This window comes from Leptodactylus fuscus, chromosome 4 (assembly GCF_031893055.1).
Source record: "Leptodactylus fuscus isolate aLepFus1 chromosome 4, aLepFus1.hap2, whole genome shotgun sequence".
In the NCBI taxonomy this organism is placed as follows: Eukaryota; Metazoa; Chordata; class Amphibia; order Anura; family Leptodactylidae; genus Leptodactylus; species Leptodactylus fuscus.
In genome coordinates this window covers 51,608,481-51,715,459 of record NC_134268.1, presented here as the reverse complement: position 1 = coordinate 51,715,459, position 106,979 = coordinate 51,608,481, and the positions used below count along the sequence as shown (strand labels likewise).

Sequence of the window (106,979 nt, the reverse complement as noted above, 5' to 3'; positions counted from 1 at the left end):
GGCGCACAGCAGGGCGCAGAAGGGAAGGAGCGCTATGAGGCTTTTGGAGCACAGATTTGGATGTTTGGTATCTGAACGCCATGTCATGTTTGTAGAGCCTGTAAGGTACCAGAAAAGTGGATTCCATGGGGTACCAGGAGTGACCCCATTTTGAAAACTGCACCCCTCAAAGAATTTATCAGGGGGTGTAGTGAGTATTAGTATCCGGACGTGACTGCACAGCGGATGGCGACGAGGGAATATATAAGCTGTGCGGAGAACATTGCAAACACCAAATTCCCTACTATGTCCCAGTAGCTCCTATGATTGGGGGAGTCACTCTGGGGGTCACTTCTGGTGTCTGTTCCCTCATAAGCTGTAAATCTGGGGTGTCCCCTGATATCCGCTCGCACAGCTTATATATTCCCTTCCTGCCGCAGCCAGTCGTGTTCTAATGATTTGGCGATTTTTGCGGACTTTTGTCTTCACATTATTAGATGCTATATTTTCTTTATTTTTCTGGTGACGCGGCCATATAAGGGCTTATTCTTTGCGTGATGAGATGCATTTCGTAATGACACCGTTTTTGGGTGTCTACATCTTATTGAATACATTTTATTAACCTTTTTTGCTGGATTTAAAAAAAAAAAATAAAAAAAAAAAATAAAAAATCAATCCTGGCATTGAGTTTTACTTTTTTAATTTTACACCATGCAGCATACAGTATAAGTAACATGTGGCCTTTATTCTGCAGGTCGGTACGGTTACGGTGATACCTCATTTATAGTATTTTTTTTATGTGTTACTAGTTCTGCAGAGGAAAAACACATTTGGGGACATAAATCAATGTTTTTTGCATAGCATCTTCTGAGAGGCGTAACATTTTTATTTTTCGGTTGACAGTGTTGGTTGAGGGCTTATGTTTTGCGGGACAACCTGCGCTTTTTATTGGTACTGTTGTCGGATGCATATGACTTTTTGATCACTTTTCATAGTATATTTTGTATGGTGAGATGGCGAAAAATCATTACTTCCGGCGAGTTTTTTCCGTTTTTTTTTTTCCGGCGTTCGCCGTGTACATTAAATATTATTTCAGTTTTATTGTACAGGTTGTTACGGACGCGACAATACCAAATATGCATTGTGTTTTTTTATATAATTCATTTTCTATAGAGAAAAAGGGATTTTTGGGCTTTATAACTTTATTAGTTTTTTTCATACACTTCATTTTTTTTTTACTTTTTCATGTGTCCATTTAGGACACTTCAATCAGCAATACTTTGCTGATATAGAATGCCATGTGAGACACAGCCTGCAGGTGTCCCACATGGCATTCCGTAGCAGGATGTCAGGCTGTGTAGACGCACAGCCTGACATCAGAAGGTCCTGGCAGGATCACCAGGGGGGCTCCGGTAGTCTGGGGTCACTGGCCAGACCCCAGACTACCTTTTACTGCTATCGGCACCCCCCGATCTCGCCGCGGGGGGTGCCGATCTGATTCAATTGTCGGCGGATGCCTTTCGATCGCGCCGTGATGTTTCACGGCGCGATCAAAAGGGTTAAAACGTCCAGTCGGACTCAGTTCCGACTGGACGTTATTGAGGAAGGGGTTAGGTGTTAGTAACACCTAACCCCCGTCCTCCCCCCACGAAATAGGTACCTAAAGACAGGACGTATTTTGACAATAGTCCGGTCTTTAGGTACCTGGACCGCAGGCTGTAAATTTACGTACGGCGGTCCTTAACCGGTTAAAAATACCAGTTTTGCCACAGAGAGCATAAAATGCTCACCGGCGCTCACGGCCAGACTTGGCACAACAAGTTTCCGTCTTCTGCAGGCAGAAGACGGAAACCTCATAATGGAGTCCAGACGCTGGTGTGAACCCAGCATAATAGATGTAATTCTTCTGTAATGTAGGCTGTAAAGACCCCCATTCACCACAAACCCTATTCCCTCTTCAAAGAAAATAGTCTCACACAGTATGTTCAACTGAGATTTTATTCACGCAGAAAGCGGCCCTGTAATGCCGAAAAGTTGTGAAACGTGACTATGCTTTCTGTGGCTCAAACAAGGGTCGTGAGTGCTACCTGGTGACATTTTACAGCTTCTGCATAAAGGAAGCAACTTATGGCCAAAAACGAAAAAAAGGGGAGGAAAAAAACACGAGAAAAACAACAAGAAACAGCTGAGAATTACACTTAGGAAGTATTAATTTGGTTAAACAGTTTATCTTTAATGACTTGCGACATTAAGCCGTGGATTGCTTCAATGGTTGTTTTGCAGCTGACAGAAAAAAAAAATACAAAATTAGTTACCAAATAAAGAATTACATTCCCCGTAATACATCAATGTGACAGTATAAGACTCCAGCTGAATGGTAACACCTCCAATAGGAATCACAATGGAATGACACAACAAACAGTTATGACAAAAAAAACAAACAAAAAACATTCCAGATTTGTTATTTTGTGGGAAGTATTTACTAAAAACAGACACATCAGGAGAGATGAGAAATAAATCCTCTTTAAATAAAATTTCATTCATATGTTGTACAAAACACTCACAGCATAAGGGTAAGTTCACACAGAGTTTTTTAGTCAGGATTTTGAGGCCGTATTCACCTCAAAATCCTGACCAAAAAGACGGCTCCTATTGAAATCAATGGGAGCCGCTCAGGAGAAAAAGTAAAGAAGCGAGGTGATCAGGAGAAAAGAAGTGAGATGCTCATTCTTCAGGCAGTTTCGCCTTGCGATTCGGCCTGAAGACACTCCCTCCTCCCAACTAGACCCATTCATTGGGCCTAATCCGGAGCGGAGTGCGCGTCTGGATGCCGGTGCAGTGCACCAGCTTCCAGTCACAGCGACCCGGTTTTTGGACTGGAACCTGAGGCGGCCTCCACTTCAGGTTCCGGTCTAAAAAACTCAGTGTGAACTTACCCGAAACTGACCTGCGGGTTTCGATGCAAAGGGAGTCTGTCACCCAGCAGAGAGACTGATTCAGGTGACCCAAACTTACATTTTTATTTTTTTTTCAATTCATTAAAAAAAATTTTTTTTTTTTTTTTAATTGTTACCTGTGACGTCCCCGGGTCCCTTCCTTAGGCCACTTTGGCCTCAGCGGTCATGTGACCACTGTATGAACACAGCTGAGCACCAAGACGCAAGCACTGGTGATAGGGGAGTATGTATTTTGTTTTTTCCCACCCCCCTGGCCTAAATAAAAAATATTTCTTTGGCCTAGACAACCACTAATGGACTTGTGAATTGGTGTCTCTGTTGCAGAAATGTAACACTGTCAAAACACAAATGAGCTCTTTGGAGCAATGAGGGTACTGCCATTTGGAAAACAGATATAGGTTCAGGTCACCTGAATCAGTTTGGCAGGGCTGGGTTGATTTGCTAGGTTCTGGCGACAATCTCCTGTTAAAATCTACAACATGTCACCTCATGCTGCAGATTTCACACATTGCAATACAAAAGCTTAAAAGGGGTTGTTTACAGGTTCCTTGGCTGACGTCAGCAGTGACAACCTGTTTGTGTGACGTGACCACTGCAACCAGTCACAGGCCTCAGTGGAGACTTTTCCACAAATGCCGCGTTATTTTGCGGTGGCGTACACGCGGCGCTACGCGGCGCTATGTGCAAAAATAAGCACAAAAACCGCCAGCGTTACTCAGTGTGAATACAGCCTAATAGTCTCTCCAGGTGACTGTCTGCCGGGGGATCTATAAAGAAGATGCTGCAAACAGAGTAACAGGGAGAAGCAAATACTTTTTTTTTTTTTTTTTTTATAATTGGCCTCGTTTGCAACACTTACAGACTTTTTAACCCCTTCCCGACATGCGCCGTAATAGTACGGCGCATGTCGGGTCTGTAACTATGGCGACCGCCATAGCCGCCGGGTGTCTACTGCTTTAAGCAGTAGACAACTGGCTCTAATGCCTCCGATCGGTCCCCGGACCGATCGGAGGCGTTAACCCCTCCGGCGCCGCGGTCAAAGGCGCCGGAGGAGCCATTTTCCCAGCGGCGCATGGGCGCCGCCATTTTGGCCGGGATCGCCGGCTCCTGGAGCATGCTCCAGGGCTGACGTCCCGTTGCCATGACAGCCGGGAGCCTTGTACAGGCTCCCAGGCTTGTCTGCAAATCCTCTCTTTTGCAGGCTGGTCTATGCAGCCTGCAAAAGAAAGGATGCTTTTTTGCAATGCATTGCAATGCATTAGCATTGTAATGCATTGCATTAGTGATCAGACCCCCTGGGGTTCAACACCCCTAGGGGGTCTAATAAATGCAAAAAAAAAAATAAAAATAAAAAGTTAAATATAAAAAAATATAAAAAGAATTAAAAGTTCAAATCACCCCCCTTTCCCTAGGACACATATAAAAGTAGTTAAAAACTGTGAAACATATATATGTAAGGTATCCCCGCGTCCGAAATCGCCCGCTCTACAAATCTATAAAAATATTTTTCCTGTTCGGTAAACGCCGTAGCGGGAAAAATAGTCGAAAGTGCCAAACCGCCGTTTTTTCACTGTTTTGATTCTGATAAAAATTTGAATAAAAAGTGATCAAAGCAATAACATTTCCCGAAAATGGTAGAAATAAAAAGTACACCCGGCCCCGCAAAAAAAGACGCCCTATGCATCCCTGTACACTTACGTATAAAAAAGTTACGGCCGTCGGAATATGGCGACTTTTAGAAAAAATTTTTTTTAACAGATTTGGAATTTTTTTTAGGGGTCAAAATGTAAATAAAACCATATAAATATGGTATCCCTGGAACCGTACCGAAACACACAATATAGGGGACATGTCATTTTGGCTGCACAGTGAACGCCGTAAAACCAAAGCCCGTAAGAAAGTCGCAGAAATGCATTTTTTCTTCAAATCCACCCCATTCTGAATTTTTTTTCCTGCTTCCCAGTACATTATATAGAATAATTAATGGTAGCATCATGAAGAAAAATTTGTCCCGCAAAAACTAAGACCTCATATGGCTCTGGGAGTGGAGAAATAAAGTTATGGGGTTTAGAAGGAGGGGAGTCAAAAACGAAAAACGAAAATCAAAAAATGCCATCCGCGGGAAGGGGTTAAAACAATCACTCAGGGTGGGTTCACACCTGCGTCTCAGTCTCCTCTTTGCAGGTTTCCATCTCCTGCCCGAGAAACTGGAGAGGAGATGGAAACTGGCAGTCAGTTTTAAAACCCATTCATTTGAATGAGTTTGCAAAGTGTCTGCCCATGAGCATCTTGTGCCTCTCCGCGGGGAAATTGTTTTTTTTTTTTTTTAACTGGACAAAAAGTCGGACATGCAGGACTTTGTATCCGGTTATAAAAAAAAAAAAAAAAAAAAAAAAAAAGGTTTCGCTGCAGTGACCAGAAGAAGCTCACGGTCAGTCACTCACTGCCGGGTTTCTATCTCCTGTCCAGCTTCTCGGGCAGAAGATGGAAACCCACAAAGTGGAGACCGGGCGCAGGTGTGAACCCGCCCTCACTTGTAGAATACCTTATAAATAATTACATACAAAACTGCAGCCATTGGTCAACCCTGGTGGACAGGCATACGGTCATGTGTAGTGGGACAGACTTTGTAGTCTCACCATTACACATACACACGAATATTGAAAGAAAGAAAAAAAATACCTGTCTCTTGTAGCTTTGGCTAGTTTGTCTTCAGACTTTCGATCGTGTGTTTCTAATCCTAACATAAAGCTTCCACGGCCAAGTTGAGCTTCGGATTGTTCTAATTTCTCGGACAAGTCAAATACCTGTCCTGTTGTGTAGTCAGCATTCTATGGGTGGAAAACAAAGAAGATACAGATAAGCATTAAACACATTCACTTCTTATAACGCTTGTATACTGTGGAATGAGCTTGAGACAATGGAAATTTTCCACTATGGCACTTACAATACAGTTAAAGATAAATTCTAAGACGATGCGAATATCCAAACTCTTGATAATTTGTACCCTCAATGAACGTGCCTTCGTAATCACAAAACCCCCCCAAAAACGTAGCATAATCCTAATGCAAAGAAGAATTCTAATCGCGGGGAACAGTGAATGATCCCCATCAATAGTGTGAGCCTACAGGACACAGCCATCTCCTCCCCCCTTTGTAATGGAGGGCAGAGGATTAGATCTGGGGAGGAGATGTCACTTGATTTGTGACTTTCTGGTAGTATTTTTTTTTTTTTTTTTTTTATCTGTGAAACACAGAGGACAGTGCAAATATATAAGTAAAATAGTATAGCATTTTATATAAATTATATATATTTTATCTCATGAATAATCAAAACAATGAGAACAACAACATACATTATGGAACAGGAAAGGCAGTCACAAAGCCAATAATGACATCTTTTAAAGGGGTTGCAACAGTTAGTGCTTTACTTTGTATGCCATATAATTGTTATAAACAAAAAAGACCCTTTAAAATTCAGCAAAAAATTACAATCTATCATCCACGCAAACAAACACCTACAATTTTTGCAGAATTCCCGCACCGCATGCCCTCAAAACACTCAAGATAAGCCATTATTATATCTATAATTGTAGTGTTTATACAATGGATTAAAGATTATTTGCCCTATATGTTGTATATGATAAATGGATTTCTGAGCTTACAGAATACAAGTAGCCGCAGCGAGCTATTTACCCAGACATTAATGTACATTAGTGGAGTTAGAAAGCATTATCAAACACACACTGTTTAACAAGTATCAATGTAACCGAAATATCTAATCCAGTCACTCGGCCTGCCCATAGTTCTTGCAGTGACCATAACAGCTTCAGTAAACACTGCCCTGAAAGCTAGCGCCCCTCCTTCAGGCTTCAGCACGCCATTTGCTTTTTGGAAATCTCTAAATTCTGTTTGATTTTGTCTGGGAATACAAAAGTGCCAAAGTGTAAGAGGCTAAGAGCTGTATACAAGGCAAGACAAAGGGCGTTCCAGTGTTTACCAGCCCTTAGGGTTAGTGGCCCATACACAAATCTCTCAGTGGAATGTATAACCATCCAGGTCTCTCCCAACCCGCCTTATACTCCTATGTGGGCCACACATGCTGCAGTACAGCACACAATGGGGTTCCCTGCATGAGGAGGAGCTGGAAGAGGCAATGTGCAGCGTAAACCCCTGAAGATCCCCTGCGGGATCTATAGTATGTTGGATTTATCAGCTTATCCACATTGCCTGGGAATCTGCAGGATACCAGGCGCTAAACACAAATGCTGCAGCTGTACAGTAAAAAGTGATAGGTTTATCAACATAGGAGCAGGATTTACTTATACAAATAAACTATATAAAAGGTGGAGAAATATGTTTTATGGTCAGTGCCTGAATTCCAAATTGTAAGTTACTACACTATAGAACATTTTTTAGAGCTATGTGTGTCTCCAGTTTACAGCTTGTTGCCTAGGTTATGGATTAGTAGAGTCATACAGAGTCCACAAAGTAGGTCTTAAATTTTTTGCTCAATGTTGCAATGGATGCCACGTCTGATTCAGCTACTGAACCCATGGTGCAAGACACTCTTGCTTATTAGTCGCATTGTATCTGAAGCTATACTTCCTAGTTTCCATCGCTGGAAGCAAAGGGACATGGAGGGTAACCTGAGGAAGAAGACTGCCTCTAATTCTTCTTCACCTTTCACTGTGTGAACCAAGTCTGATCCTTTTCTGCCTGCTGAGCAACAATAACCGCTTCACTAACTTCATTGCTGACTCTTTCCTCCTGGAACATTGCATTTACTACATGCATTAATGCTGCAGACCAGCAAACTGCCAATACTTCTGCTTTGATAGAGGTGGTCACACTTGCCAATAAATTAATCAAAGGAATTGATGAGTTGCACCTTGTTACTATTTAGGCTAACTTCACATCTTCATCAGTTTCCACAGACTCAGTTGCAGTGTCCGCCTGGAATCAGAGGACAGAAAAATCCTACACAATTTTTTCTTCCACTGATCTCAGTTTAAAAACAGCAGGCACTGATGGACCCCATTATAGTGAATGGGATCCCTCGGGCTCCATGTGGATGTAATATTGTAGCGGTCTGCTTTACCAGAACAAAGGACAGCCTGGCAAAGATGTGAACTTAGCCTTACCCTCTTAATTTTTACCTATTTTTTTGCAAAATAAATAATAAACAGTGTAATGCGTCACACCTTGTTGTTCATCTGAGGTTGTATTTATCTAATTTTAACGTCTTCTAAGGACCAGATGTTTTTTTTTTTTAATTATGTCTAAATAGGCAAAACTATAGAATGCAATATTTCAGTTAACGTGCCCCAATAAACAAAATATGAGCAATAGGCATCCCTGCGTTCTAATAGCCATACATTGTTGCTTTGCTGAATGATTTGTATTTTTATTGTCAAGGATGCTTGTTTTGTGTTGACGTCTTTTGAGACACCTTAACCATTTTATTATTCCGTCTTGGGAGTTGTGCTTGATTTTAAATGGCAAGTTGAAGGTATTTATAGAAAGATCATGGCAATAAAACTTTATAAGCCCCTTAAAATAAGTCTAGAGGAAAATAGTGTCCAAGGTACTTACTGTTAAGAGACTTGAAGAGCTTAGTGTATTCACCCAGTACTTATTCCATAAGAGTTCCAGCAGCTTGCGATCAAGAGAAGACTTGAAATATGTAACTTCCAAAGCATAATACCTATAGGAAGGCAAAATTAATAATTACTTTTTCAAGTTACAACATTAAAATTTTTTAAGGTTTTTTTTTTGATCACGACATGCATGTCTAGGGCTTCTTGTCTTTATCATACCACCCGGCTGTGTGTTTACAGAGAAAGATAACAGACCTGGCTGAGATAAGGCTGCTGAAGGAGCAGTGTAATATAGTATGTGAACATAAATTCATAACAGTCGTGAAGCCATATCATTTACCGGGATAAAGAGTATCCTATGTTTTAATCAAGATTACAAATCTATTTGCAAAATTTTATTCAAATCCGTTCAGTGGTTTTTGTGTGATTGAGGAACAAACATCCAAACTTTCACATTTAATAGAAATAAGTATAAATAATATATATATATATATATATATATATATATATATATATATATATATATATTAAAAAAATAAAAAATTATATTAATAATTATTATAATATTTTATTATATATTTCTATTAATAATTTATTATTATTATGTATTGTTAGTTTAGTTTAGTAGTAGGAGAGGAGAAGTATAGCTATACTAATGTGTACAGGCCTAAAATCACTAAAACATAACCATGGCCAACAGCAGGCACCTGATAACTCAACAGTTTCAAATGTTCAATAAACATAGGGATGTATTTACACACTGCAGATTTTTTTTTTTTTTTAGTGATTTCTGCAACAGAAAAGCAGTCCCACTCATTGGAATGTTTCGGAAACAAACAAAAGATTTCTGTAAATTCCATTTAGATCATGGGACAATTGTTGAAATTTATACAATAAATCTTCTGCATGTGAATATACCCTAATGATAATCCATAACTTTGGAAACATTAACATGACAAAACGCTTACTGTTTACAATGCACACCAAAATCTTCTATTTTATTCAATGGGATAGTCTGGTATTCTGATGGACCTTCATCTGGAGGCTTGTACCCCTAATGATCAGAAACAAAGCAATATTTATATAATGTCTAGAAATTTAGAAATTTCTATACTCCAGCATTGAGATGTAACATATTACCTTTGGGTAAGTTCTGAAAGCTCCAAGATTGACTTTGCCTGCAGATATTGTCCTGGTTGGATCGATCTAAGGAAACAGAATGTGATGATTATAATGGCATTTATCATGTAAAGGCCATTTTGAAGACATCATTTTAGTTATTGGAAAGTAATACAGATTTGTTTTTAGAACTGCTTGAATGCAGATAAAATCTGAATACTAGAAGTGAACTAGGATTAGGTTTTTTCTGTTTCTTCCCAAATGTGATCTCATAATCCTATATATAATACTCACCACCACAGCAACAAATGGTTCCTGGAATTGCTGATTTAGCATCTGAGTGCTCACATCTATTCCTGAAAGCCAGCAGCCATAGCCAGGGTGACTGTGATACCATCCAATTGCATTTTCAAGTCTTCCAACCTGAGTAAGAGAATGTAGTTAGTAGTTAATGGTAGTGTTTGCTGCCCTCTAGTGACACACTCAGGCACATAGCAGTCAGTGTACTAGCCCCGTTTTTTGGGAGTTATTATTTTTTTTTTACACTGACCCATTCATCTCTATCGCCCCATACACACAATGTGCATTTTCACGGTCTTGTATACCTGCTTTGCATTTTCTATATATGCAGCCATGTATTCATAGGCAGCAGCCTGGGCGTTCACTCGGGTTTCAGTTCCTTCCACTGGTAAAGCAAAGCTGTCCATAATAATCATGGTTTCTCCATCCACCTTTCCTAACATCAGACCCATCACCTCCAGGTTTCCTCCAGATCTGGCGTGCATCACCATCTTCAGCAGTGCCAAGGCTGATACTTTGCAGTATTTAAAGTAATGATGACTGTAAAAAAAAAATAAACAAAAATCACAATTTATTCTAATGAGAAAAAAACAAAAAACAGCAGCTATCGTGGTCTATAGCTATAGCATTGACAAATACTCTAAATTTACAAATAATAATAAAAAAAAAAGTTACAATAAAATATATATAATGGAACCTGACGGTAACTTGTCAGTCTGCCAATTCATTTTATACATTTGGATGAATGTATAAAAAATGAATTGACAAAAAACGGGGCAAGTACACTGACTGCTATAAAATTGCAAACAAATTGTCCATACATTAGACAGGTTTTCCATAGCCAAAAGTGGATATTTATTAAGATATAATCTATTTGATTGCTCTGCTGCAGCTATGACGTCAGCGAGGATAATACATCACTTTAGCTGAGGTCAGGAGTCACTATAGCACTGCTGCAATGCAGTAGACAGAGGCTGGCAGGCGGTACAGAGACATGTCAGTATGGTGAGGGCTATTGGCTGACATCACATGTTTATGGTGTGCTTTGGTGCAGAGGACAACTGACATTTGTCCTGTTGATACTATATGGACTAGTATTTGTAGGGCCATCTTTTTAAGGGCAACGACAAAGTCTTCTGTATGGTTATAGTTTAGGGAAAATTCAGATTTAATTGCCCATCTCTGCACCTCCTTCCTGGTATATCGCACAGTCCTCTATCTTGCACCCTTGTTATCAGCATGTATAGTTAGGAATATATTTCAATATAAAGATTCCAGATACAAGCTAGGTTTTACAGTCAGCTATGTCAGCAGTCTCGTTTTGGTCTTTCATGATTTGTCGTTTGGATTTAGTGATCGTTCATCCTTACTCACATTTTATCTAGAAAACCAATAGGCAACAACAAATAGGACGGCATTTCCTATTAACACTTCTAGGTAGATAACCAGCACAAGAAAAACAGCAATATAACCAAAACCAAACATTGATATGATTTGGTTTGGTTATTACAATATTCAGGAGGTTCCACCTATAGTTTTGTTCGGACCAAACAACTGACTGCTATTATTATACCTTGGGGTCTCTTCAGGCTGCAGAGTATAATAATTGGAGGTCTGCTGGAGGAGATCAAACATAAAAAAACATCTTTTACGCCCCTCTCCTACCTGTTCTCTTTGGTCCTTCTGTATGACATGTTCCAGCACTTAGGTCTATACGTCATTATACTGGGTGACAGCTGATCACAGGCCTCAGCGGTCACTGATGTCAGTCAGAAGCCCCAAATAGAACAGGGAGCTACGCTGGAGCTCAGGAGAGGCGAGTAATACTTTTTTTTGGTTTTATGTTTGATGACCTCCCCCAATTATACTCTGGGGTCTGAGAACCTCCAGATTATAATAGCAGTATTGATTTTCATGTGTTCAGTACGAAAGAAACCACTGAGCGTACCCCAAGAGAGGAACCTTTTGAGGTTTACCCAACACACATTCATAATTTAATAGGGTTGTGACCTAAATAATCGCCATTAATCATAATCAAGGTAAAATGACTAATTAATCACGATTTTGACTTGTGTTATAATCGCCATGCCTTACCGCCATCCTATATTTTTCCACAGCCAGACTCCAACACCCTCATATATACCTGACGGTCACTCACAACCTCTTCCAGGTTATATAGCCATATCATACATAGGGGGCGCTGTAATCCCAATATTAATGTATAACCGCAGAATGGCTTAGAGTAGCCAATAGTACTACAGCTAAGGGAAGAAGTCGCCCAAAGCAACCGGCCAGGTCTGATTCCCCCAATGCTTTAGTAAGCTAAGAGGTGTTGGGTTGCTAAGGGCAACAACACAGGCAAAAGACAAAGTCCCACCAGCTGACACCCAGCCCCTGCCCCAACTCCCCCCATATCTCTATCCCTACAGCCCAGCCTCCCCGCTGTCACCCGGCCCTGGAGCCGGTAATGTAGCCGTGTCCGTCACCACTCACTCCTTCGTCCAGGGTTTGGCGGCCAAGATCTCCTGCTGCTGCTTCTTGTCATATTTGTAGATCTCATCGATGCTCTGCACCTCCTGCATGTTATTGGACAGTTCCCAGGTCTTCTGGGCCACACTGCTGCCGGCCGCCATCTTACCGGGGCCGAACCACAACAGCCTGTACTGCGCATGTCAGTGACAAGTATCAAGCCCCGGGACGTTAATCTGACAGGGGGATACTCATATAACTAAATGTTCTATTTAGCTTAGGAAATCTTTTCAGACTGACATTAAACTGTGTCACGAACGCAAATAATATAGGTAGCCGCTGTACTAGATTGTGGCGGATTTAATAAGGAGTTTTACCAGTGTTATTACCCCTTGTTATGAAATGGTATGATCCGATGTGCCTAAGAACGTGAACTGGAGCAATAGTTTGAGAGAGCAGAGCGCCACCTACTGAGAAGTCAGCGTCATTACTAAATAGTGTATTGTCTGGGAAATAGGCGATAGATGACGACGATAGATCGATAGATCGATAGATAGATAGATATGGAATATGGAATATATATATATATATATATATATATATATATATATATATATATATATATATATATATATATGCTATAGGGTTGGACCATAAATGATTGATTTAGTGGAGTCATGGCCAAAGTTGCCATGTAGCCTTAGCCTAAATCGGACCTACTGTTGGGATATGTTAAAATGTAACTAGGCTTTTGGATAACTACATTTTCTGGCAGTATTTGTGACTTGAATACTTTGTGTAATATACTTTATTAACACATTTTGGCTCCTTTCTGTGAAATCCTGCCTTACTTTACTCTTTCCTTTGCTTCTCTATTGAGAGCTGTCCCTGCTTCTCACTGTGAAGAGATAATGAGGGGAGGGGGTGTCACATCAGATATCTCCGGCATTATAGAATATAAACACTTGCTTTTGTAGGAGATTCTTTTCCCTCATGTGACCAGTGGCGTAACTACCGCCATAGCAGCAGAGGCAGCTGCCACAGGGCCTGGGACATTAGGGGCCCGGTGACAGCCGCTACTGCTGCTATCATTATACTCGGGAGACTTTTCGGACCCCCGAGTATAATGATTGGAGGACCGGGAGAGGTAAGAAACATAAAAAACACTGTTACTTACCTCTCCACGATCCTGCCAGGCCTCCTTCCTAGTTGTCTGATGTCACATGAACCCGGCTGCGTCCCGGGTCATGTGACGTCCGACGTCATTGAACAAGAACAACAGCGGAGGAGCTGAGGGACAGGTAAGAAACAGTAGTATTTTATGTTTTTATTCCCCCGGGTCTCCGATTATTATACTCTGGGGTCTGAAAAGCTAGTGTCCGCTCCTAATGTCTGTGCAAGATTTTGAACAGACACTAGCAGCAGACACTACCTGTTGGACAATGACGGTAGTGTGATCGCCCCCTAACAATCCCAGATAAGAGCAGCAAACATAATAGTGTACAAGGTTAAGGTGAAATATAGTGAAAAAAAGTCATATAAATGGTAAAATCACCTGGTAAATGTAGAAGAAACGGACCTCCCAACTGCGGCAAATTTGGCTCCACCCACTTTTATGTTGACTCTGCCCATTCTCATTCATTTTTCATGTGCTCTCACACAGTATAATCCTCCTACAGTCACCCATAAATTATGTCCTCCCTCCATATCTCCCCCAGTTTCATATACACCCTTCATCTGCCCCTAGTTTCATGTTCCTCCCATTTCTGTCCCCAGTTTCATGTCCCCCCCTCCATCTCTGTCCCCAGTTTCATATCCCCCCAGTTTCATGTCCCCCTGTCTCTGCCCCAGTGTCATGCCGTTCTTCCCCCCTTATTCTGCTCCAGTGTCCTGCCGTTCTCTGCCCCTTCATCTGCCCCAGTGTCATGCCGTTCTCCCCCCTTCATCTGCCCCAGTGTCATGCCGTTCTTCCCCCTTCATCTGCCCCAGTGTTATGCCGTTCTCCCCCCCTTCATCTTCCCCAGTGTCATGCCGTCCCTCCCCCCCCCCATCTGCCCCAGTTTCATGGGCCCCCTACATTATGTTCCACCTTAATGTTTAAATCAAACAAACACTTACACTCACCTTCCATCGCTCCCCCTCCGCTCTCTCCGCTCTCTCACTCATACACATAGTTGTAGGCGCGATGTGACGTCATCATATCGCGGCTACAAATGCCAGAGCTCAGCGTTAAAGCAGGAGCTGAGCTGTGACAGCTCCTGCTTTAAACGCCTATGTGTTCAGCTCCATTTGTTTATTATCCCTGTACTGTGACATCACTGTGTGTATTATCCCTGTACTGTGACATCACTGTTTATTATCCCTGCACTGTGACATCACTGTGTGTGTATATTATCCCTGTATTGTGACATCACTATGTATATTATCCCTGTACTGTGACATCACTGTGTATTATCCCTGTATTGTGACATCACTATGTATATTATCCCTGTACTGTGACATCACTGTGTATATTATCCCTGTAGTGTGACATCACTATGTATATTATCCCTGTACTGTGACATCACTGTGTATATTATCCCTGTACTGTGACATCACTGTGTATTATCCCTGTACTGTGACATCACAATCTTTATTATCTGTGCTGTGACATCATTCTGCCTATCACTTTTATGAGCAGGAGACATTGCTGTGGTCCCTATTACCTATTAGCACTGACCCCACCAGTTTGTTACATGGCTGCAGTAAGCATGTTTTATGATTTCATACAACCTGACATGTCTCAGAGTATGCTACCACTTCTGTTGCGTGGATTTAGTAATTTACAGCTAAAGAAGCAGTAAAAAATAAAATGTGACCAATATAGGATTATAATCCCAAACAGTGGCTATGGTAGCGCTGCAATCCTCCTCTCCACTAGGGGCGCTAGAACACACCTTTTAGCAGAGAGCCAGCTGAGCGGCGGGGGCGGTGCCTGTCACCACAGAGACACACAGCTAACGGCTGTACATACACATAAGCGGCGGAGAGGAGCGGCTGTGGCCGGAGAGCTCGGTAATGGTGATGTGCGGCTGTGACTGGACGTCTGCTGTGAGTGTGTCATGTGCTGTGTGTGTGTGCGCGGCCTCCTGAGCGGTGCTGTGCTGCACTTCTTATAGGTGTGCGGGGTGTATGGCACTGCTGCCCGAGGACGTGGTGTCCCCTGTACTGTATAATAACATGGCGGGGTCTCCACATCATCCCCTGTCTTGGTGAGCTAACCAGTGCCCATGACGTCCAGCAGCTGGAGACGTCATCCCCATGTTATTCTGCGCGCAGTGACGTCACTTGTCCTGTTCATATATATATATACACACACTGCTGTACCTGGGCCTTGTGTGAACTGTACGAGAGTTTTTAAAGGGAACCTCTAAACCTCTTGCATGTCCATATATAGCAGGGGTTTAGGTTCTTAAAGGGGTTATCCGTCTTTAACAGATTGATGGTCTTAAGATAAGCCCTTCATTTTAGTTTAGTGCAGGGTCTAAGGACCCCAGAAATCAGCTGCGTGCAGGTCCTGACAACCACTGCGCTGTTCACACACTGCACTATTAGTCCTGGCGGTTATTAGTACTGTAGCCATGTCCTATAGGCATAAATGGGACCCTGCTGCAGGATCCATAACCAGCAGTACTAAGAGTAGCAAGCTGTAGCACAGTGCCAGAATGTACGCCTTGTCAGGAGCTGCGTCTCCAGAAAACAGCTGATCTGCGGTGGTTCTGGATGGTCTCTCCTAGGGCTAGGTTCACACCTAACTCTGCTTGGGGACTCCTTTGGACCCCATGAACAGATATCTGAACGCAGGTGTGAACCCTAGTGTAAGTAGAAGCCATCAGTTTGTCAGTGGTGGGTAATCCCTTTATACCTCAGTTCTGGTGATTTATTTCTGTCTTTGAGTTTTGTAACTTTTAACTTGCTTAAGAAGAGTAAATGTCCAGAGTAAGATGTCTATAGGATGGAAGGCAGAGGAGGGGATTTAGCAATCTTTGGGGGTGTTCACACTTGCACCTGCTGTCCACCTGCTGAAGTTGCACAAAAACAGATCGGGGACGGCTTGCTGGCAGTCAGTGTAAAACTCATTTACTTCACTGGGTTTTTAAAGCAAGCCACAGGTGTCTGTATGCAGCCTTTCCGCCGTGAAACCGCTTGTTTTGTACAGACAATAAGTCCTGCGTGTCCGACTTTGTGTCTATGCAAAAAAAAAAAGCAGTTTCATGGCGGAGAGGCCGCATCCGCTATTTTTCTATCATAGAGGGATGTTATTGTGGTCCATATTTGACGCAAGGCGCTTTTTGTTTTGTGACTCACCCACCACATTGTGCAAATGTAGTCGGGGAATGGGATGGACCAGGTTGATGAAGCCTTGAATTGAAATCTATGCTAGTTCTTGACTGGTGTAGATCTCGATTCTGGTGCATTGGTATACAACCGTTTTATGAAGAAGCCAGAGCTGTACCCTGAGGGTCTGTGCACATGGAGTTTTTTTGGCGCTGATTTGGACGATGAATCCACCTTAAAATCAGCCTCCAAATAAAGCCTCTCAATAATATCTTTTTTGGAGGCAGATTTTGAGGTGGATTCAGCGTCAAAATCAGCCCCAACCGCCTTGAAAACTGCAATAAAAATGTGACGTTTGTCTACTTGTATCCTGAGGGGTCACTTACATTAACTTCAAGCAGAGATGATGAATTGTCCGACATCCACAATAGCCCTTTAGTTCTATAAGTTGGTTCTCATTATCCGCTGAGTCTCTAATAAATGTATGGGCAAATATGGCATAAACTTTGGAGTCTACAATGCTCCTACCTAATGTGGATTCACAGGACCCCCTCTACAAAGAACATGTTGTTAAAGAAGACCCTACATGCCTTCAAAGATGGGGCGGTATTACATACCGATAGAAAGCTGAGAGTGCGCTGAATTCAGTGCACTACGAGCTTTGCCAGTATACGTCTGGGTGCTGGAGATATTGGCGCTGTTATTTTTGACACTGCTATCCCTCCATTGTCAGAAGGGCCGGCCTTACAACTCATCACTGGGCGGTGAGGAATGCCCACCTAACACTACTCCTAGCCATGACGCTAGACTTTAAGGCCCACCTTTCTGACAGTGGAGGGATATCTGTGCCAAAAATAAGGGCAGCAATATCTCCTGCACCCAGGCACAGAACTGCGGACACTGACATGTGTATTCAGCACACTGTCAGCTATCTAGTGATACGTGATAACACATCTCTGAGGATACTAATGTGACTGCATTCTGTGTACATCGGTTTTCAGTCCTTCCAGTGACTTCATCCTGCACAACTCTGGATTCCTGGTGTCTGAGTGAGTCATTGGATATTCTGAAGACATACACCAAGCTGCTGACTTAAATGTAATATACTGACAAGTTTTGTTTAGTTGAGAGAACCAAATCTTAAAGATGATCTCATTGTGTTGCACAGTCCATCAATGAAACAGAAACATTGAATGCAAGTCTGAGATGTAACCATTACATGATGGAAACCAATGGGGTCTGTCCTTATCCCAGATGAAGAAATGCAACATGCAGAACTTCTTTGTCTGTGATTTGTGATGGAATCTCTGATTGAGACGTTTTACAGAACCTCTGATGTGGATGTAAATGTAGCTTTAGTGTTAAGTTCCCTTCTTATGATCTTTCCTTTCCATTGTCTTCATATTCAGTGGGATGGCAAATTACATCTCTTAACTTCAGTATTGGGTAGTAAAGTGTTTTCCAGCACATTTAAATAGATGACTTATTAGGATAGCCCATCGATTGAAGCTCCATGGGGTCTGACTCGCCGAGTGCCGCTTCTGCTTCATAAGCCATGTGACGTCATGTTTATCGTTCACGTGACTTGATCGCAAGTGAATGGGCTGTGCTGTGATAACAAACACAACCGCTGTGCCTGGAAAGTACTAAAAAAGGTGCAATTCTCACCCATATCCTGTAACAAGTCACCATTGGGTCATAGCAAAACTTTGGACCAAACTCTAACATTACCACCTTAAGCAGCAAGATCAGAACTGAAATAGTGTATGATTATTTTGGTCTCCTTTACAAAGAGAGAGTGCATATAGTGATTTTACTGTACAAGTAATGCACACAGCGATGTCACATTACAGGATTAATGCACAGAATGATGTCACAGTACACAGCTAATGCACGTAGTTGTGTAATAGATAACTCATGAAGTGATGTCACAGTACAGGAATAATGCACACAGTGATGTCACAGTACAGGAATCATAAACACAGTGATGTCACAGTACAGGGATAATACACACAGTGATGTCACAGTACAGGGATCATAAACACAGTGATGTCACAGTACAGAGATAATACACACAGTGATGTTACAGTACAGGGATAATACACACAGTGATGTCACAGTACAGGGATAATACACACAGCGATGTCACAGTACAGAGATAATACACACAGTGATGTCACAGTACAGGGATAATACACACAGTGATGTCACAGTATAGGGATAATACACACAGTGATGTCACTGTAAAGGGATAATACACACAGTGATGTCACAGTATAGGGATAATACACACAGTGATGTCACTGTAAAGGGATAATAAATAGTGATGTCACTGTACAGGGATAATACACACAGTGATGTCACTGTACAGGGATAATACACACAGTGATGTCACTGTACAGGGATAATACTCACAGTGATGTCACAGTACAGGGATAATACACACAGTGATGTCACAGTACAGGGATCATAAACACAGTGATGTCACAGTACAGGGATAATACACACAGCGATGTCACAGTACAGGGATAATACACACAGCGATGTCACAGTACAGGGATAATACACACAGCGATGTCACAGTACAGGGATAATACACACAGCGATGTCACAGTACAGGGATAATACACACAGCGATGTCACAGTACAGGGATAATACACACAGCGATGTCACAGTACAGGGATAATACACACAGCGATGTCACAGTATAGGGATAATACACACAGTGATGTCACAGTATAGGGATAATACACACAGTGATGTCACTGTACAGGGATAATACACACAGTGATGTCACTGTACAGGGATAATACTCACAGTGATGTCACAGTACAGGGATAATACACACAGTGATGTCACAGTACAGGGATCATAAACACAGTGATGTCACAGTACAGGGATAATACACACAGCGATGTCACAGTACAGGGATAATACACACAGCGATGTCACAGTACAGGGATAATACACACAGCGATGTCACAGTATAGGGATAATACACACAGTGATGTCACTGTAAAGGGATAATAAATAGTGATGTCACTGTACAGGGATAATACACACAGTGATGTCACTGTACAGGGATAATACACACAGTGATGTCACTGTACAGGGATAATACACACAGTGATGTCACAGTACAGGGTTAATACACACAGTGATGTCACAGTATAGGGATAATACACACAGTGATGTCACAGTACATGAATCATAAACATAGTGATGTCACAGTACAGGGATAATACACACAGTGATGTCACAGTACAGAGATAATACACACAGTGATGTCACAGTACAGGGATAATAAACACAGATGTCACGGTACAGAGATAATACACACAGTGATGTCACAGTACAGAGATAATACACACAGTGATGTCACAGTACAGGGATAATAAACACAGATGTCACGGTACAGAGATAATACACACAGTGATGTCACAGTACATGAATCATAAACATAGTGATGTCACAGTACAGGGATAAGACACACAGTGATGTCACAGTACAGGGATCATAAACACAGTGATGTCACAGTACAGGGATAATACACACAGTGATGTTACAGTACAGGGATCATAAACACAGTGATGTCACAGTATAGGGATAATACACACAGTGATGTCACAGTACAGGGATCATAAACACAGTGATGTCACAGTACAGGGATAATACACACAGTGATGTCACAGTACGCGGATAATGTACACATATAAAGAAGGTAATTAGAATGATGTTACTTGCAGGCATTATCATATTCCAGTAAGACATTGGAAGGTTATGTGGAAAACTGAATGTGGCTCCGGCATCCATAGTTATCACTAAATGTACCCTAAGTCTCAGTGGAAATGGCCCCCTTAGTCCCGTGTCTGTTTGCACAAACAGCATATCCACAGAGGGTTAATGTTATCATAAAGCCCCATCATACATATTAGATTACTATGTATGATTAGCTTAATAGTATTTGTCTATCTGTATTACAGTGCAGTTTATCCTGTACATTGCTGTAAGCTTCTTATAATATCCCAGTATTTTATAATGTCTTATCATATTTGTTTTGCTAGATTTGACCTTCTTTGTCTCGTATAAAACCCTTCGTTGTGTCCTTTGCTTTAATGATATTAGACAGTTTTCTGGGAATAATACTTAGTGGCCCATCTCTTGAGGCTTCATCTGGCTCTTCATTGTTTCTGCGCTCGGCCTTCCTTTTTGTTGTTGCCCGGTTGCCTTGGTGTCTTAGTGGAATAGATCCATCTGTATGCATGGCTTCCGGCTTATCCTAGCAACCTCTATGGGATGATAACACACTGGGATTACAAATGTTTGCTGTCAGCATGGCACGCAGTATTGCTAGGAGGGTACGGCTTACTTCATGCCATGGAAATGGTTCTAATGACGATTAAAAAGATAAAATGGCCAAATTTTGCGGGTTTTTTTTTTTTTGCAAAAATTAGAATTTTCTTTACCTCTTTTCCATATGTGTAGTGTTGTAGTCATCGACTAGGACTTACCAGATAAAAGACTTGTTCACATTTACCTGCACACGCCTTGCACTTACTTTACAGGTGGTCATATAATGTCAGGCTCGGCGCATGTTGTCCCGTTTTTCTGTATCTCCAGGAAAATTACCAGGCATATACATTCAATCTATTCATTGGGTTCCACTTACCTTACATTTGGCCTCCCTTGTGCCTATTATATGCAAGTATACTTTTGGTTTTCAATTATATAATGTACGGCAGACTTTACTTTATTATACTGGGGGCTACTGCAAAAAACCCCAAACAAACAAAACCTGCACTATACGGTTTTTATAGTGGGAACTCTATGAACGTAGGCCACTGTATGCTTATATAGTGGTATATGGCTGAGTCTTCCATCAGATGAATATGTCAGGATTTTACACCTTCGACAGAAGGCTAAGTTCTGCAGTGTACATGGTTAGATATAAAAGGAGTATTACAGATTCTGCAAATAATGCTTGTATTTCTAAGATCAACATCTCTGCATGCAGTCATTAAATGGGAACCTTGATGGTTTCTATAAGGATGTGTCCCAGTTAAGTAATGATGACATACACTCACCGGCCACTTTATTAGGTACACCATGCTAGTAACGGGTTGGACCCCCTTTTGCCTTCAGAACTGCCTCAATTCTTCATGGCATAGAGTCAACAAGGTGCTGGAAGCATTCCTCAGAGATTTTGGTCCATATTGACATGATGGCATCACACAGTTGCCGCAGATTTGTCGGCTGCACATCCATGATGCGAATCTCCCGTTCCACCACATCCCAAAGATGCTCTATTGGATTGAGATCTGGTGACTGTGGAGGCCATTGGAGTACAGTGAACTCATTGTCATGTTCAAGAAACCAGTCTGAGATGATTCCAGCTTTATGACATGGCGCATTATCCTGCTGAAAGTAGCCATCAGATGTTGGGTACATTGTGGTCATAAAGGGATGGACATGGTCAGCAACAATACTCAGGTAGGCTTTGGCGTTGCAACAATGCTCAATTGGTACCAAGGGGCCCAAAGAGTGCCAAGAAAATATTCCCCACACCATGACACCACCACCACCAGCCTGAACCGTTGATACAAGGCAGGATGGATCCATGCTTTCATGTTGTTGACGCCAAATTCTGACCCTACCATCCGAATGTCGCAGTAGAAATCGAGACTCATCAGACCAGGCAACGTTTTTCCAATCTTCAATTGTCCAATTTCGATGAGCTTGTGCAAATTGTTGCCTCAGTTTCCTGTTCTTAGCTGAAAGGAGTGGCACCCGGTGTGGTCTTCTGCTGCTGTAGCCCATCTGCCTCAAAGTTCGACGTACTGTGCATTCAGAGATGCTCTTCTGGCTACCTTGGTTGTAACGGGTGGCTATTTGAGTCACTGTTGCCTTTCTATCAGCTCAAACCAGTCTGGCCATTCTCCTCTGACCTCTGGCATCAACAACGCATTTCCGCCCACAGAACTGCCTCTCACTGGATGTTTTTTTTTTTTCGGACCATTCTCTGTAAAACCTAGAGATGGTTGTGCGTGAAAATCCCAGTAGATCAGCAGTTTCTGAAATACTCAGACCAGCCCTTCTGGCACCAACAACCATGCCACGTTCAAAGGCACTCAAATCACCTTTCTTCCCCATACTGATGCTCGGTTTGAACTGCAGGAGATTGTCTTGACCATGTCTACATGCCTAAATGCACTGAGTTGCCGCCATGTGATTGGCTGATTAGAAATTAAGTGTTAACGAGCAGTTGGACAGGTGTACCTAATAAAGTGGCCGGTGAGTGTAGATACATTATGACTACAAGTTTAAGTGAATTTTCTGGCCACCTGATCCTCATCAGACAGCTCTGCGGCTTTGCTTCTGTTCACATGTAAAGAAGCTGCAGTGGTGTAACCCGTACAGCCATCGCACAGAGGACAGAGCCATCTGCTTTCAGCTCTGCTCTCTGTATAATGGCTGATACGAACAGGCGATCAGTGTGTGGTCCTGGCTTTCAGACCCCTGCCAATCTGATATTGATGACCTTTCCAAAGGATAGGCCATCAATATAATTTGCCTGGAAACCCCTTTAAGAAATCATAAACTCAGCCTTATATTTCTATATCCTCATGTCTGTTCAGTATTGTGTGCTGTCTAAGTGTTACAATAATGTTCGGGTTCTCAAGATGTTTTATATTCCTCATAGAAATCCCTTTCGGAATGGGGGACGACATAGACCATTTTCTTGAAGAGCAAAGGGCCAAACTAGCACAAGACAAGGCTGAACTGGAAAAGGATCCGCCCTATATGGAAATCAGGGTCAGTCTGCTCCGGGCTTTTTACTTTGTTTGATGGGTAGTACAATGAAATGTTTCTGTACAGGTAGAAGAATCTCTTCATAAGGAAACTCATTTACTAAAAGTGTTCTGCCGTTACACCCCAGGACTGATGAAAAGTTAAAGAAAGATACTGTGACTAAAAGGGCTTTGTGTCATCATTACACCCCTATTTATACTGACACCAGACCACCAAACACTTGATCTCTGCAGGTCCTGCTTCAGAGAGTCGTCTTGAACTCCTCTTATTACTAGTTGAAGCTTTGGCTGGTCATTGGTTTCCCTTCTCCCCAAGGTTACACTGCCGAAAATGTTGCTAAAAAGGCTTTAGGATTCTGTAGTGATCCCAGGGTCCAGCTGGTCTTATATTCCAAATTTGCATCCATCATTTGACTCCAGAGCTGAAATCTTTTAGCAATCCATACTTGATTATTTTCTTAGTATCTCTGTGTTGATTCCCATAAGTAGACATTACATCTTTGCATTAGGCACTGCATAGAAATCTGATATAAAAAGGGCTTGGGCTACTTTAACGTTGCTGTTTCTCTGCCTGTTGTTCTGATCCTTTATGAATGATAACAGATGGAAACCGAAGGTGCTTGATCTATATCTTTCATTCTGTAAACTTCTAATGTTCTAATGCTATGATGGATCAGGACAACAGACAGAAATATGGCAGTGTGTTTGTTAGCACTAAACCTCCAGCATACCATTAAAAGCTCAGATCCTTGATTTGAGGTTCTGGCACATGGAGGGCTAGAGATGCTTCATCTCCCGTACAGAGCACAAGGGATTTAGACCGGTGTAGAAAATACCAGTCTTGATAAATTGCCTCCATAGTTTTGAAAAGAGCCGCGGATGGTGGAATTGTCCGTAGTGCGACTCCCCGCACTGTGCCCAGCACGTTTTTTTTCTTTGCTGCATTTCATAGTAAAACATAGCTATCTGTAAGGAGGAACCTGTCAGTATTTCTTACTGCCTGTGGTTAGGGCAGAATTCATCTCAAATCTTCCTTTGAAGTGTAAATTTGGGAAAAAGTGTGAATTGTATTACCTGCTTTCTATACGGGTTTACAGTTCATTTTTTCAAGGCAAGTTTTAAGAAATCTCCTGTGTGCATTACGATGTAACATTGAGTCCCAGCCAGAGGAATGACTGGCGGTGTTTGCAGGAATGTTTTTATGTACTTTGTATCTTAAAGGTGAGGTGCATAGGAACATTTTGCCATGGTCACTACCAACAAATAATTTTCACCAGCCAGCAGATTCTATTTGTTGTCTGTCGTTCTTGATCACTCGCTTACACAATACTAATCTTATGTTCTCAAGATTGTTCGTTGAATATTCTTCACTGGCCAAGAAAAGCGATAACATCTTTTTATGTTCATGAAACATCTTACAGTATAAGTGCAATATTTATAAAAAAAAATATTTTATGCAGAGGCACGTGGTTTTAAGTAAGACTTTGCTTCTGTCCTAGGCTACATGCATACATAAAAGTATTTGCTGCAGATTTTCTGAAACTAAATCTGTATGTGTAGGGCTCCATCCAGATCACAATTTTTTTTCAACATTGATCTGTATGTAAACAGATGGCATCCGTTTGCACCCATTTTTTTGCGCCTGTTAAATGGATCTGCAAAATAGATGTAGACAACTCTGAATGGAGACTTTCATGCAAATTTTGGTGCAGATTTTGGTTTTTATCTCATCTCTCAAATCCACAATGAAAATGTGCACAAAGACTGACCAGCCATAAATTTTAATATTTGCGCCACATGTCAATTTCCATGAGGAAATCAGATTTGCATCATGTACAGCACTGTGCAAAAGTTTTAGTCAGGTGTGGGGAAAATGCAAAGTAAGAATGCTTTCAAGATTAGAAGTGTTAATAATTTTATTTTTGTTAATTAACAAAATGACTGAACTAAAGAAAAATCCTAAATCCCACCAATATTTGTTGTGAGCGCCCTCTACCTTCAAAACAGCTTGTACTACATTCAGGGATTCTATTCCCCTCTCTGCATGAAAAATATGGAGACATGTCCAGATGTCTTTGATGTTCAGTGTCAATAAAATTAAGTTCTATACTTCTGATACATTTGGGTTGAGCGTCTCAATATAGGTGCAGTTTTCTTCTTTTGGAGTTTGTTCATGTAGTAGTGATAGAACACATGAGTTGCTCCCCATTATAATATCACATGGTGCCCACTATCACTTTTTTAAACAATAAATAACCAATGAAACATCACTGAAAAATGTTAACTATTTTTGTCAATCTTTCAGAGCAAAAGGGTTGAGAATCCCCATGTAGCTGATCAACCAAGAGCTTACGCCAAGGAGAACATTCCACCAAACAGGCAGTCTCAAAAAGAAGCTGTACAGAAGCAAATGGGAGGTATGATGAGAAAGTGTGCGTGTACTCACCAGTGTGTGACATAAAGGGAGTCTGTCAGCAGGACAAATGGGTAACGCACTAGTGACAGTACTAGTATGGTGGCTTCTGCATATTCACACTTCACATGGAGGAAGCTGCAGACAAAGTGGGAGATGTCACTCCAGCAATGGGGGAGGGGCTGGAGTTAGGGATAGATATCCAGAGTGGAGAGCAAAGCGCTGGCAGGAAAAGAAATTTGCATGAGGATAAAATGCCAAACTTCATGAAAATGGATCTGCAATGCAGAGTAAGAAAGGCGTCTTTGGAAAGTGTAGAAGCCGACCTACAACGTACTGTCATTAGTGTGATACCAATTTTCCTGCTGACAGACTCCCTTTCAATGTGATTTTGTAATTTGTTCCTTTTGCAGCAATTTATTATTTTTGAGCCCATTAGGACTGGGCATCGCAGTCCCATAGGACCACCAAACAGGTGCCTTGGAGCCTAGAGATTAAACTGTCATTGATTTGTATAGAAAAGTGGGATATTTTTCCTTACTTAGTTTACATGTAATTTAGGTTTTCAGTTTACCCTGAAAACGTTCCAACTCTTTCAGATGCTAGCTATGGATTGAGTTTACCGCTTGGAGAGGATTATGAAAGAAAAAAGCACAAACTCAAGGAAGAATTACGGCAAGATTATCGAAGATACCTCAATCAGGTAAACATAATCAGTCAGGGAGACTCCAGACTGCTTTACAATACTTTTACTCAGTTTATATTTTGCATTAGTATTTGAAGGCCAAAACCAGAAGTGGGTACAAACATAGAAGAGATACAGATTTTCCCGTTATGCCTTCTCTGTGTAGTCTCCACACCTGGTTTTGGCATACAAAACAAAACTGTTGCTCTTGTAAATTTGGAATTGACTGAGAACTGTAGAGTAGAGGCAAAGTGCAGAAGAGCGGCTACTGGAATACCGAGGGATAAAGTAACAGTAGTCACAAAATCACAATGACATACCTGCAGTGACAACACTATATAACATAAAGCATACAGCTATTGGCCCAGTGTCAGGTCCTCTGTAATGCAGTGTGTATCTCTGTGTGCACACTAGAGTACTGTACATATATATCAGTAGCCGCCACTGGACTATCCGTCCACCAGGTTACACAACAGTCACAGTTTAGGTCTTTCCAAAAACCTTGTAGAAATTGATTCATCTGTCAGCAGGGAAATACGTTTACAGCTAAGCTCAGTACCTTGTAGAGGTGATTTTCCTGTTTCCAAATGTGCCATTCCTACTTTAGTTCTGATGTGACATTCGCAGGTAAATCACAATTTTTGCAATATTCGAAAGAGGAAAAAGTAATTTGGGGTGTGTTAGTTTGCCGGGGCTTCTTTCACCACTGCAGTTTTCCTCTCATATACTGTGGCCATCTCCACCCTTCAGTACTTGATGGACAAGCATTAGGCTACCATATGCACAAACGTGTATGTACGGGTCCATGAGAAAATGGCATGGACAGTACATGGATGATATCCGTGTGCTGTCTGTAATCTCCACAGACCCAAACATTTCATTAATATAAAACAATAGGATAAGAATAGGACCTATCTTGAATTTTGCCTTAGGGCTCACAGCTCCCCACATGGATCCGTGATAACACGGTTGTGTGTATGGGACCATAACAAAAGAATGGGTCAGTGTGCTAGCTGGTAAAAACATGGCTAGCAAAATGACAAATCCCATGGTTGTGTTCATAGAGCCTTAGCAGCATTCCTGGGTGCGCTGTACTAGTCTGACGTCATCTAGCATGCATAGTACAGTCAAGAACGCTGCTGATGCTAGAAGATGGAGGAAGGCTGTCAGTCTGAGCTAGGCCAGGTATAGGGAAAGGCAAGCTAGAGGGAAAACCAAAGGCCAGGCAAGCGAGATCACACCCCAAAGCAATTTTTTGTTATTAGATATTGCAATTTTCTGGCAAATGGGCATCAGATTTGAATAATACTGATATTTTGGGATACAGAAGAATCATCTCTACATTTTCCTGTTGACAGATGTCCTTTAGCCACTGTCTAGTTGCTTTTTCTATCTGCTACATGTTAGATCTTGCTTTATATACCTTGTTTTTTGCTTTTTTTTTTTTTTTTATCAGTCCTCCTTTTTTCTTATTTTCGGTCTTCAGAACCAATTCCGAATTTTCCATAGTCACGGTTTCTACATACAGTAGTCGTCCCTGAACCAATTAATATTATATGTTCAGGTACCACTGCCACGTGATACTGACATTACACTCTTAGCAAATATTATACCAGTCTAGAAGATCTTGCAGCTCAATTGCACCAATGATCACCATGATGGCCAAAGCAAAGAATCTTTATCGTGACCTTTCTCCCCAGTAAAGTTTAATTTCCGTGTAATAGTGTGCTGTATTTTCCTGACTTCTAGGGAAATGTTCTGGCCAAACGTAAGGTAGGAGGCTGCTGTATGGCTTCATACTAATGTGTGCGCATCCGCTGTGTCGTAATACATACGTATACAATTAATGCTAACGTGGTGTTTTTCATTACTAACCTCATCCGTAAAATCATATCAATTATTTAGCTTTATAAATAAGCCTTGCTTTTTAGTTCCGTATGCATTTTTCAGGGCCAGGCTTACGGTGCAGTTTTGATATGAAAGGGGGACATCAAACCTGCACTGTGATGGGACCTAATGCCCATTTTGTGTGGCTTATTATCACTTGCTATTCAGTACTCTATCTGCTGCGCACAATCCATTTTGGCTGAAGCTTTGCTACCATATAGTGGCTGCATATTTTATTTTTTTTTACAGTCATCTCATTAGTCCTTGTCTGCCTTTGAATGTATGTATATTGATTTTAATTATTTACGTTCCATGGATATTACAATAATCTCTGATGTCTGTGCTACATCAGTAATATTTTATTTTTGAGTATTTTTTTTATACAGCTCATAGACTGCTCCCTTCTATAATGGTTTATCTTGCAAGGGGTGGGCAGCAGCTTTCTATAAGGCCTCTGGCTTTGCATATCCCTGCTAATGGAAAATTGCAACCCAGACTTTATTCTTATATGATTGATAAATACATGCATGAGATCAAGCGAGTGACCATCTTTGATAATGTCCATTTGCTCTAGAAACTCTTTGGACAGTCATGGTCAGTATACATCAGTATTTTACGTAAGGGGACTAGTGTAAAGAGGAGTATTGCAATTTATATTCCAATCTATCATGCACCCTATGGATGATATAAAAAGAACCTTTTACACTGAAAATGCTGTCCAGCTACATGTAAATAATGTGTGAATGTAGTGTCAATCATTCCTCATAAAACTATGGCTCTGCAGCTCCTCCGTTGTGTATCCTGCTGCCCACATGGCATGTACAATGTGACCGCTTCCCTTTAACTAACATGTAGCTGCACATAAAGTAATACCACTGAAAAACTTCTAATCTTTTCTCATCTAGAAGCACTTTACCAGTACTGCTGAAGTAAACCCACTTACTTACGGTGTGTCTCTCCCCATTGGTGAGCGGCTTTCAGCTAAGGTAGGTCCTCTACTTTATATCATACTCAGTAACATCTGAGTGCCTTCTGTCCCCTATGGATTTCAGTGGGATATGACCTGCTCTATAATTAATGGTATGGAGCATCCAATGCCCCCTTGGACTGCAAACTCTGTCTTGTGCATAGAGGTTAAGGTTTGGGCAATACAAAATGACCTTTGGTTCATATCAGGGCTATGGAGTCAGTAAGCCAAACTTTTGACAAAGCTGACAAAATAGCTCTTTTTTGACAATTTCTTATCGATAGCAAAGCGAGCTTTACACTAGGTTAACACTAGCATTGCATCTCTGTTGGGGATCTGAACAACTGAGAGATGGATCGCTACAAACACCGTTTAAACGCGGAGCCTGGCAGATTGCATTAAGTGTAATGAGGTCCATTGGGTGTCTGTTGTTTTTAAACTGAAAGCAGCAGAGAGAAAAGTCCTCTGTGCAGGGCTTATTCCTCTGCCAATTTTCGGCGGACCCTCCAAGTGGGACTCTGGCACAGATGTGACTATAGTCTTAGATGATTGCTTTGCTACCAATCTATGTTGGCTAAAATGTTGACAAATAGGAAGACTTATGCCAGACGACAGACCAGTCAGCTATCCAGAAAATCATTGACAATATCCGGAAACAGTGTCCGGCGCTTGAAAAAGAGGCCCAAAGGTGTAAATATCATCTAGCATTGTCAGGATTATATGGGAGTTTGATGGTGAGACAGAGATTTTCCCAGTGTATGCTCCTGTGTACTTTTTATTATACAACAATCTGAGATCTACTTTTTTTTTTTTTTTTTTTTAAATATTCAAGGAAAGATTACGCCTTGAGAGGAACCGCGAGTACAATCAGTTCCTGAGGATGAAGGATGAGGACCAGAGGAGAATACAGAAAGAAGCTCTTGAAGAAGAAGATTATATTCTGGTAGTCAAAAGTCAAATTGAATTTAAAAAAAATCACTGTATTTAGTTGATTCTGTAGAACCCACTGTAGGTTTTTTTTATTTATTAATGGGATCTATTATTTCGTTTATTTTCTTTTAATGAGACGGTACTTTTTTTTTTTTTTTTTTTTTAATCCTTTTAAAGTGTTGTCTAGGTTTTTATTTATTTATTTTTATATGGCTTACCCTTTCAATAGGCCATAAATATGTGATCGGCATACGGGCCAGCAGCTGGTCACCACATCAATCAGATGTTTGGCAGTGCATCCAGCCCTCGCACAATACAATGACCAGAACAGGAAGAAGATAACTACGTATAACTATATACTACCCGGGCACCATTAGTGTAGCTCATTAATGTCTATAGGACCTGAACTTCAGTTACACTCTATGGCTACTATACAAGGCATGGAGCTATCTGCTTCCTACTATGTGAACTGTATGGTATAGCCACCAGATGCATCCCCAAATAGCTGATTCCTGTAGGAACTGATTGTTGGTCCCACCGATCAGATATTTACGGCCTATCCTAAGGATATATCCTATCTGTCTGCACTTACATGAACCATGCCATATATATTATGGGGCAGTAACCCCCCAGGGAGACGCCTAGCATCATAGATCATTGTGACGCAGGGGGTCCTGATCTCCCAACTGGCTGCATTTCATGGACTGAAGCCTAATCTATAAGTCAGATTTTCAAACCTATAGTTCCCCTTGTTTAGGAGCTCTTAATTCAGAGTTCCCTAATAGGGTATGTGACATTGGGTTCTGTAAACGGAAAAATCCCTTTAGGCAAATTTTATTAAACCCATGAGAAGTATTACATTTAGCAACTGCTCACGTGGCAAACTTGTGAAGATCATAGATTTTCGGTAAACTTGTCAAAATTATCACACAATTGCTATAAAAATTCAGTAAAACCGCACTCTCATATGTTATGATGTACACTTTCATTAAGGGAGTTTGTCAGCAGATTTGTGGAGGTTAATTTAACACGTAAAGAGTAGAGATGAGCAAGTAGTATTCGATGAAATACTGTGGTATTCGAAATACTCGTACTCGTCGAATACCACGCGGTAAACGCAGTAAAAATTCGATTCCCCTCCCACCTTCCCTGCCGCTTTTTTTTACAGCAAATAACTATGCAGGGGAGGTGTGACAGGAACTAGGACAACGTAGGCATTAAAAAAAACGTATACAGTAGAGATGAGCGAGTAGTGAAATATTCTAAAATTTGTTTTGAGTAGACCTCAATATTCAACTATTCGTTCAAATACTACTCGCTCATCTCTAGTAAAGAGCAGTGACAGATTTCTCAATATTTCTAAAGCTGAGCAAATATTTTCTCTTATATGTTTAAGAATGAGAAATCTCAGAACAGAAAAAAAACAGAACAGTACCCGTCGGTGCCAATGACCAATCGAGACCCAGATCATCCCAGGAAGGATCCCTACACGTCCATGGAGGTTTATGAGAAGCTTCTCAAAGAAAGACGGTCTGAGGCCGAGAGAGCTGGTAGAAGAGATAATCATACTGAAACTGAGGATCCTTTTATCAAAAGACCAGATGTGAACGATAACATGATGGATCATCCACGATACATTTCTAGAGACTGGGAATCTGAAAGAAGACCCCTCAGACTTAATCTGAGTGATGAGATTGAGGACAATCATACCAGTAGATTAAAGTATGACAGAGATGTTCAAGACAGAAGACCCATGAGATATAACCCACGGCCTGAAAGGTACTTGGTATAATGTAGAATACATTAATAAAAATGTAAGGGGTAATGGGTTTCCACACCAATGTAGAATTGGGTAACATAGTGTAAGTAGGACAAAACTGCTCATGTAAAGATCAATGTAATTTGTCTTCTCCCTAGAATAAATAGCAAAATCTCTTCTTAGCTCTTATGTAGCATAGTCACCTTTTTATTTAAAAATAAAAAATTGAATATATCTTTATAGCTTAACTAATATCTCAAACATTATTAGATTTTCTGGCAGCATTTGTGCCTTAGATAAATTTTGTAATATACTTTATTAACAAATTTTGGCTCCTTTCTGTGAAATCCTGCAGTTCTTTATTCCTCACCTTGCTCCTCTATTAATAGCAGTCCCCTGCTTTTCACTATGTATGGGCTTGTGTGTGTAAAATCACTTCAAACAGTTCTATCTTGAGCATTATAAAGCAAAGAGACTTGCGTCTGGTGTCGTATGAAAGAGGAGATTCTATCATATAGTTGGGATAGGGAACAACTGCTGCTGCCTATAAATATCCCTATCCCAACTGTGTTTTCAACTGATATAATCTCTGGAAATAATTCATATAGCTCTTGGTATCATATGAGGGATGAGAATCTCCTCTTTCATACAACACCAGTAGTAGGTTTCTATGTTCTATAATGAACCTCAGTGGGACAGTACTACTGAGAACATTTTTTGTACAGGTTCAGCTTGGGACTGCCCTTGTTAGAGCGGGAGTTATTTCTTGGGGACATAGGGACAGAACTATAGGGTCTTCTAGGGACTGTCCGGTCTGGTTCCAGTACACACGGTGGTGATTAAAGGGGTAAGATCCAACCATTATACTTACCTTTATATGATGTGTATGGTGTTTCTGGTCCCATTGTGCTGAATCTGAGGATTACATTGTCATTTGGTGATATGTTGTATTGTATATTTTAATTGATGTCTTAGGGTTAAACAGCCCTTTAACATTTTTAGGGGTTTGAAAATAAACGTTATGTTTTATATATTTATGCATCAGTGCTTATAAGCGATATGTGGGGGTCTCAGGTGTTGGACCCCTGCAGATTTGGTGTTGGTGACGTATACTAAAGAAAGGCCATCCGTGTTACCCTTCGTTCAAATCTGCATTTGGTATTCCGTTCAGGGAGTCTGCATGGGGACCCTCCAGACGGAATACCGAATGCAACTGCAAGCGCTGTGCAGTAAAAGCACACGGACCCCATAGACTATAATTGGGTCCATATGTTGGCTGTGTGCTGCCTGCTTGAATCATGCAGACAGGAAAGTAGATTGTGAACTACTTTCCTGTCCACACGATCCCTGTGGAGATCTGGCGGCAAGCACACGGACCCCATTATAGTCTATGGGGTCCATGTGGTTTCACTGCACACCTCTTGCAGTTGCGTTCAGTATTTCATTCGGGGTGGGGGGGAGCCTCATGCGGACTCCCCCGGACGGAATACCAATGCAGATGTGAACGAGGCCTTAGAAACTGGATAACCCCTTTACAGTGTTGGCCAAAAGTATTGTTACCCCTGCAATTCTGTCAGATAATACTGATTTTCTTCCAGAAAATGATTGCAAGCACAAACTCTTTGGTATTAATATCTTCATTTATTTTGCTTGCAATGAAAAAACACAAAAGAGAATGAAAATAAATTCAAATCATTAATCATTTTACACAAAACTCCAAAAATGGGCCGGACAAAAGTATTGGCCCCCTCATCCTAATACTTGGTAGCACAACCTTTAGACAAAATAACTGCGAGCAACCGCTTCTGGTAACCATCAATGAGTTTCTTACAATGCTCTGCTGGAATTTTAGACCATTCTTCTTCGGCAAACTGCTCCAGGTCCCTGAGATGTGAAGGGGGCCTTCTCCAAACTGCCATCAAGAGATCTCTCCACAGGTGTTCTATGGGATTCAGGTCTGGACTCATTGCTGCCACTTTACAAGTCTCCAGTGCTTTCTCTCAAACCATTTTCTAGTGCTTTTTGAAGTGTTTTGGGTCATTGTCCTGCTGGAAGACCCATGACCTCTGAGGGAGACCCAGCTTTCTCACATTAGGCCCTACATTATGCTGCAAAATTTGTTGGTAGTCTTCAGACTTCATAATGCCATGCACATGGTCAGGCAGTCCAGTGCCAGAGGCAGCAAAGCAACCCCAAAACATCAGGGAACCTCCGCCATGTTTGACTGTAGGGACCGTGTTCTTTTCTTTGAAGACCTCTTTTTTTTTCCTGTAAACTCTATGTTGATGCCTTTTCCCAAAAAGCTCTACTTTTGTCTCATCTGACCAGAGAACATTTTTCCAAAACGTTTTTGGCTTTCTCAGGTAAGTTTTGGCAAACTCCAGCCTGGCTTTTTTACAGTCCTATGAAAAAGTTTGGGCACCCTTATTAATCTTAATCATTTTTAGTTCTAAATATTTTGGTGTTTGCAGCAGCCATTTCAGTTTTATATATCTAATAACTGATGGACACAGTAATATTTCAGGATTGAAATGAGGTTTATTGTACTAACAGAAAATGTGCAATATGCATTAAACCAAAATTTGACCAGTGCAAAAGTATGGGCACCTCAACAGAAAAGTGACATTAATATTTAGTAGATCCTCCTTTTGCAAAGATAACAGCCTCTAGTCGCTTCCTGTAGCTTTTAATCAGTTCCTGGATCCTGGATAAAGGTATTTTGGACAAACAATTCAAGTTCAGTTAAGTTAGATGGTCGCCGAGCATGGACAGCCCGCTTCAAATCATCCCACAGATGTTCAATGATATTCAGGTCTGGGGACTGGGATGGCCATTCCAGAACATTGTAATTGTTCCTCTGCATGAATGCCTGAGTCGATTTGGAGCGGTGTTTTGGATCATTGTCTTGCTGAAATATCCATCCCCGGCGTAACTTCAACTTCGTAACTGATTCTTGAACATTATTCTCAAGAATCTGCTGATACTGAGTGGAATCCATGCGGCCCTCAACTTTAACAAGATTCCCGGTGCCGGCATTGGCCACACAGCCCCAAAGCATGATGGAACTTCCACCAAATTTTACAGTGGGTAGCAAGTGTTTTTCTTGGAATGCTGTTTTTTTTTGGACGCCATGCATAACGCCTTTTTGTATGACCAAACAACTCAATCTTTGTTTCAACAGTCCACAGGCTTGTCCAAATGTGCTTTTACATACCTAAGGGGGCTCTGTTTGTGGTGTGGTTGCAGAAACAGCTTCTTTCTCATCAATCTCCCATACAGCTTCTCCTTGGGCAAAGTGTGCTGTATTGTTGACCGATGCACAGTGACACCATCTGCAGCAAGATGATGCTGCAGCTCTTTGGAGGTGGTCTGTGGATTGTCCTTGACTGTTCTCACCATTCTTCTTCTCTGCCTTTCTGATATTTTTCTTGGCCTGCCACTTCTGGGCTTAACAAGAACTGTCCCTGTGGTCTTCCATTTCCTTACTATGTTCCTCACAGTTGAAACTGACAGGTTAAATCTCTGAGACAACTTTTTGTATTCTGCCCATGAACAACTATGTTGAACAATCTTTGTTTTCAGATCATTTGAGAGCGGGCTGCCCATGCTCGGTGACCATCAAACTTAACTGAACTTGAATTGTTTTGTAAAGAGGAATGGTCCAAAATCCCTTCATTCAGGATCCAGGAACTGATTAAAAGCTACAGGAAGCGACTAGAGGCTGTTATCTTTGCAAAAGGAGGATCTACTAAATATTAATGTCACTTTTCTGTTGAGGTGCCCATACTTTTGCACCGGTCAAATTTTGGTTTAATGCATATTGTACATTTTCTGTTAGTACAATAAACCTCATTTCAATCCTGAAATATTACTGTGTCCATCAGTTATTAGATATATCAAACTGAAATGGCTGCTGCAAACACCAAAATATTTAGAACTAAAAATGATTAAAATTAATAGGGGTGCCCAAACTTTTTCATAGGACTGTATGTCTCTGGGTAAGAAGTGGGGTCTTCCTGGGTATCCTACCATACAGTCCCTTTTCATTCAGACGCCGATGGATAGTACGGGTTGACACTGTTGTACCCTCAGATTGCAGGGCAGCGTGAACTTGTTTGGATGTTAGTCAAGGTTCTTTATCCACCATCCGCACAATCTTGCGTTGAAATCTCTCGTCAGTTTTTCTTTTCCATCCACATCTAGGGAGGTTAGCCACAATGCCATGGGCTTTAAACTTCTTGATGACACTGCACACGGTAGACACAGGAACAGTCAGGTCTTTGGAGATGCACTTGTAGCCTTGAGATTGCTCATGCTTCCTCACAATTTTGCTTCTCAAGTTCTCAGACAGTTCTTTGGTCTTCTTTCTTTTCTCCATGCTCAATGTGGTACATACAAGGACAGAGGTTGAGTCAACTTTAATCCATTTCAACTGGCTGCAAGTGTGATTTAGTTATTGCCACCACCTGTTAGGTGCCTCAGGTAAGTAACAGGTGCTGTTAATTACACAAATTAGAGAAGCATCACATGATTTTTCAAACAGTGCCAATACTTTTTTCCACCCCCTTTTTTATGTTTGGTGTGGAATTATATCCAATTTGGCTTTTTGACAATTCTTTTTGTGGTTTTCCATTGAAGACAAATTAAATGAAGATAATAATACCAAAGAATTTGTCATTGCAATCATTTTCTGGAAGAAAATCAGTATTATCTGACAGAATTTCAGGGGTGCCAATACTTTTGGCCAACACTGTAAGTTATAACTATGGTTTTTGAACATTAGATACATCTTTGGCCTTAGAAACTTGCATTTTTGTCAACTGTTTCATGAAATGCTCTTTATGGCCTGTCCCATAAGTAGCGTACTTATTATTGCATACTTTATATAAAATGACAAGTATTATTTCAGTGACTGGCATGGTTAGCCATTTAACATGCAGGTACAGGCCAGCAAACATGTATTTAGTATTTTATCAGCTCTTTCTTAAAGGGATTCTACCACTAGGCTATTCATCTCCTACCTTTAGACGTGGTCTCCGCCGCGCCGTTCCGTAGAAATACCGGTTTTAACCGGTATGCAAATGAGCTCTCCGCAGCAATGAGGGCGGGCCACAGCGCTGAAACGCCGGTCAGCGCGCCCCCATTGCTGCCCGAGAGCTGTTTCCAGCGCCGCCTCCTTCTTGAGCAGCAACTCCGCCTCTTCTGTCTTCTGATGCGGTCCAACTTCCGACACCTGCGCAGTAGGCTCCTGTATTGAACTACAAGAGCGGCCACCCAAAAATGGGTGGGCGCTGTATGCTCCTTTATTGAACTACAAGAGCAAGAGCTCTTGTAGTTCAATGCAGGAGCCTACTGCGCAGGTGTCGTAAGTTGGACCGCATCAGAAGACAGAAGAGGCGGAGTTGCTGCTCAAGAAGGAGGCGGCGCTGGAAACAGCTCTCGGGCAGCAATGGGGACGCGCTCATCGGTGTTTCAGCGCTGGGGCCCGCCCTCATTGCTGTGGAGAGCTCATTTGCATACCGGTAACCGGTATTTCTACGGAACGGCGCGGCGGAGACCACGTCTAAGGGTAGGAGACGAATAGCCTTTCTTAAGGCTATTCCGATGTGGTCATTAGAAAAAATATTAGTTTAGTGGTAGAATCCCTTAAAATTTTTATTTCACATTGGTGTGGAACTTCTTTACAGCAGTTTTATAGTTTCAATAGGACCAAGCTTATGTGGATTGAATTAGAAAACCTTCTTAACCTTTCAACAAACCTTGTATAAAGCTTGCATGCACATGAGTAATAACACTATTTATGGTCAGTACATGACTTGCATTCTGCATTTTCTAGCATTGTTCTCCATCTCAGACTCTCTAAATTGGTGGGTGTAGATCTGCTATGATGTTTCCCATATATTGAATGCAAAAAAATAGAGAAAAATCTATCTGCTCCAAAACTCACGCACTCGCTCGCTCACTCAACATGCTTTACAGGACCCTATAGAAAAGTAGTGACCTATATTAATGTAACTCTGAACTAATGCACCATAATTGTCATAAGATCACAAGTAACAGGAGTCCTTTTCCTTTAGAGAATTGCGTAATCATGGTAATGTTCGGGAGAGTCATGAATACCGACCTGATCGAGCTGCTTACTTTCAGATTGAAAGAAGTGATCACAGGTAGGGAATATATTTATCATCTTAATTAATCTAGAAGATATTACATATAGCCATTCTTTCTAAGAGTCCCGATTTTGCCAGGAACCAGACTACAAAAGTGGTGAAGTTTATAGAAACCCACCCAAAAGTGGATGTCCCTGACCAAGGTTGCTGTGTTTCTGCCAGTAGGGCTTAGAGAGGACCCACACCAATTCTAGTTATAAGCATCTGTCATCTGTCTCCGCTGATTCCAGTACAGTTGAAATTTTTTCTCGTGGCAACAAGCGCAGGTAGTTTTGATGCTTCATGTGCTATTTGGTTTGTCCAGGCAAAATTGGCCACCCTAATTATTTAAATTAAATCATACTCTCCTTTTCCCAGTGCTTGCCAATGCGGTCTGGTCCTGCAGCTCCATTGTTGTATTCCGGCGAACAAATCCACCGCACGTGACCAGAGTTGCAAAAAACCGCGACGCTTTTAAAATAAATCAAAACGCACGGAAAAAAACGCTCTCTACATAGACCACCATTCTATGGAGGCTGATTTTGAGGCAAAATCCGCTGTCAAAATCCGCCTCCTTGTCCCCGTGTAAGCTAGCCCTAAGTGAACCTCCAACAGTGAATATAAGGGACTTTGTAACATATCTATTAAAGGATTATCTTATCTTATTAAATAAAGAAGTTTCCTTCCCCTTTTATCAAGCCATAAAAGTCTATGGAGAGAGAGAAGGCTACTGTAAAAGACAGAGTGAGCTCTTCTGACTATACTATGTATTTCAAGGTAATCCTTTACCACTCTACAGAATGAGCCGATAAATGCTCTAGCTGGCAGCGCCCTCCAGGACCCCTATCTCCATAAACGTTGATGCTTGAGGCCAAAGGTAGATATGGATGTTATTGAAGATAAAGGTCTGAGGGAAAGGAGAACATCCTAATAAGTGAGGAAGGAAACAGATTTCTTTCATAAGATATATTCCAGAGTTTCTTATATTCATTTATGAAAAGCTGTTTTATATTTGGGGGACTCTTTAAATCTTCTGATTTTGGTAAGTCCAATGCTGATAACTGAGTGTTATTGATGGGGTTGTCTATTTGTGAATGGGAGCCACCACAAACTTGGGCTGATCACTGTGGGTTTGGCTATAAGCTCCCTTGATAGCTGAGCACTACACTTGGCTATCGCTTACATTCCCATAGAAATGAATGGAGCAACGGCTTCAAATGGGGATTTCACCGTTCTGTCCATCCACTGGGACTCCGACCAATGTACAGCTTATCCCTATATGTATAAGAAATCTAAGTTCAGCCTCTTCTGTTATGTGCCTCCTGCAGACATGAAATGAATGGGGAAATGGAGGCTGCACACTTAATTTTTCTTTCGTACAGGCCACATAGAGACAGGAAGGATCCAGAATACCCCATGGACTATGAAGATGATTTCCGGGAGCAATCCAATCGAAGGCCTGCTACTTCACTTACGAAGAGCAGGTAACTTTAGACCCATCTTTAGGTCTTGTCGCAAGGGAAACATTCTCTAACATTTCCTTAGGGTTGTTTCCGCTCTGATTTTTGCTGAGAATAAGTCCTAGTTTTGGTACAAAAAAACTAGAGGTCCTGAACACAACTGTAGCTGATCAATAATGCTTTCATAATACTGCTTTTTTGGGATTTGCATTAAATCAATGTTCACACTATCGATATTACAGTTTGTTGATCTCATCTGCCATAGGACGAGCACAACAGACATTAGCGGTAGTAGAGGGATGGATGCAGAAGAATAAGTCCTGCATGCATAGGTTTTTCTTCCATCAGAGAAGTAAAAAAAGTTCCTGTCATGTTTTTTCACCTGGGAGTGAATACATACAGACACCAGACAGAGAGGGCTCCATCTGCATCATCCTTTTATACCCGTTGCTCTCATCCTGTGGACATTAAATAACGTTAGTGTGAACCTACCTTTAAAAAAAAGCTACTGGCAATCATTTTTTATGGTCTAATAATGTCTGCATATGTATATCTGTTCTGCATGGTTTAGGTCTTCAGTTGTAATAAATGTTTCGATACGTTTCTTCCCAACTAGGGCAAAAATTGAAACCGCTTTTCAGCCAACAGAACGCTCAAAGTCTGCCCACGTTAAAGATGAAACCTTCTCCACGGGCCTTCTACTTGGTATGGCAAATCAAAAAAGCAATACGATACATAGAAACTAAAATTGCTTTTTCACATATATTATGTTTTTTATTTTTTTACTCCGATGATTTTTTTTTGTTTGTTTGTGCTCTGTAGTACGGAGCATATAATGAAGGGTGAGATCACACACCGAGCACCTCCTTTCTTTTCTTTAGCTTTTGAACAGGTGACCTGACTGGTCATGTGATCGGCAAATTGACCTGCTGATTCACACACCAGCAGGAAACGGGTGTAGCTATAAGGGGGTTCTAGTAGTAGAAATTGCTACTGGACTCCAGACCAGGAGGGGGCCCCATAACACGTATAATAAACTTTTTAAATGGCACTAGTAAAGAGGGACCCATTACAAATTTTGCATTGAGGCCCAGGAGCTTCAGGCTACACCACTGGCTGGAAGTCCCTGGTTTCTGCACAAATCTATAAGAGCATATTATACAGGCTCTTATAAACTTACATAGGTAAAACTATTCTGTCTGGAGTGTGAATAGACAGGTTCAGTCCACCATTTGTGACCAGCAAGGGCAACTATTCAGAAAATAAAGAAGAAAGAATGCACCAGGAGAGTGATCTCATTCTTCAATATACTATTGACTGCTCTGTACTAAAGGGTGGGGGTTTAAAAAAAAAAAAACCTGGAGTGGGGCTTTAACCCTTTCACTGCCATGGGTCTCTGGAAATTTTGCACCTCCAGTAGCCAGAGCAATTTTCACAGTTTTGAGATGGATAAATCAAAGCTAAATTGCAACATTAAAAAATCATCCAACCCCCTCATACCTATATGTTTTCTTAAACTAGACACCTGCAGCATTGTCTCAATGCCACTTGGTACTGTATACAAACAGGCACCTTCATGCAATTTTGATTTAAAGTGAATGTTTTATGAAAAAATGCAAATGTATATTGGTTATTAAAAATGGGAACCAAACAATAAATTATATGCACAAAACCTCCTAAAAATAAGAGTTCAACATGTGCAGAGTTCATTCATATCACTATGGCCTACACCCGCATGCTCGTGTCTTCAGAAAATCGCTAGAACTGGAAGGAGCAAAAATCTGCTTTGAAGCTAGAAATGTTAAAAAAGTATCATCCTATAAAATGTAGGGATTACACACCATGAAAAGTAAATGAACCCCTAAACCCTATATATTTTTTGAAAGTAGACAACCTGAAGATTACATATGTCTCAATGGGTCATCAATAGCCACATCCACCTTCATGCAACTTTGTGACAAACACAAAACATTTTTTGAAAAAATGCACTAAAACACATAATTGCACCTAAAACTCATGTTCAGTCTCACATTCATATACAAAATACATTTAAAATAATAGCTTATGGTGTATACAATGTATATATATATATATATATATATATATATATATATATATATATATATATACTATATGTACCGCAAACATCAACTCGGAGCTCGGACTCCCAAAAACATGAATACAGAAGACCAGCAGGATTTTGCTGTTATTCATTAATATGTTAAAAGACTATACTGCACCTACCAAACTGTGACTGTGATAACAAAATCTAACTTTTTTGAGATTTCACAGCATACTGTATATAAAAACGCAACTTAATGTTTCATATATATAACCACCTTCATGCAACGTTGCGGCAATCAGAGATTGCAAGCCAACATTGCACAAAAATTCAAATTTGCCACTAAAGTGTGTCTCAAGCAATCCCTTTCTGCAAACATAATGTACTGTCCATAAAACTGCAATATGTGAGGAGTTCATACATACCACACATGTATATATTTACAGGGGCGGGTGTTAAAGAAACGCCAAAATCGCAGAAATGCACCAACCCATTTTGTGCATGCAAATTAAATAGGACTTTACATAAAAATGTTATTTTCCATCCCCCTATAAAAATTTTAGCAAACTATACATTCATCTCTAGTGATAATCATTGTTACTATTATTTTAGCATGTAACGGACATCACTAGAGATGCATTTTACTCTAGAAAGCTCAGGTATAGACAGGACAGGGATTAGGTGAAATGTAAACTTTATTCATGATTTTGTGTATATGTTGTGTGTTTGGTGCGACTTTTTTTTTGGAGCTGCGACCTGGACAATGGTAAATGTCTGGGTCACAGCGCCAATAAACTTCATGGTTGTGTTCAGGGTATAACATAAGAATACCCCACTAGTAAAGCTCAGGGGGGAATTATATTATACACGACATATATTCAGGAGGGGAGAGGGGAAAAGGAAAGCCCATTGTCAAGGTCAAATAAAGAAAACGTCTTCAGTTATGTAGACAAAAACCGGAATACACTCACATTCCTTGTAAGATCTGCAATGCTGCACGGATATAGCCCCTCGGTTCCGGGCGCTCCAGGCATAGATTCATTCCAAAGTGAAATCCAGCAGGCTGCAGCTTCTTAAAATCCACAAAATTTATTTGGAAAATTCGAGTTAAAAATACACAATGAAATCAGTGTGGCACATACTTCTTAGGTACAGAGGAAGTATATCTGACGCGTTTCGGATATTAATCCTTATTCGTAGCTGGGAATTATATTATACCTGTATGTGACAGAGAACAAAAGTACAGTATGCAGTCTGATTGACAGGAGGGGGGGAATAGGAACTGAATCTCTTTTTTCTCCCCTCCTGGGGTCACATACAGGGTGTGCACAGGGACAGAGAAAATGCTTCTCTGTCTCTGTGTAGGCTGCAGCTGCTCCTCCCCCCCTTCCTGTTTCACTAATGCTTCCCAAGACAGGAGGGGGGGGGGGGTCAATTTAAAGTCCTGTATCTCAGGACTCTTTTAGGCTATGAAGATAATTTTAGATTCATTTTAAAAAAGAGAATCTCATCTTTAAAATGATACCTAGATCTTCATAAGAGCTCTTACAGATTTTTAGCGAATTGCTGTTAAAAACGCTGTCGGGAATTGAAATCTTTAATGAGATCTCAATCCCCAATAGCGTTTTCAACAGTCAGGGCCGGCGTCAGCGCACGGCATAGTCGGGCAAGTGCCGGGGCCCACAGAGCCTCTGGGGGCCCCCCGGCACTTGCCCGCCCCAGCACTTGCCTGTCACGATTTCAGCTCATCGGCGTCCGTCCGCCGATGAGCTGGAATACATACGCGATTAAAGCAGGAGCTGTGAGATCAGCTCCTGCTTTAAAGCTCCGGCCTGGCTTGCGTGTGTAGGCGCGATGACGTCATCACGCCTACACACGCAAGCCGGGCCGCAGCTAAGCAGGAGCTGAACTCACAGCTCCTGCTTTAATCGCGTATGTGACTGGAGTGAGAGAGCGGAGAGAGGAGCGTCGGGGGAACGATGGAAGGTGAGTGATGGAAGGTGAGTGTAAGTGTTTGTTTTGTATTAAATATAAAGGTGGAACATAATGAAGGGGGCCCATGAAACTGGGGGGCAAATGAAGGGGGGGGGGACAGCATGACACTGGGGAAGATGAAGGGGGTGGGGAGAGAACAGCATGACACTGGGGCAGAGACGGGGGACATGAAACTGTGAGCAGATGAAGGGGGAGAACGTGATGAAACTGGGGACAGAGATGGAGGGGGGGACATAAAACTGGGGGCAGAGGAAGGGTGTATATGAAACTGGGGGAGAGATGGAGGGGGGGCTTATAATTTACAGGTGACTGTAGGAGGATTGTACTGTGTGGGAGCACATGATAAATGAATGAGAATGGGTGGAATCAACAAAAGTGGGTGGAGCCAAATTTGCCGCGGCGCGCAGAGCGCGCCGCACATTTTGCTCCTCTTTCTTCTCTTTAAAAATTGGGAGGTATGGCGTTGGTGACGTCACACTCCTGCATGACGTCACTCGCTTCATCTGCGACGCACAGTGTCTCGACTCCCCCGCCTCCTTTACAAGGGGGCTCACTGAGGCTCTGTCGCCCAAGGGCCCATAAAAACCTGGAGCCGGCCCTGTCAACAGTGAATCGTTTTGGCACAGTAAGGGTTAACATGAAGCACTTGGTATAAGATGAGATTCTAATCTTTAAAATTAATCTAAAATTATCTTTATAGTCCAAACGAGTCCAGAGATATGGGCATTAGAATAAGGACGTAGCAGCTAGACATTGGCTAGACAAGTGACACCGTGGGAGGACGTAGAGCTACGTCCTTGGCAAGAAAATGGTTGATCTCATCTGTAAGGCCTAATGTGTATAAAGCAGAGTTGTATGTAGAAAGCTGATCCATACTATTGAGCATTAGGCACTCCGTGTGCCTCCATATGGTGCGTTGTAGAGCTATAGAGATAATATTTCCTAAGGGTGCATTCACACAGAGGAATTTGGTGTGGAATATTAAACACTGAAAATAAAAAGCCTCCCATTGATCTCAATGGGTTCTGCTAGCTTTTTTTTCCACAAGTGGAAAAAATATATTGGAATATATATTGGAAAAAAAAGCTAGCAGAACCCATTGAGATCAATGGGGGGCTTTTTTTTTCCAGCGTGGAGTATTCCACACCAAATTCCTCACCATTTTCCTCCATGTGGATGGACCCTAATAGCAGTGCTTCAGAAAGACAATATCTTTTCCCAACTTGGAAGAGGTATAAAATATAGTTTTGCAAGAGTCTTAAACTAAGCTATTTCTATACTATTAGGCTGAGTTCACACAGAGTTTTTTGGTCAGGAATTTGGTCAGGAATCCGCCTCAAAATCAGCCTCCCAATAGAACTCTAAGGGTCAGTTCACACGTGAAAACCGCCTAGCTTATTTGTGCGAGGTAAAAAACCTCGAGGAGTTTTTTTGACGCTGTTTTTTGCATTCCACGCGGTTTTTGACGAGGTTTTTGACGCGGTTTTCGCTAGCGGTTTTCGCTAGGGTTTTTTTTTCCTATATGTGCTATAGAAACTGCAGGCGAAAACCGCGCGTTTTTTTGCAAAAAACCGCGCGGTTTTGTGTGCAAAAAACCGCGCGGTTTTTTACCGCGCGGTTTTCGCCTCCCATTCACTTCTATGCAATTCTTCAGGCGTTTTCCGCCTGAAGAAAGGTCATGTCGCTTCTTCAGGCGGAAAACGCTAGGAGGAAAAAAAAAGCTAGTGGTCTACATAGACCACCATGTTAAAGGAGAGGTTTTTGAAGCGAATTCCGCTGTCAAAAACCTCCCCTTTGCCCACGTGTGAACTAGCCCTAATGGGAGGCCTTTTTTGGTGGCTGATTCTGAGGCGAATTCCTGACCAAAAAACTCTGTGTGAACTCAGCCTTAGATGACTGAATGTACATTCTTAAATTGGTACAAACCAAGATTTTTAACCAAACAGTATATTTCTGTAAGTTTGGATCATATGGAGTGACAATTGTGTGATAAAGAGCTACATATAAATACATGCAGCTATATGTAGGTATACAGTGTACAGTGCCTGTAAATTTTAAAAACAATCTTTAATCTGGAAAACAAAACTGAATTAACAGATTTTTTTTTTTTTTGCCCAGACCCTTTAAACTTTAAGACTGAACTAGTGCACTTTCTATTACACGTTTCCTCACATTACTGCCACAAGGCTCAGCTATTACTTAGGGTCATTAGACCTGTATCTGTATCCAAACTCTGTGATCACTGCTAAAGCTAAGTGGCACTCCCATAGTACTTGTTCCCTTGTCAATTTTGCTTAAATTTTTTCGAAGGCTACATGGTAGACCTATTATATTTCTGAGAAGTTAAATGTTGGCATACTTTTTATACTTATATCATAGGTGGAGCAGAGAAAGAAGAGGCTCAGAAGAGGAGGAAAGATCGCTACAGACAAGAACTAATGGAACAGATGGCTGAACAACAGAGAAACAAAAGACGGTACATGCGTTATTTAAGACTGTATTTCAGCACGGGACCTGTCAGCTGACATATTGTACTAGTCAATACATTTACAAGCTTTTACTAAATCGATCATGTCTGGAGAAATGACATAGTATAAAATGGCACTTAAATTGTATACTGTTATTTAACCCCTTAGCGACCCAGGACGTAATACTACGTCCTGAGTCGCATGGGCAGGGTCGGACTTGCCCGCCGGGGAACCGGTGAATCCCCTGGTGGGCGTCGAGCCCTGACTATCAGTCCTCATTTTCCCAATGCGGATGCACTGGCCTGGAGCCAGATCAGGATGTCAGGGGCTGGGTCGGGTCCCTGTCCAATGCATTTGCATTGACAAAATGAGCACTGATAGTGGCAGGGGCCGTTTCGCCGCGGAAAGCACAAAATACTCACCGACGCTCACAGACGGACACGGTCTGCCAGGTTTCTGTCTTCTGTCGGCAGAAGACGGAAACTTGAAAACGTAGATCGGCACTGGTGTTTACCCTGCATCACTTATACCTACAGAAACACAGTGTCCCTATAGTTATAACGGTCCTCAGAGGGAAGCTCTGTGGAGTTTGCAAAAAGCATAGCAGGAAAAACTGATGTGTTGGCGCCGGGGGTTTTCTCTCAGCGCTTTTTTGCTGCGGGACGCTGTGTTAGGCATTATCCTAAAAAGTGTGATGTACAGTATATTGAGATGTCCTGGGGCACATGCGGTTTAATACACAGCTAGAAAGCCGATAGTGCAGAAAACGGGAAAGCCGACAGTGCACTAAATTCAGCACACTGTCGGCTTTCTAGCAGTATATAAAACTGCCTGTGCCCCAATTGATGAAAGGTTCTCTTTAAGGATTTGGCGCAACAGCGAGATGCACCTAAAAAACACTGGGAAAAAAGTAGCAGTGAATCTCAATTTATTTTTTTCCACAGTATTTTTCCTTGAATTTTTGTCCCCAGCATCCTGTTGTCCCCGCCTGTGTTTGTTCGGTCTCATGGCCTAATTTCTGGAAATCCTGTACCTAAATAATCTCAGCGATCACATGAGGTGCAGGACTCCCAGCAAGGAGGCACCGGCACAAGACTAAATGGACACTGGTGGCAGACAATGGAGCACTGGGGAAGGTGAAGGCGCCTTTTATTTATTTAGTTTTTATTTTACACCTCCCGCCTGGCACATGAGTTGCTCCAATTCCTGGACAAATCTTTAAAGGATTTATCCTTCTTTATAATATTGATGGTCTGTCCTTAGGATAGGCCATCAATATCACATCTGTGATGACACAACAGCCAGGACCTCTGCAGACCAGCTCTTCCAGGACAGCGCGGCTATAGGTAATGGTAACATTTCTAGGAGCCATGCTGATCACTTTCCATACCGTGTGTAGCAGTAGGTTTAGGTAGTGCATTGTTGCACATCGTATGGCGGGTGAGCAGCATGCCTCCCGACATGTTATTACCTTTAGCCGCTCTGTCTCGGTATCGCTGGTCTGCAGGGTTCCCTAGACACCCCAGTCTGACACTGCACATGGGAATGTATGGAGAGAGCTCAGGAGTGCATAAGCACTGTATCTTCATCAATTGTCTAGAGAGTGAAGGGAGAAACCATCACTCTGTTCAAATGGGCATATGGGATTTCCATTCTTGGGATTTTGGGACCCCATACCCCAGTAAAATTCTTGCATGTATTTATGGAGGCATATAATTTTGCAGAGAGAAGGAACTGGAACTGAAAGTTGCTGCGTCTGGAGCCATAGATCCCGAGAAGCAGGTGAGTAACAGCATTTGTTTCTAGTGTACTTAACAACTGCTTTCTGCTGCTTGTTCCTCTGTCTTGGCTCTGCTGGACTATAAGTATATACATATATGTTTACTGGTGTGTTCTTGTGGCCATTATCTTTACCATCATGTTCAAAGCTTTCCTTCCATTTAAAGCTTTCTTATCTTGGTATATTTGTGGCATGCTCGACCGCTGCTTCATATAAAAACCTTTCTTCTTGCAGATATGCTAGAAGGGGTTAACAGGCAATAGGGTCAACTCTTCTAGCAACAGTGGTTGTCCTAAGCAGTTTGGCCCTAACTAACCAAATGTTTATCACCTAAATGAAAGAAACTCCACAGTAGTTGCTTCTCCGCCCCTCTGTCTCCCATGATGGAAAACTGAAGCAGAGTTTTGTCTTTCTGCCACTCACTGAATAGGTTCAGATGAAATGGACTAAACGATATATTTAGTTGTCCATGTGATATGACTCCTCCATATTGCTCTATAGTGTAGTGTAGATTTTAAGGTTTTTTTGCTGTGTTATATTATGGACACACAACTGAGCTGTAAAACATAGTACACACATTACACACCCACAGCACAGCTTTGCTACACATACTCTCTTTCATTTACACACAGTTCTGCTGCATGTATATGACTTCTTTTTACTAGATTCTGGGGATATTATCACTCCTTAAGGAGAGATCACCTTCACAGGCATATGGAGACTTACAAAAGCTTTTTCACTCCACTGGAGGGATTGTGGGAAAAATATGTAAATCTGTTTTCCAAGATGTAAATAGGAAAACAGCGCCTCTGCTTGCTGCCCTCTAGGGGCAGCCCCCTTAAACATCATGCACGACTTTCAACATGCCTTAATACTATGATCCGAAGTTTAGCCAAACCAGTTTCCCAGCTGTGGACAGCGCTGTTTCGATCTGGTTGGATCTCTTCAGCACAGCGTAGGGAAAACTGATTTGGCAGAGATGAGAGGCTTCTAGACCAGTTTCTGAGGATAATATCACTCCTTAAGGAGAGATCACCTTCACAGGTGTATGGAGACTTAGGGCAGCAAGCAGAGGCATTGTTTTCCTATTTACATCTTGGAAAACAGCTTTGCATTCTTTTTACTATTACTCCCTGCCATAGTATATACTTACCAGGTTCCATTCCTGATTCCTCCTATATTTGTGATTGATCACATTAAATCATGGAAGGTCTTTCTGAAGGTTTGAGGACCTTTACGATGGGGAGCGCTGTGTTTCTTACATGCTAAATCTCCTGTCCTGCACTGATCTGACAGATTGGTTTTGGGCAGGGAGGAAGAGGGGTGCAGCTGCACAGGTCTCTCACTGATCAGGCAAAGTTCTTATTCCTAAGGCCGGGTTCACACGGGGTTTTTTGGTCCTTAGGGTGGTTTGACACTCCTGCACCTTCCTGAACTTGGACTGTAAGACACAGATTCTTACGTTAGTAAGATTAGTCTGAAAAATATGGCACCTCATTAATATTCATTTTGGCACTACAATGAGTACCCTTAGACCAGTGGTTCTCAACCTTTCTAATGCCGTGAGTCCGCAATACAGTTCCTCATTTTGCGGTGACCCCAAACCAAAAAATAATTTTGGTGGCTACTTCATAACTGTAAGGGCTAGTTCACACAGGGAGCGGTATAGCGGATCCATAGCGGATTTAGGCACTGAGAGTGACGCGGGGAGCCGCGTCACTCTCGGGTCAAAACACGCTTTCCACGACTGTCGCGGCTTCCCCCCCCCAGAGTCGGCTCAAATTAATGGGACGACTCGGGAGGTTGCTACCGCCAGGCGGATGCCACGGGTCACCGAGCTGTGGAATCCACCTGAAGAAAGGGCAGCCCATTTTTTTTTTCCGTGAGCGTCAGCATGCCGCTCACGTAAAAAACAAGCCTGGCGGTCTAAATAGACCTCCATTGTGAGAGGGCGGATTATGACATGGATTTCGCACCATAACCTGCCCCCTCTGTGCCCGTGTGAACGGGCCTTAATTTTGCTACAACCCATACCTCCCAACTTTTGAAAAGTAGAAAGAGGGATAAAATGTGCGGCGCGTGCAGATTCATGTCCCCTCCATCTCTGCCCCCAGATTCATGCCCCCCCCCCATCTTTGCCCTCAGATTCATGTCCCCTCCATCTCTGCCCCCAGATTCATGCCCCCCCCATCTTTGCCCTCAGATTCATGTCCCCTCCATCTCTGCCCCCAGATTCATGTTCCCTCCATCTCTGCCCCCAGATTCATGCCCCCCCCCATCTTTGCCCTCAGATTCATGTCCCCTCCATCTCTGCCCCCAGATTCATGCCCCCCCCATCTTTGCCCTCAGATTCATGTCCCTCCATCTCTGCCCCCAGATTCATGTTCCCTCCATCTCTGCCCCCAGATTCATGTCCCCCATCTCTGCCCCCAGATTCATGTCCCCTCCATCTCTGCCCCCAGATTCATGTCCCCTCCATCTCTGCCCCCAGATTCATGTCCCCCATCTTGCTCACACACAGCCTGAACCCCACTATTATGCTGACACACAGCCTGCATCCCCTCCTATCATACTCACACACTGCTTGCATCCCCTTCCCACCCCTTGCTTACACTTGCTGTCTCCTCCCTCCATCTTACCTTCCAGTCTCCATTCACTGCAGCCTTCTCTTCCTGTGTAACTCGGCACTGTACTGAATAGCTCCGCCCACACCAGAGTCCGATCACATGGTCATGACGTCATCACAGGTCCTTTACCCCACTAGGATCTACCCTGCTGCAAAGGCAGCGCGGCTTCTCAGCGGCTAAAGCCATCGGAAATATGTATTTTCCGGTTTAGGCGACCCCTGTGTTTTGGTCGTTCGACCCCCACCGGGGTCGCGACCCACAGGTTGAGAACCGCTGCCTTTAGACCATGGTAGTGATGCAAAATATTTAAAAAGCATTTCTATACAAAAATACACTGTTACATAGTCCAGATCACCTTAGTTATAGGTTTTACAGCCATTCATCTATCTACTGAATCCTAAATATGAAAGAAACACAAGAATTGTAGAAGTAAGACACTTTATATATTCTATTCAGTAATAAATGGACGGTCGTTCACTATATCTTTCATGCTGTGTTTTGTATATATCGTGTACTTTTTTGCTAATTTTTCTTACATGCTTTTTCTAGCTAAATGAAGAGGAGGTAAATTGAGATGATTTTTTTCTAAAAATACTATTTGTTTTTTTCTCTGCAAGGATGCTATACAATATTAATGGCTTTTTACCTTATCTTTTTGCTTGCATGGCTGTAATAGTTTGGATCATGTAGACCTCAGCACATTTTAACATTTGCATGCATTTGGAATTGGTTTTAACAATGTGACTGGTAGCAGAATATATTCAGCCTCAACAACTTTCTTTTATTATACCTGACAATAGGAAAAAAAACAGCAAAGTGTGCTTACATGTTCGGAGCCACTCGAAATGTGAAGCCCGTTTACAATACAGTTTTTATTGCTAGTCATTAAAAATTACCGTATTTTTCGGACTATAAGACGCACCCAGGTTTTAGAGGAGAAAAATAGGGAAAAAAAATTTTCAGGCGAAAAATGGTAAAATATTTAATGTATGGGAGATGTAGTTTTGGAACAGCTGCAAGGCCACATTGACAGGTGACCCTGCAGCTGTATGGGGATGTATAGGGCGTTTTTTTTGTGGGGCCAGGTGTACTTTTTAGTTATACTATTTTGGGAAATGTTTATTGCTTAGATCACCTTTTATTTAATTCAGAGGCAAAACAGAGAGAAAAACCCGGCGGTTTAGCACTTTTGATTTTGACGTTCACTGTACATAAAATTATTAGTAGACCGGGCATTTTCAGACACAGGGATACCTAATGTGTATGTTTCACAGTAATGTTATACTTTTATATGTATTCTAGAGAAAGGAGGTGAACTTTTATTTATTTTATTTTTTTTATTATATTTTTTTTTTTAAGTGGGTTTTTTTTTTTTTACTATTTTATTATCCCCCGCCTAGGGGGCTTGAACCTGCAATCATTTGATTGCAAGTCCCATAGACGGCAATATAAGTGTATTGCCGTCTATGGGAGATTCTATACATTACTATCGCGGAGTGTCATAGACCAGCCGCGATAGTAATATATATCTATGACAAGCCTCGGAGCCTTCATTAGGCTCCCGGCTGTCATCGGAACAGGTCGGCTCCTGCGGCATCACTAAAGGTATGGGGCCGGTGGGGACCAGCCCCGGGGCTAACTAACTGCCGGGACCTGCGGAGGAGGAGCGGATTTACAGCATGGCCGCGCTACTGCCACCGCTGGTTTTCTTCAGCGGCAGGAGCGTGACAATCTGCAGGCCCCGGGAGCTAAGACAGTCCCCGGCATCTGCTGTAATAGACCTCATTTTCCTCCGAAATTTGGGGGGAAAAAAGTGCGTCTTATAGTCCGAAAAATACGGTATTTATTTTAGTTATGTTGATGGTAGTAAATATAAGATACGGTAGTTGTCAACAGCTTTGTCCCCCAAATCTTCCAAAAATATGTACATTTGGCTGCACTGAGTGTACATGATATCTTAGTAGAAAAAAGATAAAATGCACATTTTGTTTATACGTATTAGATTGTAATAGGATCAATATTTAGTGTATTTCCAGCTGTAACCAGGCCTTTCAGTAAGTATATGCAGATTTATACGCAATTCAAAGCCAGCCCACAATGGGCTTTTATTTCCATTTTTAGAAGCTATGCTAAAAATTTCTACTTAATGATCAGAAATTTATGACGGAAATAAATTGTTTTTTTTTGGAAATTTACAAAACAGAAAACCATAGATAGTTAAAGGCTAGTAACAGCCTGATAGCCCCCAAACTGGAAATCCTCCTGAGCGACCCTATGCAGTCAGCGTCTCCCATTATGACATTAGGATTATTGCTGCAAGGCTTTTGCTGTAAATATATGGCGTCAGGGACTATGATCCCTCTTCTTATCTGTTCAGACACTGGATTGGGATTTTATAGCTGCTATTTTGAGTGTTAGTGGTAAAAGAGAGTGTTAGCTATTTGACCCACATGCGTTATAAGTTTTATAATTCCCCAGTTATAGATCATGTCCTGATAGTCAGAGAGGTTCTTATACCAGCTGATTTCAGCAGGATTGGCCAATGGGTTCACACCAGTGCCCGATCTCCGTTATGCAGGTTTCCGTTTTCTGCAGGCAGAAGACGGAAACCTGTATTCAGTGTCCTCTGGTGAGCGCCCATTAGTGTCTTATGCTCTCTGCGACGACACCGTTTGTTTTTTTAACCGGACACTGTCCTGTATGTCTGACTTTGTGTCTGGTTAAAAAAAAAATGGTTTTTCCCCGGAGAGCAGAAGACGCTCATAAGTGGACACTTTTCAAACCCATTCAAATGAGTTTCTTGAGCAAGAAATGGAAACCTGCATAACGGAGATCGGGCGCTGGTGTTTACCCGCCCTAATATGTATTTGGCCTACCATTACCAACTCCCCGATCTTTTAGCCCTCCAGGAGATAAGTAGCCACCAGAGGAGAATGGCAGCAGCTTAACCCCTTCTCTCCATTCAGGACACACATACCACTTGTGCAAACCAAGCGTTTATGTGAATAGAGGAGTTGAATGAGATTGCCGTGGGCAAGCGAGGGTTTGGCTAAAGCTATGTTATGTTTATGGCTGGCTTTATTCAGCACTAAGATCCTCTCTCATTTTGTGATTTTTCATACGAAGTAAGCTGAATTAGCCAGTGTCTGCAGGTGGGCTACATGTTACAGGGAGTCTGTCATCAGAACCCAGGATATTGATCCGATAGATAGATAGATAGATAGATAGATAGATAGATAGATAGATAGATAGAACCACATGAATTAAATGGTGTTTTTCCCTTGAGAATCATTGACTCCATTGCCAAGGTATTGCCGCTTTTGTCAATATGCACATGAGCCCCTTAGGCATTGCTACTTACCTCCAGAGCAATGACAATGCCCTTGTTACTCCCAGGAGCTCATTTGCAGAGGGGAAAGCGCCCTAACTTATCTATCTGCAGGGCTGAGTTGATATATTGGCTTCTGGTGACTCCCTTTAAGTTTGTAAAAAAACTTTTCTTCTTTATCTTTCTCTTTTTGTTGTATTTTAATTAACTTCCTATTAACAATACTACAAACCCTTTCATGTGATGATAAAACTCACATAAATCCAACTCTGAAATATTTTTGATTTTCTTTGAAAAGCCTGACAGGTTACGACAGTTTGGGGCAATAAACCGACAGCAGGAGATGCCTGATCGAAACACCCCCTATCGACCTGGAATACTTCTTGACCCACAGAAGACCAGCAGAACGGTGATCGAAAATAAGCCAGTTATTGAAGAAAAGTCTCCTCCGGAAAGACCCAGAGTAGCTTTTCAGACTCCTCTTCCTGAGCCAGCTGTCACTGGTAATGGATTTCCCATAGGGTATAATCCAGCCAACGAAGAATACCACCGAGGAATATCCAACACCCTTGGAGAAATAGTCGCTCCCAGGTAAATTTATTAGACCACCTTTAGATTTGCATTTATTTATTGCATTTCTCATATATTTAGAAATCACTGAAGGGCTATCCCTAAATGTAGTCAGCCATACACATCAGATAGGTGTTGGCTGAAGACAGTAAATAGCTATTTCTTGTATTATAAACACACAGGGATTATAGAGAGCTTTCCATGATTCATGGGCAAAAATGGATCCCATCTGCTTCATATATTTTGATACCACTGGTCACTAGCAGTGCTCAGCTGTGACACAGTTGTGTCTTTAATGCCATACAGAGTAATGTAATTTTTTTTTGTTTCAAAGCTGTTTATTTTGAGCAATTTATCTCAGGATATCCCAAACCAAGAACAAAGGATAATTGAAGTCACGGACTGTTTCTATGTTTGAGTATTTAATACTCAAGAATAAGTAGAAGCCTCAGTATGTTGTTGTGTACTATGAAACCCAGAAGACGTCTCGGTCACTATTTTCTGTCAGTCTGTGCTACAGTCCTTGATGTAAAGTGAAATCAAAAGATAAGGGGTATCACCAAAATCTCACTATAGACTACAGTGACGAAACTGTGGATGGTAGTTTGAGAAGAAATCCAGCACGAATGTATAAGACTCCAGCACAGGGATGAGATGATTCTGATTTTAAAAAAAAAGAGAATCCCAATTCTTTGAAATGGTGAATTTATTCATTAATTTTAATAATTTCTCAGCCTTACACAAAGGTAATTCTTGCATTATGTAATTGTAAAATATGACTTTGCGCTTTTTCTTGTTTTCAACCTTCTATAGGATTGCAGTTGTAGCTCCACCTCAACCCCCAGTCCTAGTGGACAACTACCGAACACCTTATGATGATGCGTATTACTACTATGGTGCGCGGAACCCGCTGGACCCAAACCTTGCTTATTGTAAGAAACTGCTGCTTTTGATATTAGCTATCTATATCTGAGTCCAAAGTATAATCTATTATTTTCACATTGTTTTATTAATACAGCATTGTTTCATTTTTCACCTCTTTACTTGTGAGATTTTAGGTAATCCCTAAATTCTGAATATCTGCTGGACTATACTGAAGTCAATAATTATTTCCTCTATTTTTGAAAGAAAAGATTTATAGCTTATTAAGTGAACTATCAATATCAGTAGCTGTCTGAAATACTTACAGCATAACTAAACTGTCGGGCAACTTTTGATTTTCTGGCAGTATTTGTGTCATTAATAAATTTTGTAATAAACTTTATTAACAAATATTGAAATAAGGGAAAGAGTGAACAAAACGCAAGATTTCACAGAATTGATTCAAAACATGATAACATACTATATTACAAAATGTATTAATGATACAAATAATGCCAGAAAATCAAAAGTTGTCTGAAAGTTTAGTTATGCTTTAAAAAATATAGCAGTCTTCTGCAGGTAGAATGGGAATAAGCTGCTGAAGAGCATTTATAGGGGGGAGCAGGGAAGGTAAGTGAGCCAATATTACACCAGGACTTGCAGTCCTATCATGTAGACGTTTAGTCTGTTTCAGGCATAGATTCACATGAGACAAAACTTCCTCCACCTGCTTCAGTTATAGGTGATGTAATGAATGGGAGATGACTGTCAGGTTTAGTTCAGAAGCCAAGTCGTCACCCTTGTCTGTCTGTGCTGATGGAGTAGATCACTGGCTTAGTTACTGAACTGAGCCTGACTGCCAGCCCCTATTCATAAAGCCACTGATCATGTGATCCAGATTTTAAAGTGGAGGTACTGGGACCACAAGACCTGGTATGCAATTGGATCATTTAAGTTCCCCAGACAACTCGCTTAAAAGCTTGCCTGCATTTTAGATTTGGTTAGTTTTCCTAAAGAGATATGTTATTAGGTTAGAAACTGTGTATATTTCATGAATGTGTCCCTCTCCACACAGATCCCCCAAATATGATGGCTCTGCAAGCTACTGCAGGTGTTGGCATGCCTGGCGCACATGGCATCCCGACTTATCCGCCTGATCACACACTGTGAGTAACTTTGATTGAAAAAAAAAATATTTTTTTAATTATATTGTTCTATTTTAAAATGTCCACATAGTGGTGTTGTCCAGGTTTATATAAAACATGCTTGCTATCTTAACCCTTAAGTACTATCATGGTGTCTATAATACAACACTACCATACACGTATCATTATGATAGACACCATGATTGTACTTAAGGGTTAAATAGACAGGGCTACACCTGTCCCTGTAGTAGATGGGGCTGAGTTGCACTGCCATATACAACCTCTGGATTGGTGTGGTGCTGGAAGAAAGCAGCCATTAGAGATAAGGGATTCTTCCAAAATTCATAATAACTGGAATCTGACATCAAATTGAACTCAGACTTAGTCCAAATGGAAGGTGTTGTGATTGCCCTGAAAATACATTTACTGGACTTTATGGACATGTAGTTTTAGTTCACTTCCCCCCCCCAAAAAATGACCAGCTAGTAACTCTCAGCCATTGACCTCATTTACTAAGACTGGAGTATTATATGACTGTTTTAATATATTTGCGTGCCCCAATGATCTCATTGGAATTAGATAAAGGTATATGATATAAATTCAGTACATAGGTGACATAGGAAATTGTGCTCAGAAATGTCTTATACAAACCAATGTTGAATACAGTGATAGATGAAAAATATCTTCATGTTTAACAGTGACAACAAACAGAAATCAGGTGTTGGAAAGGGAGCCAGTTTAGGAACATTTCCAGAAGAAAGGCCGCGACAGACCAAAGAGGCCGCTGTCTCATATCAGGAGGAGCTGGAACGGCAGGTTTGTTGCAAAGTGCAATTGTCAATTGGGCAGCACATTGGCTCAGTGGTTAACACTTGTTACCTTACAATGATGTTCTCCCTGTGTGTGAATGAGTGTCCTTTGGGTACTCTGGTTTTCTCCCATATGCTGAGAGATTAATTGGGGCTTCTTATGAAACTGACTCCATTGCTTGTTGAGCACTGCGCCTCAGATGAGACAAGCTCATTACAATTTACAATCTATTCCCGAGGCTTCTCTCATACAGATCATAGCAGTGTTGTGAATCTAATATGATGCATTTTTTTATTTACAGATAATGGAAAAAAATGAAAGGCGCAGAAAAGAAAGAGAAGAAAGGGAACGTTATGAAGCTAAACTGGAAGCAGAGATGAAGAACTACAACCCATGGGGCAAAGGTGGTGGAGGTGCCCCACTGAAGGATGTAAAGGGAAATCTCATTAGTAAGTGCCCTTTCTGAGCTGTAAATAGAGGATCCAGTGGTGTGTCATTTTGATAATGGGTTAAATAATAACAATACTCACTTCTCTGATCCCCCCCACTGCTCCTGTTCGATGGTTCCTCTCTGGTCACAACCTCCTTGTCCCTCACCATGCACAGTTAGTAGTGATCAGCCAGTCACTTGCTTAGGCAGATCTCCTCCGCTGCCAGAGATTGCTTGAGCAGCATTTTCACTGTGATGACAAGGATCAGTAATAAAGACTGCTGGAGAAAGGCTTCAGAATGAGAGTAACGGGGAACATTTCGCCATCTTCAGATTCCCTATTTCATATTCTCTTTTATGAAATTGTGAGAGATTACAAGCTTTGGAGGTACCAATATGTTTACGTGGTTGGCACCTCATTCACTTCTACGTATGGGACAGCCGGTAAGGCAATCTCCAGCAACCCTATAGCAATGAATGGAGCGCCGGTCACAGAAGTGCACTGGTGCTTCATTCGGATAGAGAGATTTCAGGGGTACTTTCAGACCACCACATTATTTCTTAACCTATGCATAGGGTTTATATAAGTGTTTGTAATGGCCTTTAAAGGTAATGGTGGTCACATCCGTATTCCCTATTAGGAAATTATTAATCTCTAGTGAAACAATGGTTTGCTTTCATGTAAGTAAACATATCCATTATTATTTCAGCTGACCTTAAGCAAATGCATAAGTATAATGAAGATGCGTTTCAAAATCCTGAAGTGAGAGCCTTTGAAGACAAGCGGGCAGTTGTTGCAGTCGACACCAGTCTAGCTGATAATACATCATCTACTGGCAAGATACCAGGTATGTTACTGCTGTATTCATTCCAAGCCAGGGGATAAAATAGCATCTTCTGTGGAAAAGAGGCAACAACACTTCCAGCATTCTGTAAACCGTGGGGACATGCGTGACAGAGGAAACAAGAGAAGAGCATACAGCCAGTGTGTATGGAGGCCTCCGGACCCTCCCTCCATGGTAGTAGTCTGACAGCAGCTTTCTCACATCTCTCCCTATTAGTACATATTTACTGCTCAGACAAATCTGCATATTTATGGGGTGAGATAGCAGTCAGCTGTAGATATTCTGGTCCATTTTCAAGGACTCCTTATTTCCAAAGCTGTAGGAAATTTCTATTTAAGTTGTAGCAATTTTTTTTCCATTGAATCATGACTCTACAGATGTCTTTGTGACTTTCACGTGTTATGTTACTTTTTATTGTCAGGGTTTTCATTTGCAAATAATTCCCAGTTCGCAAGGGGCAACGTATTTTCTGAGCCACCATCTGAACAGCAGGTGCAGCAACAAGAATCCTACAAAAACTTCTTACGTCAACAGGTATCTAGTTATATGTTCACCAAGCACAATTATTGCACAAGCAAACAGAAGCCATTGTCATTTATAGTGAACGTGTAGGTTTTACAAAATTGTTGTGTAGTATAGAGTACCTAGGGCTGGATTATATGGATTATGCATTGGGCATTTGCTCTAGAGCAGGGGTAGGGAACGTATGGCTCTCCAGCTGTTGCAAAACTACAACTCCCAGCATGCATACTGGCTCTGCTATTCTGGGAACTCCCATGGAAGTGAATGGAGCATGCTGGGAGTTGTAGTTTCACAGCAGCTGGAGAGCCAAAGGTTCCCTACCCCTGCTCTAGAGCCTCCATCACCCATCCTTTTGGAGGAACTATCCCGCCAGGAATTGGTGAGGAGATGGCTATACATGGGTGTGGCCGTATCTCTTAAGTATGATAAAGTCTATATTGCTAAATTAAAAAATCACATCTTGCTTACTCCTTACTAATTACTTACAGTGTTGGCCAAAAGTATTGGCACCCCTGCAGTTCTGTCAGATAATACTCGTTTTCTTCCAGAAAATGATTGCAAGCACAAACTCTTTGCTATTAATATCTTCATTTATTTTGCTTGCAATGGAAAAAACACAAAAGAGAATGAAAAAAAAGTCAAATCATTGATCATTTTACACAAAACTTCAAAAATGGGCCGGACAAAAGTATTGGCCCCCTCAGCCTAATACTTGGTAGCACAACCTTTAGACAAAATAACTGTGAACAACCGCTTCCGGTAACCATCAATGAGTTTCTTACAATGCTCTGCTGGAATTTTAGACCATTGTTCTTTGGCAAACTGCTCCAGGTCCCTGAGATGTGAAGGGGGCCTTCTCCAAACTGCCATCAAGAGATCTCTCCACAGGTGTTCTATGGGATTCAGGTCTGGACTCATTGCTGGCCACTTTAGAAGTCTCCAGTGCTTTCTCTCACCACCATTTTCTAGTGCTGACCTGAAGTGTGTTTTGGGTCATTGTCCTGCTGGAAGACCCATGACCTCTGAGGGAGACCCAGCTTTCTCACACTGGGCCCTACATTATGCTGCAAAATTTGTTGGTAGTCTTCAGACTTCATAATGCCATGCACACGGTCAAGCAGTCCAGTGCCAGAGGCAGCAAAGCAACCCCAAAACATCAGGGAACCTCCACCATGTTTGACTGTAGGGACCGTTTTCTTTTCTTTGAAGGCCTCTTTTTTTTTTTCCTGTAAACTCTATGTTGATGCCTTTTCCCAAAAAGCTCTACTTTTATCTCATCTGACCAGAGAACATTCTTCCAAAACGTTTTTGGCTTTCTCAGTTAAGTTTTGGCAAACTCCAGCCTGGCTTTTTTATGCCTCTGGGTAAGAAGTGGGGTCTTCCTGGGTATCCTACCATACAGTCCCTTTTCATTCAAGTATAGGATAGTACGGGTTGACACTGTTGTACCCTCGGACTGCAGGGCAGCTTGAACTTGTTTGGATGTTAGTCGAGGTTCTTTATCCACCATTCGCACAATCTTGCGTTGAAATCTCTCGGCAATTTTTCTTTTCCGTCCACATCTAGGGAGGTTAGCCACAGTGCCATGGGCTTTAAACTTCTTGATGACACTGCATACGGTAGACACAGGAACATTCAGGTCTTTGGAGATGGACTTGTAGCCTTGAGATTGCTCATACTTCCTCACAATTTTGCTTCTCAAGTCCTCAGACAGTTCTTTGGTCTTCTTTCTTTTCTCCATGCTCAATGTGCTACACACAAGGACAGAGGTTGAGTCAACTTTAATCCATTTCAACTGGCTTCAAGTGTGATTTAGTTATTGCCACCACCTGTTAGGTGCCTCAGGTAAGTAACAGGTGCTGTTAATTACACAATTTAGAGAGTCATCACATGATTTTTCAAACAGTGCCAATACATTTGTCCACCCCCTTTTTATGTTTGGTGTGGAATTATATCCAATTTGGCTTTTTGACAATTCTTTTTGTGGTTTTCCATTGAAGACAAATTAAATGAAGATAATAACACCAAAGAATTTGTGATTGCAATCATTTTCTGGAAGAAAATGAGTATTATCTGACAGAATTGCAGGGGTGCCGATACTTTTGGCCAACTCTGTACTTACTATGGTACTTACTTAGTAGATTTCTTAGGTAGTCAGCATTCCAGGGTGTGGAGAGATTAAGCTGGCAAGATCTAGCATGAATAAATGATGAAGAGTCTAGGACTCCATGAGACTGGACTCCTCACCATTTTGTCCAGTCAATATGATTGTAATACAGACCCCGAAAATGGATCTCTATTACAGCTTTGTACAATCAGTCTTAGGTGTTACCGATTCCAAAGAGAGTCTGGTAGTGTTTAACTAGTTACAGTCTCCTGACCATTCTCTGCAGGGCATTCACACCAATGTAGACTGCAGGATACAACTGTAGTATGTTTGTGATAATATGATCTGTTATATGATTACTGTGAATCTGAGATCTGTATCCTACAAAGTCAGATCAGCTCTGACAGCGACATATGTCACAATAAAGCCACAAAGTAAAGTAGAAATTCCTACTGCCAGCTGTAGACATAGTTGTAGTTAACGGTAGTGTAAATTAGCGATGTCATCATAGTTATAGATGTATGATCAATAGAGATGAGCGAGTAGTATTCGATCAAATACCTCGCTGCCATAGGAAAGCGTGTAAGCGGCCGAACACAGGGGGTTAAGCGCATCGAATATTCAATGTGCTTAACCCCTTGGTGTTCGGCCTATGGGAGCGAGGTATTTGATCGAATACTACTCACTCATCTCTATTGATCAACAATAAGAAACTTCTGTCTGATACAGATTGAAGAGAAGAGGCGAAAAGAAGAGGCAGAACGAGAACGAATTCGCCTGGAAGAAGAAAGAGAAGAAAAACGCCTGGCTGAACAGAGGGCCAAGATTCAACGAGAATTTGAAGAGGAGCAAAATAGGAAGAAAATGAAGGAGGAAGAGGTAAGTAGAGTATCCTTGGCTGCGCAGTGGTTTTTACAACATGCAAAAGTGCACAAAAAACTGTGTTACAGCTACTACATGTGAACATAGGCTTTAGATTTTTCTTTTTATCCTGTAGATAACTGAATTGCTTACTCTGGCACTTTTGCTAATGGCCATGATTGTTATATGAGGCTCGTGGTTTTTTGATTTCCCAAGTTAAAAATGAAAATGATATATGTCTTTATTTTGTAATGCTTATTGTGCCATCACCCTTAGTTTTAGCTGGTACTTTTTCATCAATGAACATTTTCATCATTCATTACACATGATTATAAAGTGATTCACAATGTATGGATAGATGTAATATACGAGACATAAGGTACATATGATCTGAACCTATAATTATGTGTAATCTCTAAGATGATTCTGTCAGACTTTGGTGTCTGCAGTAGAAGCCATAACATTTGGAAACCTTTTACCTTGAAAATAATAATACAATATATTTATTATTGTTAGCAACGGCAAAAAAATGAAGAACTGGTTCGTCTGGCTGATGAAAGGCGGAAAGAAGCTGAAAGGAAAAGGAAGGAGGAAGAAGCAAAACATGAAGAAGAGCTGAAACGATTATATGAGCAGGAGAGGGCGGCCAAAGTACCTGAAAAGCAAGAGAGGGTGCGTGGAAACCTAAAACTCTGAAATCCTCTTATTTATGTCTGTGGTAGATTCTGCTCTATATTTCATTCAAAGTGCAAACAAGGAGTTAATGATTCTACTAATGATATAAGATGGTGTAAGAAATGCAAACAACTTTATCACATTATATATTGATTTTTTGTTACTTCAGTCATATTAACCTTTAGCCTAACTGAGAATAACAATATTAACATTTTATTTTTGGAGAAGAAATGTTAGTTCCAATCCCTGGCATTTAAGCCTTTGTGTGCTGTGATCAATATTGACTGCTGCACCTAAGGGGTTCTCTAAAGGGATCGGATCCCCTACAATGCGATCACAAGGTGCGGTTGGGTTATATCAGTATATACCTCATATGGTCACTCTTAGGGAAATTATAAAAATAATAGCAGATATATTATGTATTTTCTATAGTCTCATAATGTCATTAATGAATCTAAAATGAAATACATGATTCATTCCCTTCACATGCCTGATCTTTGATGAAGTGCTAGGTAACCTCTCTGGCTCCGCGAGAACAACTGCATTTCTGTGAATGTTTTTAACTCCTATAAGTTTATTGGACTTTTTTTTACAGCCTCCAAGACAGCCTTCCCCAGTGATCCCAACTTTACAGCACAAGGTGTCGACTCGTCCCCAGAGACCACCAAGTGCAGAGAGTGCCGTGTCCGTCCAGTCACGTGTAAGTCTTATACATATGAAATGTCTATCAGTTACATAACCTAGAGCTATTTCAGTAATCTCTGTAAGAAAATCTTTGAAACAGCAAAAGACCATTTGTGTGGATCATAGCAGACATCAACTACAGTACTGTGCAAAAGTGTTAGGCTGAAATGGAAAACTGGTGGAAAGTAAGTGTGCCTACAGAAATAGTGTTAATAGTTTATTTTTGTCAATTAACAAAAGAGAAATCTAAATCGCGTCAAGATTGGTGTTATGATCCCTTAGAGTAGGAGTCCAGGAATTGGTGATATGGCCCCCACAGAGCCCTGACCTCAACATCAACCAGTCAGTCTGGGACTACATGAAGAAAAAAGAACTGGGGCAAGCCTACATCTACAGAGGATCTGTGCTTGGTTCTCTAGGATGTTTGGAACAACCTCCCTGCAGAGTTCTTTGTGGGCAAGTGTATCTTGAAAAATTGATGCTGTTTTGAAGGCAAAGGGTGGCCACATCAGATATCGACTTAGATTTCTCTTTTTTACAGTCACTTAATTTTATTAATTGACACAAATAAACTTCTTTCTATTTCTGAAAGTATTCTTAGCAGCATTTTTTACTGTGTTTATCCTGATTCCATACACACATTTTCAGTTTCTGCTGAGTATGTATGTATGTTTTAAGCTGCTGCCAAACACATCTGGAAATTTAACGTGTCAAGTCCTCTTTTCCCTGACATCAGCTCTTGGGCAAGTGTCAGGGCGCCCCCTAACAGCTCTAGATTCACACTAGTATCAGCCTATCTGTTGGTCAGAGGACTGGAACAACGGATAGATGAACGGCTACAACAGCGGTCACATACAGAGCCCAGTAACTATAATGGGACCCGTTGTTTTTAAACTAAAACTTCCGGACAGAAAAACAGGATTTGCAGCATTTTTCATCCATGGATTTTGGATGCAAACTGCAATGGAGTCTCCAAAGTAGATGTGAACTGCTGTAGCCTTAGATAAGCAGTCCTTCTGAAATAGACAAGGCTAGCTGACATGTTTTCTGTGTATGGGACCTTAAATATAACCATCTCCTAAATGATGATTGCCTTGTGTTATGGAAGACTAATATCTTGGTGTTATCTGCTTTATGAAACAGGGTGAGCCACAATCCAGGACAGTTTCTCCACCAGTCCCAGCTAGAAGAAATCAGCTGAGAGCCTATGGTATGTATAGTAAGACATTCAATAGGGGATTGGGAGGGAATCTCTGTAGTAAGTGATAAACACTGATAATAATACATGCTTTCTGATGTAGGGGATGAATAAGATAACACTATATTGATGCTTGTATCTTTAGGAGCTGCATTCATTTAAGTGCTTTTCTGTGGTTGATTTCGTTTTTACATTTGCCTGTCGGGCCAGGGAGTGGACCTTATAAGAGCGATCAGAATCCTCCTCACTGACCTAAATGTGGATGAATCAAGCACAGGATGAACACTAGGACAGTGGAGTCCAGATGCTAAAGGAACGAACCTCCAGCGCTTGTAAACAAGATGTCGTCCACTGTATTGATGCATTAAAAACACAATATGACAGAATACTCAAGGGGGGGGGGGGGTTGGCAGCCACCTCTGAAGAACACTCTAAGTTGTGTTTTTACAATGACATCTGGAGGTTTGTTCCTTTGGCTGGATAAGGACTGTCAGTATGGTCCATGCAAATAAAGACTAATCATAAAGCATTCTCTATTCCATATATAAATCAAAAACAGGAGATATTAGCTAGACTTTGGTGTTTGCATTAGAAAGGCTTTGTTGGACGCTGCAACGCTAGAAAGTTAGATAAACATTTACCCACTTTCTGCCCTCCTCCTCCTGTTGGCATTGTGATGGGCACTTTTGTCATTACTTTTCTAAAAGTATTGCTGAAGGGTTTGCAGACTTGATCAATGTGTTTTGTTTTTTTTTGTTTTGTTTTTTTGCTGCACAGTCGATTTGAGGGAAAGGGCTTAGGTCCCCATTAGATTGGGCTATTTATGCTCCTGGGAACACATGCTGCCGGTCAGCTGACTAATATGTGAGTGCTGGTTGGTTGGCTGGTCACATCTTTTAAGCAGGTTAAAAAATGCATGTTATTGGCAGAACTTCATCCTGTGCAACCAGGGCGGCGCTGCTGATAATCCATGCTGACGCATTGGGGAGAAATAACCGCAGTACATATTGTTCCCCCCCCCCTCCCCATTCAACCTTTGTATTTAGGCCAATGCAAACAAATGCTCATCCACATGTTTCTCGTTGATCGCCGCTCCTACTGGCGATATCTGACTGTCTGAATACAGCCATTACCATTAGTAAGATCTCATTTGGCTTCTGACAAGAGGAACAGGACTTTTTTTTTTTTTTAAAAAACAAGCTTGTTCTGACCTTTAAGATGATAGTCTGAAGCTATTTAGTAAATTTGTATACTTGTGTGTTTTACTAATAGATGAGAAGAAGAGTGTGATCAGTGAACTGACCGAATTAAGGAAGCAGCTGCGAAGTGAGCAGAGACGTCTAGAGGGTCGCTTACAAGATACAGAGAATGAGAATGATTCCTTACCTTCTATGAGCGGGTACTGTACTCTAATGTTCTTTCTAAAGATCCACTGTGCCGCAGGGATTAAATTGTTCTGGAAATCACATTTTTAAAGGGTATATGGGTCATTATTTATTCATTTCTATTACTTGTATAGCGCCAACATATTGCGCAGCACTTTACAGACATTATCAGTTACTCTCCCTTATAAAGCTCACAATCTAAGATTTCTATTAGTATATCTCTGGCACCAATACAAATGGAAAAAAGTAACTAAATCTCCATGTCAGAGTAACTTTGCAAAGGTTTCTTTAAAGGGACTCTATCAGCAAAATCATGCTGATAGAGCCCCACATTTGCGTGAATAGCCTTTAAAAAGGCTATTCAGGCACCGTAAATGTTATATCCCCCAGTTTTAAAATAATACCCTAAAAAAGAATGTGATCTACTTACGCATCGTGCATGAGTAAGGGACATATTTTATTGTCCTGAAACGCGTAAGCAGTGTTTGTATTTGCAATATGGATCTATTTTTGTAAAGATTTTTTAATATGATTCAGTAAAAGTCAAGTTTTATCTATTTTTTGGCGCTGGAATTTTTATTACGGAACTTGTCATTGCTGTGTTGTACAATGCTCCTGTTTTGTGGTAGGTTATTTCTTACAATGCTTACCTTTTGCTTTTGTGTGATACCACATAATGGCCATTTTCATCCTCTGCATAAGCTTTTAGAAGTGAGGCAGGACACTATTGCAGAGGCGTGAAGTTGTGCTCAGTAAACTATTGGCGTAACACTTGAAGCCCAGGGATAGACATTTTCACTTCCCTCGCATATTGCACTTTGAATAAACAAGGATGATGGTGGAGTTAATAAGCAGAAGGGATTTCTGAGTTATGTACCGATTTTTGGTTGCATTATTAGTCTCAATGATTTTCTGCTGCATTCCACCTTTTTGGTATTGTCATGAATTTCTCTACATCTTTAATTGACACTTCTAGTTCTTTTTTTTTACTATTTAAAATATCTGAATTTTTTCCACAATATATTCACTTCATATTTCAGAAGAAGAAGGGAGAAGAGTTCAGCAGACGTCTTTGAATTGGCCAGACAGAAACTTCAAGCCACTGTAAGGAGGCCATCTTTAAAGGGTCTGGATAATGTGAACATGCAGAACATCAGAGACTTCAATGATCTAAAGTACAGGGGTAAGTGCTTGGGGGACTTTACAAGGGCAGATTTCTGCCAGTCAGCAATACAGACGGTTGATCAGTGCTTTACTTTCAATAGCAGCAGCGCATTCATCAGAAAGGGGTTTAGAATGAATGAATGATTTCTAGAAACCCCATTAACCACAACCCTTTGGTCACATCACATCCTCTTTTCTCTAAGCCATGGCCTTTACTGTATGAGGCACAGAAAGTGTTACAAGCAAAGAATAAATCTGGCGCAAAACACGTACACATTTTTTGTTTGCCACAAATTTAGGTGAAGTTTATAATCTTTTACATTTTTTAATCTCTATCCAAACAGATACTGATACTCGTGAAGGTGTTCGGATCATGTTTCCTGACCCTCCAAAGGATGATCAAACACTAGAGATCCAGCAGCAGGCGCTACTGAGGGAGCAGCAGAAGAACCTAAACAAGATGAAGCGGAGAACAGCGATCCCAGAGGGTAAGATGAGGGCCATTGTTTTATAGGAGAAGCTCTATTCACCTGTTCTACTCCGCTCTGATCATTTTCAGCAGCCCATTTAATAAATATCTTTTCAATGGTTCAATCTATAAAATATATTTTGTTGTAGCCACAGGATATGCCATACATTTCTTAGAGATGTGGGGTCCCACCTTTATTCAGGAGGTGAGCCCTCCCATAAATGGGACCACAGCCAGCAGACATTTATGGTATCATAGTCTATGAGGTGAAAATCCATCTCATAAAAGTGTCTATTTGTTCTTTCAATATTGATGAGACCACCTGATGTGTAAGGGGGTGTATATAACTAGACACTACTGTAGGTGTCTGGTAGCTGCTTATGTGTAAGGGGGTGTATATAACTAGACACTACTGTAGGTGTCTGGTAGCTGCTTATGTGTAAGGGGGTGTATATAACTAGACACTACTGTAGGTGTCTGGTAGCTGCTCATGTGTAAGGGGGTGTATATAACTAGACACTACTGTAGGTGTCTGGTAGCTGCTCATGTGTAAGGGGGTGTATATAACTAGACACTACTGTAGGTGTCTGGTAGCTGCTTATGTGTAAGGGGGTGTATATAACTAGACACTACTGTAGGTGTCTGGTAGCTGCTTATGTGTAAGGGGGTGTATATAACTAGACACTACTGTAGGTGTCTGGTAGCTGCTCATGTGTAAGGGGGTGTATATAACTAGACACTACTGTAGGTGTCTGGTAGCTGCTTATGTGTAAGGGGGTGTATATAACTAGACACTACTGTAGGTGTCTGGTAGCTGCTCATGTGTAAGGGGGTGTATATAACTAGACACTACTGTAGGTGTCTGGTAGCTGCTCATGTGTAAGGGGGTGTATATAACTAGACACTACTGTAGGTGTCTGGTAGCTGCTCATGTGTAAGGGGGTGTATATAACTAGACACTACTGTAGGTGTCTGGTAGCTGATCATGTGTAAGGGGGGTGTATATAACTAGACACTACTGTAGGTGTCTGGTAGCTGCTTATGTGTAAGGGGGTGTATATAACTAGACACTACTGTAGGTGTCTGGTAGCTGCTTATGTGTAAGGGGGTGTATATAACTAGACACTACTGTAGGTGTCTGGTAGCTGCTCACTTCCTTCTCCCAATTCAGAACCCAAGCTGAGCATGCATGTATATGGAGAAAGGGACAGAAATTATAGTTGTTGACTGAACAAATATATGACTGCCTTAAGTAATTGTAATATGTATATTCTTAGAATCACATTATTATGATCACACACCGCTATAGTGCCAAGATGGAGATATCCACCATCAGAATGTACATAATTCAGCTTTGTTAAGGGGATTTTCGAGTGTAATTATTTGCTGATCTAGCCTTAGGATCCTTAGCATAGGTTATCAGTTAAAGATAGACAGGGGTCCAACACCCCCAAGCCCATTTCATTTGAGCAATGCTCTTCATTACTACCAAGCACAGTGCTGTACATTTATGCAGTGGTTGTGCTTGGTATCACAGCTTAGCCCTGTCCCATTAAATGGGACAGAGCTGCAATCAGGCCATGTGACTGATGAACTTGACGTCATGTGGCCTCAGGAAGTGCTGCTGCCTCTTCATGCAGCTTATAGGGTGTCCAAAGGATTAAACCCCATTTAATTATCAATCAAAATGTTACAAGGGTGAACAACGATGGCAGGTGAATTTGCTTGGGGGAGGGGGGGGGGGGGTAGACTACCTTTAAACATTCTTCTGTTCAGATGTGACAACCTGCAGTGATTAGAAGTCTACTACCTAACAATATATCAGTGTGTGAATATAGAATCACTTCAGTACCATAACTCTGTTCTATTTCAACTACATTATAGATTTTGGACCAGTCCCTGCATTCAGTTTCCCTCGCCCTGGAGTGGTAAGTAACTGCTCACTGGTGCCTATAACATAAGTCAGCACATGGATAGAAATGGTTTACAGCTGGTACTATGCCCAATTTACTAACTGACCAAAAGATAAGGGGTAACGTGCTCATTGGTGAGGAGGTCTGAACACTGGAGCTCCCATTGATGATGTTTTCCGCCCCTGTTATGAGTGGAGTGTCAGCTTGTGCGCCATGTGCTGTTCCTTTCTTTTTAGTGGGACTGCTGGATATCGCTGTTTTTTGGCTGCCTTCAGCAGTCACATTGACAATAACACAGCGGCACACACCGCCTGACCTGCCAGGCTACAAAACTGTGATACAAAGAACAACAATTCTCTGGCTTGGTGGGAGTCCAAAGATTGGACTCCCCACTGAATCGCAATCCTTAGGATAGGGGAAATTTTGTGTTACTGGAATACCCCTTTAGTTCTTTGAACACATTTTCTTGTGTACTTGTTTGACCACAGATCAGTGATCCATCCAAAGACCTACTGAAGACCTCTCTGCTGGAATCTGAGAGCGCATTTATAGGTAAGTAATGATTCACTCCATTAGTCATTCTTTGTATGCACAGGTCACACTTCAACACATTTTATTCAGAAATCTAATCTAATTCAATTAGCAGAATAACAGCAAAAGTTCCTGGGCACGTCTGTACACAAGACCTAGTCCCATTAACAAGGGTAACTGTGATACTTGTTCAGTTTATTCACACTATGGGAGGAATAACTGTGGAATAGCACAGTGCAAAATTCAGAGAAAGGATGTTATTTCATGGGAAACACAAGGATTTACTAAAACAGGCATGTAGTGGTGATTGCTGCTGTTAGGGGGCATTCACACGGAGTAACGCCGGGCGTGTATCACAGCCGTACACGCCGGCATTATGGCAGACTGCCGAACACTTCCCATTCACTTCAATGGGAGCGCTCGTAACAGCGGCGTTTACGAGCGCTCCCATTGAAGTGAATTGGAAGGGTTCGGCAGTCTGCCGTAACGCCGGCGTGTACGGCTGTGATACACGCCCGGCGTTACTCTGTGTGAATGCCCCTTTAGATGGCAGTTGTAAAATGCAAGAGAATCTGCAGCAGAAATCCAAGGAACTGTGATCAGAAATGAAGCGGAGGCAGATGTCAGTGCAGAATCCACATGGAGAACACAACTACTTAATAGTGATACAAATACACACTTAAGGAGTTTTTTTTGTTTTTGTTTTTTTTTAAAGGTGAAAATGGAGAACCGTATCCTGCATTCTTTGATCCATTACCTGATCCACAAGCATTACCTTCGGCTAGAGAGCGCAGGAGACACAAGAATAAGGTTTTGGACTATGATGTATGACACTTATTTATATTTGTTACTTATAGTCTTTGGGGCTTTGAAGAGTTAAACAAAGAGAACTAATCTTACTCTGAAGACGGAAAGTACATATTACAAGGGCCTTAAATAGAGTCTATCTCTGTTAACGTAGGCATAGTACCTTGTGGGTTTTAAGAACAAGCACAGTCACTTGAAGCCCTCAATGCTGCAGATTCTGTCTTTTATTCCTCATGTAATGTAAGTCCTCCGAACACTTTGTCTCTACCCAGCCCTCTCCACACCACTCGCACTGAACGCCACCAATAAAGTGAACTTGTGTTCAATATGAGGGGAATGAGGTGGAGCTGGACTGGGAGACAGTAATAGATGGTGCTCAGGGGAGGGATCCATGACTCCAGTGCTCACTGCTATTACTAGCTATTGCTGCTTATCAGACGCTCCTGTCACACAGCTGCAATGAAGAAGATCCCTGTGCACATTCCCCGACTGTATACACATGGTCTCTTAGATTATTTAGGAGACTATGATAATTACACAACCCCCAGAAGGTAGAGGTGGTGCGGTCTCTAGACAGTGCTTTGCTGAGGCATCATGGGATTGATAGCAGATCACCGAGAAATTGACATTAAAAACTTCAGCTAGTGCTTTATCTGAGCAGAGAGGATCCTGAGCTACATAGATGTGAGTGTAATATAGAGCTGAGGGGTGCAGGGGTGGAGTGAAGTGTTTTTCCTGACCTACTTACGGTACTTAAACGCCTATACAGATGACTGATCTACTACTTCAGGTTAATGGATGAGTTTTTAATGAAGACATTTGTACCCACAGAGTGACCTTCCTCCTGTTCCCCCCATCCCCTTAAATCAACCAGACCGTTACTCCTTGAACTCTGCTGCTAGCTTCAATGTGGATGAACTGCGGGCCAGAAATGATGAGCGGCTCAGAAGATTAAGTATCCTCCAGAAAAGCACAGTCAGCATAGGTAAGATACAAGAAGGTACATTACTGTTCAGGGGGGACATTGAGATTATATTGGCATGTTTGGAAGAAAGGTCTCTGGGTCCAAAGCATTTTCTTTGTATTGTTTCTTTGCTTGCTGATCCTTTTACTTTCTTTAAGATGATGATCCAGAAGGCTTTGGAAATGCAGAGGATATTCTGAAGCCATTTCCTGCAAAACCTTTTGACAGACCTCAGTCTGTGGACACGGTGGCAACGGAGCCATGGATGCGACCGGGCACATCAGAGACACTGAAGCGGTTCATGGCTGGGCAAATGAGCCAGGATAAACCTAACCCTGAAAATGCCTTAACCTTCAACTGGCAGGGCCTGTCCACTGCTCATGGGTAATGGTCATTGATCTAATCCATCACTTATTAATGGCAATTGACCTTATCACTTCCAACTTTATTTTTAACCCTTTACTGTGGGTGAATTAGAAGAAACGCACACTTCCTCCTTAGGACGTCCTGTCAGATGTGACCTCTCAGCACAGCCCTTCATGTGCCTTCTCATAGAGATTGAATGTCGATCACTAAAGCACTTTCCAGATTTTGTGGCTTATAATGAATGTTACATACCAATATACACGCAGATGCTTGAACTCTGATACTAGGCTGATAGTTCCTGATTCCAGTTTTAGGGTGCATGCACACTGAGTAACGCCGGGCGTGTATGAGAGCCGTACACGCCGGCGTTACAGCAGGGCTGCCGAACACTTCCCATTCACTTCAATGGGAGCGCTCGTAAACGCCGCTGTTACGAGCGCTCCCATTGAAGTGAATGGGAAGTGTTCGGCAGTCTGCTGTAATGCCGGCATGTACGGCTCTCATACACGCCCGGCGTTACGTAGTGTGCATGCACCCTTATACTGTATAGAAATCTGATTCCAATGCTTGGTTTCCTCCAAAGCTGCTATACAGCACACAGCATATTCTGTACTTTACAGCATGATGTGGTTTTTGTGGTTTTGGATTTCTATGTTAATGTCTGTGATTTTATCCCCTACCAGACAAAGATGTAGTGGCATTGACTTAGCTGTAATATGTACAACACTGCTCACATAACAATCCTGTGTGTAGGAGTTATAACTAAAGCCCCAGCGACATAGATATATGAGGCATGAGCTTTAACACTACAGCTTGATGCAGATTCCCTTTAAGAGACCCTCCGTTTAATATGGCTGAGCAATTAACATTAAAGAGGTCGATCATCATTTACTTTCTCATGACCTCGTGATCAGAACCAGCACCCGGCCCCCGAATCGCTCTTCCTCGTCTCTCATGTTCACTACCAGCTACCTGCATCATGGAGGCTGCTGAATACATCAGTGTAATAGTAAAGTCAGCCCCCATGGTATAAGTAACTAGTGGTGAACATGAGAGAGGAGGGGGGAAGCAAAGGAAGCCGGGAGTTGGATGTTGGTTCTGATCATGTGACCCACAGAACCCTGGAGGAAGTAAAAGATGTCAGACTCCCCGGAGAAACCTTTTACATGACTTGTTAAGTTCCTTCTATGAGCATTTACATAGAAGAGCTATTGTCCTACTGGCATGTGCCATGTGCAGCCCCACCGATTATCACCTTATGTCAGTAACCTACACGCTCTCGAAGCTTACTAACATGTTGTCCTGTCAATATTCGGCACTCACAGCTGATCCACATCCCTGAAATAGATTTACCTCAACACAAAGGCTGTGCCAGTTTACAATTTGTTCAGCTCAGCTATATATTGACTTCATACAGAAAATGGCGAGCCTCTGCATCATTTGGGTTATTGGTGGGAGATGCAGATGCAGGGACAATGCTTGGAGTCAGTAGACCTTAAAGCCCCACATCTGAGCAGTATTGAGTTAGTCCAGATACTACATACTTGAATCACAGTGGAACGCACCAATTTTAGATGACGAATAAAGCTTTATAGGTAGTTGTATAAGGCTGCAGTCACTCGTGGTGTGGTGTGCTGCAAAACCTGGCTCACGTCCAACAGGGATATAGCGTTAAAATTGTGGATCTGATCCCATTCAAGAAAGATGAGTGAGAGATACAGCACAACCACTAATGTGTGACTGTGGGCTTAATCCATCGGTGTGTTCTGCTGATAGTTTACGGGTTTCTAATGGAAGAAAAAACACCATATGAATGATAAGCTAATACTTACCGGCTTCTTGTAAACTTATTGTACATACATCTCACTGTTTGTCTGCCCTTGTTTGCACTGAAACTATTTTATTATGAGTCTAAGGATGTTGTAAAGTATGTTTTGTAACTTAATAAAATTATAATAAAACTCTATTTTATTACCTTCAATCCAATCAATTTGTCTTATTTAAATATAACAGAGAATTTGATAAGACGGCTCTTGCCCCTCGATCATGGCATTATGTACCAAAAATGTTCCCTATTGTTATCAGTGTGGATTTATTACTACCCCCAGAAGGTAGAGGTGGCGCTGTCTCTAGATCATGTATCTATAGGAGAGGCAGGAGGTGAAATAGACACAGAGGAGAATATTTATCGATAGAAGTCACTTTTCTGTCTATGCCAAAATTTATGGTGCACAAAATTTATGACAAATTTATGAACAATGTGCACCAGACAGAACAGAATAATATGACAGGTTTGACCCTTCTGAAAAGCGTGCACCAGAATGGGCGAGGTTTAGAAGTATCGAACCCTACAACACACTTATGAGACCGAAGAGAACAACTATGGTACAGATTTTGTTGTTCCAAATAGACCAGGTGCAAAGTGGTACAATTTACACTTGTTTACGTTGTGTGCCATAAGCACCTGTTGTGCGCCAAGTATGCCATCTGTCTATATGTTTTGCGCCAAATGTTTGCCTTATGGTGAATCTCTACAGTTTTAGTCAGATGGTATTTGAGTTTTGGCACTGCTAGAAACTCTCCATATTTATGAAGCTCCAACGGTAATTGATAAATGTGCCCCAATATACTTCCCTCCAACATCAACAACCCTCAGCAGAATGTCTGCAGCTCCTTATATAACGTGTGTGATGTCATGTGGGGAGGAGCCACGCACAGTGACAATATGCCATGACATCACAAACAGCCAGTTTTTTTGGGGGGGTTTTAGTAACCCATTCAGACTGTGCAGCCAATTCAGTGCCATATAGATGAAATGGTCGCTAAATTTCCCCCCTCAGCCCATGAAGGAGGCAGAGATATGTACGGTGTATGTCCAGTCTATTCATATACCCCAATAATACAGAAGGGATATGGATTGTATGTTCATGGGAGGAATGATCATGGATACTACTATATAATTCCTGTTTTTTTGGGACACACTGCTATTTCCCAAATTCAGTATGGGGTAATTATAACATTTTGATGTATAAATCTGTATCTAGGAGAGATAATGTCATCTTTATTACTGCGATGTCCTTAGAAATATAGTGTAACCTTAATGAGGATAAGGAAACTGTATTGATGTATCAGCTGACGAACAATGACCCTCAGATGAGTGGAACAATGTATCAGATGCAAAATCCACTTCAAAAACACTAGTGGTTTTTTACTACCTCTCATTCATTTCAATGCACTTTGCAAAGCAGAATTCACCTGAAGATAGGTCTTGACGCTTGTTTTTGCCTGAAGTGATTGGGAAAGTTGGAAGGTGTAAAAAAAAACAAAAAACTTCCTTGCTCCGTGCAGTATGTGGCCATTTATGAAGCTTGTTTTGTTCTCTTTTCTATCTCCTACTGTTTACAGCAAGGTCATGGCTATAGGCAGCAACAGTCTAGAGCTGGCCCATTCAGATCCATGGAAGAGTATTCTAGATAAGCTCTGTGTGGGGGGAGGGGATTACATGAACTTTGGCATCGTCTGTTGTCAGTAGTGGATGTAATGATGGGTCACTGTGGGTGTTATTGGTAGAGGTGTTATCTTCTATTTGTGATCCTGTCTTGTTTCTGATGTATAGTAAATGAAGTCACTTGTGCAATGAAAATCCCTACAGAAATAGTAGGGTCAGTCTGCAGTTTGGCCTAGTGGTCAGAGTCAAAATTGATGTACTTTTTGAGTACTTTTTAAAAACTATACATAATAATATGGAAAATTTCAAATAAAAACAAATTCTGAAAAAAAAACAAAAACAACAAAGAACTCAAACTTTCTCTTTAACCCCGCTCTGTGCCGTAATCAGATAATCCTTTAATGGTCCTACAGTGGGGAAATTTCAGTGTGTTACAGCAGCATAGTAATACAGATACAGGATAATACACAGTAATATATTACAGACGTAGACACACATAAGCTGAGAATAGAAGATATACTAGGAGTCCATAGCAGCTAAGGAACAGACGAGAAAGAAGGAAGACTTCATAATCATAGTCATTAGTTCTCTGTGCGGAGTGATCTTCGTTTGGTCTGATGTAGATTATACAGCCTGGTCGCGGTTGGAAGGAAGGACGTGCGATAGCGCTCCTTCTCACACTTGGGGTGAAACAGACGGTCACTTACAGTGCTGCCAAGTCCCATCAAGGTCTCATACATGGGGTGGGATTTGTTCTCCTGCATGGAGGTCACCACAGACAGTATCCTTCTGTCACCCACCACCTGTACTGGGCCCAAGGGGCTCCCCAGGACAGAGCTGGCCCTCCTGATCAGCCTGTCAAGTCTATTTCTGTCCCTGGTTGATATACTGCTCCCCCAGCAGGCTACACCGAAAAAGATGGCTGAGGCAACCACAGAGTTGAAGAAGGCCCTAAGAAGTGGCCCCTGGACTCCGAAGGCCCTCAGCCTCCTGAGCAGGTAGAGTCTGCTGTGGCCCTTTCTGTGCAGCGCCTCCAGGTGATCAGCCCAGTCCAGCTTATTATTGTGGAGCACACCCAGATACTTATAGGTCCTGACTATCTCAATACATGTCCCTTGGATCTCCACTGGGGTCGGAGCACTTCTCCGTTTACTAAAGTCCTCTACCATCTCCTTGGTCTTCCCAGCATTAATCCTGAGCTGGTTCCACTGGCACCATTCAACAAAATCCTGGTTTAAGTCTCTGAGTCATCGGAGTACTTCTGTAAGTAACAGCTGGATGAGTTGTGCCTAAAGTCAGCAGTGTACAGTGTGAAGAGAAATGGGGCAAGAACTGTACCTTGTGGTGTCCCCGTACTACAGATCACAGTGTCAGACACACAGTCCTGGGCTCTCACATACTGAGGGCGGTAACTATACGATTAGCATGACTACCATGTTATGCTAAGCGTATAGTTAACTCTCAGAGCCAAAATTGCTGTGTGGCATTACTTCTGGCACTTGGCCAGGCCGAGGACCCAGACCAGCTTCCAGTGTTGGAGTATCTTCCAACTCCAGTGAATTAAACCTCTGGATACCGTCATTAATAGCGATCATGGCATCCAGGTAGTCTAGGGGCAAGATCACCCCCTTCCCCTGTCACACCTTGTTGTATATTACTAATTTCAAGAGTTCCAAGGGATTGCCATGGCAGCCACGACGCAGGGCCATAGGAACTAATGTGTAATGTTCTGAAATACTATGTATTGAAGAACATTGTACTGGGGATCTGAGATCCCAGCTTTAAGTACTCTTGTGGAACATGTAGGAAGTAAAAAAAAAAAAAAAGATACACATAGTTTGCAATACACAATAATAAAGAAAAAAAAAACTTTACATTTAAAAAAATATAAAATGTAATCAAAAATAAATAATCGAACATGTCCATATAAACCCCCACTCTCCAAAAACAGCGTTATTTATCTCAAACAGTGAATGCTGTATAAAAAATCTACTGAAATTCGCAAATTAACATGTTTTGGTCACTTTGCTTTCTCAAATTAATAATAATAAAAAGTGATCAAAAACTCCTACATACCAAACATTGGTACCAACAAAAAGTGCAACTTGTCCCACAAATAAAGAGCCCTGACATATATTGGTCAACAGTACAGTAACAAAGTTATAGGCATCAAAATATGGAGACCCCAGGAAAATCATTCATTTTCAAAAAGTGACATTTTATTTGTCAAAGCGGTAAAACATAATAAAACCAATATAAATATGGTATCACCATAATCGTAACGATTCGCCAGACAAAGCTGCCATCTTATTTTTAATGCAGCGTGAATGCAGTAAAAACAAAATGCAAAAAACTATGACAGAATTGTGTTATTTCACATGGACCCCAAAAAACATAAATAAAACAGTATATGTACCCCAAAATGGTGTCAAATGAAAGTACAACTCGTAAGCCCTGACATAGCTAAGTCAACAGAAAAAAAATAGGAATTTTGGAAGATGGGGAGAGAAACTATAAATAAGGTACGGGAAGAGAAAATATGTATAAGTGTATAAACTACTGAGGGTCATTAAAGGGTTAGCGTACTAAGGCTCGGGTCACACCATCGCTAGAACTCCGTTCGTGGATTCCGTTCTCCTTTCTGCTTGAAGAATGTGGAGAGAAAAGTGCTGTAAGCAATGCTTTTCTCTCCGCATTTTTCACCTTTTTTAGGCAGAACCCCAGCGGACCCCCTTATAGTCTATGGGGCCTGTGGGTTTCCGCAAGTAACTGCTTTTTTAAGTGGATTAGGTTTCCGTTCGGGGGGATCCCCAAGCAGACCTTCATTTAAATACAAATAACCTTTTGAGGCAGCCAGGCTGCACATTACCCTCTCCCTCAGGGGAGGACAAGACATGTAACGACGATGTCCAGTATTGTTACTCCATCATTGTGGGACACATTACTTTGTGATTTGCATAAAGAGGAATTATTAGTTTGTGGGGAACAAAAGGGGCACTAGCATACCTCTCAACCGTCCCGATTTTGGCGGGACAGTCCCACATTTGCAGTCCTGTCCTGCCGTCCCGAACAGCTTAGAGATTGTCCTGCTTTATGAGTGTTTTCTCTTTAAAAAGTTACTTTGCCCCGATCTTCCGGCTCTCTGCTGCATCTCCTCCCCCCACGTCTCACTTGCATGACCTCCCGCTGAAAGAGGAGACTGAACAGTGACCTATGAACCACAGATGCATTGGCAGGGGCCCAATCGGGATGTCAGAGGCTGGTTCAGGCCCCTGTCCAATGCATTTGCATTGACAAACTGAGCACTGATAGTGGTGCGGGGCAGGATCGGTAACCTCTGGGCACCAGGCTGCCGGCAGCGCTGTAATGATTAAAGATGGCCGGCTGCTGGCAGTTTCCCAGGGCCATGATACACACACAGGCTTCCTATTAGTAGCATACTTTCCCTATTACTATAGAGAGAGTATACACCGGCAGAAGATGGAAACCTGAAAACGTAGATCGGGCGAAGGTGTGAACCCATACCGTCACTTATACCTACAGAATCACTTACAGTGTCCCTATAGGTATAAAGGAAGCAGAAAGTCCCCAGAGGAAACCTCTGTGGAGTTTCTGCAAAACGCATAGCAGGAAAAACTGATGTGTTGGTGTCGGGGCTTTTCCTGCAGCGCTTTTTTGCTGTGGAACGCTGTGGAACGCTTATCCTTATAGTGTGATGTACAGTATATTGAGATGTTAAAGAGAAGCTCTCACCTCCTGGGACACATGCGGTTTAATACATAGCTAGAAAGCCGATAGTGTGGTGAATTCAGCGCACTATTGGCTTTCATGTTCTGTGCCCCCGGTGAAGAGCAATCAGTGCCGCTACCGTAGCTCTTCACTGTCAGAAGGGAGTTTCTTACTGTCAGTCAGGAACGCCCCTCCTCACAGCCTATAGCGCTGTACTGTGAGATCGGGATGGAACGCCCCCTCCCCCAGTTTAATGTCCTGCTCTAGCTGCCATTAATTTATTGTCCCCCTACAACTACCCCCACTGTTTAATGTCCCACTTCAGCTGCTATAAATTTATTGCCCCCTCCAACTACCTTCACTGTTAATGTCCCCCTCCAGCTGATCCAGTTTCATGTCCCCTCTAGTCTCCACCAGTTTAAACTGGGGCACCAGGAGAGGGACCTAATACTGTGGGGTAGTTGGAGGGGAACATTATAATGTGGGGGCATATAATGTACGGGTGACTGTAGGAGGGTTAGACTGTGTGGGGGTACATGAAAACTGAATGAGAATGGGTGGGGTCAACATAAAAGTGGGCGGAAATAAATTTTCCGCGGCGTGCTACGCGCGCCGCACATTTTCTCCCTCTTTCTGTTCTTCTAAAGTTGGGAGCTATGCACTAGTACTATACAGACGTGCCCTGAGAGGGTCATTGAGGCTAACATTGTGACGAGGACTTTGTCCAGAGACAAGCTGTGGAGAAGTCTTGACCAAATAGGATAGAAATTGGGAAGTTGATGACTCCAGACAAAACCCCACTGGGATGTAAGTGCACTGCACTCACTTAGCACCTGATAGATCTGATGTCTGACCATTTTTGGGTGACTGCATTGCTAGAAGTTATTTCATAACTTATACATAGTGATGAGCCACTGTATCTAAGCTTCTCACGTTAGAAAAGTAATCTTATATATAAATATACATATTATATATGCTACATATATGTCTCAGACTCCAACAACACCCCGGATGATGGTAAAGGCAGGTCGCTCTCACTTTCACAATGTTTCCCAACAGCAGAGAAGTCAAAAGGAAATTTCAAAATCCCATGAATGTTGTAAGACTTCCTTCATCAACTCCGAAATTTGGAAATTTCTTGTGGTATTCTGTAATTGTTCTGTATCTACCATAGAGCTCTGGTTTTTCTGCTTGACATATATTTTTAATTTCGTGCAGATTTTTGATGTAAAAGATAAGACGTTAAAAAAGTAAAAAAAATGGTAACAGTTCTTTTACGGCATTATAAATTTTTTCATTCTATTCGGGTCTTTAGGTCTGATTCCGTCTACTTCATCCTCATTCGGGTCTTTATGGCTGATTCCGTCTACTTCATCCTCATAGGTGTGACCTATAAATTGGAGGGCAGGATGAAAACAAGCATAATACACGATCAATGAAAAAATACCAAGTCCCAAAGTCACAACTGTAGCAATACTGAGCACTGCGAATATATAAGTGCGGGCAAAGACAGGTCTGAGGTAGAAACACAGGGCGAGAATCCCTGCCGTGCTTAAGAGCCGCACTATATAATACACGGATAAGGGAAATCTTGTTTTTGACCCTTTGATGTTGAAAAAAGTAAAAATGAGAATGATTCCAACAATAACCCTATAAAGTATTTCCATTCTTGTGGTTGTGCAGAAATTTGTGTGTTGCTTGCAAGCCCAGCAAAAGCCAGCGACACCCAAGACAGTCAGTAGGGCGGCAAAGACATAGACATTGCAGGATATAAGAAAGACTATGCTGACGATCCAGGAGGTCAAAGTGAAAAACTTATAGAATGTGTACGAGAGCAAAGGGAAGCCCACACTTATTGTCTTCTTGTCTGCTACAGATTTTCGTAATGACATGTGGTAATCCACAGTAGACCAGGAAATACTGAAAACGGACACCAAGATGGAGAGATCTGAAAATAAAAGGAAATATGAAAATGTGAAAAAAGTTTTACACTAAAAAAAATTAACTTATCTCATGTTGGTTTCATTTATGTTGAAGGGGTTGTCCGGGCAAAAAAAAAAAAAAATAGAAAAAATGTAATCAGCTGGGGGTTGTGAGAAAAAAAAAGAAAATATATTCATCTTTCCCCAGTGCCTCCTAAGTCAGTTGTTGTCTTCTGGCCAGGGCCGGCTCCAGGTTTTTATGGGCCCTTGGGCGACAGAGCCTCAGTGGGCCCCCTTGTAAAGGAGGTGGGGGATTCGAGACACTGTGCGTTGCAGATGAAGCGAGTGACGTCATGCAGGAGTGTGGCGTCACCAACGCCATACCTCCCAATCTTTTAAAGAGTAGAAAGAGGGGCAAAATGTGCGGCGCACTGCGCGCCGCTGCAAATTTAGCTCCACCCACTTTTATGTTGATTCCACCCATTCTCATTCATTTATTATGTGCTCCCACACAGTATAATCCTCCTACAGTCACCTGTAAATTATATGCCCCCCCTCCATCTCTCCTCCAGTTTCATATACACCCTTCCTCTGCCCCCAGTTTCATGTCCCCCCCCTCCATCTCTGTCCCCAGTTTCATCACGTTCTCCCCCTTCATCTGCCCACAGTTTCATGTCCCCCGTCTCTGCCCCAGTGTCATGCTGTTCCCCCCCTCCCCTTCATTTGCCCCTTCAGTTTCATTGGGCCCCCTCAATCTCTGTCCCCAGTTCCATGCCGTTCTCTCCCCACCCCCTCCATCTGCCCCAGTGTCATGCTGTTCTCCCCCCCTCCATCTGCCCCAGTGTCATGCTGTTCCCCCCCCCTCCATCTGCCCCAGTGTCATGCTGTTCCCCCCCCTCCCCTTCATTTGCCCCCCAGTTTCTTTGGGCCCCCTCCATCTCTGTCCCCAGTTTCATGCTGTTCTCTCCCCACCACCTTCATCTTCCCCAGTGTCATGCCGTTCCCCCCCTCCCCTTCATTTGCCCCCCAGTTTCATGGGCCCCCTTCATTATGTTTCACCTTAATATGTAATACAAAACAAACACTTACACTCACCTTCTATCACTCACCTTCCATCGTTCCCCCGATGCTCCTCTCTCCAGTCACATACGCGATGCAGGAGCTGTGAGATCAGCTCCTGCTTAGCTCCGGCCCGGCTTGCGTGTGTAGGCGTGAGGCGATGACGTCATCGCGCCTACACACGCAAGCCGGGCCGGAGCTTTAAAGCAGGAGCTGATCTCTCAGCTCCTGCATCGCGTATGTATTCCAGCTCATCGGCGGACGGACGCCGATGAGCTGAAATTGTGACAGGCAAGTGCCGGGGGGCCCCCAGAGGCTCTGAGGGCCCCGGCACTTGCCCGACTATGCCGTGCGCTGACGCCGGCCCTGCTTCTGGCCCCCGCTGCACGTGACTGGTGAGGCCCAAACCGAACTGCTGCTGAGACCACTGAGCAGAAGGCACGTGATGTCACTACCTGTGGTTTCCCAGGTCTCTTCCTGAGGCCAATCAGGTGAGAGCATGTGATGTCACTACCTGTGACACCCTGGGGTCTCTTGCTAAGGCTGCTGATTGGCCTCAGCAGTCATGTGACCGCTGAGAACAATCAGTGGCTTCAGTGAAAGCGATCTGGGACATCACAGCCAGCGAGCAGTTTCACTTTAAGATGACACCAGAGCAACAGGACCGGACCACACTGGGAGGACGCCGGAACACAGGTGTGGGACAGGTATGATTTAAAAAAAAAAAAAAAAAAAAAAAAAAATTTCACCTTCCTCAGCCTAATTTAAAAATATATATTTTGTCTGGACAATCTCTTTATGTACGCCAAAGCAGAACTCTGCTGGAAAAAGATAAAACACAGGATCATGGCTTCCTCTATTGTGCGCCATTGTTTATCTGCTCCTCTGTCTCTCTGAGTGTTACAGATCAGATAAGGGATACAGAAGTTATGAAGACCACTTATAAGGCACAAAGTTGTAATATGAAAGGGGTTGCCCAGGATTTAAGATTTGATGTCCTTATATGTGATTGTTGGGGCTGTCTAATTCCTTTACCCCCTCTGCTGACACTCCATTACTTGGTCACGTGACAGATTCCACTCTTCTCTGCAAGAGGAGTAGAGCCGAGGTGGACCGAGAGACGGAGCAGCCACACAAGCACAGTGCACAAACTTCCAGCCCTTTTACGGCACAGATATGTGAGTAAGTACTCTTATCCACTGCAGTGAATACACTTTTTATTTGCCCACGTAGCCCCATTATCGGTTATGAAGCAAAATGACAATAAAAACATTCAGTGTAAAGTTGTCCATAGTTTTTATACTGATATATGACATCTTTGACTTACACTGGATTATAGTGATCTGCCCGTGCTCCATGAGTATGTAGAGCTGAAGTATGAACTGGGGGGTACTTTCCAAATAGGTTTTAAAGCACCTCAGCATGCTCAGATCTGTCATGGCGTATACTGCTTTCTCAAGTTTCTTGGTATACTCAAGTTTCTTGATATCATCAAGTTTCTCTGTATTCTCACGTCTTCTAGGGTCATATGTTGCTTGATATGCATATCTGACTGCGTACCAGTACCTAAAGATGAATACAGATGCAGTAGTAAATAAGAAAAAAGAAAAATGGTACAAATATAGTTCCCTAAATATATTGCTTTAGAAATTCTGCTCTGTTCTCTTGCTATGTGACCTTGTTTACACTGCGTTGCAATACCCAGGACCTGGGAGATAGGACAAGTGACATCACTTACTCAGTGCCAACAGGACAATCCATTCAGTTAATTGCACTTTGCTGATAAAGCCAAGTCTGTTATCTCTCTATGTAAACACACAGTGTCAGGATCTTACTACATTTGCCAACAGGCCAACTACCACATAAAGAAGAGTTATTTTTAAAATAATTGTATAGATTTATTGAAAAATATATTTTATATAAATAATTACATAAATAGAGAGATAAATGGTGCAACCACAGTAAGTGCAGCGAGATACACACTAAAAGGCTTACATAGTATACTATGCACTATAATGAGTCAACGCAAAATTCAGTAACAGAAAACTCTCCATGAATTGAAAAGAAGGCAATTAACAATAACTGTATATGAAACAATACATGGAGAGACTCTGAGTGACTAAAAATTGTAGCCAAGGAAAAAAAATGTTTTTTTATCATTGCAGACACATAAGATGGAATATGAAGTAAATGATCATTACCTTGTGTGTATGTCACGCACCAGTACGCGCCCCTCAGTGTCAGGATCTTGTTTTGTTGAACTCTTCTTTGCCAGCAGTCAAGATGGAGTTTTTTGTGTTTCCTGCCTGTGACTTACCCTGGTTTCCTGATTCTTGAGTATTTAGCATGTGTGTTGTGATTACCCTGTTGCCTGAGTATTGGTTTCAGAAGTCTGTCTTCTGCCAAGGTCCTCAAGCTCTAACTGACTGTTCCAAGTTGGTTATTATCTGTAACTACTACCCCCAGAAAGTCCTCCTGCTACCAAAGACTTGTCACCCACCTGGTCCATAGGAGCCATGGAACCACTGCCTCCAGCAAGCCCTCCTGCTGATAATAGGACCGCTGCTTCCGGCCAAGCTTCCCTGCCTTCCATTGAACGGACTGTAAGTCTATCTGTGCATTGCTATTGTTATACTCCCTGTTTCCAGCCATTGGTCTCTAGACTACTAGTAAGGGTATTGTGACACACAGATAACATGGGGTCCATTCTATACAAGAATCTGCAGATTATCTGCTCTTTATAAGTATTGTGAGACTTCTCCAGCCCATTTAGCAAGAGAAAGGAGGTGGGAGAGAAATACAGGAAGTGAGAAACAGACATTGCACGCAGCCTGGAGAAAGACTGAGATGGGAGAACCCCCTTTCATTTTGCATGCACATTGAGTCCTGGACTGATCTGCATTCCTTCCTGGGTTTTTTTCCTCAAACCCATTTTGATAGATGGTAGTAACCACTGTATAGTTGGAACAACCCACAAGCCCTTTAGATAATGCTCTGACCCAGTTATAGTGAGGCCTCGATGCCAGTAGCATCCTGTGACTTACCTGAGCAAGGTTCCTGCCAGAAAGAGGTGAAGGATAAGGATGGTTTTCATACTTCCATGAGCTTCCTCAATAAAATCATCTTGAAACCACGAGTAACTAAAGGCTTGTACTATTAGTGTTGACACAAGAGCAAAAAATATAGTTAACAGTCCAAAAAGATAAAGGTCTTCTTGAAAGTATTTGATAGAAATCCACAAGTCTACTCCAATGTCAAACAGGAAGGAGAAGATGCCAAAGACAGTCATAATAAAATTCCATTTTGTGAACTTCATCCTCCGGAGCCCTGGTGGGCTAGTGTTATGATGTGTTTAATGTTGTTTGTGATATTTTACAGTCTTTTTTCCTAATTTAATGTCAAAAGTTTATTTTATTGCTAAAATATGTAAGTTTTTTATTAGCATTTTCTGGTTTCATACAAAAAAGTTTTAAGATTTTCGGTTGATAATACATCGTGCTTATTGACTCTTTGCAGCTGTACACAAACCAACAAATCTGAAATGTAAAAAGAAAATGTGTTACAATAAGGAGTAAATAAACCTTGTATAATAATAGGCCTCATTTATCAAAAGTGCTTACTATAACAATCACCTTGTTCCCTTAGGAACCAATGCAACCATTGCAGTCCCAGCAGCACCATAGCAATAAATGGAGCACTGGTCACACACGAGCACTGGCACTCCTATCACTAGGAGGAGACATAGGAGACTTTCATTCCTGATCTCCTGATCGCTGGAGAACCCGGCGGTCGGACCCCCAGTGATCTGGTTCATATGGATAGGGAAGAAAGGTCAGTAGAGGCACAAACCCTTTAATTTACTTCTTTGGTATATTGAACAGTATCTTTTAAACATCTTGAGCCCAACAAAAATTTGATGGTCTAATTCCTAGTCACATCTTCATTTCTGTATAATGGCCGCCAGTTTCTCAGACTCTTCTATGTGCACTGTGCTTTGGTAGTCTAAAACATGTTCCCTTCTCTCCGCAGTCCATCCAAGAGGGGGTAAAGTGTATACAGTACTGAAGCATAGTCAGCATATATTGTAGTTGTCTAAGAAACTAGACGAGACGAGACGAGGAACAACCCCATAATGATTAAAAATAAGGACACCAGGTCCTTTGACTATGCATTATGCAGTTAAAACTTCTTAACCATATTTTATCTTAGATTCTCATTTGTCCTCATAGATGTGCAATTTTACATACTGCTAGAAGGCCAACAGTGCGCTGAATTCAGCTTTCCCGGTATGAGTCCTGGTGCTGGAGATATTGGTACTGTTAGTTTCGGGACTGATCTCTCCCCACTTTCAGCACCATCACTGGGATGTGAGGAACGCCCCCCTGACAGTACTCTTTCATAGCCTTGTACTGAGGAGTATTCCTCACATCCCAGCAATGACGCTGAGCTGCAAAGCCAACCTTTCTGACAGTGGAGAGATATCAGTGCTGAAAGTAACAGCACCGGGGAGCATAACAGGAAAGCTGATAGTGCACCGCATTCATCTCTGTACACCTCTAAGGACATGAAACATTCTCTTTAAAATGAGACTACCACCAACATCTCTTCTTAACCATTTATATGCTGTTGTAGTCCTGGTAAGTGGCATAGTGAACATACATTTCTGGTGTCAAGGTGCAATCTTGCCACTGGGAAAAATTAACTTTTATTCCATATGCAAATAAGCCATTCAGTGCACTTGGGTTGGGGCCAAACTTGCAGGAGCACCCAGTTTCTTTTGTGGTAACCACCCAGTGCCACCCCATAAACAAAAAGAGGGACACGATTTATGGAGACCATAAAAGAAGACAGTGCTCTAGCTCTAAGTGCACCAAACAGATCTTTTGCATATGGAATACAAGTTACATTTCTCAGCAGTGAGATGCACTGTGACACAAAACGGTTATGTCCACTATGTCACTAACTGCCCCTACAACAGCTAATAAGAGGTTCAGAAGGTATGTGGTAGTGGGAACTCATTCCTGCTCAGGCAAACGTACGTGCATGTATATGGGGGATTCGGAACTAGATGATGTTGGCTAGTTTGTGACCAGTTTTTATATAATCATAGGGACAGACATTCAGAGTTGGGTTAAACATCACCAAACTTCTTAAAGCACACCTGACACCAACCAGTAGAGACCAAAACCACTCTTCTGGCCTCCATTGTGAGACGCTGCAGATATATGGAAGGGATACGTGTACATCCTAATACACCTACTATGGATCCTTAATCTTTCCTAAATGCAGCTGGAGGACGTCTTATAAACTCACATTCAAAACTCTCATCTGTTAGTAAGTGCTTACAATGAGTGTTCGGAGCTGTCGACTGTATTTGTCATCCTGTATTATTCTATGAAGGCTATATTAGGTGCCAAAAGGTGTGCCTAGTTACCAGGCTAACCCCATATTATTAAAATGACGAACTGAGTAAATTGGAAACTGTCCCAGGCTTATATAACATGTACATTGCTGAGTAATACAACATTTTACACACCAAAAATACACTAAAAATTGCTGTGTGAACTCTAATATTCTTACACTGGACAATATGGATTTTAATAACCCATAAAATACATTTTTAACTGGATATTTGCTATTAATGTAACCCACGCTGATGCTGGTCTGTCACTATAGCACGTTATCAGTACTAGTGCAGACAGGTGAGGTGTCAGTCATCTAGTATCTCACCATCTCTATGCCAGAGGTTACTGATCTCTTATTACGTAATACAAGGCCATTGTTTCTTACAGCTTAGCCTCTAGCACATACACATGTCATGAAGAATCACTCTTCTTACCGCAGACACTGTAATTTGCAGGAAAACTGTTGAGGAGAAGGCAATGGATTTTGTAGGGATCTGACACGAAGAGCAAGGAGGAAGCAGTGTAGAGAGTATACGGGTAATATGAAGGAAGTCCCTGTGGGCATGGCCAGCTCTGGTTACTTTCATTATGCATTGAGGGTTACTCTGGTAACAACTATGTGAAGCCTACGCCTACATGATGAAGGTAGCTGGAAAATCCAACAGCTCAGATAGCTGAGGATCATATGTGACTACATGTCAGTGTCCTATAGATATTTTATATGGACATGGGGTTTTCAGGTATATCTGATGTGACGGGTTATGATTTATGAACACACGCCTTTATGCAACATTATCAGGTCCTTAGGACAATTTTGTTCTATTGGTAAAAATAATTTGGTAGGAAGGCACAGAGGTTTTTTTTTTTGTGTAGGGGTGCACTGAGTTTGCAATGGTTGGGTAACATTGTATAATGTCTTATTACAAGAGCCATTGCCTCAGGAAACAAGGATTCCAAGTATGAACAGTGAGGATACAAGCAGGGACACCCAGGAGTACAAGAGAGGTGGTAAATGAAAATAGTTGTGTACCCTCAATGATATCTCAACTACACCCTTAGAGAATGTGGAGAGGATGTCCTACAGAAAGCTAATGTGTGCCATCGCCAAGTATGTCCTATCACAGATCGTGTCAGAAGTAATAGACCCTGTTATGGTGATTTTGCAGGTCAGTGATCAGTAAATTCCTCCAGGTCACTGCTACCAATGTGTATTATCAACTATGTATTCCTGTTTGTTTTAGAAGTTTGTATTTTTTTCACTATATGCTGATTTTGATGAAGACTCATTATTGAGCTTCACAAGTATGTAATCATTATTTTATTTAATATATAGGGTATATATTATATATGATTGTGATATTCTGTGATACATTGTATGTAATTGATTACTAATTCATATTTCCCATGGTGCACTATAAGTCTATGAGTGTGTACACTGCTATCCGCTGCTTGAGAACGCTTCTGGTCAACTGAAACGTTGCATCTTTGGGCTAATAAACGCCTCTTTTTTTTCACTGAATTGTTGTGTGCTGCCCATGTCTCTGCTTCTTTTTTAAGCAATAGACAAAGCTATATCAAGTGTCCCAAAACATGCCAACAAGAAATACTAGTAGGTAACCTCCAGGCAAAAGCAAACCTGGGGGTTGCTGGTCCGCTCCTGAGCCAGACCATGGACTTCCGGGGCTGGGGGTCAGACAGCAGGCCGGAACTTATTTACGAAGGGCTCTCGCTTCGGCTTGCCGCTGGCTATTCAGTTTCCACCAGAAGTTAGCTCTCCCTCTGCCTGTGTCCTGTTTGCCTCTGCTGTGATCTCCAGGTTTGCCTTCTGATTTTGTACTGTGCCTTCTCCTGTTGATGAACCCCAGCTTACCTTTAGACCTCTGCTCCTTGAAGCTGTTATTGTACCACTATGCTCTCCTGTTACTGACCCAATCTGACTGACCTCTCTTCTGGATTATCCTCTGTACTGCGCTGTACTGCGCTGACCTCATGTTGACAACCTGGATTGGACAACTACTCTTTGGTGCTCTGCTGCCATCTACTGACGACCACCAACTGCTGCCTCACAGTAGCGTCTATTGTGCTGTGAGAGGGGGCCTTACCGCCCAGCCATGATGCTGAGGAGTGAGGAATGCCTCCCCAGTACTCGTCTATGGTTTAGTACTATCAGGAGGGGAGGGAGGTGTTTCTCACCGCTCAGCGTCATCGCCGGGCGGTAAGGAACGACCCCTCTCGCAGTACAGCGCAATAGACGCTACTGTGAGGAAGGGCATTTCTGACTGACTGTCAGAAATGCCCTTTTGACACTAAAGAGCTATGGTAACGGCACCGATAGCTCTTCACTGGGGGCACAGAACGGGTAAGTTATCGGCTTTCTAGCAGTGTATTACATCGCATGTGCCCAGAGGGCATGAACGGTCCTCTTTAAGATAGGAACCCTTCATTCCAAATCACCCCCCCTCCCCCTTTTGTCCTTGAGAATTTGCCCTCTAAAATAGTCCTGGGTTTGCCTTGGCTGAAAGTGCATAACCCTGTCTTAGATTGGAGGTTGGGGGATGTGGTTAAATGGGGTTCCAAATGTATGAACGCTTGCATGCCTCTCTCTGTCTCTACCTTCGCTTCTCCTCTGACAGATTATATCTCAGACTATGCAGATGTTTTTGATGAATCTGGAGCTAAATTGTTACCCCCTCATAGACCATATGATTTTGCTATTGAGTTAATTCCTGACTCTAAACTCCCTAAAGGTCGCTTTTTTAACTTGTCTGTGCTGGAGAGACTGACCAGGAGAGAGTATGTGAGAGATGCTCTTCGCAAAGGGCATATTCGTCCTTCCACCTTAAAAAGAAGGATGACAGTCTGAGACCCCGTATTAACTTTCAGGGTTTAAACAAAGTTACGGTAAAGAACCAGTATCCAATGTGTCTTAGCGCTGATTTATTGAATTAGGGCCAGTTCACACGGAGTAAAATGGCGTGTATTTTGGAGTGTAATTTTACACGTGTAAAATAAGACTCCCATTGACTTCAATGGGAACTATCAAGGTTCTCGACAAAGCATCTGCCCTTAAATTTTTGGACCCTGGCCTAAAGGTAACAATGAAGTCGAACCTGGTAAAAAAAAAAAAAAAGCCTACCTGGCCTGTCTGGTGTTCAACCTTTTAGCAGATTCCAAAAACACCAAATTCTTATTGTCAGTTAAGACCATTATTTTGTGCCTCGCCCCCCTCCAGGAAATGGCGCCACTCTTCAAAAGCCCATTTTGTGGCCAAGAATTCTCGGTTGCCAATATCATAATTCCTTTTGAAAAAGGAGAATTTCCTGGAGAAGAAGGCACAGGGTCTAAGTATGGTGAGTGAAGTGTAGCCTTGAGATAAGACGGCCCCTACCCCTACCTCTGAGGCATCCACTTCCATGATAAAAGGTTTTCTAAGATCCAGTTGAATCAGAACCGGAGCTTTAGTAAAAGCTTACTTTAAGAAATCACATGCATCCAGTCTCCTGGTTCCAGTTTATCAAATCTGCTCCTTTCCAACTCAGGTCAGTCAGTGACTTTGCTATAGTGGAAAAATTAGCAATACATCCTATAATAATTTGCAATGTCAAGAAAACTTTGCAAAGCCTTTAGAGAAGTGGGTTGAGAACAGCGTGAACCTTAGCTGGGTCCATGCCGATGGTCAAGGAAGACAGAACATAACCCAGGAAGGACAACTTGTTTTCCCTAAGGACCTGCAGAACAGACCTAACATGTTTTACATGCGTCTCCCAGTCACGAGAAGAAAAATCAAAATATTTTCTAAATAAACAATGACAAAACGGCCTGCAAAACTCTGGAAAATGTCGTTTACAATACACTGACACACTGCGGGACCATTAATTAACCCAAAGGGCATTACGAAGTACTCATAATTCCCTTCAGGTGTGTTAAAGGCTGTCTTCCATTCATCCCCCTCCCGAATCCAAATAAGATTATAGGCCCCGCTGAAATCCAATTTAGAAAAAAACTTAGCTCTGGAAGTCTATGGGCCAGTTCACGTGGAGTAAAATGGTGTGTATTTTGGAGTGTAATTTTACACGTGTAAAATAAGACTCCCATAGACTTCATGTTAAAAAAACACTAAAAAAAACACTACAAAATACACATCAAAATACTTATATATATAATTCTATACAAGCTGATGACATGCAAATACATCGAAACAGCTGTCCTTGGCTGAGAGACTGTACCTGGTATAATCCCAACATCATTGCAAACAAAGGCCTCTGAGAAAATCGGCATGATGTTAAAGGGAGTGCCCTCTATAGGATTGTTTGACTGAGACTCTGTCTTCCTAATTACATCATGGAAGATAGACTTGCACATTCTCAGTCAGCGCCCTCTATTGGTGTGCATACTTGAGGCACTGACGTCCTAATTACATCATGGAAGTCAGATTTGCATATTCTTCCCATGTATAGAACAGCGTATAGGAGCTCTCTTAATACCACCTTAACTGTAGCTCAATGGATTGACTGTTTCTTATGCATTAGCAAAGGTAGTTGGCAGGTCACCCTTAGGGTCCATTCACACGGAGTAACGTGCCGCGTGACCTGGCACATATACAGCGTGTGAGATTTTGAGCGCCGTAAAAGCTCCCACTGATTTCAATGGGAGCCTGGATCGTATACGCCACGTTATTTTGCGGCCGTGATTTTGCAAAATAACGCGGTGTATACGATCCAGGCTCCCATTGAAATCAATGGAAGCTTTTACGGCGCTCAAAATCTCACAGACCATATACGTGCCAGGTCACGCGGCACGTTACTCCGTGTGAATGGACCCTTATAGGGTCTTCTTTGAAAATCTTCCATAGAACTTATCTGCTCCCCATAGCTTGCACAGTTTTTATCTCATGGTTTCGCCCCTCTGCTTTAGGCACTGTGATGCCTTGGACACTACTCTCCATATTTAGTGGACCTATTCACAGAATGGTGCAACATCTTTTCGGACAGCAGTTTCCATTGTCTACCCTCAGATACACACAGTATAAATTGCTCCAGTACATTCTGATGGCTGCACAATCCATATAGCCTTCAAGTGGAAACGGCCATATCTCTTGTTGACCAATGTTATGTGACACGTTGACATAATAATGTTTTATGAAAAGATTAATGCTACTATGTCTGACACCTGCCCACTGTTTGACAAGGTTTGGGCTCCCAGGCCTGCCATACTTTCTCCAGCCTAATCCAGGATTAGGTGGTCTACTCATACCCCCTCCCCTCAGATATAGGCACTACTGCACTCCTTCCCCATTAGATTTATTAATGGTCCTTTTGCCTTTTTACCCCGTATATTTCTCAGGTGTGCTGACTTTGGATCCAAGGTTACTTCCTTTATTGTATTTACTTTACTCTGTTACTAGATCTGCTCTTACAATTGTTCTTATGTTTGCTCTTGTGTTCTGTTTATTCATTCAAGAAATACTTATAAAGTTCAAGGGAACACAAAGATGTCCATACAAATGTGCGGCACATAGATAGTGAACAGAGAACATGTAACAAAACACCACAATTTTATGTTAGAGGGGAATATAAGGGGCACTCCCTATTTTTCATAATCCCGCTGTCCCTTTTTTGATATTAGTATTAGATATGAATTAATAAATGAAACTATATTGTTCCGGGAACGATCTATCCTGTCATTAATGAGGTTGTCCAGGAATTGACTGCCCACGGACATCATAGGTGATGCAGGACTTTTGGTGGTGAGGGCATGGCGAGTGCCTGGACAGCGGTGGCAGACACCGGGGCGAGTAGGAGTCTGTTTTATATTACAGCCAGGGGCGTAACTACCGTAGTAGCAGCGGAGGCAGCTGCCACAGGGCCTGGGACACTAGGGGGCCCGGTAACAGCTGATATTGCTGCAGATTTTTATTTTTTTTAAATAGGCCGTTACCTGCTGGAGTAACTCCAGCACATAACGGGCCCTACTTACTGCAGGCCGGGGGCTGCCTGAAGATGGAGAGGAGCTGCCTCCTCCACAGTCCATCTTTTAACAGTAGTAAAGCTAGCAATTGCTGCCTTTACTACTGCACCCAAGCAGGGGCCGCCTGCTGTTCGGGCCCCTGCTGCCTCTTGGCACTTGCATAGTGACAGCGGACAGGAGAAACTTCTATCTCCTGCCCGCTGTCCCCAGGCCCTGTGCCGGCATCTATACTAGTAAACTGAAGGACCTGAGACATGACGTTATCATGACATCATCAAAGGTCCTTTAATCTACTAACATAGACTCAGTGTCTTTTGTGGGCGGAGCTACCTGGATTGTACAGATCAGTGTACAATGGGGGGAATGGGTTATAGGCTGTGAGGAAGATCGGTACATGGGCGTGCAGGCTGTGTGTGAGAAAATCTGCTCCCCCATTCCTTCCTTTCTCACACACAGCCTGCACACTTATGTACCCCTCCTACTCACATTCTGTCCGATGTGAGCAAGAGGAGGGAATGGGTGGTGTAGGCTGTGTGTGAGCAAGAGGGGTACATGGGTGTGCAGGCTGTGTGTGAGAAAGAAGGGGGAATGAGGGTGCAGGCTGTGTGTGAGAAAGAAGGGGGAATGGGGGCGCAGGCTGTGGGTGAGAAAGAAGGGGGAATGAGGGTGCAGGCTGTGGGTGAGAAAGAAGGGGGAATGAGGGTGCAGGCTGTGGGTGAGAAAGAAGGGGGAATGAGGGTGCAGGCTGTGGGTGAGAAAGAAGGGGGAATGAGGGTGCAGGCTGTGTGTGAGAAAGAAGGGGGAATGAGGGTGCAGTCTGTGGGTGAGCAAGAGTTTGGTGGAATGGGGGGTTCCCCCCTCCAGATAACCCTCTTGCTCGCACACCTTGCAACCCCATTTCCCCTCTTGCTTATACACCCACTGCACCCCACGTCACCCTCTTATTCACAAACAGCCTGCATGCCCATGTACCCCTCTTGCACACATACACCCTGCACACCCCTGTACCCCTCTTGCACACACACAGCCTGCACGCCCATGTACCCCTCTTGCACACACACAGCCTGCACGCCCATGTACCCCTCTTGCACACACACAGCCTGCACGCCCATGTACCCCTCTTGCACACATACACCCTGCACGCCCCTGTACCCCTCTTGCACACACACAGCCTGCACGCCCATGTACCCCTCTTGCACACACACAGCCTGCACGCCCATGTACCCCTCTTGCACACACACAGCCTGCACGCCCATGTACCCCTCTTGCACACACACAGCCTGTACGCCCATGTACCCCTCTTGCACACACACAGCCTGCACGCCAATGTACCCCTCTTGCACACACACACACACACAGCCTGCACGCCCATGTACCCCTCTTGCACACACACAGCCTGCACGCCCATGTACCCCTCTTGCACACACACACACAGCCTGCACGTCCATGTACCCCTCTTGCACACACACAACCTGCACGCCCATATACCCCTCTTATTCACAGCCTGCACCCCCATGTACCCCTCTTGGAGGGGGCCCCGCCATTCCTAGTTACACCACTTCTCCGTTGTCTTCTGGGATCTGTCCAATCCCATTCCCTGTATATCAAACCTCAAATTGCTGCATTTTAGACCCTAAAACATCAATCCTACTAATATTATAAATGTGAAAGTTTGTGTGTTTGGATGTTTGTGAGTTTGGATGTTTGTACCTCAATCACGCTAAAACGCCTGGACGGATTTGCGTGCAAATTTCCACAAACCTAGCTTTCCCTTAGGATTGAGTCACAGGCTACTTTTTGTGCCACTAAACAACATGGCTTCCTAGCAGGACACTCACAAAAGCAGGACTCCTAGCCCCAGGCGAACTACACTGCACTGAGGAGGCCACACGCACACTTCCTGCCTACACGTCACTACAGCGCACAGAAAGCCTGGCCCGCGCCGCCACAAGTCTATGCCGGCATTCCACACTCATCCCCGACCCTCAAACTTGCCTTCCCTACCTTGCTTTGCCTGCTCAGCGGTAAGTTCCAGGCACACATGCTCCTGCTCTTTCTCCAGTCTCCTCCACCCTAGCGTTTCCCCACAGCCCACCGGCTAGCCCATACGGGCTGGCCCTCCACAACATCCCCAAAGAGTAACCGGCTCTCCGCTACACCCAGAGGCCTTACAATACAAGTGTCGTCCCCCCCATGCCTTCGAAGTTGCAGGCCGGCTCCTGGCTGCTCACCTCCCACGAGCCGACCTGTTCCGCTAACCACCGGGAGCAAACTGCAAGCTCCCACGTCTGTGCTTGGAATACTACTATCGCGGCTGGTCTATAGCCGCGATAATAGTACCGCACACAATCTCCCATAGACGGCAATACACGTGTATTGCCGTCTATGGAGACTTGCACTCACTCAAAAAATGTTCAACTAAGAATAAAATAAAATGACACAAACACATCACGCTCCCACGTCCATACTTTAAATCCTACTACAATCGCGTGTATTGCTGTCTATGGAGACTTGCAATCACATGATTGCAGGTTCAAACCCCTAAGTGGCACTCAAAAAAACTTCAAGTAAGAATAAAATAAATGACACAAACACATCACTAACACACGGACAAAACTACTGTAATGCATATACATATCACACATCACTAACACACGGACAAAACTACTGTAATGCATACACATATCACACATCACTAACACACGGACAAAACTACTGTAATGCATATACATATCACTGCCTCCCAGGGGTGAACCTGCCCCTCTCGCCGCCCGAAGCGAACTACAGAAAGCCCCCCCCCGGGGAGGAGGGGGCATGGTGCATGGCGGAGCGGAGGGGTGGGGCTTAGCGAAGGGGGCGTGGCTTAGCGTTGTTTGCAGGCAGAGAGCAGGCACGGAGAAGACCTGCTCTCTGTCTGAGCGTGAGGGTAGGCTGCCGGAACAGTGCTGCTCCAGTGGCCTCCCCAAACCACCGCTCAGTGCTAAGCCAGTCCAGGACAGCTTGTCCTGGACTGGCTTAGGTAAGAAAAAATGCCGCCCTCCCTGGGGCCCTGGCATAGCACCGCCTGAAGCGCTCGCTTCTGGTTGCCTCATGGGAGGTGCGGCGCTGCTGCCTCCTATGGAGACTTGCACTCAAACGATTGCAGTTTCAAACCCTATAACAATTGTCTGTATTACTACATACACAATATACAATATCTCATTTACTGGCCATCCAACATTTTTAAACTACTTTCACACGTCTGTGTCTGCCCAATTCTCAAATCACCGCAGACGAAGTCGCGGGTAAAAGCTAGTATTCAGATATTTTTTGTTAATATCTTAATAAAATCCTATCGAGCATATACATATCCAACAAATACATACCTCCCAACCGTCCCGATTTCCGCGGGACAGTCACGATTTGGGTGACTTGTCCTGCGGTCCCGGTTGGAGGGAGGTATGTCCCGATTTCAACTCAGATCTGCGTCCAGAGGACGCAGATCTGAGTTGAAGACATATGCGGCTGAAGCAAGGAGCTGACACAGGTCAGCTCCTCGCTTCGCCGCTGCGTGTCTCTCTCGCTGACATATGCGGCTGAAGCAAGGAGCTGACACAGGTCAGCTCCTCGCTTCGCCGCTGCGTGTCTCGCTGACACATATGCGGCTGAAGCGAGGAGCTGACCTGTGTCAGCTCCTCGCTTCGCCGCTGCCGCCGGCTCCTGGGTTGTAGATGCGATGTGACACATCGCGTCTACAACCCAGGAGCCGGCGGCAGCGGCGAAGCGAGGAGCTGACACAGGTCAGCTCCTTCAGCTCCTCGCTTCAGCCGCACATCGCATCTACAACCCAGGAGCCGGCGGCAGCGGCGAAGCGAGGAGCTGACACAGGTCAGCTCCTCGCCTCAGCCGCATATGTGTCAGCGAGACACGCAGCGGCGAAGCGAGGAGCTGACCTGTGTCAGCTCCTTCCTTCAGCCGCGTGTGTCAGCGAGAGATGCGCGCAGAGAGCGGCGAGGGAGCGGAGGAGAAGGTAAGTTTAATGTGGAGGTGGAACGTGAATTTGGGGGCAGATGAAGGAGAGGACGGCATGACACTGGGGGCAGAGATGTGGGGACATGAATCTGGGGGCAGAGATGGGGGACATGAATCTGGGGGCAGAGATGTGGGAACATGAATCTGGGGGCAGAGATGGGGGCATGGATCTGGGGGCAGAGATGGAGGGACATGAATCTGAGGGCAGAGATGGAGGGACATGAATCTGAGGGCAGAGATGGAGGGACATGAATCTGGGGGCAGAGATGGAGGGGGGACATTAATCTGGGGGCAGAGATGGGGGACATTATTATTATTATTATTGTTTATTTATATAGCACCATTAATTCCATGGTGCTTTACATTTGGGGAACATGAATCTGGGGGCAGAGATGGGGGACATGAATCTGGGGGCAGAGATGGAGGGACATGAATCTGGGGGCAGAGATGGAGGGGGGGCATAAATCTGGGGGCAGAGATGGGGGACATGAATCTGGGGGCAGAGATGGAGGGGGGACATGAATCTGGGGGCAGAGATGTGGGGACATGAATCTGGGGGCAGAGATGGAGGGGACATGAAACTGGGGTCAGATGAAGGGTGTATATGAAACTGGGGGAGAGATAGAGGGGGGACATATAATTTACGGGTGACTGTAGGAGGATTATACTGTTTGCGGGCACATGAAAAATTAACGAGTGGGCGGAGTCAACAGAAAAGTGGACGGGGCTAATCTGCCGCGGCGCGCTACGCGTGCCGCACATTTTGTCCCTCTTTCGGTTCTTCAAAAGTTGGGAGGTATGCAAATATCAGTCACCACTGCTCTATATATACTTTATGGACTTCGACCCTCTAAAAAGTGAGGAGATATCATCATAGGAGTTATGGCAGTTTCTGTCACCGCTGCTCCTAGGGTGACTATGGCAGGAAGGAAAGGTATATGTGCACACACATCTTCATGAGCCCCTGAGGTGACCGCCGCCATGTGTCCTGGGTCGTGACTAGAGTGGAGTTGCTCCTGGTAGGTATGATGTCAAAGGAAGGGGCGTGCCCTCTCAGAGGAGGGCGGAGTTTCGGCCATCAGTGCTCTGTGCTGTGTAGAGGAAGCCGGAGCAGAGTACATGGAGCTGGAGAACAGAAAGCAGAGGGGATTGTAGCGTGGTAATGGAGGATGGAAGGGGAGAGACAGGTTTGTTTTACATGAGACTGCATGTTGGATGAGGCTGAGGGGAGTGAGTGATGTACCGTATATACTCGAGTATAAGCCGAGTTTTTCAGCACAGTTTTTGTGCTGAAAAAGTGCTCCTCGGCTTATATTCGGGTCATTACGGTAATTTTCTGCTAGCAGGCCAAGATAGCAGACTCCGCCCCCCCACCGCTCCATCACACGCCGGGTGACGTAGCCACGTAAACTCAGGCCTGCACCCGGCATGTCTGCTTCCTGGCCTGCTAGCAGAAGTACCGTAAGTACTTCTGCAGATTTTAATGTACAGCATCGCCGCGCTCCTGGCAGGAGCGTGGGGATGCTGTGGGCCCCGGCACCCGCCCCGGTGTCTGGATGCCGGGTCCGGATGCCGGGCTGTAAACGTAATGGCGCCGCTCTGCAGAGCGGTCGCCATAGAAACCAGCACCTCCGCTGTAATGCTTACAGCAGAGATGCTGAAGCTTATGCCTGCGATCTCTGATTGTAGGCATAAGCTGTGGCATCTCTGCTGTAAGCGTTACAGCGGAGGTGCCCTCTGGAGATGTCCTCCCCCCTCCGGCCGGCCCCGTACCTTTAAAGTTGCAGGCCGGCTCCTGCGCAGCGAGCTCGCAGGAGCCGACCTGTTCCGACGACAGCCGGGAGCCTAATGAAGGCTCCCAGGCCTGTCATCGCTATATTACTATTACGGCTGGTCTATGACCAGCCGTAATAGTAATGTAGAGATTCTCCCATAGACAGCAATACACTTGTATTGCCGTCTATGGAACTTGCAATCAAATGACTGCAGGTTCAAGTCCCCTAGGGGGGCTAAAAAAAAGTTTTAAAAAAATATAATAAAAAATAAAATAAATAAAAGTTAACAGCGGGTTCACACCAGCACCTGATCTCAGTTATGCAGGTTTCCGTTTTCTGTCAGCAGAAGACAGAAACCGACATTCAGTGTCTGTGGGTGAGCCGTCTTCTGCTGCCCATGGCGAAACCGTTTTGTTTTTTACTGGACACAAAGTCCTGCATGTCCGACTAAAAAAAAAACAAAAAACGGTTTCAATGCGGAGAGCAGAAGACGCTCACCGGCGGACACTTTTCAAACCCATGAATGTTTCTCGGGCAGGAAACGGAAACCTGCATAACTGAGATTGGGCGCTGGTGTGAACCTGCCCTCAAAGTAGAAAATGACTGTGAAGCACATACACATTAGGTATCCCTGTGTCTGACAGTGCCCGGTCTACTGAATATAGGAGATCTGCAGTGCTTCTATTCCGTCAGGAAGGGGTTAATAGGAGCACTGCAGATACCCTATATTCAGCCAGGCTGAATTCCAAGTGGGGGTAAAAAACCCAGTCCTCAAGCTCAGGGAAGGGGCAGACAGACAACCAAAACACCCCCTCCCCTTTCCTAGCACTTACTGCACCCAAGAACTTGGCCATTTTAATTTTTGAAATTTTCCAGTAGCTGCTGCATTTCCCCCTAGGCTTATACTCGAGTCAATAAGTTTTCCTAGTTTTTTGTGGTAAAATTAGGGGGGTCGGCTTATATTAGGGTCGGCTTATACTCAAGTATATACGGTAGTTACATGGGACTGCACGTTCAATGAGGCTGAGGTAAGGAGTGATGTAGTTACATAGGACTGCATGTTGGCTGAGGGAAGGATTGATGTAGTTGCATGGGACTGCATGTTGGATGAGGCTGAGGGGAGAGAGTGATGTATAGCAACAAAGTGAACCAGCCACACAAAATATATGAATAAAAATTAACTTTTATTGAGTGCTCCTAAAAAGGTGTAGCAACATATATACATACAAAATATATAAACAAACATAAAACAAAATCATATAGGGGTAGACAATGCTACAAATATCAACTTGTCAGCCATGGGATGTACACTGGATGGCAACACTAATATCATAGTACAAAGGGCTCAACCATAGCTAAAACTGAAAGTGTCCAATAATAAAGTGTTGTAAATGAAAACAACAAATAATCAGTGTAATAACCCACAGATAGCTATGAGACTGCCCACATAAGATGATCCAAGATTAGCCTCCATACATACCAACAGTAAAGGGAGAGAGTGATGTAGTTACATGGGACTGCACGTTGGATGAGGCTGAGGGGAGAGAGTGATGTAGTTACATGGGACTGCACGTTAGATTAGGCTGAGGGGGAAGAGAGTGATGTAGTTACATGGGACTGCATGTTGGATCAGGCTAAGGTAAGGAGTGATGTAGTTACATGGGCCTGCACGTTGGATGAGGCTGAGGTAAGGAGTGATGTAGTTACATGGGACTGCGTGTTGGATGAGGCTGAGGGAAGGATTGATGTAGTTACTTGGGACTGCACGTTAGATTAGGCTGATGGGAGAGAGTGATGTAGTTACATGGGACTGCACGTTGGATGAGGCTGAGGGGAGAGAGTGATGTAGTGACATAGGACTGCATGTTCGACGAGGCTGAGGGAAGCAAGTGATGTAGTTACATGGGACTGCATGTTGGATGAGGCTGAGGGGGGAGTGATGTAGTTACATGGGACTGCACGTTGGATGAGGCTGAGGGGGGAGTGATGTAGTTACATGGGACTGCACGTTGGATGAGGCTGAGGGGGGAGTGATGTAGTTACATGGGACTGCACGTTGGATGAGGCTGAGAGGGAGTGATGTAGTTACATGGGGCTGCATGTTGGATGAGGCTGAGGGGAAAGAGTGATGTAGTTACATGGGACTGCACGTTGGATGAGGATGAGGGGGGAGTGATGTAGTTACATGGGACTGCACGTTGGATGAGGCTGAGGGGGGAGTGATGTAGTTACATGGGACTGCACGTTGGATGAGGCTGAGAGGGAGTGATGTAGTTACATGGGGCTGCATGTTGGATGAGGCTGAGGGGAAAGAGTGATGTAGTTACATGGGACTGCACGTTGGATGAGGATGAGGGGGGAGTGATGTAGTTACATGGGACTGCACATTGGATGAGGCTGAGGGGGGAGTGAGTTAGTTACATGGGGCTGCACGTTGGGTAAGGCTGGGGGGGTGAGTTATGTAGTTACACGGGACTGCACGTTGGCTGAGGGAAGCGAGTGATGTAGTTACATGGGACTGCACGTTGGATGAGGCTGAGGGGGGAGTGATGTAGTTACATGGGACTGCACGTTGGATGAGGCTGAGGGGGGAGTGATGTAGTTACATGGGGCTGCATGTTGGATGAGGCTGAGGGAAGGAGTTATGTAGTTACATGGGACTGCACATTGGCTGAGGGAAGCGAGTGATGTAGTTACATGGGACTGCACGTTGGCTGAGGGAAGCGAGTGATGTAGTTACATGGGACTGCACGTTGGATGAGGCTGAGGGGGGAGTGATGTAGTTACATGGGACTGCACGTTGGATGAGGCTGAGGGGGGAGTGATGTAGTTACATGGGGCTGCATGTTGGATGAGGCTGATGGAAGGGGTGATGTAGTTACATGGGACTGCACGTTGGATGAGGCTGAGGGGGGGAGTGATGTAGTTACATGGGACTGCACGTTGGATGAGGCTGAGGGGGGAGTGATGTAGTTACATGGGACTGCACATTGGATGAGGCTGAGGAGGGAGTGAGTTAGTTACATGGGGCTGCACGTTGGGTAAGGCTGGGGGGTGAGTTATGTAGTTACACGGGACTGCATGTTGGATGAGGCTGAAAAGAGAGTGATGTTTTGTATGGGACTGTATCCCGGAGGGTCTGGGGGATTGGATTGATGTTTAGGGTGGTATAGGAGTCGTTGGAATGGAGGGAGACAGAGTTCTTTGGGTGTTTCTGGCATTTAAGGGGGAGCAGGAGACCTTTGGGGGTACTGCTGCATCTAAGGGGGAGGGCAGTGGCGTGCACAGTATTTCATGCTCAGCAGTGCCCCCCCACAGTATTACATGCCCAGCAGTGTGTCCCCCCACAGTATTACATGCCCAGCAGTGTCCCCCCCTCCCACACACACAGTATTTCATGCCCAGCAGTGTGTCCCCCCACAGTATTATATGCCCAGCAGTGTGTCCCCCCACAGTATAGCAAGCCCAGCAGTGCTCCCCCATACAGTATAACATGCCCATGCTGCGACCTGTGTCCTTGTTTGGAGGTCCCTGGGGTGCGTTTACTATATGGAGGTCTTCCCATCCCCCCAATGTGCTCTAAGACCATCAATGTCACCTGCTGCCACCATGTTTTTATACCCTCCTGTAATGTAACCTGATTCCCCCAATAATATAATCCCCCACAATGTCCCCTTATTATGCTTAAAACGGGTTTTATTAAAGATTTTTCAATAAAATACAAAACGAGCAAAAAGAAATAAGTCGAGCAACAATGAAGGAGCATATAAGTCAGCAGGCTGGGAAGCCAAAAAGACCCCCCTCCTCATAAACCAAATACAGCCCAACAGGAAGAAGAAAAGGGAATAAGAAGTGGACACGAAACCATCAAACAAACACAAGACAAGGACGAAGAAACCACAAAGAAGACGCAAGAAACAAGGAAAAAAGGGAGACGAAAACAACAGACGGCCATGTTACACTCATGCGAAGGCAGTAGAGAAGGCAGACGATTCCTGGAACATAACCCAGGGACGCCATCGAAGTTCAAACTTGGAATAAGCGGGAGAGTCTTCCGCCACCAAGGTCTCCATCCGCTGAATAAGAAGGAACTCCTGGAGGAACTCAAGCAGGGAGGGAGGGGTAGAGCTGCGCCAGCGTCTTGGAATAACAGCCCTGGCGGCCGTGAGAAAGTGCCCCAGGAGGTCCTTCTTAATCTCCGACAGCTTGCCAGGAATGACTGACAGGAGTGCCAGCTGAGGAGAAACAGCCACCGAGCGCCCACTGACCCTGGAATACAAAGAAAACACCGCGTCCCAGAAGGGGCGCAGAACGTCACAATCCCACCAAATGTGCAACATAGTACCCCTAGCGGAGCCACAGCGCCAACATAAGTCCGAAACAGCAGGAAAAATCCTATGAAGAAGCACTGGACACCTATACCACCGGGACAGAATCTTATAATTTCTCTCCTGAGCGCTACACGCGAGGGCCATCTTGTGAGAAAGCAGGAAGGACCTGTCCCAATCCGCAGATGACAGACTCACAGGAAGGTCGGCAGCCCAGGCGGCGACGTAGGGGGGAGTTCCGCCGTGACATTTGAAAGGAGAACATCGTACAATAGCGAAAGAGCACGAGGAGGGGGAGTCCGTCGCCCAAAATAGGATTCTAAAGCTAAGGATGGAGAAGAGAGGCGAGAGGTGAGCGAGAACTGCTTCAGAAAGGACTGAAGTTGGGCGTACTCCAACCACGAGAGGCGCAGGTCAGGGTGAGAGCTACAGAGCTGGGCAAAAGGAAGAAGCGGAGAATCACCCACCACCTCCTGAAGACGAGTACAATCCGCTCTGTCCCAACAGAGGAACCGATCAACAGAACAGCCAGGGGGGAACATAGGGTTGTCGAAGAGGGGAGTCAAAGGGCCCGGGACACGGGCCAAGCGGCCAGAAGAACAAACCAGATCCCACACTTTCAGGAAATGCGAAGGGAGAACTTAAAGGCCAGGGGATTTGGGGCGGAAGTGCGGTGGAATCCATGGCCAAGAGGATAGTGAGGACGATATCAGATCGAATTCGATGGAAACCCACTGCTTATCATGGCAACGGAATTGCCAATCAAACAGACGAAGCAGAACCGAGGCGCGATAGTAAAGGCGCACATCCGGAAGGCCAACGCCTCCCCTGTACTTATGCCGGAATGTCCCCTTATTATAACCCCCCCCGATGTGTGAATATTATACTCACCTCCGCCATCCTGCGGTGACGCTGCTTCTTCTTCCAGATTGTGAGCCACATACAAGGTACCGGGAGTTCTGAGAGGACATGAGTGACCCGACACGGGGGACACAAGGCAGTGATTATTCCACCACCTGCACCAGGACACGTAACTTGTCTGTTTTCCTCACACCTTGTAGACCGCAGGGTACTTTTAACCTATATATCAGAGTGGTAGGGCAGGAGGCCTATGGCTTCCTGCTCTACCAGAGGCTCAGAATCACATCGGTGGAACCTTTTATCACTGTCTTTGCAAACCTGCCAAATATTTAACAAGTAGATCAACAGAACTGGGGAGAAGCGGCTTCATCCCACCCCTACAGGTGACTCTATAGGCCGTTTTTGGCGGTGTCAGGATCACCACTTCCACCCAGGGATCTCCAAATAAGTGCAGTGTCTCTGCTGTCTTTGCCTCTGGTCTTCAACCCACGGCCTACAAGCTGGTCTCTTACGTTATAAGGACAAACCCAGGTTTGTCCTCCAGGTTCCAGGCCAACTCAGTCTCTTGATAAGATGACGTCTTCCATGTTGTTGAGGGTTCACAACTGGATTTGTGCTGTACCCATCCCAACTAGCAACATGGACTCTTTTCCATTTTTCTGTCTGCAACATTGTCTAGCCTCTCCAATGGTAGTTCTGTGGCTCAGCCCCATTGTCTACGTACTGGACCCTACTCGGTTCACAGGTGCCATACTGAAGACCCTGTCTCTGTCCTACGGAGTCATCTTGGGGCTTTTTGGATCTATGGAACCAGCTACCCCCAATGGCCAGGGGCGAGACTTCTGCACTATAAATACAGGAGGAAAGTACTGAAGTACATTTACACTCATAAATAATGATTCTGGAAGGGGGCAAATACTTTTTTTATAATGCTTACATTGGACGTGACTAGAAAGAAATAATAATTGTGGCTCCTGCTGGGTTGTCAATATAATTGGGTGATGGTTCTGCTGCGGATTGTGTCCTCTGGGAGGTAGAACGCCGAGCATTTACTGGGAGATGGTAATAATTGACCTCCTGGGTCTGAAGCCTCCATGATATGTACAGTATGTGTATGTGTATATATACAGTTAGGGCCAGAAATATTTGGACAGTGACACAATTTTCGCGAGTTGGGCTCTGCATGCCACCACATTGGTTTTGAAATGAAACTTCTACAACAGAATTCAAGTGCAGATTGTAACGTTTAATTTGAAGGGTTGAACAAAAATATCTGATAGAAAATGTAGGAATTTTACACATTTCTTTACAAACACTCCACATTTTAGGAGCTCAAAAGTAATTGGACAAATAAACATAACCCAAACAAAATATTTTTATTTTCAATATTTTGTTGCGAATCCTTTGGAGGCAATCAGTGCCTTAAGTCTGGAACCCATGGACATCACCAAACGCTGGGTTTCCTCCTTCTTAATGCTTTGCCAGGCCTTTACAGCCGCAGCCTTCAGGTCTTGCTTGTTTGTGGGTCTTTCCGCCTTAAGTCTGGATTTGAGCAAGTGAAATGCATGCTCAATTGGGTTAAGATCTGGTGATTGACTTGGCCATTGCAGAATGTTCCACTTTTTTGCACTCATGAACTCCTGGGTAGCTTTGGTTGTATGCTTGGGGTCATTGTCCATCTGTACTATGAAGCACCGTCCGATCAACTTGGCAGCATTTGGCTGAATCTGGGCTGAAAGTATATCCCGGTACACTTCAGAATTCATCCGGCTACTCTTGTCTGCTGTTATGTCATCAATAAACACAAGTGACCCAGTGCCATTGAAAGCCATGCATGCCCATGCCATCACGTTGCCTCCACCATGTTTTACAGAGGATGTGGTGTGCCTTGGATCATGTGCCGTTCCCTTTCTTCTCCAAACTTTTTTCTTCCCATCATTCTGGTACAGGTTGATCTTTGTCTCATCTGTCCATAGAATACTTATCCAGAACTGAGCTGGCTTCTTGAGGTGTTTTTCAGCAAATTTAACTCTGGCCTGTCTATTTTTGGAATTGATGAATGGTTTGCATCTAGATGTGAACCCTTTGTATTTACTTTCATGGAGTC

The 106,979-nt window shown here is 43.0% G+C and overlaps 3 protein-coding genes across 6 annotated transcripts; 1 reads left to right on the top strand and 2 right to left on the bottom strand.

Annotated features, from left to right (window-relative positions):
- Window positions 1-1,963: 1,963 nt before the first annotated feature.
- COPS5 (COP9 signalosome subunit 5) lies at window positions 1,964-12,609 on the bottom strand. The gene is made up of 8 exons (XM_075270460.1): window positions 12,448-12,609; window positions 10,260-10,494; window positions 9,949-10,077; window positions 9,676-9,741; window positions 9,504-9,589; window positions 8,531-8,642; window positions 5,619-5,767; window positions 1,964-2,262 (listed from the first exon to the last, which is right to left on the bottom strand). The coding sequence occupies exons 1-8, from the start codon at window positions 12,585-12,587 to the stop codon at window positions 2,178-2,180; spliced, it is 1,002 nt and encodes a 333-aa protein (XP_075126561.1). The 5' UTR covers window positions 12,588-12,609; the 3' UTR covers window positions 1,964-2,177.
- Window positions 12,610-15,410: 2,801 nt separating this feature from the next.
- Window positions 15,411-72,702, top strand: CSPP1 (centrosome and spindle pole associated protein 1). 4 transcript variants are annotated; one of them, XM_075270380.1, is made up of 32 exons: window positions 15,411-15,477; window positions 23,442-23,554; window positions 25,856-25,967; window positions 26,563-26,666; window positions 28,398-28,421; window positions 29,441-29,521; window positions 30,335-30,445; window positions 31,829-32,211; window positions 38,269-38,358; window positions 39,723-39,824; window positions 40,417-40,505; window positions 46,237-46,333; window positions 48,050-48,107; window positions 54,359-54,651; window positions 55,444-55,562; window positions 56,567-56,657; window positions 57,335-57,452; window positions 57,748-57,895; window positions 58,587-58,724; window positions 59,143-59,255; window positions 62,080-62,229; window positions 62,728-62,883; window positions 63,482-63,586; window positions 64,714-64,780; window positions 66,041-66,167; window positions 67,194-67,336; window positions 67,662-67,805; window positions 69,671-69,714; window positions 70,188-70,251; window positions 70,946-71,040; window positions 71,869-72,022; window positions 72,160-72,702. In XM_075270380.1, the coding sequence occupies exons 2-32, from the start codon at window positions 23,456-23,458 to the stop codon at window positions 72,387-72,389; spliced, it is 3,849 nt and encodes a 1,282-aa protein (XP_075126481.1). In that variant the 5' UTR covers window positions 15,411-15,477; window positions 23,442-23,455; the 3' UTR covers window positions 72,390-72,702. The 4 variants fall into 4 exon arrangements, with proteins under 4 accessions (XP_075126481.1, XP_075126482.1, XP_075126483.1 ...); XM_075270383.1 differs by having other exon boundaries at window positions 15,455-15,477; window positions 70,946-71,055; XM_075270381.1 differs by lacking the exon at window positions 28,398-28,421 and having other exon boundaries at window positions 70,946-71,055.
- Window positions 72,703-80,818: 8,116 nt separating this feature from the next.
- On the bottom strand, window positions 80,819-85,841 carry XKR9 (XK related 9). The gene is made up of 3 exons (XM_075272135.1): window positions 85,570-85,841; window positions 83,853-84,091; window positions 80,819-81,492 (listed from the first exon to the last, which is right to left on the bottom strand). The coding sequence occupies exons 1-3, from the start codon at window positions 85,839-85,841 to the stop codon at window positions 80,819-80,821; spliced, it is 1,185 nt and encodes a 394-aa protein (XP_075128236.1).
- Between the last annotated feature and the right edge of the window lie 21,138 nt (window positions 85,842-106,979).

What these genes read in the sequence shown, in the direction of transcription:
- XKR9 (XM_075272135.1), bottom strand. Translation starts at nt 85,841, where the DNA reads ATGAAGTTCACAAAATGGAATTTTATTATGACTGTCTTTGGCATCTTC. An exon ending in CTGGCAGGAACCTTGCTCAG is followed by an intron (nt 84,092 to 85,569) that starts GTAAGTCACAGG and finishes ATTCATCTTTAG; the next exon opens with GTACTGGTACGCAGTCAGAT. An exon ending in GCAGATCACTATAATCCAGT is followed by an intron (nt 81,493 to 83,852) that starts GTAAGTCAAAGA and finishes TTTTATTTTCAG; the next exon opens with ATCTCTCCATCTTGGTGTCC.
- COPS5 (XM_075270460.1), bottom strand. Translation starts at nt 12,587, where the DNA reads ATGGCGGCCGGCAGCAGTGTGGCCCAGAAGACCTGGGAACTGTCCAAT. An exon ending in ATATAGAAAATGCAAAGCAG is followed by an intron (nt 10,078 to 10,259) that starts GTATACAAGACC and finishes TCTCTTACTCAG; the next exon opens with GTTGGAAGACTTGAAAATGC. An exon ending in GCCAAAGCTACAAGAGACAG is followed by an intron (nt 2,263 to 5,618) that starts GTATTTTTTTTC and finishes TTTTTCTGTCAG; the next exon opens with CTGCAAAACAACCATTGAAG.
- CSPP1 (XM_075270383.1), top strand. Translation starts at nt 23,456, where the DNA reads ATGGGGGACGACATAGACCATTTTCTTGAAGAGCAAAGGGCCAAACTA. An exon ending in CGCCCTATATGGAAATCAGG is followed by an intron (nt 23,555 to 25,855) that starts GTCAGTCTGCTC and finishes TCAATCTTTCAG; the next exon opens with AGCAAAAGGGTTGAGAATCC. An exon ending in CCGTGTCCGTCCAGTCACGT is followed by an intron (nt 63,587 to 64,713) that starts GTAAGTCTTATA and finishes TTTATGAAACAG; the next exon opens with GGTGAGCCACAATCCAGGAC.